Genomic DNA, 144,179 nt, shown 5'->3' on the forward strand with positions numbered 1-144,179 from the left:
TGAATGCTTATTGACTAAGGTTAAATTATATAGGATTTAAAGGAGTAGAAAAACCTGGTGAAATCAAATCCTAGTAGAGCTCTTTTCTAAGACGGAATTTTACATTAGTGTTTCTGTTTTCTATGAACTCAAATGAATCATTCATTAAAATTTCATAATGAATTTTTGTTATGTTGATACACAAGAAAAATGAGAATAAATTGTTCTAAATTTTTTTTTAAGCTTTCGTTGTATATCTATGTCATAAAAGGTTACTTGATCTGTTTGAATTTCAACGGAAATTGAAGCTCTCAATTTTGATGGATGGTTATATTTCAAACGTCAGTTGGGGGATGCTTAAAATAAAGCAAATCATGGAGGTTTACCCTGTTTAATTAGTAGATATCCTTATATGATAATGCCATTGATTTACCTCACATGCATTTCTTATGCTTAGATTGTTGCCTTTGTTCTTAATACCAAATCCACTGATTTTTTTTTTACTCTAATCATTCTAATATAATCTTTGTTCTGGTGTTATAGATTTATATGTTTAGATCCGATGCCTTCAAGGCATGAGGTTCTGCACTAGAATCTGATATTGTTCATGAATGTGTGTATCAATATCTTTTAGGTTACATTGGTTGTTCTCTTCTGTTTCTTATGATAAGTACTTTTAATATAGTGTTTCATTTCATGAGAGAATTATGTTCGCTCTCTTATTTAGGCTGAAATAATATTATTCTATACGGAATAAGATAATTTGAACCACTCATTAAAGGTGTCAGTCATCTAGTTTTGTTTTTTTTTCAGCCGCAAGTAACAAATGTACATAAGCTTAACATGTTGAGTAGGCAAATGAATTGAGTTTACAGGTAGATGTCAATATTGATAGTTTTGTATGAATCTATACAATATTGAGCCTGCTATGATTTCTCTTTGAGAACATTTAAAACTTCAAGATTTCTTTCAGTAGAAAATACTTTTGAGAATCATAAAAATATTTACAGTAGTTTTTGTTATTTTATTTTATTTAGAGATATTTATAGCAAGTTATCTTTTTGTAGTATTGTCCTGCTTTGGAAATTGTCCATTATGATTATAGTTTCATAGTTAAAAAGAAAGGAAACCCCTATATCCTCTATTTTTATTCTTTTACATTGCTTAATGAGTTGTTCAACCATGTTTGGGAGTACTAGCATCACAGCATATCTGGTAACAGCCCTTCATTGGTTCAGTTTTTTTTATATATATTATTGATTTACGCGGTTCATACACTTGTTCAGTTCATCATGATGGTTCTCTCCATAACGTAAGTCTTTATGTTCAGCTTATTTATTATGTCAATAAAAGTATTTCTTTTAAGTCTTGATTTTCTTTTGGGACATTCATTTACACTCATCGCCTATCTATTGCACTTTCTTTTTTTCTGTTGCACATCTGTTGCACCTCTATTGCACATCTGTTGCCCAAATTTGAATTTAAATCTCTTGATTGCCTACTTGTTGCTTATCTATTTTCTTCATTGCCTATCTGTTGCACATTTGTCTCACTTCTGTTGCACATCTGTTGCACATCTATTGCACATCTGTTGCCCAAATTTGAATTCATTTACATTGATTGCCTACTTGTTGCTTATCTGTTTTCTTCATTGCCTATCTGTTGCACATTTGTTTCACTTCTGTTGCACATCTATTGCACCTCTATTGCACATCTGTTGCCCAAATTCGAATTTAAATCTCTTGTATATGTACTTAGCCTTGTGTGTCGCTCTCACTTGTTAAATTCTTCAAAGAAATACTCTTGATGTTTGCTCACTGCATATGACATGTTCGGGTATGTGGACAGTGATTGTATTATTTTCCTCATTCGTATGTCCTATATACATATAATTTATCTTTTGGCTCTACTTGTTGAATTTTGTTGCAATATCAAAGTCTTTTTATTTAGATATTAATATCGCCAATCTTTTAATAAATGTATGAAATAATTTTAGAAATTTCCTTCTTTGCGATGGGCGATGAAGGCGTTAGCCCAAGCCCATTATTAGGGGACTGACTAAGTCCGGATAATGCTCCCCTCTTTAGGTTATAAGACTAACTCAGTCTTTTAGATAAGAGCTTTGAAACCAGAACCCTACTAGGAGACACACTATGTCTCATAAGGCATGCCTCCCTTGGAGACAAGTTTTGTTTAGAGCCCCACCCTTTAAGGAGACAAGATATGTCTCAATAGAAGAGTCAAACCTTTTTGAGACAAGCTTTGTCCCTTTAGAAAATCACTCTCATAGGAGACTACCTTTAGTTTCACAAGTTGCACCCCTGCTATTTGAAGACCAACTTGGTCTGGCAATTGCTCTAACCCTCTTTATCATTGCCCTTGGAGCCCCTCTCTTTTCGGAGACTTGCCTAGTCTCATTAGCACCTTGCCTTGTCTCCCCTTTCTCTAAGAAGACACGCTTTGTCTAGATAGCACCCTCTCATATAGTTATCAGTTTAGAAAGTCTTTCCATTAGCATTAGAGTTTATCCTTAGCTAGAGAGTCAATCCTTCTTTCAGAAGTCAATCCTATCATCATAAGGGTCAGGATTCAGTCCAACCTCTCGTCAAGTCATGTGTTTTTATCCACTCTTGCAAGGTATAGGATGCTGTCCAACCCTTGCAGAGTAGTGATTCTGTCTTTTTCCCCCTCAAGGCATAGGATGCTGTCCAACCTTTGCAGGATATCGGGAGTCTGTCTTACTCTTATGATGATAGGGATTTGTCCTCTTGTGTCAAAAACTCAAAAACATTCAAAAATTTCAAAAACACTTAAAAATTCAAAAAACATCTAAAAACCAAAAATCCTCAAAAATCTGAGTCTTTTAAGAGTAGTTAGGAAATCTGTTCCGAACTATGTTGGCTTGATCCCTGAAAGGGTACGTAGTGCAGCTTAGGATCCACATCCCAAGTCCAGCCAAACCTTTAAAAAAAATAAACATTTCAAACCTTTCCAAAAATACAAAAATTCTTCAAAACCTTTTTGAGAAAGATCTTCCCCTAGAGTTAGGAGTCTGTCCTAGCTATTTAGAGTGTTTTAGAGTTAGGAGTCTGTCCTGATTTGTTGATATGGTGTGTCATGTCGTGTGAGTGTCCCTAGAGTTAGGAGGCCTCAAGTTGATCGGTTAGACATTTAGTCAAACCGATGGCTAGACTATGAAGCATATAATCAGCCCATGGTTTTCTTTAGGATGCACAGCCTAGTTACACATAGGATATAGGGCCCACCTGCATTAGCTTAAGGCTAATCAACTTGCATTAGTTAGGGCATATAGAGAGTCCTGAAAATTACAATTCACCTAAACTTAAGCAATCGTACAAAAAGCTTTAAAAAATCAGTTGAGTGTAGTAGATCGAGTCTAGGATAGCGGTTCTAGATGGTTAGGCATAGTAGTTTAGAATAGGGCATCGAACTACGTTGACTCCGATTCTTTCTGAGGCCGGGATACGTAGAGCAGCTGAGATGGACGGTCATCTTGGTCCGAGTCAGGTCGCATTAGAGTTAGGACTCATTTTGTCCAGTCATGTATAGAATTGAATTGTGTTGTGTGTTTTGCTGTGTTTTCTTACTTTCATGTACAGATCCTATACCTTTAGCTGTAACATGCATGTATTTGCACACCATAACTCAGACACCAATTAGGTATGACACTCATAACCTAGCTATTATTAGGCGACACTTCTTTCATTTCTTTTATGTGTGCTTATTATTCATCTCCGAGACATGCATGATTAGATAGACATCTTCTCGGAGATATTCGTTCCCATTTCATATGAATTTCGCTCAAAACTCTTCAAAATTATTAAGTAAATGGCATAAGAGACCAGGTGTTTGCACTTGGGCGGATGAGGTGCTCTTTAGACCTTCCGAATTCGTAACCAGGCACGAACCTTCGTTTATATCTCTGGTTATCCGTTGCAACAGAGCATAGTATGGGATCCTAGGCCCACTTCCTTGGATGACGACTCTTCTTTGTTTAAGGTACGCCTTGAATCTAGGTTAGTCCCCGAATCGAGAGGTATCTCATCTTTGTATCGCCACTCATGCTGTGAGGGGCACATTCTTTCGAGAGTTCCTTGGTAGAGCTCTGCATTCACGTGGATGATCCTGAGACTGCGCGTGGGGGCACGTCCCCCGCCGCCTCTCTCGGATCGGGGTCCACACTAATCAACCTCAGTCCATTGATTAATGGCGCAATTGGTTGCAGCATGTAGAAGAGAGCCAGTTTCGTTGGGTGAGTCATTCATACTTCCATGTTTTCACTAGCACGTACCCACATCCGTTTGTTTACCTCATGGGTATTGAGAAATCTTCTTTTTATGCACCCATGCGATTTCTCCATCAGGTTACGGGAATTCCATGTCCTCCCGGAATCATAGTCCCTCCTCTTTGTGAAGATCTCACTCCTGATCTCATTAGATCCATTGTGGCTGCTTGGGGAAACAAAAATATGGAGAGGAGATTTTCTTTAGCATCTAAGTCCGACGTGGAAAAATACCGGAAGTGCCCGCAACAGGAGAGCTCGGATTGAGGAGCCTTGAGGATCTCTATCATGTTTTGTTATCTTGATTTCTTCATTTACCATTATTGTCAGTCTGTTTATCCAGTTGTGATTAGAGATTAGTATTTTCATCTGTTGTAATTACAATTTGAATTTCATTAATGAAAGTGTGTTTCCGTTTCTCTTGTCACTATTTGATTGAATATCTTATCTCATTTATCATTCATTTTAATCTAGTGTTTTTACTTCTATTTCAGGATTCTGATATAGAGCAATCATAGCTTCCCAGAAAACTCATATATCAAAACCAACCTGGTCCCGTCAGACATCTGATTCCAGGCTGAGTAGACAGTCTTTATCACCACCCTCTTTTACTTCTCCGCTGTTACCGCCTTCAAACTTTTAGCAAACTCTTTCACCCATTTTACCTACACCTAAACCAATGGCTGAATCTGCAAATGCTCTGGCCGAGATGAATGAGTTGATGAAGACTATGCTCCAACAAATGAATAATATGAATGAGGAGATAGTCAGGCTGAAAAATGACAGAGAATCTACTTCTAAAGAGCATGCACCTCGGCAACCCCCAGTTATACCTCCTCCGCCTTCTATGATGACTAGACATGCAGTGTTCACCGTTGAAGATGATTTTGATGAGGAGCAGTAGGTAGAAGAGAATTGTCACCCTCATCTGGATAGAGCTGATAACGGCAAGGTGATAACAGACAGACTAGACAGGCTGACCGAGGAGATGGAAAATATAAAATTTCAAGGCCCAGATATGGATAAATATGATGGGACGGGGTGTCCTAGAAGCCATTTAATGTCTGTTCTTCCGCTTCTACAGCAGCACGGTCTATCTCCAGAGCAGGTTTCTCTCCTATTCCCTAGATCTCTAGTCGGAACTGCTAAGACATGGTTTTTGAGCCTAAAATCCGAAGAGATCCGAACCTTAAAAGATATTGCTAATAGGTTCGTGGAACAATTTTCCATGGAGGAAGGAATAGATGTTACTAAGAGGGACCTGAAAGCTTTGAAGCAAGGCCACAATGAAACCTTCACTTCCTTCATCCGTAGATGGAGAAGGAAAGTTGCGCAGATGACTCATCGTCTGTCAGATGAGGATTAGATTAAGATTGTGGTGAAGAATCTGTCTCCACAGTACTACCATCACATGGCTATCCAGTACTTCCTCGATTTCAATCACCTCATCAAGACGGGAACCCAGATAGAGGATGCATTGTCCAAAGGCCTAAGGTCAAGAACTTCTTCTGATTCAAGAGAAGGAAAAAGACCAATGATAGTACCTAAGGAGGTTCATAATGTGAATACTGCCCCGCCAGCAAGGAGGATAAACTTTAGTGAAGGTCGCCCAGAGAGGAAGGAACCGAGACGATTTGACCCTTTGCCATATTCTCTTTTTGTGGCATTGAAGAAATTGTTGAGGGACAAGAAGATTGAACTGTTAGAACCTAGAGAGGTTCCAAACCCTCTCCCAAGGTACTGGAGGAAGGACTATTATTGCGAATCCCATCAGAGTGTCGAACATCTGACTGATAGATGTATGGCATTGAAGCATAAGATCTAAGACATGATTGAGGCAAAGAAAATTGTTGTTGAAGCTCCTAACATTACTCGCAATCCTTTGCCGACACATGCCATCCCTCTGCCAAATGTTTATGCGATCCTTACAGAAGAAATTGTTTTGGATCATTCCCGTATCTGTACCGTAATCTCTGAGGAACCGTATATTCTGAGATGGGAAGAGGAAGATGAAGATACCGAAAACGAGAAGCCTTATGTACTGTCTGCTCGAGATGGAGGATTTGCAGAATCTGCCGAATGTTCATATGTCCTCAAATATGAAGAAGAAGAGAGCAAAGAAAAAGTTCCTTATGTTTTAAGGTTGGAGGATGAAGATTTGTTACTCTTGAATGACTCATGTGGTGAGCTCCGCCATGTTACACGTGGTGGACGTGTCTTTAAACCGGCTAAGCTATGAGTTGAGAATCCTGCCGAAGTAGCAAGGGCATCAGAAAACCAAAAGCAGAAACAGAGTCTGGATGAAGAAGAGGACAATTTGCTTAAACAGCTGAAGAAGACGCAAGCTAATGTGTCCATATGGGGTCTACTACTAGAATCGTCAAAACACTGACAAGTAGTACTCCGTGAATTGAATGCATCTCAAGTGTCAGTTGAAATCACTCCTGACGAGTTGGTCAGCTTAGTGGCCGTGACAAGAGCTTCTAGGGAATTGTCTTTTCCTGACGAAGACCTTCCTCCAAAAGGAAGAGACCATACCCATCCTCTCAGGATTACCATAATTTGTAACAAGAAGAGAGTGCCCGAAGTGCTAGTGGATAACGGGTCAGCCTTGAACGTTTGTCCTTTGAGCACCGCCGTTACCTTGGGATTTGGGCCAGATAGCTTCATACCATCTGAACAGGGTATATTGGCGTATGACGACACTAGAAGAGATGTGATCGGAATATTAGCCACTGAGATCTAGATTGGAGGATAGACTTTTGAAGTCGAATTCCAAGTGCTTGATATCAAAACTTCTTTCTTTCTTCTCTTGGGTCGACCTTGGTTGCATAAGGTCGAAGTTATTCCTTCAACGCTACATCAGAAATTGAGATTCATCCGGAATAACAGAGTGGTTACAGTGCGAGGGGATCCAGAACCTAAAATTGGACAGATAACCTCTGAATCAACTGTCGAAAATGCCAAGGATGTCAGCCTGACAGGATTCTCCCTAGAAGTCTCTACTATTACTATGGAGGAGGCTATGAATGAGGAAATCATGTTTTTAACAAGCACCAATGTCCATGTAGCAAGAATAATGCGACGACATGGGTATGTCCCAGGAGCTGGCCTGGGGAGAAATCTGCAAGGCCTGACTGAATGGCCAGAAATGAAGCTGGCGAATGGGTTATTCGGGTTAGGGTATAAGCCAACTCGAAAAGAAATCCAGGAAATAAAAGCTTACATGTTGAAATGGGCTGAATGCCACCGCAGAGGTTTAGAGTTTTCGATGGGACCGTACAGTATGGTCATGAATGGCAGATTCAGAAAGGAAGGGGTTGATTGTCCGTACTATGGTTTCTCAGAGCCTTGGTATGACGAGACCGGAAAGAAATTGCCAGGACTAGAGATTTTCTTTATTGATGAGCTGCCAGAGGACTTTTTCTTTGAGCAGATTGTAGAGACATCTGAGCCAGAGATAGATTGGGTTGAGAACTTCGAATATGAACTCCTAGACTCCTTGTTCCAAGTTGAGGCACCAGTCGTCGCAATGATTGGAGGAGATACACCCTTCATGAACCCAAGAAGCTCCATTACCCCAGCTGAGGGACCTTTGGATATCTGGACTTCACAGGTTATACCCCAAGTAGTTTTTCAATATAGTCCAATCCCTTCAAAAGAGTCAGTTGTTTCAAAATTTGTGTCAGTTTCTGCGTCCGTCCCAAAGTCTGTCATTTCTAACTTTTCTTTTGATGCAGGTACTATAGAGGTCGGGTCTACTTCTGGAGTGGGTGACAAGTCTGTCTCTGGTGGCATCGAGTCCAAGTCTGAGGACGTTCTCATTGATGTTCCGCCTGTACATATTTCTGATTGTGTCGATACTGATGTCGACTTGTCTTTTCATTCAGTTTCAGAGTCTGTAAAGCCTGATGTGGGCAAGTCGTCTGATGTAATCATTGATTCCGATGAAATAAAAGACTCTTTTGTGTATATTCCTGTACTTATCTCTTCTACTGATTCTGCTTCTAAACTTGATCAAGTAACTAATAATGATGATCAAGACTCCCCCTATAATGAGAAAGCCGACGAAACTCCCCTTGAAATCAAACACATGATTCAATAAGAGGAGAGTCGCCGAGCAAAACTACTCGAAGAGGATATTGAAACCGTAAATATAGGTGATGAAGCCTTAATTCAGGAGATATGGATTGGCAAAATTTTATCTCCTGAGGAGCGCGAAGAATTAATCACCTTGCTAAAAGAGTTTAAGGAGGTTTTTGCTTGGTCTTACGATGACATGCCAGGATTGAGTGAGGACATTGTACAACACAAATTACCTCTAATCCTTGGCATCAAGCCGAAGAAGCAAAAACTCCAAAAACTTAAAACAGAATGAGAGTTGAAAGTTCGGTTAAGAAATTACTGGAAGTGAAATTCATTGAAGTAGTTGAATACCCCGAATGGCTTGCAAATATTGTACCGGTACCCAAGAAGGACGGGAAAGTTAGGATGTATGTCGATTTCAGAGATTTGAACAAGGCAAGTCCGAAAGACGATTTTTTGCTTCCAAACATTGATCTCTTGGTTGACAATACAGTTGGCCATGCACTCTTATCTTTCATGGATGGATTCTCAGGGTACAACCAAATTAAAATGGCGCCTGAGGATATGATGAAAACAGCGTTCATTACTCAGTGGGGCACATATTGCTACAGAGTAATGTCGTTTGGTCTTAAGAATGCTGGTGCTACCAATCAGAGGGCTGCGACTACTCTTCTTCACAACATAATTCATAAAGAGGTCGAGGTTTATGCAGATGACATGATTGTTAAGCGAAAGACTCGACTAGAGCATACAATTGCCTTAAGAAAGTTCTTCGAGCGAATCCGAAAGTATCAACTTCGCTTGAACCCGAGTAAATGTGTATTTGGGGTCACATCAGGAAAGTTGCTTGGATTCATGGTCAGCGAGAGAGGAATCGAGGTGGATCCTCAGAAGATCAAGGCTATCTAAGAAATGCAATCACCGAAGACAGAAAAGCAGATTCATGGATTCCTTGGCAAAGTGCAATACTTGAGGAGATTCATAACTCATTTAACTATTACATGTGAACCCATCTTCAAGTTATTAAAGAAGAATTCTTCCAAGAAGTGGAATGAAGAATGTCAAGAAGCATTTGAAAAGGTCAAGCAGTGCTTGTCTTTGCCTCCTGTCTTATCACCAGTCATTCCTGGCCAACCGTTGCTATTGTACTTATCCATCACAGATACAGCAATGGGTTGTATGCTTGCTCAGCAGGATGCAGGATATAAGAAGGAAAAGCTCATTTACTATATCAGCAAGAAAATGCTAGAGTATGAAATCAAGTACACTATCTTGGAAAAGACTTGTCTAGCCTTAGTTTGGGCAACTCAAAGGCTTAGACATTACTTGCTGTCGAATAAGATACGTTTGCTCTGACGGATGGATCCATTGAAGTATTTGTTCGAGAAACCCGCTCTTACAGGAAGAGCAGCTAGATGGTTGTTATTGTTGTCTGAGTTTGACATCACTTATGTCACTCAGAAATCAATTAAGGGAAGGGTCATCGCTGAGCAGTTGGCTGATGCTCCTATTGAGGAGAAAGCTTTTCTAAAGGCAGATTTTCTTGATGAAGAGATCATGGACATTGAAGAAGAGAATCTGAGTACTACGTGGCTTATGTACTTTGACGGAGCCGTCAATAATCATGGTCAAGGAATAGGGGCAGTTTTAGTATCTCCAAAGAAGAAGTATATCCCTATATCCATCAAGTTGCAGTTTGAATGCACCAATAATATGGCAGAATATGAAGCATGCGTCGCAGGACTTGAAGCAGCTTTGGCTTTGCGAATTCAAGACATAGATGTGTTCGGGGATTCAATCCCAATCATTTGTCAAATAAATGAGGATTGGAAAACAAAAGAGGCGAAGTTGATCTCATACCACACATATTTAGAATATCTGGTCAAGAAGTTCAGCAGTGTCACCTTCACTCATCTGTCGAGGAGAAGGAATCATTTTGCTGATGCACTAGCTACTCTGGCTTCAATGTTAGACATTTCTGCGACAATGGAGGTTCAACCTTTAGCTGTGAGGTTACAATGGGCTCCAGCGCATGTGAACGCCATAGAGATATGAAATTCCAAGGGTAGGCCCGAGTAAAATTTAGGTTACTAACAAGTTTTAATCTTTTGAAAATTCTAACCCAAAATTGAATATTAAGAGATCAAAAATGAAAATTAAGCACACAATTAAATCCTAAGTGCAATGCAAATATAAAGCAAGAGATAAGAGATAATGCACTCGAGATTTAAAGTGGTTCGGTCCTCCAACGCGAGGCCTACTCCACTCCACCAACCAAACCCGTTGATGGCTTCACTATTTGATCTTCTTAACTTCGGCGAAGATCGGTGCCGATTACAATTCCAATTGCCTTTAACCTTGGTGGCAATCCTCACCACGGAGAGTGGGCTCCGCTTCTCCAAACACTCGCCCAAATACAATCGTCTTGATAAAGAGAGAAAGAACTCAAAAATCCCTCACAAGCGTTTACAAGGTTTGTAGAAGATGTACAAATTGAGCCTAATGATCCAAATCCTAATTCTAGAGGATGAGAGGCATAAACAAGTTTGATTCACTCTTAGGATGTTCAAATAGAGTTTTTGAGTGTTAGGATTGATAATTGGGAAGTTTAGAATACCCATATATATAGAAAAATCAAATATGACCGTTTGAGGGGCATAGTGGTAAATCTGGCAAAATCACCAACGGCTATAATTTCTTCCCGTTATAGTGGTCTCGGAGTTCTGAGAAATTTTCTCGAAGTTCCGAGAATTTCTCTCGGAGTTCCGGGAATACAAATAGAAGTTGGAAAAATGTTACTGGACCATTTCTCGGAGTTCCGAGAAGCCTATTTCCAGCAGATTTTCAATTCTTGTTTCTTATTCATTTGGGCTTCCAACTCTACACCAAGTTGGGATTGTTATGAGGGTTCCAAAGTGTTGGAACACCACAAGGACAATCTCTTAAACATTTTAGGGTGTGTGAGATTACTTTATTTATGCCTCTAAACACCTAAACTAGGATTGGATCTTTACATTCTAAAACGACTTCGATCTTCAATTGTGATGCTTCAAGTCTTCATGCATCTTGGATCTCTGATGTCTTTGGCCTTCCGAATGCGGTCCAATGAGAGCTTCTTGGCCTCAATCCAAGCAATCTTGTCTTTACACACTCATGATCTACAACTTAGACAATCAAACACATCAGTGATATAAAATCACTTGTGTATTGGAATCATCAAAAGAAGATGGGAATTGCCAAGGTGGGAACCATTGGGCTTACAAGATATCTGCTAGATGTCCAGATGGAAAACCGTGGTACGCAGACATTCAAAATCTCATTTCGGGCAAGGGGCATCCGCTTGAGGTTTCCAGCAAAGAAAGAAAAACTCTTCAGAGGTTCGCTGCCAACTTCATCATTTGTGGTGAAGAATTGTACAGAAGATCATTTGATAGGATATAGCTTCTGTGTGTTGATGAAGATCAGGCTGCAGAGCTCATAGAACAAACACATGAAGGTGTTTGTGGCCCTCATATGAATGGTAAGATGTTGTCAAGGAAAATCCTAAGACTTGGATTCAATTGGCCCACAATGGAAGCAGACTGCTTCGTATTCGTGAAGAAATGTCACAAGTGCCAAGTTTATGCAAATCTTATTCATGTGCCTCTGTCAGAGTTACACTCTTTCACCTCGCCCTGGCCATTCTCAGTATGGATGATTGATATCATTGGAAAAGTCTATCCCAAATCTTCAAGTGGACATGAGTATATTTTGGTAGTCATCGACTACTTCATGAAGTGGATAGAAGCTGCTTCGTATGCCTCCATAACTTGGAATACAGTTGCGAAGTTCATCCGTGCAAATATCATTTGCAGAAATGGAGTGCCTCATGGGCTGATTTCTGACAATGGATCTCATTTCAAGAAATAGGTAGTGCACCTATGCGAGGAGTTCAAGATAAAGCATCACAAGTCATCTCCTTACAGACCTCAGACAAACGGGGCTATAGAGGCAGCGAATAAGAACATCAAGGTCATAATCAGTAAGATGACCGAGACTTATAAGGACTGGTCGAACAAACTTCTTTTTTCCTTATGGGCTTACAGGACATCGATCAGATCCTCTACAGGTGTAACTCCGTACTCTTTAGTGTATGAAATGGAAGCAGTTCTGCTAGTTGAGCTGAGAATTCCATCCTTAAGGGTAATGATGGAAGCAAATCTGCCATAGTCTGAATGGGCCAGAGCTAGACATCAGGAATTCCAGATGATAGATGAAAAGAAGCTGAGAGTCTTATATCACATCTAAGGATATCAGAGAAGAATCGAAAGGGCCTTAAACAAGAAAGTCTGAGTCAGAGATTGGAAACCAGGGGATCTTGTCCTGAAGTCATACAGGGCACCAGTTTTTTATCCCAGAGGAAAGTTCCGGCCAAACTGGTCTGGTCCTTACATCGTCGATGAAGTTCTGCCTGGAAAAGCCGTAAGACTCCTCGATGAAAATGGAGAAAAATTAACAGAACCTACAAACCTGGACCAACTAAAGAAGTACTATGCTTAGATACACCAGGAGGCCATCCTTGGTCGATCAGAGCTTAAAAGCCAACAACCTCATAGTCAAAAACCGTTTGACAACCCTTTGGGCCTAAAAAAAAAACCTTCTTTCTTTGATAAACTTAAACCAAGGGCATGTTTTTTGACTTGTGTCATAAAAGATATTGAACCTGAACTACGTCATTACGTGATCCCTTTCTACAGGGTACGTAGGCAACTTGATCAATTCAGGTTCGTTCAAATCCTTCAAATCCTTCAAATCTTTCGAAGCTTCAAAAAGAAAGAAACAAAATAAACAATCTTTGAAACCCCAAATGGGCGAACTACGCAGACCTGATTCCCATTTTCTTTGGGGATACGTAGGCAGTCTGGAGGGCCATATTCGGTTAAATACATGAAAACTCACCAAAGTGTAACCTGTTTGAACTTAAGCCTACCTAAAAGTCATTTTGGTGTATTTAGGCTCAGTTTTGTAGAGAAACAGAAAGAAAGAAAAAAATGATGGAGTCTTAGACCCGTTAGACTGAAAACCGCAAGGGCGGTCTAGGCAAAATTTAGGGTCATTCACCATCTAAGCTGAAAACCCGAAAGGGCGGCTTAGGCAAAAATCAGGGTGCTGAGCCTGAAAAAGACGATTTGGTCATGGCAATGACTTCATAAAGGACAAAACTTCTGAAAGCTAACAAGACTTTCATTTCTTCGGCGGCACTACTCCAAAGTCTGAGTAAGCGCCAGTAGAGATTTTTCTGACACTCTCTAAGCTAGGGGGTTAAGACTAAGTAATCCAAAAGGATTGAAATACTCAAGAGGGGGGGTGAATTGAATTTAACTCAATATTAGGCCTTTTGAAAATTATCTATAACCCCTAATTAGAATTTTTCTTCACTTAATTAAATATTTGGTTAGTGCAAATATAATTGAAAGAACAAAGTGAAATGCCAAACCAAAACAATAATGGAAATGCAAGAGTGAGAAATGACACACCGATATATAGTGGTTCGGCCAACGGCCTACTCCACTCTACTCAAGGTCGCACTTGAGGGATTCCACTATTGGAGACCTCCACGATGCCCGGCTCCGAGGCGGTTACAATTCCAAGGGATATTAAACAAGGATGCCCATACACCTTTACAAAGACTCTCCTTCTCCGCCGAGTTCTAAGCGGTTGCTCTCTAGGGAATTAAAAAAGGAATGCCCTAGCCACCTATACAAGATTTGAAAGAGAATAGCTTGGCTTCTTCTTGAAAGCTTGATGCTCTTTGTAGACCCTTGATTGCTCTTCAAAGATGGTGATTTGCAAGTGAAAGCACTACTATATCCAAACTCAAAAGATTCACAAGTGAAAGGCAAGTTTGGGATGAAAAACAAAAACTCAAGCTAAAATGGATTGCAAATGTTTTTTATGCTTAAGGATGTTTTTCAAAGATCAAGAGAGGGTGAAAAACTTCTCTACATGTTGTATATATAACCACACCAAAGAATATGACCGTTTGGGGGTGGACATATCAAAAACCAACAATTAATTTGAATCCCAACGGCTATTTTTTAGTCTGTCGCGAGGTTCTCGGAGTTCCGAGAACCATTCTCGGAGTTCCGAGAATTCTCGGAGTTCCGAGAAATATTCTCGGAGTTCCGAGACAACGGCCAGAAGAAATAAAATTTCTACTGGACCATTTCTCGGAGTTCCGAGAAATTTTCTCGGAGTTCCGAGAAAATGTCCAGATGCTACTGGACCTTTTCTCGGAGTTCCGAGGGAACTCTCGGAGTTCCGAGCTCGGAGCTCCGAGAAAAATTCTCGGAGTTCCGAGAAGCCTAAAAATCCGCAGTTTTTGATTTTTATTGCAAATTTGATTTTTAGCTTTTGGAACTCAACTCCTATGGTTATTTTGGAATGTTTATGAGGGTCCCAACATGTTGGTCCACCACATAACCATTCACTAATGCATTTTAAGTTCTTAAGTGTTCTTTGAAAACCAAGTTGAAAACACTTTGCCTTGACTTTGAAATCTAAAGAGAAAGGATGTACAATGATACCTATGTAGCTTTCAACTTCTCTTTAGTCTTGGTCTTCAATTGATCTTCCATCTTGTGTATGCTTGCTTGAGAGATGAGGTGAGCTTCACTTAGCTCCTTTGACTCTTGTATGGGATATCTCCAAGCATGACCATGTTGTGTGTTGGTTTCTTCAATGATCAATCCTATCTCAAACACAACACTTCAAAGCAAATTGATTAGTATTCAAAAACACAATCAATTATGTTTAGAATCATCAAAACAAGATAGGAGAGTAGACCCTTGGGCTTACAATCTCCCCCTTTTTGATGATGACAAACAAAATTGATTATGAGGTGTGTGTGGAGTGACATAGTAGGCAAGTGAATACTAGAACTCCCCCTCAATATATGCACACATATAAATGATACAAGTTATAAGCAAGTGGTGCATATAGTCAATTGAATAGATAATCAATTTCAAACTTCTCCCCCTTTTGTCATCGACAGAAAGGGTGTAAAAAAAATAGGAGTGGATAACTTCCCCTGAATCAATGCTTATGGTATAAAATTATATAACCAAGTAATGCACATATACCTGTTCATGATCGAGATGTTGACATATGTCAAGATGTTAGGTATTTTAATTAAATTGAAGATACCTCTCCAACTTAGAAAAACTAAGAAGGCTAAGAATATCAATTGAGTGATTTTTAAGATTAAAAATTTTACATCTCATTCATGCAGATACTACCAAACAAAGATTATATATATACATACTATATAGATAAGCTGGTTAAAGGCACAAAGTATTTATTTGGCAATTTCTTTAATTTGATCCGCACTCCAAATGTTTAAGGCACTTCGGATATAACAAATTCTATCATCACTAAGGGGTTTTGTAAAGATATCTGCTAATTGATCTTCAGTGTTGATATATTTTAAGCAAATATCCCCTTTTTGTGAGTGATCTCTGATGAAGTGGTGCCTAATCTCAATGTGTTTTGTTCTTGAGTGTTGTATGGGGTTCTTTGTTAAGCTTATAGCACTAGTATTGTCACATTGGATGAGAATATTTTCCATTTTGATTGCATAGTCCATCAATGTGCTTTTCATCCATAGGACTTGAGCACAGCAAGCTCCAGCTGCCACATATTCTGCTTCTGTTGTGGACAGAGCTACTGAATTTTGCTTCTTGCTAAACCATGAAACAAGTGATTTACCCAAGAATTGGCAAGTCCCACTAGTGCTTTTCCTATCTACTCTACATCCAGCAAAGTCTGCATCTGAATATCCGATGAGAGTGAAGGAAGATGATCTTTCATACCACAGTCCTAGACTTTGGGTTCCTTTTAAGTACTTGAAGATCTTCTTAACTGCCGATAGGTGAGATTCTTTAGGATCCGATTGAAATCGAGCACAGAGACAGACAGTAAACATAATGTCTGGTCTGCTGGCTGTCAAATAGAGCAAACTACCTATCATACCCCTATACAATTTCTGATCGACAGATTTGCCAAATTCATCTTTTTCTAGCTTAGCAGTAGTACTCATGGGAATTCTTGATGTCTTACTGCTATCCATGCCATACTTCTTTAATAACTCCTTTGTATATTTTTCTTGATTTAAAAATATTCCATTTTTGTATTGTTTAATTTGGAGTCCTAAGAAGTAGGTTAACTCTCCCATCATGCTCATTTCAAATTCATTTTTCATTAAGGTTGCAAATTCATCACACAATTTTTGATTAGTTGAGCCACAGATGGTATCATCCACATAGATTTGGACAAGGAGGATATCATGATTTTCTCTTTTGATAAATAAGGTTTTATCCACCTTTCCCATCTCGAATCCCTTTTCAACTAAGAAAGTGCAAAGCCTCTCATACCAAGCTCTAGGAGCTTGCTTTAATCCATATAAAGCTTTATCAAGCCTGAAGACATGATTTGGATGTTTGAAGTCTTCAAAACCTGGAGGTTGCTCAACATACACTTCCTCTTGGATATAGCCATTTAGGAAGGCACTTTTGACATCCATTTTATATAGTTTAAATCCTTTATGAGATGCATATGCCAAAAGTATCCTAATAGCCTCCATACGGGCAACAGGAGCAAATGTCTCATCATAATCTATCCCTTCCTCCTAATTGTACCCTTGGGCTACAAGCCTAGCTTTATTCCTAGTGATAATTCCATTTTCATCCAATTTATTTCTATACACCCATCTCGTGCCAATGACTGGATGATCACTAGGTCTAGGTACTAGCCTCCATACCTTGTTCCTTTCGAATTGACTCAACTCTTCTTGCATGGCCATCAACCAATATTCATCATTTTCTGCTTCCTTGATGGATTTTGGTTCCAATTCGGATAGGAATGGCAAATTATTGCTCACACTACGATAGTATGATCTAGTTCTTACTGGCAATGTGGCATCACCTAAGATTTGGGATTCAGGATGATCAACCAATGTTCTCCTATCCCTAGGTAATGAGGCATCATTTTCATTTTCTACTTCCTCACTAGGTGGTGTATGACTAGTAGATGCATGAGGAGGAGCACTCAATTTTGGAAAAAGATGTTCAACGGTTTCATCCTCATCATGTGGCATTTCTTGAGGTGTTGGCTCTCTTTCATCAAATGTCACATGCATGGATTCTTCTACTACTAGGGTTCTCCTATTAAATACTCTATATGCTTTGCTATGAGAAGAATACCCTAAGAATATTCCATCATCCGACTTCCTATCAAATTTATGTAAATTATCTCTAATGTTCAAAATGAAGCATTTACATCCAAACACTCTAAAATAGCTTATATTTGGTTTCAAGTTTTTCCAAAGCTCATAAGGTGTTTTCTTAGAGATTGGCCTTAAGTATACCCTGTTTATGATATAGCAAGCGGTGCTAACCGCTTCCGCCCAAAAATATCTAGGGAGATCATTTTCATGCAACATTGTTCTAGCCATTTCTTGGAGAGTTCGATTCTTTCTTTCTACTACTCCATTTTGTTGAGGTGTTCTAGGTGCGGAAAAATTATGTTTAATGCCATGTTCATTACAGTAAGTGTCAAAGTGTACATTTTCAAATTCCGTTCCATGATCACTTCTAATGTGGGAGATGGCAACACCTTTTTCATTTTGAATTTGATTGCATAATGTTAGGAAGTTTTCATAAGTTTCATCTTTATGTCCTAGAAATATGACCCATGTGAATCGTGAGTAGTCATCAACAACTACAAACACGTACCTCTTTCCACCTAGGCTACTAGTCTTCATTGGTCCAAAAAGATCCATATGAAGTAGCTCCAAGGGGTAGGAAGTTGAAATCATATTTTTAGGTGCAAAAGAGCTTTTCAATTGTTTTCCTAATTGACAAGTTCTACAAATGTGATCCTTGATGAATTTGAACTTAGGCAATCCTCTAACACTTTCTTTTGAGGAGAGGGTCGAAATGAGATCCATTCCGGCATGACCCAACCTCCTATGCCATAGCCAAGAATCCTCACTAATGGCATTTAGACAAGTCACTTTTTGGAGTCTAAGATCATCTAGTCCAATTGTATAAATGTTATTGTCTCTAGACCCTATGAATTTTACTTCTCCATTTATCTTATTTTTAACAATGCATTTGTCGGGATTGAAGACAACTTCAAAACCATTATCACATAATTGACTAATGCTAATAAGATTATGGGACAAGCCATCAACAAAGAGTACATCATGTATGGGAGAGGTAGAGTTACCTATGGTGCCTTCACCTTTGACTTTTCCTTTCTTGTCATCTCCAAAGGTAACTTCTCCACCATCCTTGAGTGATAGTGATGCGAATTGAGTGAGGTCTCCAGTCATGTGTCTAGAGCATCCACTATCAAGGTACCATGTGTTCCTCTTGTTGTGGCTTTTAAGGCATACCTACATAGGAATAGGCAAGTGAGATCCCTTAGGTACCCAAATCTTCCTAATCTTGCTATGTTCATTTGTTTTCACTTTAGAGTTCAATTTGATCTTATCTTGTTTAGCATGTAAGCAAGCAACTTTATAATGACCTAACAATCCACAATAAAAGCAAATTTTGGTACTACTAGAGGAAGTCTTTTCAAGTTTGTTTTTATAGTTAGATATTGTGGTATTCCATCTATGTCCAAGTCCACTTTTGTCACTTGACATTCTTTGAAGATTTACAAGTTTATCCAATTTTAATGAACTATTTTCAAATTTTTCAAAGAGTTTCTTGAGTTCATCATATTCAAAAGATAGTTTACCGTTTTCATGCTTTAGTTTGTTATTTTCAATAGAAAGATTTTGTCGATTTTCATTCAAGGTCTTAATGGTAGCATTTAGCTCATGAATCTCTACTTTGCATTTTTCATTTTCATCATCTAAGAATTCATGATCCTTTTTTTAACCAACCAAATTCTTTTGTCATGTTAGCAAGAGAATTTTCAAGTGATGCAATTTTATCAAATTGAATTTCAAGTTCATCATTTGCACTTTGTAAGGAATCTAAAACTTCTTGTCAGATAATGACATCATTTAAAGTGTTTACCTCATTGTTGTCGTTTGTTGAGGCCATGAAGCACACATTTCTTGCTAATAGGCAATCTTCCCCATCATTTTGTTCGCCTTCGCTTTCAATCTCCTCATCCCATGTGGCGGACATTCCTCTCTTGCCTTCTCTTCTCTTGAAGCGGTTGTTTGAAGTAGGTTCATTGTTGAGTGGACAATCCGGGCGAATGTGTCCAAGCTTCTTGCAACCGTAACATCGGGGTTGAGAAGATCCATCACCAACTTCTTCTTTCTTCTTGAATGGAGGATTGGTCCTTCTATTTCTCATGCCTCCCATGTTTCTTTGCAAGAATTTGATCCTTCTTGTTAGGAGAGCTACTTCATCCTCGATGTCTTCCTTTGCATCTTCACTTTCACCTACATTACAAGCAAAAGCAATTCCTTTTCCTTTTTCGATTTTAGTTTCGATTTCGGGTGCTTTTGTTTTGAAAATCATTTCATGTGTGATCAAGGACCCTATAAGTTCATCTAGGTTCAAAGTGTTCATGTCCTTGGCTTCGGTGATTGCGGAGGTTTTGGATTCCCAAGACAAAGGTAGGGACCTAAGAATTTTAGTTACTAAATCTCTATTGGAAAATTATTTTCCAAGTCCCCTTAATCCATTTACAAGATTGGTGAATCTAGTGTACATGTCGGCAATTGTTTCATCGGGTGTCATTTGAAAAAGTTCGTATTGCCGAAAAAGATGGTTCATTTTAGATTCTTTAACTTGATTGGTTCCTTCATGGGTGACTTCTAGAGTGTCCCAAATTTCCTTAGCCGAATTCAAATTTGATACTCTATTGAATTCTCCGGGAGATAGAGCACAAATGAGAGAATTCATGGCTTTGGCATTATAATTCGAAGCTTGTTGTTCGGCTTCGGTCCAATCATTTAAATTTCTTGTGGGTAGGATATATTCATTATTAATTGCTCTCCACATTTGATAGTCTTGAGTCAAAAAGATTTTCATTTTAGTTTTCCAAAAACCATAATTTGTACCATCAAAATAGGGTGGCCTAGTGTTTGAATAACCTTCATGATGTTGAGGGTAGTTTGCCATTTTTGAATCTTTACTCTAAACCGGTTAGGGTTTTCAAAAAAAATAGAGACGAGGCTCTGATACCAATTGAAATACTCAAGAGGGGGGGTGAATTGAATTTAACTCAATATTAGGCCTTTTGAAAATTATCTATAACCCCTAATTAGAATTTTTCTTCACTTAATTAAATATTTGGTTAGTGCAAATATAATTGAAAGAACAAAGTGAAATGCCAAACCAAAACAATAATGGAAATGCAAGAGTGAGAAATGACACACCGATATATAGTGGTTCGGCCAACGGCCTACTCCACTCTACTCAAGGTCGCACTTGAGGGATTCCACTATTGGAGACCTCCACGATGCCCGGCTCCGAGGCGGTTACAATTCCAAGGGATATTAAATAAGGATGCCCTTACACCTTTACAAAGACTCTCCTTCTCCGCCGAGTTCTAAGCGGTTGCTCTCTAGGGAATTAAAAAAGGAATGCCCTAGCCACCTATACAAGATTTGAAAGAGAATAGCTTGGCTTCTTCTTGAAAGCTTGATGCTCTTTGTAGACCCTTGATTGCTCTTCAAAGATGGTGATTTGCAAGTGAAAGCACTACTATATCCAAACTCAAAAGATTCACAAGTGAAAGGCAAGTTTGGGATGAAAAACAAAAACTCAAGCTAAAATGGATTGCAAATGTTTTTTATGCTTAAGGATGTTTTTCAAAGATCAAGAGAGGGTGAAAAACTTCTCTACATGTTGTATATATAACCACACCAAAGAATATGACCGTTTGGGGGTGGACATATCAAAAACCAACAATTAATTTGAATCCCAACGGCTATTTTTTAGTCTGTCGCGAGGTTCTCGGAGTTCCGAGAATTCTCGGAGTTCCGAGAAATATTCTCGGAGTTCCGAGACAACGGCCAGAAGAAATAAAATTTCTACTGGACCATTTCTCGGAGTTCCGAGAAATTTTCTCGGAGTTCCGAGAAAATGTCCAGATGCTACTGGACCTTTTCTCGGAGTTCCGAGGGAACTCTCGGAGTTCCGAGCTCGGAGCTCCGAGAAAAATTCTCGGAGTTCCGAGAAGCCTAAAAATCCGCAGTTTTTGATTTTTATTGCAAATTTGATTTTTAGCTTTTGGAACTCAACTCCTATGGTTATTTTGGAATGTTTATGAGGGTCCCAACATGTTGGTCCACCACATAACCATTCACTAATGCATTTTAAGTTCTTAAGTGTTCTTTGAAAACCAAGTTGAAAACACTTTGCCTTGACTTGGAAATCTAAAGAGAAATGATGTACAATGATACCTATGTAGCTTTCAACTTCTCTTTAGTCTTGGTCTTCAATTGATCTTCCATCTTGTGAATGCTTGCTTGAGAGATGAGGTGAGCTTCACTTAGCTCCTTTGACTCTTGTATGGGATATCTCCAAGCATGACCATGTTGTGTGTTGGTTTCTTCAATGATCAATCCTATCTCAAACACAACACTTCAAAGCAAATTGATTAGTATTCAAAAACACAATCAATTATGTTTAGAATCATCAAAACAAGATAGGAGAGTAGACCCTTGGGCTTACAAGGATAATAACCATGATGGAAATACCGGAAAGATGAATGAGACACCTTTAAATACGGTTTTTAAAAGATTTTAAGAGTGGTAGACTATACCATCTTAAAATACATATCAGACTAAGAAGCAGATTCAGTCTCTCTTCGAGTCTAAGTCATTGTGTCTGTCGAAGTCCTCGTTTGTTGGTAGTCAAATTTTTTTCTTTGTCAAGCCAAGCTCAAGCTCCATAGTCTTGTGTGGGGAGTCCTATGTAGTCCAACAACCCTCCCAAGGCTGGGGTGATAAGAAAAAATGATAAAGTTGTGTCTCTACAAAGGTGATACAAAGCATAACAAAGTTCAGAAGAATGACAAGTTCCCAGACCCATTCGAAGTACTTGCAGTTGGCAGAAATAGAAGAAAATTAGCAATCAGATTCAGTCTGTTGTACATGTGGAAAGCTTTGTAACCTCAAATATTCAATAAATGAAAATCTTTTTAACCATTTCCCTGTGTTTTTGCTCTCCTATGAATCTGTCATGGAAGTAAAATCATACTAGGGGCATCTTTTATGACCTATCATGTCATAAAAGATACCAAGCATGCAATGATAACTGGAATGGTAATTTTTGGTAAATAGTGACAGGAGATTCTCGAACACATTTCTTTGAGCCGAATTCCTCAATTGAAGTCATCCTCAGCCCTCAGCAAGGTCTGAACTCAAAAAGTCCTCAGCAATATTTGTTGTCCAAATCCCCAGCGGAGTTTCTACTCACAAACGAAGGTTGTAATCAAACCCGGCATTCAAACCTAACCAGATTCTCCCTATGAGCATCCACCCCGAGTGAAGAAACCAGATCCTCCCTGAGAGTATCCACCCCGAGTGAAGAAACCATACTCTCCCTGAGAGCATCCACCCCGAGTGAAGAAACCGAATTATCCCAGAAAGCATCCGCCCCGAGCGAAATACCATATTCTCCTTGAGAGCATTCGCTCCAAGAGTAGAATCAAATTTCTCCTTGAAAGTATTCGCTCCAACCGTAGAACCCAGTTTTTCCTTGAAAGTATTCGCTTCAAGCGTAGAACCCAGTTTTTCCTTGAAAGCATTCGCTCCAAGCGTAGAACCCAAATTCTCTTTGAAAGCATTCGCTCCAAGCGTAGAACCCAATTTTTTCCTGAGAACATTCGCCCCGAATGTAAACTCAAATTTTCCCTGAGAGCATTCGCGAGAGCATCCACCCCGAGTGTAAAATCAAATTATCCTTCAGAGTATTCGCTCCGAGTGTAGAAAGAAGAAAATTTTCTTCCTTGAAAGCATTCGCCCCAAGCATAAAACCAAATCTTTCCTGAGCATTTGCCCCGAGCATAGAAAGAACCAAAATCTCTTTGAAAGCACCAAGCAAACAACCAAAGCCTATTCCATCTCAAGACCCCTGAGGCACCCATTCCATTTGAAGACTCCTGAGGCACCTATTCCTTTTTCAGATCCCTGAGGCATCCATTCCCTATCATAACCCCCGAGGTATCTGATTCTTCCAAAAGTCCAATATTCATAAAAGCATCTTCTTCATTCTTCTTTCTCTCTAATCAATTTTGGGCCAGTCAGAATGTGTTGTCTGTTCAGCTTTGACATTCGCGCGACTAGCATGCTCTGCTAAAGAGGGGCATCTGTAGACACCCCATTTTGACCGGACCCTAAACCTTCCAATCTTGGGTAAAATCTTCCCAAATCAGTTCATTAGGGTCCCAAACTTCACCCTTGGCTAGTTTAGGGTCTCATCTAGGTCCTTGTAAAATTTCGTCAGAATCCAATTAAAATTACCAAATAAGACGAGCGAAATAAGGAGCGTAATCTTATCTAAGCTTCGCCCCAAAATTCCATATATTTGAGGGGAAATCCAGGTCAACCTAAGGCTCTAAGTGCCCATGACCACATTTTTGAAAACCTTAGAATCGCAGGAATCTCCTTACAAAATCTCAAAAAATTCCGCCAAGAAATTACACTAAAAGACAGAGCAAGTTGGTGCAGTTATCAAGCGGTAGGGGGTGAATTAGCCTGTCGGAATAGCGTATTTGTGTAGATATTAAATGGTAGTGCCGTTATCAAACTCCCTGTTTTGCCTATAAATAGCTTGCTAACCCTCATTTTTCAAAAAAAATCAAGATTTTTCTAAGCCTAATTGGAGAGAAAGAGAGAGTTTTTTTCCCCAAATCCTCCTCACCGAAACCCTAACTCCGATCATCATTATCTTTTCCGGCCAGTCTCCAACGAATTTTCAGCCCTATTTCGGCTACTTTCCCCCTTCTTTGAGATACTCCATTTCTCCTTTTCTAATTTTCAGTTTCTTTTAAGATAGAAACCCCAATTTCATCCATAAAACCGTAGATCTTGCTCTAAGATCCATATATCTGACTTCATCATCATCGGATTTGACATTTTCTTTCATCAATTTCCTTGGCCTCAATCTCTGGCCGAATTTGTTAGAATTCCAGCAAGGTTCTGAAAGGGAATCAGCAGATTTATTGACTTGGAAGAAAAGGAAAGAAAAAAAAAAAAAAAAAGCACTGCAGGTTGAGATCTTGTCAAAATAAGATTTCATTAGATCCGATGGATTTACATCTCAAGTAATCTCTGAAAGGAGAAAGCACATCTGAAAGATTATTTTTGAGGAGAAGAGAAGAGGATCAAACTTTGAATTTCTCAAACAAAGGTTCGAAAGTTCTGTTGCAGGTAAGTCTCTCTTTAATTCTTCTCTTGATTAAATAAACTCTTTATTCTTGTCTTAATTAAAGGGCAAATTTAGAAATTCCAGAGTATTTCGTTCAACTTTATCTTTGATTTTTTATTTTTTTTTATTTTCTTTGTTACATCTACTGATAGAATTTCAGAGCATGATTATGGTATTCATCGATTAAATTTAGAACTTGTGTTGTTGCTTTTATTGATGAGATTTTCAAACATATTTGTTGCATTTTATTCACGGGATTTCAGAGTAAGATCTGCTTGTGGAGTTTCAAATGTTTGGAGAGGAGAGTAATTATAAAAGAGTTATTTATGTGAAAGATTTCTAGATATTTGTTCATATTGTGAATCATAAGATAATTAGAACACTGTAGTATTTTGAAATCGCAAGTTTTGTGTATAAAGAAATGCTTGTGAAAGATCAGTGGAGTTTGAATTTCGATGTAGCATATTGGCTATAGGATTAGTATTTTCTATCAGTTAATGACAAAGTAGTTGATGTGGTTATTCGGATTGTGTAAATGTCTAGATAAAAGGATGTATGCCATGCTTGAGCAATGCGTTTTGGCTTTGGCCTAAGTTATGCATTCTTCATTTTTTATCAAGGTCTATGTGTTTATCCCCAATGTAATGTGACTTATTTTGAAGATTCCTTTTATTTGTATAGTGTCCTATATAGACAATGTTAATGAATAATATGGTGTAATATAACTGTAGAGGAATATATTGAATGAATCATGTTACTTTGTTCAATTTCGATTCAAAATTTTAGTGTTGGGATAGGTTTTGGTTCTTATGGTAGGGAACCTGTTATATATTATGTTCTTTGTCTTGAGAAAATAATATGAGATAAATAGTGTAGACGCATATTCACGAAGTTGCCTATGCTTTTCCCTTTAAAACTTGTTAGTGGAATTCACCTTGTTTCCTCTATTAGGATGATTGAATGGAAGTTTTCTTTCGAAATCTGTGATAATATTGATGATTGTATCTGATGAAAGGGACAAGATTAGTTGATAAATCTTTGGGGTATATATAGCTGAAATGATAGAATTGCTCAAAGGTAATGTTATTGAGTTGACCTTCGCATTCTAGAGTAAGAGGATATGGTGCTTGTAATAGCAAGAAGTTAAGATTTTTTTTTAATCCCCTGTACCTGAATATAGTCTTACCCCAATTATCTTTTCATATTTAGATAAAGTGTTCATAGTATTTTGTCAGAATCTAATTCTTGAAATTAAAGTCGTATGGTGTTATGCTTGAGGTCATATGGTGTTATGGATTAAAAGGGTATAAAATTGAGTTGTTAAAATCAGCTCATGATTTTTGTTTGTACCTTAAGCTATTAATGTGATCCTTACCGAGTTCTAATTAGGAAATGGAATTGATAGAGCTTTCCCCTGTTTTTTGCATTTACTTCTTTCTTTATATTGAGACAAGGTATTCAATATATATATACACACACTTTATGAGATGACCTCTTATTTGATAAGCTTGTTTTATATCAGTTGATTGATCTCTCGTTTTGAGATGTAAACACACCATATTCACCACTTCCTTTTTGTGTTACATCCGTTGCTCAGCTCATTCGTTTAGGGTATTTGTAATTCTCTTATTATCTGGGTTTTCATCTCAATGAAAATCGTTAATTAGATGTCTTGATTGGCATGCATTGTCTTTTGCAAGGTTGTTGGTCTTAATTACTCATGCTTCAATAGGTTTATAGTTGGAACCAACATTGGTTAGAAATGGGCTATCTTGCCCCAGGGAGGCTTTCTTGTTTATTTGCCCAATAGGGGTGGTGTTGGAGTATTTATATTTAGTTAGTCACTTGACTTCACCATCCCTTTTATTAGACCCATTGAGATCCTTCTTATTTCTAATGTCCCTTTTGGGTTTAATGCTAAAACAGCCATGTTTTGATGAACATTCAGGTTCTTTGATTTTCTTGAAGTTTATCTGATAGTATAATGTTGAATTCTACTAATTATATGGGTAATGAAGAATACAGAATAGATTCTATTCAATTAGAGGCACGAAGTAGGGCGAAAAATTGTTTTATCTATTGTATTATGGCCTGGAATTAGTAAATTCAGAATGCTTTCTATAATTTATTTAAAAAAAAATAAAAGTCTCCATTTTCTAATTTGGTTGAGACAAAATGATAGTTCAGTCATGCTTTGCTGCTGTATGGTTTCATTTAATTTACTTCTTTGACTGGTTTATAAAAAACTTTAAAAAGAATTGCACTGGTGCACTCAAATAATCCGTGGAATGCTTTTATATATGAAACGATCTTATCATCAGTTATGTATTAAATCATAACAGTAGTTTTCATGAGAATCGCCACTGTCTATATGTGTTAGGACAGCTTATCTTCATATCTTATTAATGAAAATTGCATGCCTTTAATTAAGATAGGATTGAAAGATTTTATAAAACAGGGAAGTATCTGTAAAAATATGTTTAATCATTCACAAGCTCATGTCTGAAATTTGTTTTAGTACAATCTGATTTTTGAGCCAACCCATATACCTTTCTTTTAGCCATGTCCATGTACAGGTGAAAATTGGATTAATAGTTGGGTTGTCGAAACTTTTGAGTTATATGTACATGTTTTTATGTGTTTGTGTAAGTATATGTCCATGTATTAATTCACAAGGTTTTAAAGTCATACTTTGTTTATTTTGTTTCTTATTCCAAAATTTGAAAGTGAATAGGATATTGTGTACAAGGGCAGGGATAGTTTTTTTTAACTTGCTCACTCCTTTCATGAACAATTAATGCTGTGAATAGGTGTCATGGGTTGAAAACCAACTTGGTCTGAATAGCGCTCCCCTCTTTTGTTATAAGACTAGCCTAGTCTTTTAGACATTCTTTTAGACAGCCTTAAACCATAGATCCTTCATTGCAGTGGCGATGAAGGTGTTAGCCCAAGCCCATTCCTAGAGGAACTTACCTGATGTGGTAGTACCCTCTGCTCTTATCCCCTCTCCTTTAGGTAGAGAGTTCGTAATCTTTTAGATACCCTTACACTTTAGGTAATCCATTCATCACAAGGGCGATGAAGGCTCTAGCTCAAGCCCATCCTTAAGGGACTTGCTCAGTCTCATTAGCACTCCCCTCTTTTATTTAGAAGACTATCCAAGTCTTTTTAGGCGTTAGGTCTTTCCTCATTGCAAGGGCGATGAAAGAGTTATCTAGAGCCCCCTTTTAGGAGACAAGCTATGTCTCAGTAGAGAAAGTCGAATCCTTTGGAGACAGGTTTTGTCTCATGAGTGAGTTGACCCTTTAGAAAACTACCCAAGTCTCACGAGTTGTACCCCCTTACCAGTTGAAGACCAACTTGGTCTGGTAATTGCCCTAACCATATCTATCATTGCAAGGGGAATGATAAGGATACTTGGAGCACTTCTGTGTCTAGGAGACTTGCCCAGTCTCACTAGCACCCTTCTTTATCTCCTCTTCTTTTAGGCGACTAGCCTAGTCTCACTAACACTCCCCTCTTAGGGTTGTGCACTAGGAGTCAGTCCTTTTGTATTGAGTCCGTCCTTAGCTAGGAGTCTGTCCTTAGTTAGAGAGTCAGTCTTTCAAGAGTCTGTCCTATCATCATAGGGGTTAGGATTCTGTCCAACCTCTCATCAAGTCATGTGATTTTATCCACTCTTGCAAGGTATAGGATGCTGTCCAACCCTTGCAGAGATGTGATTCCATCCAGTCCTCCCTGCAAAGCATAGGATGTTGTCCAACATTTGCGGGATATCAGGAGTCTATCCTACACTTATGATGATATGATTCTGTCCTCTTGAGTCAAAAACATCTGAAAAACCAAAAATCTCAACAATTTTGAGTCATTAGGAGTAGTTAGAAAAATCTGTTCCGAACTACGTTGGCTTGATCCCTTTCCACAGGGTACGTAGTGCAGCTTGGGATCTATATCCCAAGTCCAGCCAAATCTTTAAAAATAAACATTTCAAACCTTCTAAAAATACAAAAATTGTTCAAAATCTTTTCAAAAAAGATCTTCCCCTAGAGTTAGGAGTCTGTCCTAGATATTTGGGGTGTTTTAGAGTTAGGAGTTTGTCCTGATTGTGTTGATATGCTGTGTCTTGTTATGTGAGTGTCCCTAGAGTTAGGAGGCCTCGAGTCGTAATCGGTTAGACATTTAGTCGAACCGATGGCTAGACTAGGAAACATTTAGTTAGCCCATGATTTTCCTTAGAACGCACAGCCTAGTTACACATAGGATATAGGAACGACCTGCATTAGCTTAAGGCTAACCAACTTGCATTAGTTAGGGCATATAGGGAGTCCTAAAAATTACAATTCACTTGAACTTAAGCAATTGTACAAGAAGCTTTAAAAACTAGTCAGGTCTAGTTGATCGAGTCTAGGATAGCGGTCTTAAATGGTTAGGCATCGTAGTTTAGAATATGTCATCGAACTACGTTGATTCTGATTCTTCCCGATGCCGGGATACGTAGAGTAGTCGGGATGGATGGCCATCTTGGTCTGAGTCTAGTATCACATTAGAGTCTAGGGTTTGTCGTGTCGAGTTATGTGTGGAATCTAGTTGTGTTGTGTGTTTTGATGTGTATTCTTACTTTCATGTACAGACCTTATACATTTAGATGTAGCATGCATGTGTTTGTCCATCAGAACTTAGACACCAATTAGGCATGACAATCATAACCTAGCTACTCTTAGGTGACACTTCTTTCGTTTATTTTATGTGTGCTTATTATTCATCTTCGAGACATGTATGTTTAGGTAGACGTCTTCTCGAAGATATATATTCCCATTTCGCATGACTTTCACCTAAAACTCTTCAAAATCAATAAATAAATGGCATAAGAGACCAGGTGTTTGCACTTGGGCGGATGAGGTGCTCTTCGGACCTTCCAAATTCGTAACCAGGCACGAACCTTCTTTTATATATCTCGTTATCCATTGCAACAGAGCATAGTATGGGATCCAGAGCCTACTTCCTTGGCTGACGACTCTTCTTTGTTTAAGGTACGTCTCGAATCCTGGCTAGTCCCCGAATCGAGAGGTATCTCACATTTCATCGCCACTCATGCTGTGAGAGGCATTTCTTTCGAGAGTTCCTTGGTAGAGCTCTCCATTCACGTGGATGATCTAGAGAGACTTCCGGGGGCTCGTCCCCCACCTCTCTCGGATCGGGGTCCACAGCTTGTCATGTCCCATCATCTCTTCCAAGATTTTAGCTTCGGAGGACTCCGTTCAGATCTAAGGTCCTTTGCAGCTTGTCTATGGTGCTTGTCTCATTCTATCATGCTAGATGTAATAAGATGGTCATGACTAAAGGTTGGCATGTGCACTTCATGAGCATCCTCCCAATGATGACCTTTTGATGAAGGAGAAGAGTTAAAACAAGTACCCACTCTCAATCTGGGAAGAACTTTTAAAGATGCTACCCGTACATGGAAGAAAGAGTCAAGCATTGATCTAAGCTCTTCTAAACATTCATCAGTAGAAGAGTTCCGGATAGAAGAATGCAAAGTTCAATTTTGCTTCTTTCGAGAGATTTTCAAATACCACTTTTATCCTTTCAAGAGATATTAATTGAAATATGGTATCAATTTTCCATATTTTGTTCATGTATATGGAGCTCTATCTTTGTCTCATCCATATATATACATATCCCATAATTTGCCATGGATATGTACCTCATTGGTTTCATTCCTTATCCATGTGCTTATTAGACTATGCTCTCTTCATTATCATATCTTGAGTCTAATAATCATCCATTCATATTCAAATTGTAATTCTCATTTGACTGGAGCAGAAATTTTGAATGATTAAGGTGATTTCGAATCAAGGACCTATGTGCTTGGAATTCACATTTAGATTGGATGCACATAGTAAGGGAGAGCTTACAGTTTAATATGTGCAAATCTCTAAGGACAAGCAACAAGTGATCTCTAAAAGTTATGATTAATAGTTCAGAGCATATCTATGCTCTGGAAGAGACTTGTCTGCTCACTGTCTAGAGAACCCCTTCTTGAAGCAATTTGTGAACCTAAATGGTTGTGTCATAGATTTGAGCATATCCTCGCTTAGGTAGATACTTCCATGATCAAAAGTCGCTAATGGAGCCCAAGTGTTCAAATCATTCACCTTTTCCATCATAGTGTCATGTCATGCCCTATCACATAGGTTTCGCCTAGGGCCTCTGACAAATTCATAGGGTGAGAGCCAAATGGTTACATATTCATGTTTATATAGACCATTGTGATGTACTCACATGGTTTATTACCCCCATAATTGTGCTAAACTTGAAAATCTTTTATAACAAAAAAAATTGGCTTATCATGCATTTTACTTTGTTTTCCATTTTGATGAGCATCATATGAGCTTCAATATCATATCATATAACATATATATATATATATATATCTTATATAAGTTATCATTCATCTTGACACCCCACTTGCACTTTCACTTGCATATCCCTACCTTTTTGCTGTTGCCAAAAGGGGGAGAATTTTGGGAATTGATTAGGTAGTCCAATTGTATATGCACTATATGATTTACATTATCTTTTTACACTTGTGCATATAGTGAGGGGGAGCATTGCTTCATTGTTTATAGTATTTAAATATTTATTCATCTATTTGTTTAATATCTCATGCCTCCCTAATCAATTTGTTTGCCATCATAAAAAATGGGGAGAATGTAAGCCCAAGGGTTCTCATCGGTTAATCATTCACCTTACCTTCTTGTTTTGATTATAGCAAACTAAATTAATTAGCATTGATGGACTGATGTGTTGCTTTGAGGTGTTGTGTTGTATACATGAATTTCATATCATAATCGCCATTACATAACTCATCACAACGCATGGCTTGTGGATCAAGAGAGAAAGGAACAAAGAGCCTACACCTACATTGGAGTCATCACCATTTGGAGATGATCAAGTCAAGAAGCTCAACATGAAGATCCCACAAGTTCTTGAGCAAGTGTCAAGAAGGAGCTTGGAGTTGAACTAGCCATTGGTGACACCTAATGTACCTCAACATGCATTGAAGATTGGAGGAGAAGTCACATGAGCCATATCAAGTTGAAGATGTTCACTCAAGCTGAAGAAGTCCTAGAAAGTGCAAAGGAGCCGACACATTCCAAGAAGACTCATGGTATTCATTTTTAGAATGTATTTGGAGTCCTCTTGATTTTATGTTTAAATGCACTTTCAAAAGGTTTTCAATTGGTTTTCATACTTCACTTTTTACATCTTTGAAAACCATACACACACCCAAAAATGTGTTTGAAAACCTAGGACTTAAGCCCAAAGACCATGGCCCAAAGCCTCTAAATTTTGAAGTTAAAAATAGAATTTTACACAGGGCCGGTCGACCGGGCTATTCCGGGCGACCGAGGGATGGAACCTGGAATTCCAGGGCATCTCGAAATTTATCGGGCCGGTCGACCGGGTCAAGCCGGGCGACCGCGGAATGATGTTGAAACAGAACCATTCTGTCATGGGTTTAGGCGGGCGACCGTCGTGGGTCGGTTGACCGCGGATAAGTTTTATGAGCCGAAATTTTGAGCAAACAGGTAGCCCTCTCCGGACGACCGCCATGGGATCGGTCGACTGCGACGGTAAGAAATTTTAAAATATAAAAGGCGCTCGATAGGGGCGGGAGATCGAGATGGCTCGGTCGACCGCCGTAATCAAGCAAACTAGCGGTTGGGGCGTTTTCTGCTTGACTTTTTCAAGCCAGTTATTTACAGTTTTACCCCAAACGGTCACATTTTCAAATACACTATATATATATGATTAAAACCTATCTCTACAAGCTTTTAAACATTTTAGAAAGATCAAATCCCATTTTTCTTAAGCTAAAAACTTTTCTATCAAAAGCTATACCTCTTTGATATTGCATTTGCACATTCTGTCAAGAGGTACTCTATAGGCTTTACATTTTATCTTTCCTTTGAGTGTTTGTGAGCTATCAAAGTTTGTAATCCGCCTATCTAAGAGGCAAGAGAGTTTTTCATTTATTTTCTTCATTGTATTTGAGGGTTTCCTCTTCGGCCCGGTAACAAAGGTGAAGACATTGTAATCCACCTATCTGTGGAAAACTGCTTTCGATCGTTTTGAGGGAGTCGATAACCTGGATTTCGAATTCCAGTAGCTTTATCAAGTAAGGGAATGGGTTGATGATCCCATTTTGTGTGTTGATAACCTCACTTCTGATTGGTTGATGGCCTATTTTGGGGGAGTCGATAACCTGGATTTTGAATTTCAATAGCTTTATCAACCAAGGGAATGGGTTGATGATCCCATTTTGTGTGTTGATAACCTCACTTCCGATTGGTTGATGACCTATTTTGGGGGCGTCGATAACCTGAATTTTAAATTCCAGTAGCTTTATCAACCAAGGGAATGGGTTGATGATCCCATTTTGTTTGTTGATAACCTCACTTCCGATTGGTTGATGACCTATTTTGGGGGCGTCGATAACCTGAATTCCAACATGCAAGTACCTTTATCAACCAAGGGAATGGGTTGATGATCCCATTTTGTATGTTGATAACCTCACTTCCGATTGGTTGATGACCTATTTGGAGGGAGTTGATAACCTGAATCTCAACATCAAGTAGCTTTATCAACCTAGGGAATTGGTTGATAATCCTATTGTTTGTGCTGGTAATCCAATTCTGACTGTTGATAAGTCCCTTTTCATGGTCTAGATGTAGGAGAGCGACAACTAAATAGAAAACAAATAGCATATCTATATCCAAAAAAATTGTTTATGTATTGATGTTCCAATTACAACCATTCTTTACAAAATAACAAAAAAGAAGTCATTACAATATCTGAGAACATTCAAAAAATGCAATTACACCCTTACACAAAGAAGGGAGCTTGGCAAGGTACGCCCGACCTACTGAGTATGGGTGCAGAAGGCCCAATAGCAGTTTGGTCAACTTGTTGTCTTACCACGGGTGGTTCTTTGCAACTTCTTCTATTGTGGCCAAGTTGTCGACATCGGGTGCATTTGTAATGTAATCCACCTTTCAATTCGCGATCAGTTCTTCTCGTACGCGGCCTTGCCAGTGGTCGCGTTGCAATCGGTGGTAATATTGTCATCAAGGATTCGGGATTTAATTCCCAATGGGTCCTGTCTAGTGTCGGGTGCAAAACTTCAGCGTACGTATCCCGATATCTCTCTACATGAAACCATTTCTCGCAGTAATCGTATGCATCAAAATCTGTGATGCTAATGGCTGCCATGGCATGTCCACACGGGAGTCCAAATGTTTGGAATACACGACAATTGCACGTACGAAGTTCCAAGTTTACGCCATCTGTATGTTCAAGTGACCGTACTTTATATTCATGAACCCCAACTCGATAAGCTGTATACTGGCGGCTCTCTTCCCTCGCTAATGTTATACGTTATTCTGCGTAATGAGTCAACTTTGTTTGCCAACTATGACCCAATTTCTGACGCTTTTGAATGAAGTCTGTAGTCTGATGTCTAGTGTGCTCTACCAATGATGCAATCGGCAATCTTCTCTTATCCTTCAGGACAACATTGAAACACTCCGATCTATTTGTAGTCAATACATCATACCTATCCCCCTTAAAATAAAAACTAGCCCAGTGTTCGTTCGCAATGTCACTTATCCACTTGTGTGCACGTTCATTCCTTACCTTAATCTTGTCCATTATTTCTCTGAACACACTCTCTCTCAAAGTCCGTGTGGCTTTCCAAAACAATCTCTCAAGTAGAACATCTTTGAACTCGGATCGCAAATTGGCGGCGAGGTGACGCATGCAATAACTATGATGAGAATTGGGAAATATATTAGGCACTGCCTGCAACAACCCCTTCTGTCGATCGGAGCATATAGTGAATATGTTTATCTCCGCTGCCAATACGTACTGCCTCAGCAACATAAAAAATCACCTCCAACTATCTTCGTTCTCCGTCTCAACAACCCCAAATGCTAATGAATATAAACCGTTGTTACCATCGACTCCGATTGCAATCAATAAAATTCCTAGATACTTCCCTCGCAGATGTGTCCCATCAACCAAAATTATAGGCCTGAGTGTTCGATGAAAAGACCGTATGCTGGGACCAAATGTCCAAAATAAGCGAACAAATCTATCATCTCCCCTAGGTCGTAAATCGCTGGCTCTGAAAACACGCATATAGCTGCCGGGATTTCTTCTCATCATCTGAACTGTAAGTGCAGGCAATATTCGATAAGAGTCCTCCACATTCCCACACTTAATCTCAAGTATGATGTTCATCGCGTTGTACGCTTTCCAATAGCTTATAATTATACCCCAAAGCATTTTGATATATTCTCGTATGATCCTCGTCCTCACATCATCTGGGCAAGCAAATAAGCGTAAACATGTCTGAGCAACCCAAGCTGCTGTGACAAGAGGGTGATCATTGCCCCTTAATTTAGTTCTACACATATGGTCGGGGACAAACGACTTCACTAACACACAGGTCATATGATTAGTACCCGTTATACGCCATTTGCAACCCTCTACCTTGCATCGAACGGCATACTTCTTCGGTGTTGACTTTGACCTCACGAACATAAACCTCTGCCGAATAGCGTACTCTTTGACAACCTTTTTGAAGTGTTGCATATTAGAAAATATTGCCCCAACCGTTAATTTCTTAAACTGAAGATTATTAGTATTGTAAGCCCAAGGGTCTACTCTCCTATCTTGTTTTGATGATTCTAAACATAATTGATTGTGTTTTTGAATACTAATCAATTTGCTTTGAAGTGTTGTGTTTGAGATAGGATTGATCATTGAAGAAACCAACACACAACATGGTCATGCTTGGAGATATCCCATACAAGAGTCAAAGGAGCTAAGTGAAGCTCACCTCATCTCTCAAGCAAGCATACACAAGATGGAAGATCAATTGAAGACCAAGACTAAAGAGAAGTTGAAAGCTACATAGGTATCATTGTACATCCTTTCTCTTTAGATTTCCAAGTCAAGGCAAAGTGTTTTCAAAATGTTTTTCAAAGAACACTTAAGAACTTAAAATGGATTAGTGAATGGTTATGTGGTGGACCAACATGTTGGGACCCTCATAAACATTCCAAAATAATCATAGGAGTTGAGTTCCAAAAGCTAAAAATCAAACAAGCAATAAAAATCAAAATCTGCGGATTTTTAGGCTTCTCGGAACTCCGAGATTTTTTCTCGGAGCTCCGAGCTCGGAACTCCGAGAGTTCCCTCGGAACTCCGAGAAAAGGTCCAGTAGCATCTGGACATTTTCTCGGAACTCCGAGAAAATTTCTCGGAACTCCGAGAAATGGTCCAGTAGAAATTTTATTTCTTCTGGCCGTTGTCTCGGAACTCCGAGAATATTTCTCGGAACTCCGAGAATGATTCTCGGAACTCCGAGAACCCTGCGACGGCTCAGAATATAGCCGTTGGGATTTGAATTAATTCTTGTATTTTGATATTTCCACCCCCAAACGGTCATATTCTTTGGAGAGGCTATAAATACAATATGTAGAGAAGTTTTTCTCTCTCTCTTGATTTTTGAAAAACCCTCTTAAGCACTCAAGCAAACTTGCAACCCTTTCAAGCTTAAGATTTTGTTTTTCCAAACTTGCCTTTCACTTGTGAACCTATTGAGTTTGGATTTAGAGCTATCACTTGCAATCTTTGTTGAAGAGCAATCAAGGAACTACAAAGGGCATCAAGCTTTCAAGAAGAAGCCAAGCTATCAAATCTTCCATATCTTGTATAGGTGGCTAGGGCATTCCTTTTTTAATTCCCTAGAGAGCAACCGCTTAGAACTCGGCGGAGAAGGAGAGTCTTTGTAAAGGTGTAAGGGCATCCTTGTTTAATATCCCTTGGAATTGTAACCGCCTCGGAGCCGGGCATCGTGGAGGTCTCCAATAGTGGAATCCCTCAAGTGCGACCTTGAGTAGAGTGGAGTAGGCCGTTGGCCGAACCACTATATATCGGTGTGTCATTTCTCACTCTTGCATTTCCATTATTGTTTGGCTTGGCATTTCACTTTGTTCTTTCAATTATATTTGCACTAACCAAATATTTAATTAAGTGAAGAAAAATTCCAATTAGGGTTTATAGATAATTTTCAAAAGGCCTAATATTGAGTTAAATTCAATTCACCCCCCCTCTTGAGTATTTCAATTGGTATCAGAGCCTCGTCTCTAATTTTTGAAAACCCTAACCGGTATAGAGTAAAGATTCTAAAATGGCAAACTACCCTCAACACCATGAAGGTTATTCAAACACTAGGCCACCCTATTTTGATGGAACAAACTATGGTTTTTGGAAAACCAAAATGAAAATCTTTTTAACCCAAGACTATCAAATGTGGAGAGCAATTAATAATGAATACATCTTACCCACAAGAAATTTAAATAATTGGACCGAAGCCGAACAACAAGCTTCGAATGATAATGCCAAAGCCATGAATTCTCTTATTTGTGCTCTATCTCCCGGAGAATTCAATAGAGTATCAAATTTGAATTCGGCTAAGGAAATTTGGGACACTTTAGAAGTCACCCATGAGGGAACCAATCAAGTAAAAGAATCTAAAATGAACCATCTTTTTCGGCAATACGAACTCTTTCAAATGACATCCGATGAAACAATTGCCGACATGTACACTAGATTCACCAATCTTGTAAATGGATTAAGGGGTCTTGGAAAACAATTTTCCAATAGAGATTTAGTGACTAAAATCCTTAGGTCCTTACCTTTGTCTTGGGAATCCAAAACCTCCGCAATCACCGAAGCCAAGGACATGAACACATTGAACCTAGATGAACTAATAGGGTCCTTGATCACCCATGAAATGATTTTCAAAACAAAAGCACCCGAAATCGAAACTAAAATCGAAAAAGGAAAAGGAATTGCTTTTGCTTGTAATGTAGGTGAAAATGAGGATGCAAAAGAAGACATGGAAGATGAAGTTTCCCTCCTAACAAGAAGGATCAAATTCTTGCAAAGGAACATGGGAGGGATGAGAAATAGAAGGACAAACCCTTCATTCAAGAAGAAAGAAGAACTCGGTGATGGATCTTCTCAACCACGATGTTACGGTTGCAAGAAGCTTGGACACATTCGCCCGGATTGTCCACTCAACAATGAACCCACTTCAAACAACCGCTTCAAGAGAAGAGAAGGCAAGAAAGGAATGACCGCCACGTGGGATGAAGAAATTGAAAGCGAAGGCGAACAAAATGATGGCGAAGATTGCTTGATAGCAAGGAACGTATGCTTCATGGCCTCAACAAACGACAACAATGAGGTAAACACTTTAAATGATGTTATTGTTTTAAAAGAAGTTCTTGATTCCCTACAAAATGCAAATGATGAACTTGAAATTCAATTTGATAAAATTGCATCACTTGAAAATTCTCTTGCTAACATGACAAAAGAATTTGGTTGGTTGAAAAAGGATCATGAATTTTTAGATGATAAGAATGAAAAATACAAAGTAGAAATTCATGAGTTAAATGCTTCTATCAAAATCTTAAATAAAAACCGACAAGAACTCTCAAATGAAAACAACAATCTAAAGCATGAAAATGGTAGATTATCTTTTGAGTATGATGAACTAAAGAAACTTTTTGAAAAATTTGAAAATAGTTCATTAAAATTGGATAGGCTTGTAAATCTTCAAAGAATGTCAAGTGACAAAAGTGGACTTGGACATAAATGGAACACCACAATATCCAACTATAAAACTAAACTTGAAAAGGTTTCTTCTAGCGGTACCAAAATTTGCTTTTATTGTGGTCTAGAAGGTCATTACAAGGTTGCTTGCTTATATGCTAAACAAGATAAGATTAAGTTGAACTCTAATGTGAAAACAAATGAACATAGCAAGATTAGGAAGATTTGGGTACCTAAGGGATCTCACTTGCCTATTCATATGTAGGTATGCCTTAAAAGCCATAACAAGAAGAACACATGGTACCTTGATAGTGGATGCTCTAGACATATGACCGGAGACCTTACTCAATTCGCATCCCTATCGCTCAAGGATGGTGGAGACGTTACCTTTGGAGATGATAAGAAAGGAAAAGTCAAAGGTGAAGGCACCATAGGTAACTCTACCTCTCCCATACATGATGTACTATTTGTTGATGGCTTGTCCAATAATCTTATTAGCATTAGTCAATTATGTGATAATGGTTTTGAAGTTGTCTTCAATCCCGATAAATGCATTGTTAAAAATAAGATAGATGGAGTAGTCAAATTCATAGGTTCTAGAGACAATAACATTTACACAATTGGATTAGATGATCTTAGACTCCAAAATGTAACTTGTCTTAATGCCATTAGTGAGGATTCTTGGCTATGGCATAGGAGGTTGGGTCATGCCGGAATGGATCTCATTTCGACCCTCTCCTCAAAAGAAAGTGTTAGAGGATTGCCTAAGTTCAAATTCATCAAGGATCACATTTGTAGAACTTGTCAATTAGGAAAACAATTGAAAAGCTCATTTGCACCTAAAAATATGATCTCAACTTCCTACCCCTTGGAGCTACTTCATATGGATCTTTTTGGACCAATGAAGACTAGTAGCCTAGGTGGAAAGAGGTACGTGTTTGTAGTTGTGGATGACTACTCACGATTCACATGGGTCATATTTCTAGCACACAAAGATGAAACTTATGAAAACTTCCTTACATTGTGCAATCAAATACAAAATGAAAAAGGTGTTGCTATCTCATACATTAGAAGTGATCATGGAACTGAATTTGAAAATGTGCATTTTGACACTTATTGTAATGAACATGGCATAAAACATAATTTTTCCGCACCTAGAACACCTCAACAAAATGGAGTAGTAGAAAGAAAGAATCGAACTCTCCAAGAAATGGCTAGAACTATGTTGCATGAAAATGATCTCCCTAGATATTTTTGGGCGGAAGCGGTTAGCACCGCTTGCTATATTATAAACATGGTATATTTAAGGCCAATTTCTAAGAAAACACCTTATGAGCTTTGGAAAAACTTGAAACCAAATATAAGCTATTTTAGAGTGTTTGGATGTAAATGCTTCATTTTGAACATTAAAGATAATTTACACAAATTTGATAGGAAATCGGATGATGGAATATTCTTAGGGTATTCTTCTCATAGTAAGGCATATAGAGTATTTAATAGGAGAACCCTAGTAGTAGAAGAATCCATGCATGTGACATTTGATGAAAGAGAGCCAACACCACAAGAAATGCCACATGATGAGGATGAACCCATTGAACATCTTTATCCAAAATTGAGTGCTCCTCCTCATGCATTAACAAGTCATACATTACCTAGTGAGGAAGTAGAAAATGAAAATGATGACTCATTGCCTAGGGATAGGAGAACATTGGTAGATCATCCTGAATCCCAAATTTTAGGTGATGCCACATTGCCAGTAAGAACTAGATCATATTATCGTAGTGTGAGTAACAATTTGGCGTTCCTATCCGAATTAGAACCAAAATCCATCAAGGAAGCTGAAAATGATGAATATTGGTTGATGGCTATGCAAGAAGAGCTAAGTCAATTCGAAAGGAACAAAGTGTGGAGGTTAGTGCCTAGACCTAGTGATCATCCAGTAATTGGCACAAGATGGGTGTATAGAAATAAATTGGATGAAAATGGAATTATCACTAGGAATAAAGCTAGGCTTGTAGCCCAAGGGTACAATCAGGAGGAAGGGATAGATTATGATGAGACATTTGCTCCTGTTGCCCGTATGGAGGCTATTAGGATACTTTTGGCATATGCATCTCATAAAGGATTTAAACTATATCAAATGGATGTCAAAAGTGCCTTCCTAAATGGCTATATCCAAGAGGAAGTGTATGTTGAGCAACCTCCAGGTTTTGAAGACTTCAAACATCCAAATCATGTCTTCAGGCTTGATAAAGCTTTATATGGATTAAAGCAAGCTCCTAGAGCTTGGTATGAGAGGCTTTGCACTTTCTTAGTTGAAAAGGGATTCGAGATGGGAAAGGTGGATAAAACCTTATTTATCAAAAGAGAAAATCATGATATCCTCCTTGTCCAAATCTATGTGGATGATACCATCTGTGGCTCAACTAATCAAAAATTGTGTGATGAATTTGCAACCTTAATGAAAAATGAATTTGAAATGAGCATGATGGGAGAGTTAACCTACTTCTTAGGACTCCAAATTAAACAATACAAAAATAGAATATTTTTAAATCAAGAAAAATATACAAATGAGTTATTAAAGAAGTATGGCATGGATAGCAGTAAGACATCAAGAATTCCCATGAGTACTACTGCTAAGCTAGAAAAAGATGAATTTGGCAAATCTGTGGATCAGAAATTGTATAGGGGTATGATAGGTAGTTTGCTCTATTTGACAGCCAGCAGACCAGACATTATGTTTACTGTCTGTCTCTGTGCTCGATTTCAATCGGATCCTAAAGAATCTCACCTATCAGCAGTTAAGAAGATCTTCAAGTACTTAAGAGGAACCCAAAGTCTAGGACTGTGGTATGAAAGATCATCTTCCTTCACTCTCATCGGATATTCAGATGCAGACTTTGCTGGATGTAGAGTAGATAGGAAAAGCACTAGTGGGACTTGCCAATTCTTGGGTAAATCACTTGTTTCATGGTTTAGCAAGAAGCAAAATTCAGTAGCTCTGTCCACAACAGAAGCAGAATATGTGGCAGCTGGAGCTTGCTGTGCTCAAGTCCTATGGATGAAAAGCACATTGATGGACTATGCTATCAAAATGGAAAATATTCTCATCCAATGTGACAATACTAGTGCTATATGCTTAACAAAGAACCCCATACAACACTCAAGAACAAAACACATTGAGATTAGGCACCACTTCATCAGAGATCACTCACAAAAAGGGGATATTTGCTTAAAATATATCAACACTGAAGATCAATTAGCGGATATCTTTACAAAACCCCTTAGTGATGATAGAATTTGTTATATCCGAAGTGCCTTAAACATTTGGAGTGCGGATCAAATTAAAGAAATTGCCAAATAAATACTTTGTGCCTTTAACCAGCTTATTTATATAGTATTTATATATATAATCTTTGTTTGGTAGTATCTGCATGAATGAGATGTCAAACTTTTAATCTTAAAAATCACTCAATTGATATTCTTAGCCTTCTTAGTTTTTCTAAGTTGGAGAGGTATCTTCACTTTAATTAAAATACCTAACATCTTGACATATGTCAACATCTCGATCATGAACAGGTATATGTGCATTACTTGGTTAAATATTTTTATACCATAAGCATTGATTTAGGGGGAGTTATCTACTCCTAAATTTTTTTTACACCCTTTCTGTCGATGACAAAAGGGGGAGAAGGTTTGAAATTGATTATCTATTCAAATTTACTATATGCACCTCATGCTTATAACTTGTATCATTTATATGTGTGCATATATTGAGGGGGAGTTCTAGTATTCACTTGCCTACTATGTCACTCCACACACACCTCATAATCAATTTTGTTTGTCATCATCAAAAAGGGGGAGATTGTAAGCCCAAGGGTCTACTCTCCTATCTTGTTTTGATGATTCTAAACATAATTGATTGTGTTTTTGAATACTAATCAATTTGCTTTGAATTGTTGTGTTTGAGATAGGATTGATCATTGAAGAAACCAACACACAACATGGTCATGCTTGGAGATATCCCATACAAGAGTCAAAGGAGCTAAGTGAAGCTCACCTCATCTCTCAAGCAAGCATACACAAGATGGAAGATCAATTGAAGACCAAGACTAAAGAGAAGTTGAAAGCTACATAGGTATCATTGTACATCCTTTCTCTTTAGATTTCCAAGTCAAGGCAAAGTGTTTTCAAAATGTTTTTCAAAGAACACTTAAGAACTTAAAATGGATTAGTGAATGGTTATGTGGTGGACCAACATGTTGGGACCCTCATAAACATTCCAAAATAATCATAGGAGTTGAGTTCCAAAAGCTAAAAATCAAACAAGCAATAAAAATCAAAATCTGCGGATTTTTAGGCTTCTCGGAGCTCCGAGCTCGGAACTCCGAGAGTTCCCTCGGAACTCCGAGAAAAGGTCCAGTAGCATCTGGACATTTTCTCGGAACTCCGAGAGTTCCCTCGGAACTCCGAGAAAAGGTCCAGTAGCATCTGGACATTTTCTCGGAACTCCGAGAAAATTTCTCGGAACTCCGAGAAATGGTCCAGTAGAAATTTTATTTCTTCTGGCCGTTGTCTCGGAACTCCGAGAATATTTCTCGGAACTCTGAGAATGATTCTCGGAACTCCGAGAACCCTGCGACGGCTCAGAATATAGCCGTTGGGATTTGAATTAATTCTTGTATTTTGATATTTCCACCCCCAAACGGTCATATTCTTTGGAGAGGCTATAAATACAATATGTAGAGAAGTTTTTCTCTCTCTCTTGATTTTTGAAAAACCCTCTTAAGCACTCAAGCAAACTTGCAACCCTTTCAAGCTTAAGATTTTGTTTTTCCAAACTTGCCTTTCACTTGTGAACCTATTGAGTTTGGATTTAGAGCTATCACTTGCAATCTTTGTTGAAGAGCAATCAAGGAACTACAAAGGGCATCAAGCTTTCAAGAAGAAGCCAAGCTATCAAATCTTCCATATCTTGTATAGGTGGCTAGGGCATTCCTTTTTTAATTCCCTAGAGAGCAACCGCTTAGAACTCGGCGGAGAAGGAGAGTCTTTGTAAAGGTGTAAGGGCATCCTTGTTTAATATCCCTTGGAATTGTAACCGCCTCGGAGCCGGGCATCGTGGAGGTCTCCAATAGTGGAATCCCTCAAGTGCGACCTTGAGTAGAGTGGAGTAGGCCGTTGGCCGAACCACTATATATCGGTGTGTCATTTCTCACTCTTGCATTTCCATTATTGTTTGGCTTGGCATTTCACTTTGTTCTTTCAATTATATTTGCACTAACCAAATATTTAATTAAGTGAAGAAAAATTCCAATTAGGGTTTATAGATAATTTTCAAAAGGCCTAATATTGAGTTAAATTCAATTCACCCCCCCTCTTGAGTATTTCAAGTATCTACATCATGGTCCCCAACAAACATCCCATCTGCTTTCATTGGCCGACTACTGTCAGTCGGAACCGGTTGAGATCCCTCTCTGATAGGAGAACCCCCTCTGATAGGAGAATCCGCACTGAAAGGCTGAGCGCATGGATTAACACCAATATTTCCATAATCGTCATCATCCTCCTCTTCCTCCTCAACATCATCATCATCACTACCATCGTCATTATCATCATCATTTCTTTCTTCTTCTAAATCTAAACCCCTCACACAGAAATCGTCTTCAAAAACATTACTGAAGTCCACTTCAAGATCTCCCACATTTTGGAAGTCATCGATACCTCCACTAATATGGTTGCCATACAAATCACTTGCCAATGTTTCATTTAAGTCAATTTCATACCTGCATAGTTCGGCAATATATAATCAAGTTGGATCCATATGAATTAAAATTGAAATATGGAAGTATTGAAACATTGCCAAAGAACTACAATACCTTATGACAGGTTCTGCTGGAGCACCTTTGATCTCTTCACTTACATATCTCCCATCAAATTCACTTTCGTAGTCTTTTTGCAAATCCACTTCAAAACGAAGACATTTTTGGGACGGAATCGAAGTAGAAGGAATGCTACGATTAAGAGAGGGTCTTCTAGTGTAGAGTTTGTTTGGGGTAAGCATTGACGAATTCAAGGAATTAATACATTTGTCATTTATGCTCTTAGTTATGTATATCATCACAGAATTGGACATGTATCTGTCAAACATCCTTAACATTGTTTGGAGGACATCATCATCATTGACGTCGATTAAAGTGACTATATATGGATCCACAACATATCGACATTTTATCGATAGTAAAACCTGCCTTTCTATAACACCAATCCTTCTTCGGATTGCAGCTTCAAATTCGTCGAAATTGATTCCGCGGCTGACAGATAACAATGTCTTCTTCCCTCCTACGTATTCCCAAGAAACATCATCCTTCAAATCTCCATCATAGTGTAAAAGAAGAGAAACCATTGTTTCGGACATTTTTATAAAATTCTAAATAGGGGTTCTAAACAGAGTTGTTGCTAAAAGGGGATCTTCATATCTTCTTGAGGGGTATTCAAGTGTACACAATGGGTTACCAAGTTCATAAGTGGGGTTATGGACTCTAAAGGGGGTTTTACTACCTCAATGGGGGTTTGAAAGTCAGTCCACAAGGTGTTCTAAGAGATTATCAGCTACCTAATAGGGGATTCAAGTCCGTATGGAGGCTTCTGTAAAGGGTAATCAAGTTGCAAATTAGGGGTTTTCAATTCTCTACACAAGGGGGTTTTCAAGTTTTTAAAGGGATTACCAATTACATAGAAGGGGAGTTACCAACAATGTACAAGGGCTTTTCAACACTCTCCAAGGGGGTTACCAAGCCTCTCCGGGGGTGTACCGAGTGTTTATCTGGTAAATAAATGGGTTATAAAGCAGGGTTACAGAGATACTTGAAGCAGAAGCCCTAACTAACCATTTTGAAAGGGTTATAAGACAGGGTTATCAAGCAAAATAAATACAGGGTTATTACCCACAATAATGTCATGGTTCAAACACATTAATACAACCACAAATCCTAAGAGAGTAGATAAGCTACTCACCTTTAATCACCCTTCGTCAGTTTCAGGCGTTAATGGAGAAATCTGGAAGAGGTTGGCGGTCTTTTTTGGTAGGTGAAAAGTAAGAGAGAGAAATTTCTACTATAAGTTGTTTTTTTTTTAGTAAAAGGGAAATTACGAAGAATGTACAAGGGCTTTTCAACCCCCTCCAATGGGGTTACCAAGCCTCTCCGAGGTGTATCAAGTGTCGAAACAAGTTTATCAGGTAAATATATGGGACTTACCAACAGCAAATAAGGGATTATCAAGTGCAAAAAATTGTGATTCATGTACAAAAGGGTTTACATAAACCATCTATATTCGGGTCATCAAACACTAATACCAACTTTATTAGTAGGGTACCAACTCTATTAGAACGGTTTCAGAGATAATAGAAGCAGAAGCCCTAAGTCACCATTTTAAAAGGGTTATAAGATAGGGTTATCATTCACAATAAAGATAGGGTTATCACACACAATACAGACAGGGTTATTATCACACACTAAACACAGGGTTCAAACGCATTAATGGAAGCACTAATCCTAAGAGAGTAGATAAGCTACTAACCTTCACTTACACTTCGTGGGTTTCAGGCGTTAATGGAGAAATTTGCAAGAGGTTGGCTGTAAATTTTGGTAGGTGAAAAGTAAGAGAGAGAAAAATCTACTATAACGTGTTCTTTTTGCCATGAGGGGTATTTGGGTAAAAGGCCATGTCAGAAAAAGGTGTTTCAACCTCCGTTCACAAGTTTTCAAAAAGGTGTCACCCATTCACTATTTTGTTATTTTTCTGTCACCAGTTGACAATTCTTTCTTTCATTTTTAAGTGGCTTCTGCGAGCTTTTGGGGAATTGTAAGAACCTTACACAGGTGGTTAAATAATAAAAGACTAGCTGAGACAGGCCCAATTGGACCTTCCATCAAGTGGGTCCCAAGTGAAAAAAGGGAAGTGATATATTCACCCCTTATATTTTTACCTGGGGCAACCCCATGTAGCATAATTATGACTACTCTTTTACGCTAGAGGGAGATGTCCCAAGTAAAAAATGGGGCAAATATATCATTTCCTATAAAAAAATAAAAAAAATCATACAGTACAATAATCAATGGCTAATAAAAAATATAGAGAAGTAAATTTTTTGAACACATGGCATGTTCTCATTGGTGGTACTCTCGGTTTCCATATCATTTCCCATATAGGGAATGACTTTCCATCAAGTTAAATCCACCTAACTCATGAAGTTAAATCCAATCCCTCTATTGTCGGATGAATGGGCCCTCCTAAATGGATGGGCACTCATGTTAGGGCCCATCAAAATAATTTTTGGGGTTTTGAACCCAATGTAGGTAGGCCATATGCCTTGCCCTAAAAAGTTTAAGTGACTCTACTAGTGATAGCTTTGCACCATTTGATACTCTGTCGAAGTGTAGTAACTGGGCAACGCTTTTTTTGGAAGCTGTAGAAAGCTTAAAGAGCAAAGGTTACATATCCTGGAAGTTTTGTTGCAGATGGACTAAAATAACTATCTCCTCAATATCACATATCCTGTAGTGTATTGGTTAATCTTTTTACAATAGAAGAGGGTGGCCGAGGGAAGGGAAGGGAAGGGGACAAATATATCACTTCCCATGTTTTGATAATTGGACTAACTCACCTTGCTTTACATTGTTTAACAAGCTGTGAATAGATTTCAAACAGCCCTTTTAAAAATAATTTAAATCATTTAGACCTACGTTGTTTGAAGTCTAATCTGATGGAGTTTGGGCTCACTGAGTTGGGCTGAAGCCCCAATCTGACATGCATTATTACTCCACATTTTGTACCTTTTTTGTCCCTCCTTATTTGAGGAGGACAAAATAACTAGCATGTCACAGGAGAAATCATAGAGATGGGGAAATTGCACAACAGTTTTACCCGAAATAAGAAGAATGTCTTGAACAATGTTTCAACTCCAACCATGAAAATAACTACATTGTAAACAACCCCATCATGTTTCAACCCAATTTACAACTGTCATTTCCAGCAAAAGATGAAAAAAAAACCTACCAAGACTAATACTTAAAGCATCGAAATTTCATGCTTTAACATGAACAAGGTACAAGAAGAACAAAATCCCTATAGCTGCTAAGACTTTAAGCAAGCTATTTTCATTCTTCAGGAAGACAATCTCATTCCTGAGGAAGGCGATCTCATGCGTTACGAAGGCGATCTCATTCTTGAGGAAGGCAATCTCCTTCTCAACTGCTTTGATATGTTCTTCGTTTATCCCCTTCTCGCCATCATCTGCGCATCCGGTGTTGAACCTTTCCTCCCTACCTGACCCGGCCTCATCATCCCATCGAAAATATTTACAATTGTGGCCCTGCATGTTATTTAAACATTACATTCCCAGAAGTTTTCCAACAACTTTTTCAAAAAACAAAATAGATGACAAGTATTGCAAGTTTACTCACAGGATAATCAGCACATGCCAAAAACGGACGGCCTTGGTTATTGTTTTTGTTGGTCCGAGTGATTCTTCGAACTAGTGGCTTTTTACAATAACATAAGTTCGAGTCCAATTCATCGCATACCGTACCACTATTATTGGTTGAAGATGCCATTATGTTTCAATACATACTGCAAGATAATTGGTATTATAAAAATTCACATAGTCCCAAACAACATAAAAGTAAGTAAAACTATTTTCTCTCGTACACAGAATCAGTAAACCTCTGATTTTTCCACAAAAAAACAGTAACCTCATATTATTTTTTACACACAAAACCCATACTTTTCCCTACATAGAAATCAGTAAACCCCTATATTTTCCCTCTTCTTCTAGGCATTTCATCAAACAGATTGTGGGCATTCCACAAATAAATTTCGTGAAACAAGAAAAAAACACAGTCAAGGAAGAAAATGAAACAAGACAGAAAACCGTGATTTTTTCCCTCTTCTTCTAGGCATTTCATCAAACAGATTGTGGGCGTTTCAGAAATAATGATTGAGCTATTTTTTTCACACATAGAAAATCCCATTTTTTTCACAAATCAGAAAACCCCAATTTTTTCACAAAGAAAAGCCCAATTTTTTCACACAGGAAAATACCATAAACCACATAATAAACCAGAAACTAGATTTAGAAGCCCTTATCTAGGGGTTTTCTGTGATTGCTAGAGAATAAAAAAGAAATAAAAAAAACTCACCTCGAAGGAGAGATTTGTGTGGAAAACTCACTTCGATCGATGCTCCGTAGCCGTGGGGGAGAAGAGAAAGGCGATTTGGGTTTTTTACAAATCCGAGATTTCAAACCCGGAGATTACAAATCGGAGATGGTCCGTAGCCGCGTTGGAGATTTCTGTGGAAAACTGCTTTCGATGGTTTTCAAACCCTAGAAAGCAGAGAAGAGATACTTAGAGAGAGAGAGAGAGGCGATTTGGGTTTTTTACAGACGATCGCATGAACACGAGAGGCATCGCAATTTGGGTTTTTCTTCTTGCAAAATTGATCGTGTTTGGACTTCGGACATCAAAATTGATTTGGGTTTTCAAACCCTAGAAAGCAGAGAACATTTACTTAGAGAGAGAGAGAGAGAGTGCGATTTGGGTTTTCTACAGAAGGAGGAGAGGCATCAGTGAGAGAGAGAGAGAGAGGTTGAGAGAGTGCGATTTGAGAGTCTGCTACAGAACGAGGAGAGGCATCGGTGAGAGAGAGAGAGCTTGAGAGTCTGCGATGTTAGAGAGAGAGAGAGAGAGAGAGAGAGAGAGAGAGAGATGCTAGTAGAGAAGACGATGAAGACGAGAGTCTGATTTGGGTTTTTCTTTTTTCGTTCGATAGTGGGACCCACTTCATTCATGTGTTTTGAAAAACCCCTTCAGCGCACCAAAATTTTCATGCGCTTAAGCGCACAAACAGTTTTCTCATGTGTGTGTGTGTGTGTGTATATATATATATATATATATATATATATATATATATATATATGTATTAAATCCTTAACGAGCCGAGCCCGCCGAGCCTGGCCTAGCTCGGGCTCGGCTCGTTAAGCTTAACGAGCCAGACCAGCCGGCTCAGCTCAGCTTGTTAAGGATTCGAGCCAAGCTTGAGCGACTTTCCGAGCCCGAGCCCAAACTGACACCCCTACTAGTCAACACCTACTTTAGAAGTGTTTTAAAGGAGATTTGCTCAAGGTTTTAAATTTCGGTTTCGATACCGGTTTCAGTTTAAATTTAGACCGAAATTCCGAGATTTCGGCCGAAATAAAAAACCATTTCGGTGTCAGTCTCCACTGGATTTCGGTCGAAATTTAAAACATGGATTTGCTAGTGTCCATCGCAGAAGCGGATGGCCTGTTGCATGTGAGAGCTATCACACCGGCTCACTTTTCAACAGATTTTGTCTTTATTCATGATGTGGCTGCTCTCACATGCAACAGGCCATCTGCGAAATGCCTTCTACGATGGACGCTAGCAAATCTCGTTTTAAAGATGAAGGTGTGTCATATTATCGGAACCAGGGATTAAATTTCTTGTTAGACTAACAAATGAACGGTTAAGATCAGAGTATAATCGTCCCCACCTGTTTTTTTTGCTCGCTTTGGAAGTATTAGGAACTACAAAGGTAACAAAGGGAACATCACTTGGGGAATGACGCAATTGCCCTCACAGTCATGCTGTAAAGTAAAAGTAAAAAAAAGGAAAACGAAAAGATCTCTGAAGTCTGCGTAGCAGAAAGCAGATTCAAAGGCCGCATGCATGGAAAGTGAAAGTCTCTCTGTCTCTTACCAAACCCAAAGCCAAATCGGATAGAAAACCATTATCTCATTTTTCAACTAAAAAGGCAAACAAAAGAAAAGCGATGATGAGTGTTCACGCTTTTAGGCTGGATTCAGATCCCGGCAACCCCACTCTCTGGTATTCTCCACCACCCAAACCACTCCCACTTCTATTCCAAAATCCTTGCAAACAAAGAACAAAAGATAATAAGTGAAAAAGGAGAAAACCGCTTTTTACAACCCTCTCAAAACAACCAGTTTTCAACATTGATCCATGGATTCTTCTGCTCGATTATTTAATAGGGAGAGAACCGTGCATCAGATCCTCGGAGAAGGAATTGGTAAGAAATTAGTTGCTTGGGATTTTGCAATTTTGATCTTGAATTTGGGTTTCAGAACATAGGGTTATCTGGTTTTAGGTTTTCTCTTTGGTGTTGGGTTTTTATTGGATCATTGGATGTGGAATTGATGAAGAGAATTTGGTTAGATGATGGGGTTCAGATCTGAATTTACTGGATTTGATCTCAAGTCTAATTTTTACCGGTCTCTGTTTTTTTGTGGATTTTAGGGTTTTGTTGGGTTTGGGATTTTTGGATCTCTGTTTTTCGTTTTAGGGCTTTATGTTTTCTAGGATCTTCAGAGGTCTGTTCTGGAGGTTCTATGAGAGGGGCTAGTTTGGAGAACGCGAGGCCATCTGGAACATGGGGAGTCCCTAGAGATCACAGCGGATTGACAAAGTGGTCCTTTTCGGGCCCATTGGTGTTGCGGATTCTAATGAGGCAGAGCTAAGAGCACTTCTCCAAGGATTAATGTAGATCAAGTTTTAGTGGATGGTGATTCCTCAACTTAATATGATGGTTGAAGCACTTCATGGCACTTTGCGCATTGGATGGATGAGATCAACCGGGTAGCAGGATCAGCTGTTTCTTTCTACCACGTTAGATGTTTGGCGAATTGTGAGGCAGATAGGGTTGCCAGGGATGGGGTCGTTAGGGACAGTTTGGAGATTTTTGATTTTCTTCCTCCTTGAGGGGATTGTATTTGTATCTATTTTCTGCGTTTTTCTTTTTGTATTGACCATCTCAGCTGATGGATTTTATACCTTTCTCTTTATTTGAATATGATTTTTTTACCATTCAAAAAAATGGGGGATCCCTCCCCCAATCAGGATCAAAGATGCACAAATCAGTAACGGCTAGTGGTGCCGAGCCCACTAGGAAGACCCACTTTTCAGAAAAGATAGACACAAGGAACGTGAGAGGTCCAAGAGAGGCTTTTCGACATCCTAATCGCAGAGCCTAGAATCGAAAACATTTTTACTGTTTCGCCTTACATATTCGTCGTGAGGCCTTCGATTTTCTCCAAGAAAACGTCAACCCTTTTAAAGTGCGAACAAAGATCCATTATACGAAACCAAAAGAACAATGAGGAATAGCCATTCTAGAACAATAATTTGGTTTGGTGAATTCTTTGACTGCTCTCTCAGCTGCTTTCCCCACTACCGGCACAAGAGGCACTTTTTCTCTAAAGTCTACTTCGTCTCTCTGATCTCCAAACCCCTTTTTTCTCACGAAGGTGATGGCAATGGTCTCTTCTTCATACCTGTCAAGTTGCTCCTCCCGCATATCCAAAAGTCTATCCCTGCTGGCACCACCGGAGAAGTCAAAGATCCTTGTGGCGTTGCCTCCGGCCTATTTAGACTCTCTTTCGTCCGAGATATCCCAGTGGTGCAATGTCAGCGTACTGAAAGTTTTTTCAGAAATCATGTGTTTATCCCGTCACGGACTATTCAAGCGAAGAGGAATATCACATATGAAATAAAAAATATGCACCTGCTAAGAAAGCGGATTTCAATTCTTCCTGCTCCTACAGAAGTCACCGTACGTAGCTAACGGGGGCAAGTTTTGGGCATGAACAGAATCAGATCGTTGATTTCTGAATAGGTTTCATTGCAATTTATTTTTTTATAAGCCTGTGCTTTTTAGAGCTATTGGGGTTTAGGGTGACTGTTATGAGATCCATAGAGGATTATTTGTTTTGAGGAATACTGCCAATTTATTTCTAGTTTTTTTTTTCTAAATTTTTTGTATTAATGATCATCTGGTTTCATTGAGATTTAGGGTTATGCTGCTATGTTCTTGATTCTGGGGTTTAAAGGAGCTTGGGTTTATGATGTTGTTTAACAGTTGCGGATGTGATGCTGTGGAGGCAAAGAAATTTAACAGTCGGGATACTATTCGTAACGCTTGCTGCTTGGGTAGTGTTTGAGAGATCTGGTTATACACTGCTGTCACTTCTTGCCAATGTTCTCCTGCTCTTGTTTGTCATTCTCTTTCTTTGGGCAAAAGCTGCTGCGATCCTCAACAGGTGATCCATGATTTTGTCAAGCTTTATTAATTGGTATAAATGCGTGTTCATGTGTTTCTTTAGCTGTGGATTATCTGATATCAATGCTTGGTAAGTTTTTATATTACGAATTGATGATTTTGTCTTCATAAACTTGGGTTTTAGTTTTTCAGTGTTGAAAATGTATCTTCTGTAATTGAGCCCAAATGTTTTAGAACTGCCACACCAATATGCATGGTAAAACCATGAAGTGGCAAATGTATTCTCAAGCAGACAGAATCATGTGCTTTAAGGTCCAAGTGACTTTTTCGTTTGGGTTTTTTTTTTTTTTTTTTTTTTTTTTGAAAATTAAACGAAGGTTGTCTTTCAGAGGATGAGCCTTGGCGCAACGGTAAGGTTGCTCCATTGTGACCTGGTGGTCACGGGTTCAAGTCACGGAAACAGCCTCTCTGGAAAGTAGGGGTAAGGCTGCGTACATCTAGCCCTCCCCAGACCCCGCAATGGCAGGAGCCTCGTGCGCTGGGCCGCCCTTTTAAACAAAGGTTGGCTTTCTAGTAAATGAACTGTTTGAATGAATCTATTTTAAACATGCATTCCAGTTCTGCAGTCGAAGAGATTTTTGTTATGTGAACTTTTTTTTAGAAGAGTTTTTTATGTGAATTTGATCTCTTATTTCATACCTGGTGATTTTCTCAGCATTTAAATTTACCACTTGTCAGCATAAATCATCTTATGGAAAATAGCTTGACAAGAACATATAACAATTTGTGAAATGGTATAAGCTTTGGTTAAGAGGGAAGAACGAGAAAGTAGAACTCAAGAAGACAACCAGGAGAAAGGAAACAGGTACAATGTTCAACCAAATTGATATATTATCAATGTTATCAGTTTGTCCAAAATCCTTATGTTCCATCTCCTACAACATATTTTATAGAATTCTTGCATAGGACTCTCCCCAGAACATTAACGACTACAATTTTTAATAACACAACTTACTAACTGAACTTCAGTGATTCAAAACATGGATGCTAACTGAACTTCAGTGATTCAAAACATGGATACAGGTCAAAACGCACCCAAAGAAAATCCTAGTAGACTCGGCACGACGTGGTTGACTACTTAGTCGGTGCAGTCATTACTCGAGAGTGTCAAAGCAGTTTTTATTGACTTTGTAGGACAAAATGCGGAATGCCGCAACAAAACGAGGAACACGGCCAAGGTAAAAGGGAGTCGACTTGTGGAGTCCACGATGATGCGGGGGAGTTTTGAAACTATGCTTGATGTAACACAACTTACTAGACACAATGAAATGCAACTTACCAGAATACTAGTGAATGAAACAATACTTACTAGACTCCTTAATGAAATACAACTTACTAGGACTAATAAATAAGGTAGTTGTAGGAAGTCTTCCAAGCATCTATTTCAAACATTCATGCCAAGCCAACCTAGGAATGACGTGGCTGCCAAGCTGGCACTGCATCAATTGCTCAGAAGTTAGAGCACTCAATTCAAAGGTCATCTACATATTGCCAAGGCCGAGTAAATGAACATTCAAATACATAATTAGAGTGTCTAACAGTGAATAAGGTTAAACATATTATGATAGTATAAATAGGGCGATGATTTTTTTGCCCACCTGTAGGATTATGCGCCCCCTTTTAACATGATTTGACGTAAAAAAGTGTTAGTTTTCCACAATTCACGTTGGGGGGGGGGGGGGGGGGGGTGGCGCGGTGGTGATCATCTCCCTTTATATAACAAATATTATAATAGATGATTGGTTTTAGTGAGCGGACACACAATCATACCCTAAAGGCAATTACATTTTTTATTGGGGAGTGATAAATCGACCCCCTATTGCTACGTTTGGTTGCTTGGACTGGCTCGGAGAGTAGTGGAATCGGAAGTCAAAGGGAAGAGACAAGAATTTTGATTTCCCTAGAATTAACTCGGAAAATTGTGTAGTAGTGTTTGGTTGCGCGGCAAATAATGGGAGAGGAGGAGAAAAAGTAGGGGGTGTCATTACCAATATATGGAGAGAGGAGAGAGGGAAGACAGAGATGGAGAGACAGCATCATTCCCTAGAAAATTCAACCATAATTCTTTGCTTTTGGAATGAGGGGACAAGAAAGAGACAAGCAATTATTACATGAGAGAAATCCAGGGGAATCAATGGGAGTCCAATGCATTTTGGCAACCAAACGTGGAATGGAATTCCAAAACCAAACCAAATTTCGACGGCTGCCGAACTTTTGTGCAACCAAACGAAACATATGTGTCTTTCTCTCTCTAACCCAAAGGAGAGAGAAAGACACATAGGGGGTCAATTTAAGATATTTGGGGATCGATTTATCACTGCCCTTTTTGTTCGAATGATCTAGAAACAGAAGTCATTTACTTTTATTCATATTTTATATCCCTAGTGTAAGATTATATTCAAATTCAGTTGAAAAACTTATGATCGAAAAAAGGGCATTGCTAATCCCTTAGTATTGCTTTTTAGAGACTTCAGAGCTGTAAACCATTACATGAGAGTTATTCATGTTAGTAACTCTATGAAGAAAGAGGATGAAATAGAATGGGGCTGTTAACTGTTTAATGATTGTTAGGAACAATAAAGATAGGCAGGTAGCTGTAAGTTGATTTATCTAGAAGCTGACATCCTTGTTGCCACTATTGACATCAGTCCACCGATAATAAATTACTGAATACTATTACTATAATTAAGAAATTTTAAACATTTTAGATTATTACTGGAATTACCATTGAACATGAAGTTAATAGATAATGTCACCCATTTAGCCTTTGTCCAACATCCACCCTCCATCCTAAGCAATACCGGGGGACCTTTGATCTATGTCACAATTGTCATTCTTGGGAATTTCTCGGCAAAGGAAAATTTCAGGATATATTAAATTTTATTAATTTTTTCGGGTTTATATCGGGAAATAAACGGTAAAATTAAAATTATTTAAAAAATATATAAAAATGTTAAATTTAAGAAAAAAATATGAAATAAAAATATCATAAAAATATCGGGATAATATCGCGATATTATCGGGATATTTTATGATAAAAACAAAAATATCGCCATATTTTTAAAATCTCGGGATTAGTTCAGGATTTTGTTGTTTTATCAAAATCTCGCGATAAAAACGCTATATTTTGAAAATATTGGAGATATTTGTGACATAGCCTTTGATTAAGTACAAACTCTGAGTAATACTGGACACAGTTTCCATATATAAGTTGTTTTGGACTTTTGGGACATGAAGTCAGGTACAAAAGGAAAATCTTTTGTGAACCTAGTGTGATATTTCTCATGATATATGAGTTTTTCTTGCATTTCTTTATGTGTGTTTTTTAGAGCTAAAAAGTTTCTCATGCTTTTTATCTTATGTGCCTCTTGTAAAATACTAGTAATTGATATTTTTTCTGAAATGGAAAATACTAGTAATTGATACTAGTAACAGTGTGTGGGATTTTCCTGATTTATGCAAGGTTAGTAAATCTTGATCAGAAATCTTGCATTATAAATGATATTGAATACAGGCCACCTCCACCATTACCAAATTTGCAACTGACCGAAGAAGTGGTGAATGAGGCAGCAGCTCTTGTGCGTACTCGTGTTAACACTTTGTTGTCAGTCTCTCACAATATTGCCCTTGGAAAGGACCCAAAGCTTTTTCTCAAGGTCGCTGCTTGCCTATGGCTGATTTCGGTTATTGGTGGTTGTACTGATGTCCTCACTTTGGGTTACACAAGTAAGCTTTCGATTCTATGGTCTTTAGTTTCCGTCAATGTTGGATGGGAAAAATCATTCCAATAAGTCCTATTATGCACACTTGCTGAACAAATCTGGTGATGTAATGCATGCAGTCCCTTCTTTTTATGGGTGGGCCCATTCAGGGATGTTGCAGGGATTGTTTTTCATTCTAGCTGTCTCAATTCATTTCTCTTGATTATTTCTTAGTATCTAAGGACTTGCCTATATAAATACTCAAATATTTCCTCATCACCTCAGAGTTCTACATAATCAAAGTCAATTTGGCCCAGCTCCTTACCATGACCAAATCAATATATGAAAAGAGTGTCCTGTTTGAAAATTGACTCAATCTGTTGTTTTCATTAAATTGCAAGTTCATTTTTTACTCCGCTAAGTTGGAGACATCCAAAGACTGATCTTTGAGGTTTATTTATTTATTTTTTATCTTGCCTTTGTGTGTGTATATCATTCTGGCTCCTAAATATTAGAGTCTACCTGAGTCATGGAAAGCAGCTATATTGATTTCAAAGTTGAGGGTAAGCTCTAAAATATGTCCTTGATATTGGAACCCATGAATTTGCAAGACTGAAGTTGCGGAGAGGAGTAAAATGTATTCTGCCTAGAGTTGCTATCTTGACCATAAATACTTTTTTTTTTTTGGAATGGTAACTGTAAGTACTAAATTATCACCAATTTCTTACAGTTATCTTCTTGTCTGCCAATATTTTTACAATAACAATCTTTTCATTTTCTTCCTCACAGGCCTTGTCATTGTTCTTACTGTTCCTGCGTTGTATGAAAGGTATGAAGATCCCATTGATAGATACTTGATCATGGGATATGTGGAATTGAGGAGATTGTATGCAAGATTAGATGCAGAGTGTTTCAGCAAGATTAGAAAATGGATTTTGGAGAAGAGGAAACTCAACTGATCATATTTCTTTTATGTAAGCGTGGTAGATTTTGAAGTTTGAATGTTTCGGGGTTTTTTTTTTATAGGAAATGCTTTTTGTTTTCCCTTTTGATTGAGCAGGAGGCAAGTGAATTTCTACTTTGAATTTGGGAACGTTGGGTGTGAGAGTGACGGGTAGGGTGGTTTTGATTTTTTGGGTTTGATATAGAGGGTTGTTGAAGCTTGTACTTCTTTAATAAGTTGCTTTGTAAATTGTAACGAGGATGGATATGTTGGCTTCTGAAAGAATAAGGGAGGTGATAAAGTCGCACCCCCTCTAGGATGATTCGCACCACTGTAATCGTGAATTGCCCTAAAAAAGCGTCCGACTTTATTGCTTTTCACGTCAAACAGGGGGTGCGAATTTATCACACCCAAGAATAAAATTGGGCTATTATTGTTCGGGAAGGAAGATTCATGCTTTTGTTGCCTTCAAACAGTGAGAAATGTATTATAAGGGTGGGGAAAGTGGAATAGGAGAAATTATGTGGTGCAAGGCCTTAGAACAATAAGGCCCTTGTACGGGAAGTACCAACCTTGATGTTTGATCCACCAGCAGCTTCTCGAAAAGTGAGCTGTTGTTGGATCAAATATCAAGGGTGGTACCCATACCGTATTGTTGTAAGGCCTTACATCATATAAAAACTCGTGGAATAGTGTTTTTGAGATATTATATGCTGTGTGGAGTTGAAGTCCAGTACTTTTCAAAAAGTACAGTGGGGCCCACTTCATATGATTAAAAAAAATGCTCATTCTGTAGGGCTATAGTGTAAACTAGTTGTAGTCCCGTCCATCGCACGGGGCAATGGCAATGAAAAAAATTATGATCTTGAAAAAGAAAATTCTTCTAACTTAACAGCAAAATAGTCCAATATTTGTTTGTTCTTTATTTCCAACTCTTTGGATAGTGAAATTCTGTGTTTTTTTTTGGAACCATTTTAGTACATCTTTTTATTGGAAAAGATGTATTACCCGTTCTAATAGACAAATTAGTTCTCTTATTGGTGTTGTCAGGTCTTAAATGGTCTAGGAATTGAGTTGCCAAATTACACGACCAAATAAAATTCTAACCAAACATTTCTCACAATTTTCTAGAAACTATTAAATTTCACCATGAATATGACTGAGGAAAGAAAATACATTTAAGGAACATTCTTCTAGGAATTTTCAACAAATTGTGATCCATCAATATGCACTAATTGCAGTTTCATGTTATCATCGGCCTAGCTGCAATCAAGCTGGGGCGTTCCGCTCTTGCAATAACCACAAATATATGGCGATGAGTCTTGTACAAAAGGAAAAAACTCAAATTGAAAAAAAAACATTAAAGGCACCAATACAGACAAAACGGAAGTAAGATTTTTAAAAAAGCATAGATGAAGAATAAAATGAAAAAACAATTCTGACATTAGGAAATAAACCAAGTTAGTGAAAAGCAAACTCTAGAACATAAACCCTGATGGGATATAAGAAAAAGCTCCAATTGCCACACGACATGTGGCACCATGGTAAACCCATAAAGCCCTCTTTCCCTAAAGGGTATTACAGTCATTGCACCATTCCAAAGAGGGAATCATGTATTCCCCTCACCCAACCCTAGACCTACGCCTGTCCAAGGGCAAGGAAACATGGGCAAGACTTGATCCACTAGCAGGTTGACACCTGTCCTTAAGGGTAAAATGGTAAACTAACACCCAAAGCCCTCATTATAAATAGCCCTCATAAAGACAAGGTGGGGGACTCGAATCCCGAGAAATCACTATTCATTGCTTTGACAGTTCAGTTTCACTAACTTGAGTGTCGAAGTACCCGTTTGGAGCATGGACTCCGGGTTGGCCTTCTGACCTCGTGTGTCACTGTGCAGGTCATTGCCTCTCAACCAGTTCAGCAATCAGGATTCGCCAAGTCAGCTCTTACGTCACTGCCTTATCTGTTACCAATTTTGGGCACAACAGATTGGCGTCATCCGTGGGACCATGAACAAAAAGCCGTTCTAAGTCTCAAGAAAAATGGCAGGATGGAAGAATACCTGAGCACCCCCTATTCGGGTGGTTCGAACAACACCAAATCAAGCAACTCGAGGAGAGCGACTCGCCTCGCGGGTCATTATTCCTCCGGCAGTTGCGGAGCCGGGCCCCGCTTAGTCGACTCCCGTCTCGGCTCCTACGCCCGAGCAAATTCAGACTCTTTTTCAACAAATAATGACACTGGTCGATCAGTACAAGAACTTAGTTCAACAGGTCTCTCAAGGCATTCCCCCTGAGGTCTCCCAACCCCCAGAGGTAAGGATGGATCCGCCAGTGGAAGAGCCTGCGCCGCCCCGTCGTGATCAGACTCATCACTCTCACTTGCGACGTGACCATCACTCCAGAACAAGGCATGCGCAGACAGAACCTCATCGACAATATCGGTCTCGATCGGTGCAACGACACCGGCCTCGAGCCGGTCATGCAGAGCAACAGAGATCCGGTCGTCACAGAAGGAGTCCGGAGAGCCGCTCAGATTCAGCGGCAAGCCCCACTGTAGAAAGGAAAGCCAGACCATGTAGTCGGACAAAAAAAAGAATTGATCCCGTGTTGCAAAGGTTTGAAGAGATTGACCACTGAATCGAGGAACTGGCTAAAAATCACCATCGGTCCTCTATGAAGCCATTCTCCAACGGACATCCTTTCACATATAACGTGTTAAACGCACTAGTACCAAAAGGGTTCAAAATGCCTCCGGTCCAACAGTACGATGGGACCACGGATCTAATAGATCATTTGGAAACATTCAGAACCATGATGCTCTTGCACGGAGCCTCTGACAGATTCCTCTGTAGGGCATTTCCAACCAACTTGACGGGAGCCGCAAGAGATTGGTACTCCCTGATCAAACCAGACTCTATAGATAGTTTCGAAGAATTCGATGACGACCTGGTCAGGCACTTCATGAGCAATCGAAGGCCGCGCAAGACCTCGACGTCGCTAATGGCTCTAAGACAAGAGGATGGGGAAAGCCTAAAAGCATTTGTAAGCCGATTCAACAGAGAAGCCCTGCAAGTCCCGAATTTAGACCTTTCGCCGCTACAAATGCACTCCTTGTGGGTGCAAAGTCAATCGAGTTCCGCTGAACTGTAGCTCGCCAAAATCCCCACTCGTTGGCAGATCTTATGGTGGGGGCGGAAGAGTACATCTCTATAGAAGAAACGTTGGCAGCCCTGGACTCAGGGAGGAGAAAAATTTCAGAAGAGGAAAAGAACCCTACGAAACGTAGGGACGATAAGCCCTTGAGAAAGGAGAGAAGCCCCGAAGAAAGGGAACAAAATTTTACGCCCCTCAATACATCAAGGACCCGCATACTGGCCGCAATCAAAGAAGAAGATTTCCTTAAATTTGCCGGACAAAATGCTGACAAAAGGAAACAAGCGTGATAAATCTAAGTATTGCCGGTTCCACAAAGACCATGGGCATGACACCAATGAGTGCAGGTAGCTTAAGGAAGAAATCAAATTACTGATTCAAAGGGGTTATCTCACGAGATATGTTGAGCGTGGTGGTGACAGAAGAGAACGTCAAGAGAGAAGCCCTCAAGGCAGGAAGAGCCCCCAACGACCACGGTCACCCCTAGCCCGTCGCAACTCTCCCATTCCTCTCAGCCCGCGGTGTAGACACCCCATTTTGACCTGACCCCCAATTTCCCCCAAATTCGAATAAAATCTTGAAATTGAATAAATTCCCGAGGAATCGAACCCAAATGCGAAGAAACCCCAAAATTTTATTGATCCACAGTGTTCACTAATTGGTACAAATTTCCCCACAGGTTGTTCATATCCCGAGAGGGTCCCTGCAATTTTTCAGAAAAAATCATACAAGAAATGGAAGAAAAGACAGGTTGAGTTAGTGCGATTATCAAGCACGGCTATATTGATGTCATTTGTGAAAAGGGGTATGAGTTATCTAACCAAGGGTCCCCCAGATAAGATGAAGGAAAATGATATATTTGTCCCTCTTATTACCCTGGACAGCCCACCCACCCCTTTGCCAAAAAGAGTAGTCATAATCCCACTAGAAGGGGGCTGTCCAGATAAGAATGTGGTTGCAAATATGTTACTTTTTTTTCTATAAAAAAGGCTGTCTAAGGAGCGAACGGGGGGTGTGACTTTATCATTTCCCATCAATTGGCCAACAATTAGAGTTTCTTAGAAGGGTAAAATATCCCTCTCCAAAAGGGCATTATTGAGAATTTATATTGCTTTCTTCCCAAGTAATGAGCATAGGCCATTGGATCAAAAGGGTGAGGTGTAGGGCAGGATTAAATTAGAACATTCTAGGTTTCTAGGGTTTCTAGGGTAGTATTAAAGCAAAGGAAAGAGATGGACAGTTGAGAAAAGGAGTATGATGGATGGAGGGTTGGGATTAACTAGGAGAAAAAAATCCCTAGCTACTTAACCCCAAAAGAGAGCTCGTGGGAGGGGGAGGGCTTTTTATTTTTATTTTTTAGAGGGCAGCCAAGGAGAGAAAAGAGCAGAGAGAGATCGGAGAAGAAGAAAAAGAGGGCCGAGCACTCCCCTTGCCACCGGCCAAGCCACCACCACAACTTTCTTCACCAAAACCCATCTCACCGAGCCTCCATAATCCCCATATTCTTCCTCATCTCCATCGCACTCCCATTTTCACCCCCGAAACTCACCTCATCTTCAAACCCTATTCTGTTTCCTCTTCTCCGACCACACCTCGTCAGAATCCAACGAAGCCACCTTACCAGCCATTCATCTCCGCTACCACCTCATCCACCATCTTCAACCCGCCACCTCAACCCCGCTCTAACTCCCAGATTCGTCTCAATCCATAACCCCATCTCCTCTTCTTGTAAGCCCAATGGTTCCCACCTTGGCATTCCCATCTTCTTTTGATGATTCCAATACACAAGTGATTTTATATCACTAATGTGTTTTGATTGTCTAAGTTGTAGATCATGATTGTATATAGACAAGATTGCTTGGATTGAGGCCAAGAAGCTCTCATTGGACCACGTTCGGAAGGCCAAAGACATCGGAGATCCAAGACGCATGAAGACCTGAAGCAATTGAAGATCGAAGTCGTTTTAGAATGTAAAGATCCAATCGTAGTTTAGGTGTTTAGAGGCATAAATAAAGTTAATCTCACACACCCTAAAATGTTTAAGAGATTGTCCTTTTGGTGTTCCAACACTTTGGAACCCTTATAACAATCCCAACTTGGTGTAGAGTTGGAAGCCCAAATGAATAAAGAAACAAGAATTGAAAATCTGCTGCATATAGGTTTCTCGGAACTCCGAGAGAATTCTCGGAGCTCCGAGCTCGGAACTCCGAGAAATTCCTCGGAGCTCCGAGATTTGGTCCAGTAGCTTTTTTCTAACTTCTGTTTGTATTCCCGGAACTCCGAGAGAAATTCTCAGAATTCCGAGACCACTATCTCGAGAAGAAATTATTGCCGTTGGGGAGTTTGCCAGATTTACCACTATGCCCTTCAAACGGTCATATTTGGTTTTTCTATATATATGGGTATTCTAAACTTCCCATTCATCAATCCTAACACTCTAAAAACCTATTGGAATATCCTAAGAGTGAATCAAGCTTGTTTATGCCTCTCATCCTCTAGATTTAGGATTTGGATCATTAGGCTCAAATTTGTACATCTTCTACAAACCTTGTAAACCCTTGTGAGGGATTTTTTGTTTCTTTATTTCTTTATCAAGAAGATTGTATTTGGGCGAGTGTTCGGAGAAGCGGAGCCGACTCTCCATGGTGAGGATTGCCACCAAGGTTAAAGGCAAATGGAATTGTAATCGGTACCGATCTTTGCTGAAGTTAAGAATATCAAATAGTGAAGCCATCAACGGGTTTGGTTGGTGGAGTGTAGGCCTCACGTTGGAGGACCGAACCAATTTAAATCTAGGGTACACTCTCTCTTATCTCTTGCTTTACATTTGCATTGCACTTAGGATTTAACTTGTGTGCTCAATTTTCATTCTTGATCTCTTAATCTTCAAAATTGGGTTAGAAGTTTTCAAAAGATTAAAACTTGTTAGGAACCTAATTTTACCTCCTCATTAGTTGCCATTAGAATAGTACTCGGGCCTACCCTTGGAATTTCACTTGGTATCAGAGCCTTGGCTCTTAAAAGATTTTCTTTTCTTAAAATCTTTGAAAAATTTGTTTTATAAATTTAATAAGGGAAAGATCATAAGATCATTGGCAACCTTCTAATTGTGAAATGGCAAACATAAATGGAACCGGACTTCCGAAAGGCCATTCCACAACTGGACCTCCTTTCTTAATGGGTCAAACTATGGACATTGGAAGATAAGGATGCGCATCTATCTTCTTTCGATACGCTTTGGCATATTGTTGAAAATGGATACACTTTGCCTTCCAAACCATTTGAAGAATGGAATGTTGTAGAGAAAAGGCATGCAAATTTAAATTACAAAGCTATAAACTCTTTGTTTTGCGCCTTATCTACGGAGGAGTCTAATAGAGTAGCTCTTTTTGATTCCGCCAAGGTTATTTGGGATACTCTTGCCGTTACCTATGAGGGAACATCACAAGTCAAGGATTCCAAAATAAACTTGTTAAAGAGCAAATATGAAATGTTTAGAATGGGTCAAAATGAAAGTATTTTCGAAATGTATACCCGATTTTCTAACATATCAAATGAATTAGCTAATCTTGGTAAATTTTATCCTACTGATGAGCTTGTGGGTAAGTTGCTTAGGTCACTTCCTCCACATTGGGATCCAAAGATCACCGCTATACAAGAATCAAAGGATCTCAAGACGCTAACCATGGAGGAGCTTGTAGGATCTCTTATCACTCATGAGATGCTCCTCACTAACCGATAAGAGGAGAAGAAGCCAAAAGAAAAAGAAAAAGAGAGTAGATCCTTAGTACTCAAGGTGAAAGCAGACTCATCATCCTCAAGTGAGGCAGATAGTGATGAAGAAGAAGCTTTGAGAAAATTCAAAAGCTTATGGAGAAAGAAGCACAAAAAGGATAAAAAGAAGAAGAAAATGAAGTTGAGGGAGTTATAAGATGCTATAATTGTAAGAAGACGGGTCACAAGAGACCGGAGTGCCCTCTTCTCAACTCATCTTCCTCAAAGTACAAGGGAAAGAAGAAGGATTGGAAGAAGAATAAGGGTCTCGTCGCTGCTTGGGATGCGTCAAGTACGTCGGGCAAAAGTTCAAGCGAAGGGGAAGCTAATAAAGATGATCTTTGCTTCATGGCACTCACCCATGAAGATGAGGTAAATTCTAACCCCTCTTGTAATTCATCAAGTAGTGATAGTGAAAACATATCTTATGATGAATTGTGCATTACTTTGCATTCTCAAATTTCAAAAAATAAAGTTCTTAAAAAATCTATTTCAAAATTAGAAAATGAACTTGATATTTTAAAAAATGAGTCATCTTCTTCCATATCTAAATCTCAAGCACAAATTGAAAATTTTAAACTTGAGATTAAAACCCTTAAGGGTATTTTGGATGAGAAATCTTCCCAATTAGCACAATTTCATAATGTGGCAAGCTCTTCCAAATCTTATGAAGATGACACTAATGATTTTCTAAGTCAAATAACCCATCTTCATAATGAAAATGCAAGGTTAAGATTATGTCTCCATGGATTCCTAAATGGTGATAAAATTATTAACATAATCTTGAAGAAGGTTAGTCATAGACCTAATCATGTGTTTTATGATAGGACTAGTCTATCTAACCCTCATGTTAGATGCCATTATTGTGGAATCAATGGTCATTACCAATTCCAATGTGCATATAAGAATAGGGATTCTGGTGGAACCAAGAAAGCGTGGGTTCCCAAAGCCCCCATATGATTCTCTTCATATGTTCTTAGATTAGGGGCTTGCACTTAAAATTGAATATCTTTTTATGGTTAATTAAATATCCCCTCTTGTGTTGAATAAAAACTTTAAATAGGGGGAGTTTTATGTTTGTCTTTTTCCTTGAAAAAGGGGGAGCTTAATTTTGAAAATTTTATCCCTTTGATTTTCTTTTACCCCATCTTTTTTATTGATGCCAAAGGGGGAGAAAAATCTAGTGTAAGGAAATATATGTGTGCTTTTATTGGAAAATCTCTTGTGCTTGTCATCATCAAAAAGTGGGAGATTGTAAGCCCAATGGTTCCCACCTTGGCATTCCCATCTTCTTTTGATGATTCCAATACACAAGTGATTTTATATTACTAATGTGTTTTGATTGTCTAAGTTGTAGATCATGATTGTATATAGACAAGATTGCTTGGATTGAGGCCAAGAAGCTCTCATTGGACCACATTCGAAAGGCCAAAGACATCGGAGATCCAAGACGCATGAAGACTTGAAGCAATTGAAGATTGAAGTCGGTTTGGAAAATCCAAGGTCCTCCTAGGGTGTGCATTTATTGTTGGGCGGCTCTCTTGGAGAGGATTCAAACTATTGATTTCTTGCGAAGAAGGGGTTTTTTGATTATTGACCATTGCGCGCTTTGTACCGAGGCGGGGAGATGACAGACTTAGAATGTAAAGATCCAATCGTAGTTTAGGTGTTTAGAGGCATAAATAAAGTTAATCTCACACACCCTAAAATATTTAAGAGATTGTCCATGTGGTGTTCCAACACTTTGGAACCCTCATAACAATCCCAACTTGGTGTAGAGTTGGAAGCCCAAATGAATAAAGAAACAAGAATTGAAAATCTGCTGCATATAGGCTTCTTGGAACTCCGAGAAATTCCTCGGAGCTCCGATATTTGGTCCAGTAGCTTTTTTCTAACTTCTGTTTGTATTCCCGGAACTCCGAGAGAAATTCTCGGAACTCCGAGCAAATCTCTCGGAACTCCGAGACCACTATTTCGGGAAGAAATTATAGCCGTTGGGGAGTTTGCCAGATTTACCACTATGCCCCTCAAACGGTCATATTTGGTTTTTCTATATATATGGGTATTCTAAACTTCCCATTCATCAATCTTAACACTCTAAAAACCTATTGGAATATCCTAAGAGTGAATCAAGCTTGTTTATGCCTCTCATCCTCTAGATTTAGGATTTGGATCATTAGGCTCAAATTTGTACATCTTCTACAAACTAGACCTGGCAAACGGGTAACCCGTGCGGGTACGGGTACGACCCGTGCGGGTACTGACCCAACGGGTACGGGTAAAAAATACCCGCAATTCTGCGGGTAGCCATTTCATGTACCCGGACCCCACCCGGGCGGGTGCGGGTAAACCCGCGGGTAACCCGGAAAATTTTGTAAATTTAACAGAAACTAAGGTGTTGTTCTGTGTGCTTATGAACTGATGTCTACTGTCTAGCCATATCCGCTTCAAATTCAATCCCTTTACACCCATACTGACAAGAAAGATCACATTTTCCCTTTTGAAGAAAATCCTTCCATTCATTAATAAGTCCATTTGTTGGGTCTATCAGATCTACACCATCCAGTGGTTGGCCATACAGTCACATCTGGTAACAAGAAATATGGATTTTATATGGTGTAAGCCCGATACATATAGTCCAGTATTAATCAAAAGGTACTGTACGGTCCATCCAAACCGTCCATTTGATGGGCCACAATGGAAATAGGGCTGTGCCCAACTTATAATATGCCGTTTCTCCATAGATCAGTATGGGAATGATTGTTTAGGCACAATCTATTTGTGGCCCATCAAATGGACAGTTTAGATCACCGTATGGTATGGGCTTACACTAAATAAAAACTCCTGCTTACACTTACACTGGTGGCTTAACAGAAACTAAGGTTATATTACAATAAATACTAATTGAACACAAGCAATTGTTGCATGAACAAAAGATGTAATTGATATATGCAGAGCATAAAAGCTAGTAGAAGAATACATTTCGTCCATCATTTCACCATAAAAGTGCCTGTGACAAATTAGACCAAAATCAGAAAATTTGTTTCCAATGAAGACAAGGTCCCGTTGTTCTAGTTTTCTAGATAACTTTGACAAACACCATAAAAGCTGAGAACTTCTCTTATTTCTCATTCCCTGTTGCCATTCTTCAAAGAGCTTCTGCAAAACATGCAAAATATTAAACTACTTCATCTCCTTCCAATTTTCAATTCATTGTTTTGTGTCACCCCCAAAAATCTTGGTGATGTAGACAACATATACAGTGGATGAGAAATCACGGCTGTGGATGGTCTAAGACTTTTGACCTGAGCAATGGCAGAGTACCACTTAGGAGAGTTAGGAGACATGCATATGGCACTGAAGTATTCAGTTACCGATTTTCTCACCAAGCCAATGCTCTAAAACTGATTCTCTTGCTATTGAGATGATCCCTTTTAATACCTAAAGCATGTGAATGGTGCATAAATTTACATTTAAGTCAAGCAACCCAAAAAGGTGGGGGTTTGGAAAGTAAATAAATAGAAATAACATCAGTAACTCAAGATAATATATAATACACATCAAAGAACACATTAATGAAAATGAAAATAGAATAGCATATGAAAATACCTTCAGTCTATTCCAAGTACAACGGGCATCCTGAAAATTCCACTACAACAGGCAACTTGAAAATTCAAAATTAATTGGCCAATCTAAAATAAGATGCATAAGTCTACTACAATAGGCAACCTGAAAATTCCACTACAACAGGCAACCTGAAAATTCAAAAGTGATTGGCCAATCTAAAATAAGATGCATAAGTCCACTACAACATCCAACAGGCAACTTGAAAATTCAAAATTGATTGGCCAATCTAAAATAAGATGCATGTGGGAGAGCTCTTATGTGGAATATCTCCAACACTACAATAGGCTTCAACACCACCAGATGCATGTGGAAGAGCTCTTGTGCATAGGTCTACATCTTACAAACAAAACAAAGTTTATGCAACCGCACGATAACATCAAACAAAATGCAACCAAAGCGAAAGAAGTTGCTATATCCCTTCCATTCCATCGACAATTGAGGGGTCTCTTGTTTCCGAAGTGCCATCTTCGAAAAATTTCACCATTAATTGATCATCACTCGGACCTTCACCTACATTTACAAATATAAATAATGAAGTAAATATTATTATAAAATGAATAAATGTTGTGTTGTTATAAATTAAATTTTACACTTACTTTGAACTTCATAGCCAAATAACCAATTTCGAGAGCAAATCAAAGCTTGTGCATTATCCGGACTAAGCGTGCTTCGATATTTTGTGAGGACTTTAGCTCCAATGCTAAAAGCCGACTCGGAAGCAACAGTGGTTATTGGTATGCTCATGATATCACGTGCCATCTTACATAGTATGGGATATCTACTACGATTGCTTCTCCAATACTCTAAAATATCCAAAACTTGATGTTCTTTGGGATCAAAGTCTGGCTCCTCCAAGTAAAGGTCTAATTCCGACTTCTTGCTGACATTTCGTCGTTTTCTATAATAGTCATATTCCTACATCATTGCAATTTTTATATCAAGTACAAAAAAAATTGAAACTTAAAAAAAAAATGTAATGCGACAAGAATTATGTAACTTACACAAATATCATCGGTGAAGGAATGAGTGCCATTAGTCCCAACCGAAGTGGTATCTTTATCGTGCGTGGAATATTGATCAACATATTCTTGAAAAAGTGAAAATAACTTCCCTTTGAGAAATGACACTTTTCCCTCCGCCGTATGTGAATCGATCTTATTATAGCAAAATCTCACAAATTCAAACTTGTACCTAGGATCAAGAACAACCGCCATGGCTAGAACAATGCTATAAGAATCCCAATATTTCTCAAACTTTGGGTACATATTTTGAGCCATATCACTAATAACTTCATCTTCACACATCATCTCCTCAAATAGACGCAACTGAATTCTCCACACACATATAAAGTACAAGTTTGCCATTGGGTACTCGGAACCGGATACAAGATTAGTCATCTCCGCAAATGGTTTCAAGAATTTGGCAATTTTCACCCCTCTTTCCCACTCCTCTTCCGATGGACAATAAATATAACCCATTTCAATAAGATCATAATGGACGAATGCAGTACGAAATTTGATGGCGCATTCAAGCATGAAGAAAGTAGAGTTCCATCGAGTGGGAACATCCATGCGCAAACCCATTGAGGTCACAATACCAACTTGTGCACAACAATCTGCAAACTTCCTCAACCTACCCTCTGATCCTTTCACATACCTGATACTATCTCTAATCTTTTGTATCGCAACATTAGCAATTTTCAATCCATCTTGAACAATGAGGTTCAAGATATGTGCCGAACATCGCACGTGAAAAAACTCACCACCACATAACAAAGAATTTTGAATACGAAGTTGATTCTTTAATATGTCTTGTAGATTATCACAAGTAGAAGCATTATCTAATGTAAGAGAAAATACTTTTTTTTCAATTCCCCATTCCTTCAAGAATTGAAAAATTTTCTCCGACAAAAGGAAACCAGTGTGTGGAGGAGGAATGTGATAAAAATTAAGAATTTTACTATGCAAACGCCAATCCTCATCAACAAAGTGTGCCGTAAGACAAATATACCCATCTTGTGTAATTGATGACCATACATCCGAAGTAAAGCAAATCCTCCTATCAAATTTACCCAAAGCAAGCTTAAGCTTTTCTTTTTCCCTCTTATATATTTTCAAACAATCAGCTTTCGCCGTGTTCCTAGAATATGGTTTGACATCTAAATTCAAATAACTATGAACATCTCTTGTACCTTCATGTTCAACCATTAAGAATGAGTAGTTATGCTTCATTATGGAAATAGCCATTTTCTCACGGTAAGTCTCTTGACAAATTTTTAACTTACGCAATTTCATCCCTTGATCAAATAGCATTTGGTCTACATCCATGCTCATATGCTTGTATTTTGCACATTTAGTGAGATGTTTCCTCAAATTTGTGGTACCATGACTATTACTCCCTATGGCATAAGATACAACTTTGCACCACTTACATTTTGCCCTTTCTTTTCCAGAAGAATCCTTATATTTCTCATAATCATCCCAAATAGTTGCTTTTTTATTTGAAAGAGTTTCACTAGCCGGAGGATTTTCACTGTTAGACAAATTATGAAGCAACAGATGGCTATCATCATCATCATTGGACAAATTGGCCACACCAATAGTGGGATTCTTGTTCACAGATTCCATTGAAATTGAATATCCTATTAGAAATTTATAAACAGAAATCACATATAGAAACCAATAATAAAAGTCCTCTTACACACACACAGTAATAATGTAAGAAATTGGAAAAAAAAATGAAAGAACTAGGAAGCTATACCTGTCACTTCCGTTGCGACGAATAGAGAGGGACAGTGAGATAATAACTTTCTCACTACAGACTTCTGTTGAGAAAAAGTATTTGACACCAAGAAGTGTTATCAAAGTGAACAAGGAACAATGAAAAGAATGGTTGGTAGAAAAATAAATGAACAATAATCTTTAAAATATTCAACTGTATGATAGTTAATCAATGACCCGAACCTATCAGTAATCAGTGATAAGGGAGGGTTTTTTTATTCATATTGGTACCAATTCGGGCCACGCTTGAGTTTTTGAAGAACGAATGAAATATTGTTTATAGAGAAAAATTGATTCTTAGCCCTATGCCCCTATTGCTCTGCTTATGCTGGGCAAGAATTTTTCGAGTTTTATTAGCAGAATTTTGGTTATGTATTTCGGTTGTTTTGATTTCGGTTTCGGTTGGGATTGAAACAAAAGCCGTCATTTTGTGTTGGTTTCGGTGAAAATTTAAAATCATGGTTACATAAACCTTAAACAACTTAGTAAAACTAATTATTTCTTGGGCATCTTAATCCCCCCTTCACCCTCGGTTATAAAAAAAATCGAATTGAATGAGTAAAACCACACTTCACGATGGCAGTCAAATAAGTGAAGGGACTATTCACAAAATTGATGGTTTATAATTGCAGGTTCATTTTCATGTCATCCTTCATGGATCACGGATTCCACATCTTTAATTTTAGGAGATACTATAACTTCAATTCTAAAATTTCTTGTACATAACAAAAATAAGGGTTTTGACTAGGGTTGCAGAATGCAACAACGGCATCACGTCATGGTTTAGATTAGGGTAAAATTACAGGACATTGAAAGCCTAATACCCAAAGTCCCGTAAAAATACAGACAAATTAGATTTAGGGTTTGTGACAGATTACAAAAAAACAGATAGGTAGAGGAGGAAATGAAGCCTTAAAGAAAGAGAAGGATAGAGAGAGAGAGAGAGAGAGAGCTCACTTTTGCAAGAGACAACAGCAGATTAAGGGTGTGCTGCCGTGCTCGAAGCTCGATTCCTCGAACAAGGCCACAAGGGTTTGGTCTCTAAAAGGGCTTAAAACCTTTGCAAGAGACAACAACAGCAGAGAGATGGAGTTTCAACGAGGGTTTGGTGACTTGGTCTCTATTCTCTAAAAGGGCTTAAAAGTTAAAAGTTAAAACCTAAAGTCTAATTTCAATTTTCATTTTTTGTTTTTTTTTTTATGCTACGGGCACCCGCTGGTTTACCCGGCCCGGCCCATTTTTGACGGGCCGGGTGGACCCGCGGGTCCACTTCAAACGGGTCACTAGTAAGAGACCCACACCCGCAAATTTGCGGGCGGGCTGGGTGGACCCGCGGGTGCGGGTCACTTTTTGCCAGGTCTACTACAAACCTTGTAAACCCTTGTGAGAGATTTTTTGTTTCTTTCTTTCTTTATCAAGAAGATTGTATTTGGGCGAGTGTTCGGAGAAGCGGAGCCCACTCTCTGTGGTGAGAATTGCCACCAAGGTTAAAGGCAATTGGAATTGTAATCGGCACCGATCTTCGCCGAAGTTAAGAAGATCAAATAGTGAAGCCATCAACGGGTTTGGTTGGTGGAGTGGAGTAGGCCTCACGTTGGAGGACCGAACCACTTTAAATCTCAGGTGCACTCTCTCTATCTCTTGCTTTACATTTGCATTGCACTTAGGATTTAACTTGTGTGCTCAATTTTCATTATTGATCTCTTAATCTTCAAAATTGGGTTAGAAGTTTTCAAAAGATTAAAACTTGTTAGGAACCTACTTTTACCTCCTCATTAGTTGCCTTTAGAATAGTAGTCGGGCCTACCCATAGAATTTCACTTCTTCTACCCCCAACTCTCAGTGCTGGCCCTCCACCATTTCGTCATCACTGGCAAGGAGGAAATTGCAGAGGAGAAAGCTAAGTTCGGGAGAGGGAATAGAACAGATTTTGGGATTTTCTTGAGGGAAGAAAACCCCTAATTCCAGAGAGAGAGGTAGAGGAGAGGAAGGAACCACCGGCCAATTACCTCATCCACCATCATCCGATCCCACTCCTCCTCCATAGCCAACTCTCAAAGGATTTTCACCATTTTTTTCACCACTATTTTCACCTTCCTTGCCACCAAAACCCCTTTTCTACCATCACCTAAACCCACTTCATTTTTCCTACCATCTCTGTAAACCCCCACCATCTTCTCCGACTAGGAATCCGGCCAAGCCACCACCACCACTATCTTCCCATCTCCTCTCACCACCTCCAAAACCATCTCCACTTCAACCTAAACCCATTTCAAAACCCACACTAAAACCACCTAGATCCAAACCCACTTCAAAAACCATTTCACCAACTTCTTCTTCTCTAACCCTCCATCACAGCCACCCCTAAACCCTCCTCCATTTTCTTATCCTTCTCTCATTTCAACTATCTTCTCTTCCTTCTTTGCTTTGGCCATCAAACCCAACCCTGTCTCCATCTCAGAAACCACCATCTGCCCCTCTCCATACCACCAGCCACCATCTCCACCACCACCTTCAACTTCCCCTGTTTCTACCCTTTTCCCATCTCTAACCTCCATCTCTAGCTAACCCACGCTCTTCACTACCCAAATCCAGCTCATCAACACCCATCTTCACCCCTATTGCCTTCAATTCGACCACCTCTATCCTCAATAGCCTCCAATCCCCACTACTTTGTCAATACCCAACTCCGTTTCTACTCTTTGCAAACCCACCTTCAAATTCCAGTCCAAATCCACATCAAAACCGTCAATAGATCTTCCATTTCACCTCTCAAACCCATTTCAAAAACCATATTCAGACCCATCTCACCTACAACCATCTTCTACCTCCACCCAACCCCCATTAACGGTGCCCTAATCAGATCTTTGTCCTCGATCAACACTTCCATCTTCACATAAAAGATATTCATTCAAACCCATTTCATTTCCTCTTTATCTCTGTCCATTTCCACCTAGGTCTGAGCCACCCCCATCAGCGCCATAGTTATCACCATCGTTGCCGGTCCCAACAAAATTTTGGTCGCAACTCCGGCAAGGTCGGCGGAATCCGTCATCTCTGCAGGTCACTACAATCATTCACATTTCCACCCTTACAATCGTTCGTCTCAGCTTTCTGTGGATAATTTTGGAGGAAAGAAGAACAAGGAATTCAACCGGTCAATTACTCATCTCTTTCTTCTTCTGCTCTAAATCGCAGCATCGCAACAATTCAAAAGAGAAGGTAATTTTTTTTTTACTAAGCTTCATATTCTTTGATTCAACTCTTGTGTTTAACTTGCCCTGCCATGATCTGGATCTCTTGATTGTGATTCATTTTTTTTCATCCTCTGTGATTTTTGGGTTGGTTTGTTCTGATGTTCAAAGAGAAAAACAATGACATATATATATATATATATATATATATATATAATATAAAGAGGAATGATTTTAACACAAACATGTTTTGATACCCAAATTCTCAATCTTTGCCCCACTTCATCAAAGTTTTTATCTCATTTTCTTTTATTGGCAAGTTGTTACACTTGGATTTTTGCTCTGTTTTGCAAAGCTAAAGCCTCCAAGATCTCTTCTTCCATTGTTTTAATTTTCTTCATCATATAGTTCGGACAATTTGTTTTGGGGCTTACACAACGGTTTTCTCTCATGAGCATTTTATTCTCTACATTTGGTCTTACACACCTTCTCCCATTTGCGCCAGAATTGAGGACCCTCAGTGTGTCCATTAGAGAACAGAGTAATAAAGTTTGGTCATTGGCTCAGGCGTTGCCTTGGGTGTGGTCATTTTAATGTGCACGGTCGGGTGATGTGCGTGAGGAAATGGCTAAGTCCGATCCTTGATTATAGTGTTATTGCGACCCTATGGTCCCCTGCATGTTTATTTGAATGGTTAAGACATAGGGTTAGGTGTTTGGTCTCATTTCTCTCACGATTTCTCGGAACTCCAATTTTCGGAAGCCTTCGGTCAGCTTAGGCGATGACGGAATGCTTCTTGAGCCAACCCCTTGCCCTTCATATCCTTTTTCCCTCCTTAGAATTCTTACAAGGTGTAGGGGTTTCCCTTCTTTCCGAGGTCATCATTCCCTATAGGATTCAGGGGTTCAACCTTGTCTTCTTCTGCGGGTTCACTCTCCGCACGTTCCTTGGGATACTCTTTGCATTTCAGGATTCCATCGATTTTGGGAACTCATCGTCAGGTTTAGGCGACGATGAACGGAAACCTCCTGAGCCAAAACCCCTTTTAATCAAAGGGATAAAACAACAAAAATCTAAAAACATCAAAAACAGTTTTCGAAAAAACTGTTTCGAACTACGTTGGCTTGATCCCTTCCACAGGGTACGTAGATAGCTTGGGTCCACCCAAGTTCAGTTAAACATTTTAATAAATATTTTCAAACATTTTCAAACCTTTCAAAACAAAAACAAAAATGGGCAAGGATGGTGATTGCCAGGTCACTCGGAGCCCTCTTTTCATTCTATTTTCGATTCTGATCGCTGTTTTTCGGTTTACATCGGTTTTTCGACGTTCTATCAGATTTTGAGATTGGTGACGATATAGTGCGACCCCTTCATAGGGATTGTCCTCGCTGAGCACAACGATAGGCTATGACGACCGCAAGACTTGTCCGATCTTTAGCCGATCAGGATCGTCGGGCTTGATTCCTTTAGAATCGTCCCCTGAGCCTATCTTATATCCCCTTTTCTTTTCCCTGGCATTTTTGGTCCTCGCATACCGTCGATTTTCCGATTTCTTCCTCTTCTAACATCTTTTAGCTCATCTCTTGTACAGTTTCACATGCTTATTTGCATGCTTAGCTGTAACATTTATCTACTTACTTATCATTATCATATGTCTAGCTGTAGCTATTTACTGCTTTCCTGCTTATCATATCTGCCATATTACTTTCTTAGTTGTAGCTGTGTATGCGGATGTTACTGCTTTCCTAGATGTGATGATTTAGGATCAGATGCGATGAGTTAGGATTTGGATGTTTATTTTCTTTTGCCTATCCTCGGGTCATGCATGCTTAGATAGACGTTTTCTCTGGAATACTCATTCCCACTTCACATGATTTTTGCCCAAAACTCTTCAAAGTTAATTGAAAATGGCATAAGAGACCAGGTGCTTGCACTTGAGAGAATTGGGGGTGCTCTTCGGATCTTCCTCATTCGTCACCAGGAATGGACCTTTTGTATCTCTGGTTATCCATTGCAACAAAGTATTTTATGGGGTTCCAGGACCGGCTCCCCTGGATGGTGACTCTGAGTTATTTTACGTACGTCTTGGTTTCGAGGCTCCTGTCTCCGGATCAAGAGGTATCTCATACATATACAACGCCACCCATGCTGTGAGTGGCATCATTTCGAGAGTTCCTTGGTAAAGCACTCCTTCACATAGTGGAGATCTTAGAGGATTGACGGGGGATCTCGCGTCCCTCGCTCACCGTCCTCGGGATCGGGGTCCACACGCGGTCAGAACCACAACGATCACAACCTACTGGAGTCATAAACACTATTATGGGTGGCCCGACAGGGAAAGGAAACTCATCGGCAGCCCGCAAAGCCTACGCTCGGCAGGTCAACGCGGTCCATACCAGCCACAAAAAATTGAACGTAGAAAATGATATCTTATTCTCAGATGCAGATCTGGACAACTTGATACTCCCCCACGATCACACCTTGGTCAGAACCATGCCTGTTGCTAATTGGGAGCTAAAGAAAATCTTGGTGGATAATGGGAGTTCAGCGGACATCCTCTATTACCGCGCCTTCAAGCAAATGATGATCGGGGACGAACGCTTAAAACCAGCGAACTCAGATTTGTTCGGATTCTCTGGGGAGAAAGTCAAGGTCGAGGGACAGATCGAACTCCCCCTCTTGGTTGGAGAACCTCCCCACTAGGCCTTCGCGATGGTTAATTTCTTGGTAGTGAGGGCCACTTCGGCCTACAACGCTATCTTAGCAAGACCTGGACAGAACCTACTCCGCGGCATTGCCTCAGCCTACCATCAGAAAATGAAATTCATAACACCCAACGGTGTAGGTGAAGTGAAAGGCGACCAGCCTCAGTCGAGGGAGTGTTACGCGACCGCACTAAAAGGAAAAAAATGCATCGGAGGCATTATCGATCGAGTTGCAGGATTTAAGAGATGAAACCCGGACTACGACAAACCGACCAGCCGAAGACTTGGTTCCAATCCCGTTGTATGAAGATGATCAAGAGAAACTGGTCAACATAGGGTCAATATTGACTGACGATCCCCGCGAAGAATTAGTCCGGTTCCTGCGAAAAAATGCTGACGTATTCGCTTGGACGCCCGCCGATATGCCCGGGATAAATCCCGATGTTATTGTGCACAAACTCAGCGTTGACCCCACTTGCAAGCCAGTGAAGCAAAAAAGAAGGCATTTCACCCCAGAGAGACAATGAGCGATTAGGGAGGAAGTGGAAAAACTCCTAAGGGCTGATTTCATACAGGAGATCAAGTACCCCAACTGGCTGGCGAATGTGGTCATTGTGAAAAAAGCCAACGGAAAATGGAGAATTTGCATAGACTTCACCGATCTGAACAAAGCCTGTCCCAAGGACAGCTATCCGCTGCCCAAGATTGACCAACTGATAGATGCCACCGCGGGGCACGAGCTCCTAAGTTTTATGGATGCATTTTCTGGATACAACCAGATTCGCATGTATGAAGCTGATATCCCTAAGACTTCGTTTGTAACCGACCAGGGGATATACTGCTACCGTGTAATGCCCTTCGGCCTGAAGAATGGCAAAGTAACATATCAGAGACTGGTGAACAAGATTTTCAGAGAACAAATCGGGCGCAACATGGAGGTGTATGTAGACGATATGCTACTGAAGAGCAAGGAATCTTCCAGTCACATACCCAATTTGGAAGAAGCGTTTTAGGTCTTGAGGAAACACAACATGAAGCGGAATCCTTCTAAATGCACTTTTGGAGTCGTCGCGGGAAAATTTCTTGGATTCATGACCAGCCAGAGAGGGGTAGAGGCGAATGCGGATAAAATTAGGGCAGTGGTGGATCTAAATCTGCCAACTACTATAAGGAAAATTCAAAAGCTAACGGGGATGGTAGCCGCGTTGGGACGCTTGATCTCTAAATCGGCGGAAAGGTGCCTACCATTCTTCAACGCAATCAAGGGGATTAAGACGCCCCCTTGGACTCCGGAATGTCAAAGTGTGTTTGAAGAACTGAAGTTGTACCTAGCCGCACCGCCCTAATGAGCAAACCTGAACCTAGGGAAGAGCTGATGTTGTACTTATCGGCGAGTTCGGTAGCGTTGGCAGCCGTTCTGATCAGAGAAGACCAGAACCAACAAAAACCGATCTACTACATCAGCAAAATTTTACATGAGGCCGAGACCAAATATCGAAAGGCAGAGAAGTTGGCTTACGCTCTTGTAATGGCTGCCAGAAAGCTCAGGCCGTATTTCCTGGCACACACCATCAAAGTTATGACTGACCAACCACTGAGGCAAATTCTCCATCGCCTGGACACCTCAGGGCGACTAGTAAGGTGGGCGGTAGAACTTAGTGAATTCGATATCCGGTATCTGCCCCGACCGGCAATAAAGGCCCAAGTTTTGCCGATTTCATTGTTGAATGCACTGTGCCTGCTGAAGCCGAAAGGAATCAACCTCCGGGTGAAGAAGTCGACAAAACACCCAGGGGGCAAAGCGACGCAATCACCAATCAACCTCTGGGTAAAGAAGCTGATACACTTGAAGGGCAGAACCTCGGAGGAACTATACTGTCCTTGGACGCGAATACCACACCCCAACCCGGAGAGACCAATGGAATTGGAAGAGCTGAGGAAAAAGACGAAATGGAGGAAGAGCCGCTCTGGGAATTACACATGGATGGATCCTCGAACTACGTGGGAAGTGGAGCAGGACTAATCCTCATAGGACTCGGGAACTTCGTCATGGACTACGCCATAAGGTTTGGGTTCCAAACAACGAGGCAGAGTACGAGGTGCTCCTGGTCGGAATGAAGTTGGCAATCCAAACCCGGGCCCGAAGATTGAAAGTGTATAGCGACTCTCAGTTGGTCGTTAACCAGGTACAGGGGACATACGAGGCGCGCGAAGACCGCATGCACAAATACCTGGCGCAAGTTCGCACGCTCGCCGCCAAGTTTACAAGCTTTGAGGTAATGCGTGTCCCAAGAACGGAGAACGGAAAAGCAGACATACTCTCCAAACTTGCGGCCTCCGGATATACCGCTTTGGGAAACAAATATATGGAATTCTTGAAAAAATCCAGCATTGAAAGCGAAGTCATCGAGGTAATGCAAGTAGATTACGAACCATGCTGGATGGATGACATCATCAATTACCTGCGCAGTGGCGAACTCCCCGAGGAGAAAAAGAAAGCATGTCAAAGGATTCAGAGATCGGCCAGATTTTTACTGGACGGGAAAAATCTCTACAAAAGATCGTATACCCTCCCATACCTAAAATGTCTCCAACCTGGTGATGCTGCCTACACGCTTCAGGAGACTCTTGTGTTTACAAAAGACCAATTTGTCGAGATCGGCCACCCTTCCTCACAGCTGGCATAAAAGAACCTGGTCTTCCAAGTATGAATGGAGGTAGGAATACCAATAATCATCCTCATCTATGTTCGTTGGCTAATATAAATCCAACCTCTCAATCGATGGCTTTTTAGTTGGGCGCACCTTCTGAAGAGGGGCACGGACAAGTTCCGTTGAAGACGGAATCGTACAAGGTAAACAAAGCCGGCTATAGTCTTCCACGAGTTCGGCGCCACTTGAGCAGGGGCCAGACCATAAAATCTCAGCACGACGGCTATAAAAGAATTAATTGGTAACCTAAAATCGGCCTTCATGGCCTCATATATACACAGATCGACGCTATCATTACACTCCCTATCCCCCTCTATGGCCGCTCTCAAAATATATCGGTCAGGAATACAGTATCGATCTCGAACGTCACTAAGTCGAGAAGCATCAAGGGTGTTTTCCACCTGAGCGGCTGCGGTACCCTCTCTAATACCGCCTTCCATCATCGCCGAAGCCAATAAGTCGACTACCCTACTCCCAGCAAGGGAGACCGACGCTCTCCTATCAAGGTTACTTTCCTCATCATCGTCTTCGGCTCCATTACTGTCGATAGCTGGGGAGTCCGGATTCTCGACACGAACAAGACTCAGATTCAGGTCCACGATGACCTCGTCCGAACAACCTCCTTCTCGTCACCCACATCATCTGGTCAGCTAGCCATGGACTGTTGGCCCCCTTAAATTTGATACTGATTTTGTTCTCTCCGACGAACCCGAACTGGTACCGCTTGAGGAGGAAGACCCTCCTGAAGACGAGCTAGACCCTGAACCGGACTCCGAACTAGAACTACCACTACACATATGCGGCCAAAGAAAAATAGAAAACGAACTAGAAAATTACCTATGGGTAATCTGACCCCGAGCTCAAGCAAACCACACCGAACTGATCAAAGAGAACAAACCGCACTAGCAGAGCAAAGGGGAAAATAAAAGTCACGGATGGTAAAAATGAGACACCGCAGGCCCTCTTATACACAAACCTGTCAGACAGCCAGCCGTGTCTGCCACCCATTGAGCGCCACGTGTCAGGGTATTCAATGCAGACTCGAAAAACGAAGAGCCAAGTGCTAGGAAAGAGCCGGGAATGGAGGGAAATCCTGAAAGGGAATGAGTAAAAATCTACTCACCAAAAACCACCAAGTGTGGGAAATTCGAAAAGGAAATGAGTAAAAATCTACTCACTAAGTGTGGAAGATCGTCTTGAGCCGTGGTGGATATAACGCAATCCACTAAACGACAAAAGCCCAGATCGTCTTTAGCCGTGGTGGATATAACGCAATCAACTAAACGACAAAAGCCCAGATTGTCTTTAGCCATGGTGGATATAACGCAATCCACTAAATGACAAAAGTTCAGATCGTCTTTAGCCGTGGTGAATATAACGCAATCCACTAAATGACAAAAGCCCAGATCATCTTGAGCCGTGGTGGATATAACGCAATCCACAAAACGACAAAAGCCCATATCGTCATTAGCCGTGGTGGATATAACGCGATCCACTAAACGACAAAAGTCCGGATCGTCTTATGCCGTGGTGGATATAACGCAATCCACTAAACGATAAAAGCCCAGATTGTCTTGAGCCGTGGTGGATATAACGCAATCCACTAAACGACAAAAGCCCAGATCGTCATTAGCCGTGGTGGATATAACGCAATCCACTAAACGACAAAAGTCCAGGTCGTCTTATGCCGTGGTGGATATAACGCAATCCACTAAACGACAGAAGTCCAGATCGTCTTGAGCCGTGCTGAATTTAAGAAGCTAAATATCCAGATTGTCTTCAGCCGTGGTGGATATAACGCAATCCACTAAACGATAAAAGTCCAGATCGTCTTGAGCCGTGCTGAATTTAAGAAGCAAAATATCCAGATCGTCTTCAGTCGTGGTGGATATAACGTAATCCACTAAACGACAAAAGTCCAGATCGTATTGAGCCGTGGTGAATTTAAGTTGCGAAATATCCAAATTGTCTTCAGCTGTGGTGGATATAACGCAATCCATAAAATGACAGAACTCTAGATCGTCTATATATTCAATCTAAATGCAAGAAGCAAGGATATCCAGTTCGTCTTAAGCCGGTCTGAAGAAATGCAACAGACCTGAAGGTTGAATACATAAATCCACTTTTCAAATCGCCTTGAGCCGATCTGAATAAATTCTACCAAAGTCAAATTTCTAGATTGTCTTAAGCCAGATCGCCTTGAGCCGATCTGAGCGTTAAAGACAGAAACCATTTCCAGTTCATCTGGAGCCGATCTGGATAACTTCAACCGATCTGAGTGTTGAAGGCAGAAACCGCTTCCAGTCTGTCTGGAGCCGATCTGGACAACTTTAACCAACCTGAGCGTTGGAGGTGGAAGCTACCTTACCCAGTTCGTCTGGAGCCGATCTGGAGAATCTCAGCTCGTCAAAAATCAGCCAGGATGGTAAAGTCGAAAGTCTGGCCATCTGTACCCGATAAATTTCCCCAAGTCAGTACAATGACTTGAAGAACCGGGGGACAAATGATGGGATATAAGAAAAAGCCCCAATTGCCACACGACACGTGGCACCATGGTAAACCCATAAAGCCCTCTTTCCCTAAAGGGTATTACAGTCATTGCACCATTCTAAAGAGGGAATCATGTATTCCCCTCACCCAACCCTGGGCCTACGCCTGTTCAAGGGCAAGGAAACATGGGCAAGACTTGATCCACTAGTAGGTTGACACCTGTCCTGAAGGGTAAAAGGGTAAAGTAACACCCAAAGCCTTCATTATAAATAGCCCTCATAAAGACAAGGTGGGGGACTCGAATCCCGAGAAATCACTATTCATTGCTTTGACAGTTCAGTTCCACTGACTTGAGTGTCGAAGTGCCCGTTCGGAGCAAGGACTCCGGATTGGTCTTCTGACCCCGTGTGTCACTATGCAGGTCATTGCCTCTCAACTAGTTCAGCAATCAGGATTCACAAGTCAGCTCTTACATCACTGCCTTATCTGTTACCAATTTTGGGCACAACAAACCCTATATGAGAGAAAAACATTAAGAAGATCAAGTTAGAAACACATAAGTGATGGCGTCTGGATCCGGGTCTGCGATCGCGCGGTCGGTAGAGGGCCTCCGCGGGGTCTGCAATCACAAACAAAAAGGGGGTCAGGGTGTCCGGGGTGGGTCCCGGACGACCACTTCGACACCCAAGTCAGATCCTTCGACCAGTCAATATAAAGAACAGCTAGAAAGGGAGGGGGTTTTGACCAGGGTTACCAGGGCCGGTGCGCGGGGACATTTCTGGGTGCATAAATGAGTGAGTCGGAGGGGACTAGCAGGGAGGGCAGGATGGGATTCCTGGCTTCCTCTGTTGTTGCCTCGCCTCTTTTTCCGGTGTTGCGGGGTGGAGGATGGGTGAATTTCCTGCTTTTCGGGGTCAAAAGAAAAAAAGGTCCTCCCTTCTTCCTTTCCCTCCCCTTTTAAAGGGAGGTGTGCGGCCCTTTTCATCATTATGGAGGGAAAAACTTCATTTGCAGGATTGGGCCGTCCCTCTGCCTCGTCGGCGCGCGTGGCTTTGGCGGCCATTTCCTTCCCTAATTTGTGATGATGAGGCCTGGGTGGTGAGAAGAACTTCTTTTGCAGGATTGGGCCGTCCCTCTGCCTCGCCGGCGCGCGTGGCTTTGGCGGCCATTTCCTTCCCTAATTTGTGATGATGAGGCATGGGTGGTGAGAGGGCGACATGTGTCATGAATGTGTGGTCTTTGCCGTTTTCCAACACCCTTCTTCATGATGGTTGGGCTCTGCTCGTGCATGGATGACACGTGGCGATATTTGGGAGCGTAGCCGTATTTGTGCCCCATCATAACTCCCCCTTACTCCTTTGGTCCATTGAATGGGCCAAGGGAGTAACGTTTTGTTCGAGCTAAGTCATGATGAGGATATTTACGAGGGCTCCGGGGTGCGTGGAGACGTGCCGTTTTATCCGGCAGCTGTCCTTGGGAAGCGGTGGCGTCGTTAGGAAGGCTGCGTTGTCTCGAGGCACCAGGATTTCTTTTCCGAGTTTAAAAGAGGGGAATTACCCTGGTGCCTTTTTGTGGCTCTTCGTCGTTCTTCTTCTTTCCTTTGCGGTAGGGGTTCTTTTCGTATATTCTCCAGCAACATGTCTGGCTCTTCTTCACAAGTTAGGGGTAAGGCCTGTTTCCTTCAGGAGTCGTCGAGCGACCCTGACTTGTCCTCCGATCCGGGGGAGGATCTCGTGGCTCGTCGGAAGAAGGCTAAGAGGGGCCCAGGCGCTTCGTCGGGCTTCCCCCCCCTTCGCCTTTCTTCCCTGCCTAGGAAGGACAGATTGTCCAGGTCCCGCGTTGCCCGGGAGTGGTCGTTTTTCTCTCGAGCCTATCGTCAGGGAACGGAACTGCGTGGGCGTGTTTCGAAGATGGGTCAGGAGATCGAGGACTTGAAGCGGGAGAACGAGGTTCTACAGAAGAAAGTTCATCTTCTCAATGAGCAGCTGTTGGAATATGAGGTGGACGCCCTGCTGGAGACCTCTTGGGAGGAGGAGGGGAACTCCTCTGGGGAGGAGTCGTTCTCCGATTAAGCTTTGGCTTTCTATGTTCTCCTGCGTGTCTATCCCCTTCTCTGGCGGGGATTTCTGAGGCCTGCGTGCCCTGTGCTGTTTTTTTGGTTTCCCTTTATCTTTGTAGGCCTATGGGCCAGGAGGATGTTAATGGGTAGTTTATGTGTATTTGGGCCATATCTCTTAATGTTGTTCTTGGCTTGTGATGGAGAATCTCTGTGTTTGCAAGGATTTGCGATGCTCCGACCCTTCCGGGCGCTCGGCTCGAGAGAAATGGCGCGACTCTGCGGAGTTTTTTAAGGCTGCGGCTGCGTTCAGCGTGGATATTGAGATTGATGCGTTTACTGAATGCCGGCGGCGCGTTCAAGAGGTCGATCCCTCCTTCCCTCTCGATAAACTGATGCATGAGTCTGAGGTTGATCCTTTGCCGGCACTGGCGGAAGTGGTGGAGCCGGTAGGAGAGGAGGTGGCCGCCCCGGTGGATCGCGTAGTTGCCGAGACTTCCGAGGGGGCCCCAGTGATGTTGTGAATGCCTCGGGGGGCTTGCTCTTTTCTTTCAATGTTCCTGGTTATTTGGTCTGTAATAACTTTTGAACTACCTATTTTTTGTTGTTTGGTGTGTAGCCGTATTGACATCTCTGCATATATACGATGCGCCGCGAGGTTTTCGAGTTCTTGCTGTTGGTCCTCAGGCCTTTGCGAATTGTGTTGGTGAGAGTATTCTTAGTGCACCCCGTAGGGCGTCTGTTTATGGGAGGACTATCTTCCCCTCGAATGATCAGTTCGGGGTTAATGGGTCCCGCCTGCCCTTAAAGGGGAGGTCTTTTTTTTTTCATGGGGAGCGTTTTAGGGTATTCTCGGGGGGATCGGCCCCGATGTTACCTCTGTCTCACTCCCTGTTTTCTTTCGGGTCCCTCATTTATCGTGGGCCGGAAAGTGGAGATGTACGCTGCTTTTGTAGAAGTGCTTTTCCATTAATTTGTTGACAAGAATACATCTTTGCTTCTAGAACACAAAAAGGAAACCAAAACACTTGTCATATTTTTAAAAGAAAGGCACGGAACTTACCCTGTCGTTTTACTGATAGAACTTTCGGAGGTTGTCCATGCTCTAACTGCGAGGGACCAGGGTCCCATCGAGGCGTTCTAGTTGGTAGGCCCCGGGTCGAAGTGCTCGAACGACTTTGTACGGTCCTTCCCATTTGGGTGCGAGCTTACCCGTGTTGCGGGGGTCTGATATCTCTGCACGCCGTAGCACCAGATCTCCGGGCTTTACCGAACGCTTTTTTACCCGGGTATCGTAGTATCGTGCCACCTTTTGCTGGTAGGAGGCGGTTCGGAGGAGGGCTTGCTCCCTTTTCTCGAGCACGAGATCGAGGTTGTTCCGGAGGAGTTCGGAATTTCCCTGTTCGTCGTAATTCGCGGTGCGGAAGCTGGGGAGGCCAATTTCTAGCGGAATGACCGCTTCGGTCCCAAAGGTTAAGCTAAAAGGCGATTCTCCAGTCGCGGTCCGTGGTGTTGTTCGATAGGCCCAGAGGACGCTAGGGAGTGCATCCAGCCAGTTTTTTCCGGCTTCTCCCAATCTCTTCTTGAGACTTTGTAGCAAAATCCTGTTGGTTACCTCGACCTGCCCGTTGGCCTGCGGGTGTGTGTGGGACCCGATCCCGCGAGAGGGGTGGTGGCGCGAGCCGCCACGCACTATCTCTTGGTCTCTCGTACCCACGCGATTGGTGTGTGCCTTTTATTATTAATTTTAATTCATCTTTTATGTGAACTTGGGATCACTAAGGCAATCCGAATTCCACACAAAAAAGACTGACAGAGTCGCCACCTAGATGTGGGATCTAGGACCCATAATTAACCAGAAATCTAGACTCGCTACCTGGTTACAAGAATGGAAGGTATGGGGATTTATCCACCACATGCACCATTCCTGCCCGATAATCGGTCTTCAATTCCAAAAGTTAACTCTTTTAAATTCATTTTTAATGGCTCATTCAACTCTCTGTTAATGTGCTATCTATGTGACATGCATCCTATGATCTAATTTCAATGTGAATCCTAAATGTGTATCTTGATTTCTTAATTGGTTTGGATTCAATCTAAGTGAAAGTTCTCCTAAAATTTTAATTTCATGGAAAATCCTAAGTGATTTGATTGTTTCAACAGTTTTAAAAGTGATTAGCCCGAGTCCTCAGATGATCTGGTATTCATCCAAAGAAGCCTACGTATCCCCGCCTCCACGAGAATCAAGGCAACGTAGTTCTCCGCGCCTATTCTAAGCTAGGATGCCTAAGACACCTAGACTTCTATCCTAGACTCGATCTAAAAGACCGAACCGGTTATTAAAGTTTCTTGTACGATTATTTAAATTTCAGTGAATTGTGGATTTTATGACACCCTATATGCCCTAACTAAATGCAGATTAGCCCTAAGCTAATGCAGGTGGTTCTTACAACCTATGTGTGACTAGGCTGTATTTCCTACGGAAAACCAAGGGTGGACTAGCGTATCCTACTCTAGTCATCACTCGGCGATATGGATCGCCGACTGACCGGACGGAGGCGCTCCTATAACTCTAGGACAGACCTCTAACTCTAAAACAAGCACACAGCAAACAATCAATCAAACAACCTATCAAAAGAAAAACCCTAACTCTAAAATTCTCTATCGAGGAGAAACTCCTAACTCTAGAGGAAGGTCTTTTGAAAACTATATTTTAAAGGTTTTTGAAGAAGGTTTAAAACGTTTATTTACAAAAAAAGTTTGGCTGGACTTGGGATGTAAATCCCAAGCTGCACTACGTACCTCGGAAGAGGATCAAGCCAACGTAGTTCGAAAATCGAACTCGCCTAATACGCTTCTAAAAGAAACACTTAACACTTTAGATTTTTTTTAAGGTTTTTGATGTTTTCAAATGTTTTTTGAGTTTTAAATTTCTAATGTTTTTTGGATTTTAAAGCTTTTCCAATGCTCAGGACCTTAAAATATTTTTAATCTTAAAGGGAACACGCAAGTAATACCACAAACTAGGGCAAAGCCCTAAAGCAAAAGGGGAAACCCCGAATAAGCAACTAGCGTCTCAAAGAGACAAACCACAACAAGAAAGATAGCGTCCCAAGAAGAGAGAAAATGGTCCAAGATCCTAAGCAAGCAAAGCTCTAATAAGACTGAGTTAGCCTCTAATCAAAAGCGAAGTAATCAACAACTCTAAATGAGAAACTCCGAACTAACAACACTAAAGAGGGGAACAAATGAGTCAGAGACTCTCTAATACTACAACTTAGAGGAGGAATGAGTCAAAGACTCCCAAATAACGCCAACAGAAGAACCAATGAGTCAAAGACTTCCTAGTAGTACAACAAAAGAACGAATGAGTCAAAGACTCTCTAAAAGAAATGGAAACATGAGTCAAAGACTCCAATAACACCAACTAAAGGATAGATGAGTCAAAGACTCTCTAAAAGAAAAGGAAACACGAATTTGCACATTTGGCAGAGGTAAAACACCCAGCCGGGCCGGACAGCTACCTAGCCCTAGGGTGCAACAAATGTGCAACCCAATACCCATAAGGGTAGGGGTATGAAGCCAAGCCGAGTAGGGCGTTCTTCCAAAACCAAACGGCGCACAAAGAGGACTAACGAGAGAATGAGACCGGGCGGGTCTCCCAAACACACACAAAGATGAAGGTGCTTTAGAGATTTTAAGATGATTTTCACTTAATTTTTATTTTTTTAATGGATTTTACCAATTTTTAACCATATGAGTGATTTTACAAGTGAAGCTGTTGCAAACGAACTCGAAATGAGTTGAAACTTCTCCACCAACAAGATATGATGAGATGTAATTTACTGGAAGATTTTTACAGATTTTTACATTAAACTCATATTTAATATGGATTTAAAAATTAATTAACCAGATTGCAAAAATAACACATAAACTACTAGAAATAGATATCTAAATTCCATGAAATTTCTACAGTAGTAAGAGATAAGTGAAAATAGCATGCTGTGAGATTTCCATGAATTTAGAAAACTATTTACTATCAGTTTCGGATTTTTCAAATTTCAAACCAGATTATGAATTAACACTACAGCTCATATGAAACAAGATCCAAATCACTTGAAAATTTTACAGAAGCAAGAAGTATAGAATTTAAGACTACTGTAAAACTTTGGAGAATTTTATCTGTGATTTGACGTCAGTAACAATTCTCCCAAAATCTGATAATTTTCAAAGAATGCGTAAAATAATATACCAAACAAAATCCAAAAATTCTCACAAATTCATGGTAGAATGTATCATTATCATATTATTTTCTCACGAAATTTCATTATTTTTGGAATCTGTTTAGTATATCGTTTAGTTTTCTTTGTTAAAAATCATGCAAAAATCCGAAAATATACCAAATAATTCTAAAAAAAATTCCGAGAACGGTGTACCTACCTGTGATCGAAATCCTCGCCGAATCCGAGAGCCGAAAAACTCAAAAATTCCGCCTCCGTGCGATCGCTTCCGCTTTCTTTCTCTTTTTGCTTCTTTTTTGTTTCTTTTTCTTCTTTTCTTGTTTCTTTTCTTTTTTTTTCTTTTCAACCCCTCATAGCAACTTTGTTAGAACACATGATAGAAGAGAAATGAGTTCTCCCCTCCTCTTACTCACCCTCATTGAACCATTTATAGCAAAGGAATGGGAGGGTGGTGGCCACCATTGTGGACTTATTCCATGGTAGGTGGCCACCATTGTGGACATATTCCATGGTAGGTGGCCACCATTGTGGACATTGAATTTTGACATGTGTGTGGCCCCATGCATGTTTTTTTAAAGTTCTTTTGAGTAGGTAAAAGATAACCCAAATGGGTCCCATATGTGACCAAATTCCCAATTGTGCATAAAATCATATGCCCCACTCCAAAGTATGATCGGAACCGTTCATTTGATGGGCGACAATGTGATTTAATTTGTGCTCCGCTAATCAATCCTATGGGCTGATCCAAGCCATCCAATAGATCAAAATGTGAATATGTTACCCCATTTTTAAATCACTCCTATTTGATGATCCGAACCGTCCATTTGATGGGCGACAATTGATGATCTTGACCGTTCAAATAGTGGGCTGCGATGTGATTTAATTTTGTGCTCCACTAATCAATCCTATGGGCTGATCCAAACCATCCAATAGATCAAAATGTGAATATGTTACCCCATTTTTAAATCATTCCCATTTGATGATCCGAACCGTCCATTTGATGGGCGACAATTGATGATCTTGACCGTTCAAATGGTGGGTCGCAATGTAAATTGGTTGTGCCCCCTTAAATCATTCCTCTATGACGATCCAGACCATCCAATTGATGGGTCCCCTACCTAAGTAGGTTGTGTCCTCCTAAATCATTTCAATGGGCTGATCCGAGTAACTCAACCTGATGATCGAAACAAAATTGGTTGTTAAAACGACTTCTCTGAGATCTTGACCGTTCTCTTGATGATCATCTTTAGGTGTTGGATCGAAGTAGGTCCAAAACTCATTTTTCACTAAAACAATGTGCGGGCCACCCTGTTTGATCCAAATCTAAACAAATGCTCAAGACGGGCCCATCAATCGGATCCAAATTCTCTCTTGTTCGGATTCTTGGGAATAATCTCTCTCAACACTTAACGGAAAAGTGCAAAACATGGCGGAAATGATTGAACGGGATTTCGCCCAAGCATAGCGAACTTGGGTCCGGTCAAAATGGGGTGTCTACAGATGCCCCTCTTTGGCAAAGCGTGTGTAACACACGAATGGCAAAGCTGAACAGACGACACATTTTGGCCGGCCCGAAAACAAAGTAAAACAAGTTTTTTTTTTTTTTTTTGTTTTTAAAATGATGTTCATCAGGGTAAAACAACAAAATAGCACTACGAGACTGAAAGACTAGAAGCAAAAGGGAGATGACCTCTCACCGACCCTTAACTCGGCAATCACGACATCTCAATGAGATGGCCTCTCTCTAATACTCACAACTCAACTATTTAAATCAATACGCAAAGACTCTATTAAAGCAAACACAAACATACTCTGTTAAAATAAAGCTTTTAAGAAAACGAACCCAATGAAATTACCTCAAAGAAAGCAGACCACTATCGATGCAGACGTAAATCAACCCTTCAAAGAATATCAAATCAAATTACTCAAAGAGTATGTAACACTCATAGAGTCTCAAATCAAACACTCAGAGAGCTTCATAGAAATCTTTATACTCAAAGAGCCTCAACTACCTGAAGAGTCTGTAACACTCAAAGGGTCTCAACTACTCAAAGAGTCTCAAACACATGCAAAAACCTTTATACTCGAAAGAGTCTCAACTACATAGAGAAACCTTTATACTCAAAGAGCCTCAACTACCCGAAGAGTCTGTAACACTCAAAGGGTCTTAACTACTCAAAGAGTCTCAAACCGACACGAAAATATTTATACTCAAAGAGTCTCAACTACCCGAAGAGTCTGTAACACTCAAAGGGTCTCAACTACTCAAAGAGTCTCAAACCAACACAAAAACATTTATACTCAAAGAGTCTCAACTACCCGAAGAGTCTGTAACACTCAAAGGGTCTCAACTACTCAAAGAGTCTTAAATACACAAAAAAAACATTTATACTCAAAGAGTCTCAACTTCCCGAAGAGTCTGTAACACTCAAAGGGTCTCAACTACTCAAAGAGTCTCAAATTACAACACAAAAACATTTATACTCAAAGAGTCTCAACTACCCGAAGAGTCTGTAACACTCAAAGGGTCTCAACTACTCAAAGAGTCTCAAATTAACACAAAAACGTTTATACTCAAAGAATCTCAACTACCCGAAGAGTCTGTAACACTCAAAGGGTCTCAACTACTCAAAGAGTCTCAAAACATTTATACTCAGAGAGTCTCAACTACCCGAAGAGTCTGTAACACTCGAAGGGTCTCAACTACTCAAATCAACACCAAACATTTATACTCAAAGAGTCTCAACTACCCGAAGAGTCTGTAACACTCAAAGGGTCTCAACTACTCAAAGAGTCTCAAATCAACACAAAATATTTATACTCAAAGAGTCTCAACTACCCGAAGAGTCTGTAACACTCAAAGGGTCTCAACTACTCAAAGAGTCTCAAATACAACACAAAAACATTTATACTCAAAGAGTCTCAACTACCCGAAGAGTCTGTAACACTCAAAGGGTCTCAACTACTCAAAGAGTCTCAAATTAACACAAAAACGTTTATACTCAAAGAGTCTCAACTACCCGAAGAGTCTGTAACACTCAAAGGGTCTCAACTACTCAAAGAGTCTCAAAACAAATCAAAACATTTATACTCAGAGAGTCTCAATTACCCGAAGAGTCTGTAACACTCAAAGGGCCTTAACTACTCAAAGAGTCTCAAATCAACACAAAATTTTTTATCGATCTTATATCGAGTTCATTGATAGCATAGCTATCTCCTGCCGAGAATAAATGGGAGTGCATGATCATTGCTGAAAACCAAACTCAAATAACTTGAAAGAATTTTTGGGTATTGACTCTTTTAAAGAGAGGAAAAGCATTCTGTTAAGATTTGAAGATTGCAAAAGTAGGTTCTAGATTCCGCTGGGGACTAGATTTTCTAAAACATTGACTCTTTGAAAGAATGAGTTCAATTGAGGAATTTGATTCAAGAGAGTGTTCAAGCTTCTCTTGCCTCTATTTGCTGAAAATATTTATCTCAATTTTCTTGTATTTGATATCTTTTATGACTCAAGTCATAAAAGATGCCCCTAGTATGATTACTTCCATGACAGAATCCATAGGAGAGCAAAATCAGGATAGGTAAGAAAATTCAAGTTTGCATGGGTTCTTTCTCTGGTATATGGGTAAATGGATATCCACAAATGGATGAGTCTGAGAATTTTTTTCTTCCATTGCTCACTACTTGAGGCTTTGATGTCTTTGGCAAGTTTGAACAAAATGTCTCTTGCCCTTTCCTTGATTTCTAAACCAGGATCTACTCTGAATTTTCTTCACATTTAAAAAGGTATACTCTCGCTCTTCCAGTGCCAAACACTTCGGACATTGAGAGAGAAAAAAATGATAAAAATAAGACCAAGACTTCCAATGACTCAATCAAAGAAGACTCAAATTACTCAAGGGACTTGACTCACTTTTGATTCACCCTTAGATAAAATGTGTTATTTTATTATGGTAAGGCTAGGCACTCTTAGAGTACTCTTGAAAACCATGTCAAGAGGCTCTAGTTTCCTCCATCGGGATTTCCGTCATGGTTATTAACCCCTTCGGATTGCTCAGTCTTAATGCCCCTAGTTTAAAAAAAGATATCAAAGCAAGTCTTGTCGACACTACTCGGATTCCAGGATCCTGCCCTGTGTAGAGGTTGCTTCTCTGTCTCCTTGATTTGTCTTTTCGGAAGAAGTCAAAATTAATGTCTTCCAAGTTTTCAGTCTAAAAGACCACTTATCTCAACTTTTGCTTTCCAAGCTTTCAGTCTAAAAGACTACTTATCTCAATTTTTGCTTGTACTCAAACTTAGGAATTCTACGTAACTGAGGAACTCCTTCTGCTTCTATTCAACTCAACTTTTCATGGGAAGTATTTGCCTCTAACTAGATTGTCTCTTCAAGTTTTCAATCCAGCATACCACTACCCTTACCTTCTGATAAGTCAATCATTTTGCTTGTTGACTTAGCAAGAAAAACGACTTTCACCTTTCTCTAGGCCGCCCTTTCGGGTTTTCAACCTAGCGGGTCTTCAGACTCTCATTCTTTTCTTTCTGTTTTTCTTTTCATTCGCCTCGAACCTTTACTTGTTTCACCAGAAGGACTTTCTAGGTGGGCTTGGGTTCAAAAGGGTTGAATACCTAAGTTTCTAAGGATTTAGACCGAATCTGGTCTAGCCAGACTACCTACGTACCCCAAAAATGGAGGATCAGGTCCGCGTAGTTCGCTTAAGGATTTTTCAAAGAATGGTTTAGCATTTAGCTTCAAAATTTTGAAAAGGGATTTTATCCCAAGGTTTGACCGAACCTGAATTAATCAAGTTGCCTACGTACCCCTGAAGAAATGGGGATCAGGTCCGACGTAGTTCGGGTGCATAAATGCCCCGGATTTATAATGTGTTTGAAAAGAAACATTGGCTTTAAATTGTTGGCCCAAAGGGTTCTCAAAAGGATTTTAGGATTTTGGCTATTAAGGCTCAAATGTCCAATGATGGCCTCCTGATGTATATGATGTACAAGCTCTTGAATGCTGAGGTTCAAAGACTTAGAATTTTTTTTTTATCGAGGAGTCTGGCGGTTTTCTGGCAAAACTTCAACCACTGTGCTCCACTCTCATCTCAAAGATCTTGGATTTATGCTCAAGATTCCACAACTCCTTGTCCGAAAATCTTCTCTCAGTATTTCATCAGCTCCACAGGATGTCTGATGCTTATCTCTTTAAAATTTTACTCTTCAACTGGATGTCTAAAGCAGATGAAGTCTTGCTTTGCTCAACGACAGGGCATTCCCCTGGTTTATCCTTATAGGATCAAGCAAGACTACCTCAAACCCCTCTAAACAGGTTTATCAATTCTTTGCGCTCCTTAGGAGATAAAGTTTTTCCAATCCATTTCTCCCGAATTTCGGATTTCGATACCACTATCAATGGCTTCGATTTCTTCTTTAAGTGGCTATGCTCGACGCTCTTCCTCTCGTTCGACCATCTTTCAGATCTCGAGGTGAATTTCGTCTGCATTCTCATCCGAAAAGGGGGTCTTTAGTTGTTTAAACATTAGATCTAAGAGTGAATCATAGAGTATCAAAGATACGAAATCAACCATTTTATTGAATTGAAGACTGTAAGTACATTGATGATTTTTGACACACCTCAATGGGCTCTTTATCAGTTCTGATAGAAAACAGAACACTGACTCTATATAAGAAAGACTGGCAGATATGACACTTCTCTCTTCTTCTTTTTTAACATCTACATAACTGAACTTTTTCAACTTAGAGAGAAGAAAGTTGATGTACACTCAATGAAAGATAAATCTAAAGACACAGGACACTTCTTCAAAGGTAGTGAACTGACACTGAAAGTTTATAGATGATACACCTTTCCCCATGATAATGATAACTATAAAGTTCAATCCCAGAGTAGGAATCCCAGAAAAGGCAACTCCACAAGGTCTAGGTTAAATGGGGCAACAAAGGCTTATGTTGACAATGTGGGTAAAACAATAGACTGCCTGGATCAAGTATGATTGGAAATGGTCAGTCTTTAGAAAGAATGGTCTTTCGCTATACATAGACTCTTGACTTGGAAGCACACACACTAGATCAATAGTCATGGGATAAAGATTCTGAACAAATAGAGAAAAGAGTAATCTTGAAACACACCAAAGGGTATCTTATTCTGAAAATCAAAGAAATACTGTCTATGAAGGTTAAAGAAAAATAGACAATGATAATATGACCTACATCAACAACGTCTCAATGAATTCTCAATCCACACCTTTAAGTCTCATTTGAGTATGACTTGTCTTCTTTTGGGAATGAAGAATCAGGAACGATAAACATCCCTAATCAAAATAAGTTTCGATCTCAGCAATGATCATGCACTCAAAGGATATAGGTAAGATCAAACTTTTTCATCAATGATTTCGATATGATCCAGGGGTAAAAGATATATGATAAACATGGATCAATGAAAAATCAATGGCTCAGATAATAGACCATGGCCATAAGAATGACAAAAGTAGGGTCAAGGACCAGATCTAAAATCTGAATGATGGATATCAACAACTGTACGATCAAGATGAGATCAAGATGAGATGAGATAGCATAAGATTGCTTTCAACGGATGGATCATGAATGACTAATCCTATGAGATCTTTGGAAATGAATGGGATTTACATCCTAACCCCAAAGGAAAAGTTTTTTAAATCTTCGCACATTTTATCAGTGTTACCTGAAGGCATCAATCCTAACCCTAATCTAGCGGAGTGGAGAGAGGATCTCGACTCATGACTTTGTTTGTGTACCTATGACCGATCGTAGCCATTGGAAGATGAACTACGGCCTAATCTAGACACAAATGGGTAGGATATCCTAAACTAGGCTCAACACACGTGATGCACATGTGTTCGTATACTACATGCATGTGTGGGTTAATCTAGGGGTAAGGCCAAGAGTTCCCTTAGCGCGAATCTATGTTCGATATACTGTACCAGTGTCCGGTGTATCAGTACGTGAACAAGAGATCCGTTTACGTACCATAAAGGTACTAGGCTAAGGGTGGAATGCTTCTCTAGCACAGAGGCACCAGGTGATGAAATCCCAGTCAACCATGCTAGATAACACTCCGGGTTCCTAAAATAGGACGTGTGTGCATGTGAGATGCAGGGTTTAGATGAAAGTGATGTAAGTGTGTGCAATAAGTTCGCGCAATCTATGATGCCTTCAGGTTTTGTTAGATTAAGTTTGAGTAAATGTGATGAGAAAATAAAGCATACAAAGTAATCTAACAAGCATAAAAGAGATAGAGTTTTCATGAGCCGGTTGAAATAGATTCAAATGAGTTATCCTTTGGAATTGTAATGAAGTTAGGTTATCCCCAGCAGAGTCGCCAGTCTGTGGGACCCGATCCCGCGAGAGGGGCGTGGGGCGCGAGCCGCCACGCACTATCTCTTGGTCTCTCGTACCCACGCGATTGGTGTGTGCCTTTTATTATTAATTTTAATTCATCTTTTATGTGAACTTGGGATCACTAAGGCAATCCGAATTCCACACAAAAAAGACTGACAGAGTCGCCACCTAGATGTGGGATCTAGGACCCATAATTAACCAGAAATCTAGACTCGCTACCTGGTTACAAGAATGGAAGGTATGGGGATTTATCCACCACATGCACCATTCCTGCCCGATAATCGGTCTTCAATTCCAAAAGTTAACTCTTTTAAATTCATTTTTAATGGCTCATTCAACTCTCTGTTAATGTGCTATCTATGTGACATGCATCCTATGATCTAATTTCAATGTGAATCCTAAATGTGTATCTTGATTTCTTAATTGGTTTGGATTCAATCTAAGTGAAAGTTCTCCTAAAATTTTAATTTCATGGAAAATCCTAAGTGATTTGATTGTTTCAACAGTTTTAAAAGTGATTAGCCCGAGTCCTCAGATGATCTGGTATTCATCCAAAGAAGCCTACGTATCCCCGCCTCCACGAGAATCAAGGCAACGTAGTTCTCCGCGCCTATTCTAAGCTAGGATGCCTAAGACACCTAGACTTCTATCCTAGACTCGATCTAAAAGACCGAACCGGTTATTAAAGTTTCTTGTACGATTATTTAAATTTCAGTGAATTGTGGATTTTATGACACCCTATATGCCCTAACTAAATGCAGATTAGCCCTAAGCTAATGCAGGTGGTTCTTACAACCTATGTGTGACTAGGCTGTATTTCCTACGGAAAACCAAGGGTGGACTAGCGTATCCTACTCTAGTCATCACTCGGCGATATGGATCGCCGACTGACCGGACGGAGGCGCTCCTATAACTCTAGGACAGACCTCTAACTCTAAAACAAGCACACAGCAAACAATCAATCAAACAACCTATCAAAAGAAAAACCCTAACTCTAAAATTCTCTATCGAGGAGAAACTCCTAACTCTAGAGGAAGGTCTTTTGAAAACTATATTTTAAAGGTTTTTGAAGAAGGTTTAAAACGTTTATTTACAAAAAAAGTTTGGCTGGACTTGGGATGTAAATCCCAAGCTGCACTACGTACCTCGGAAGAGGATCAAGCCAACGTAGTTCGAAAATCGAACTCGCCTAATACGCTTCTAAAAGAAACACTTAACACTTTAGATTTTTTTTAAGGTTTTTGATGTTTTCAAATGTTTTTTGAGTTTTAAATTTCTAATGTTTTTTGGATTTTAAAGCTTTTCCAATGCTCAGGACCTTAAAATATTTTTAATCTTAAAGGGAACACGCAAGTAATACCACAAACTAGGGCAAAGCCCTAAAGCAAAAGGGGAAACCCCGAATAAGCAACTAGCGTCTCAAAGAGACAAACCACAACAAGAAAGATAGCGTCCCAAGAAGAGAGAAAATGGTCCAAGATCCTAAGCAAGCAAAGCTCTAATAAGACTGAGTTAGCCTCTAATCAAAAGCGAAGTAATCAACAACTCTAAATGAGAAACTCCGAACTAACAACACTAAAGAGGGGAACAAATGAGTCAGAGACTCTCTAATACTACAACTTAGAGGAGGAATGAGTCAAAGACTCCCAAATAACGCCAACAGAAGAACCAATGAGTCAAAGACTTCCTAGTAGTACAACAAAAGAACGAATGAGTCAAAGACTCTCTAAAAGAAATGGAAACATGAGTCAAAGACTCCAATAACACCAACTAAAGGATAGATGAGTCAAAGACTCTCTAAAAGAAAAGGAAACACGAATTTGCACATTTGGCAGAGGTAAAACACCCAGCCGGGCCGGACAGCTACCTAGCCCTAGGGTGCAACAAATGTGCAACCCAATACCCATAAGGGTAGGGGTATGAAGCCAAGCCGAGTAGGGCGTTCTTCCAAAACCAAACGGCGCACAAAGAGGACTAACGAGAGAATGAGACCGGGCGGGTCTCCCAAACACACACAAAGATGAAGGTGCTTTAGAGATTTTAAGATGATTTTCACTTAATTTTTATTTTTTTAATGGATTTTACCAATTTTTAACCATATGAGTGATTTTACAAGTGAAGCTGTTGCAAACGAACTCGAAATGAGTTGAAACTTCTCCACCAACAAGATATGATGAGATGTAATTTACTGGAAGATTTTTACAGATTTTTACATTAAACTCATATTTAATATGGATTTAAAAATTAATTAACCAGATTGCAAAAATAACACATAAACTACTAGAAATAGATATCTAAATTCCATGAAATTTCTACAGTAGTAAGAGATAAGTGAAAATAGCATGCTGTGAGATTTCCATGAATTTAGAAAACTATTTACTATCAGTTTCGGATTTTTCAAATTTCAAACCAGATTATGAATTAACACTACAGCTCATATGAAACAAGATCCAAATCACTTGAAAATTTTACAGAAGCAAGAAGTATAGAATTTAAGACTACTGTAAAACTTTGGAGAATTTTATCTGTGATTTGACGTCAGTAACAATTCTCCCAAAATCTGATAATTTTCAAAGAATGCGTAAAATAATATACCAAACAAAATCCAAAAATTCTCACAAATTCATGGTAGAATGTATCATTATCATATTATTTTCTCACGAAATTTCATTATTTTTGGAATCTGTTTAGTATATCGTTTAGTTTTCTTTGTTAAAAATCATGCAAAAATCCGAAAATATACCAAATAATTCTAAAAAAAATTCCGAGAACGGTGTACCTACCTGTGATCGAAATCCTCGCCGAATCCGAGAGCCGAAAAACTCAAAAATTCCGCCTCCGTGCGATCGCTTCCGCTTTCTTTCTCTTTTTGCTTCTTTTTTGTTTCTTTTTCTTCTTTTCTTGTTTCTTTTCTTTTTTTTTCTTTTCAACCCCTCATAGCAACTTTGTTAGAACACATGATAGAAGAGAAATGAGTTCTCCCCTCCTCTTACTCACCCTCATTGAACCATTTATAGCAAAGGAATGGGAGGGTGGTGGCCACCATTGTGGACTTATTCCATGGTAGGTGGCCACCATTGTGGACATATTCCATGGTAGGTGGCCACCATTGTGGACATTGAATTTTGACATGTGTGTGGCCCCATGCATGTTTTTTTAAAGTTCTTTTGAGTAGGTAAAAGATAACCCAAATGGGTCCCATATGTGACCAAATTCCCAATTGTGCATAAAATCATATGCCCCACTCCAAAGTATGATCGGAACCGTTCATTTGATGGGCGACAATGTGATTTAATTTGTGCTCCGCTAATCAATCCTATGGGCTGATCCAAGCCATCCAATAGATCAAAATGTGAATATGTTACCCCATTTTTAAATCACTCCTATTTGATGATCCGAACCGTCCATTTGATGGGCGACAATTGATGATCTTGACCGTTCAAATAGTGGGCTGCGATGTGATTTAATTTTGTGCTCCACTAATCAATCCTATGGGCTGATCCAAACCATCCAATAGATCAAAATGTGAATATGTTACCCCATTTTTAAATCATTCCCATTTGATGATCCGAACCGTCCATTTGATGGGCGACAATTGATGATCTTGACCGTTCAAATGGTGGGTCGCAATGTAAATTGGTTGTGCCCCCTTAAATCATTCCTCTATGACGATCCAGACCATCCAATTGATGGGTCCCCTACCTAAGTAGGTTGTGTCCTCCTAAATCATTTCAATGGGCTGATCCGAGTAACTCAACCTGATGATCGAAACAAAATTGGTTGTTAAAACGACTTCTCTGAGATCTTGACCGTTCTCTTGATGATCATCTTTAGGTGTTGGATCGAAGTAGGTCCAAAACTCATTTTTCACTAAAACAATGTGCGGGCCACCCTGTTTGATCCAAATCTAAACAAATGCTCAAGACGGGCCCATCAATCGGATCCAAATTCTCTCTTGTTCGGATTCTTGGGAATAATCTCTCTCAACACTTAACGGAAAAGTGCAAAACATGGCGGAAATGATTGAACGGGATTTCGCCCAAGCATAGCGAACTTGGGTCCGGTCAAAATGGGGTGTCTACAGTGTGCTACGGAGGCGAAACGGTGTTCGATGCTTAGGCTATCACAGAATCTGCCAAATTCGGCGCTTGCGAACTGGGGACCGTTGTCTGTTACAAGGGTCTTTGGAATGCCGAAACGGCAAACGACGTCGTGATAGAAGAACTTCTCCGTCGCTTTGGAATTGGGTTTCACCACGGCTTTGACCTCAACCCACTTGGTGAAGTAGTCGATGGCGACGTATAACATTGTATGTCCCCCGGGGGCCTTGGGGAATGGTCCGAGTAGATCCATGCCCCACATGGCGAAAGGCAGGGGTCCTGCTATCGCGGTGTACGGTGTAGCCGGTTGGTGGGGGGTGGTTGCGTACCTTTGACATGGGCTGCATTTTTTGACGAATTCCTTGGCGTCCCTAAGGACCGTGGGCCAAAAGTAGCCGTGCCTTACTATTTTCTGGGCTAGGGTCCTGCCGCCTCCATGGTCTCCGCAGATCCCTTCATGTACTTCTCGTAGCGCGTAGTCTGATTCGGAGGGTACCAGGCATCGGAGGTACGACCATGTGTATGACCGTTTGTAGAGCCTGGGCCCGTGGACCACGTAATGGGCGGCTCTTGTGGTTAGGCGCCGGGCTTCCAGCTTATCTGCGGGTAGTATACCGTCTTTCAGGTATCGTATGATGGGGTACATCCAGTTTGGCCCCGGTGGAATCTCCAGAACTTGTATCTCGTCGATGCTAGGGTGGGGCAGGATTTCTGTGAGCACGGCGCCGAAGTCATGGGTCTCTTCGGCGGCCATTCTTGATAATGCATCCGCTCGGTTGTTCATGTCTCGCGGCACCTGGAGGATCTCTACCTCTCCCATCCCCTGCAGTTTCTCTTTTACCTTGTGGAGATATTTTTTCATTCTGAAGCCCTTGGCTTCGTATATTCCGTTTACTTAGTTAACGACAAGCTGTGAGTCGCTATAGACTTTCAACTTGTCCGCGCCGAGCTCCGCGGCTAGACTTAGTCCTGCTAGTAAGGCTTCGTATTCGGCCTCGTTATTGGAGGCTTTGAAATCCAACCTGAGGGCATATTCTAGTGTGAACTCTTCTGGGCCGTGGAGGACCACTCCCGCTCCGTGTCCTTTATTGCCGGCGGAGCCGTCAACGTGCAGGATCCAAGGGGTCTCGCTGTTCTGTTCCGAGGAGTCCTGCATCCCGTCGTCGCAAACCGTGTGTGCAGTGGGGCCCCCGCCGCTCCCCATTGTTGCTGGTTCTTCGGCCGGGGCCGTGAATTCCACTATAAAGTCAGCGAGGGCTTGAGATTTGACAGCCGGCCTTGGGCGGACTTGCATGTCGAACTCGCCCAGCTCGACGGCCCAACTTACCATCCTACCCGAGGTCTCTGGTTTTTGGAGAATCTTCCTGAGGGGCTGGTCGGTTAGCAGGACTATGGGGTGGGCCTGGAAGTAGGGGAGGAGCTTTCGAGCGGCACTGACGATTGCGAGGGCGAATTTCTCTATGTTCGAATATCGGATTTCTGCACCGTGGAGAGTCTTGCTCACGTAGTACACATGGTGTTCCTTTTTGTCGCTTTGTTTGGCCAACACCGCGCTTACTGCCGTGGGGCTGACGGCCAGATATAAAAATAGCTCTTCCCCCGGCTCGGGTTTGGCGAGTACGGGCGGTGTCTGGAGGTATTGCTTCAGAGAATCGAAGGCCTCTTGGCAGGCCGGGGTCCATTCGAATTCCCGTATGTTTTTTAATTGTTTGAAGAAGGGTTGGCACTTCTCTGCTGATTTGGGCATGAATCGGCCGAGGGCCATGATCCGTCCTGCGAGCCTCTGTACTTCTACTGCTGTCGTCGGGGGTTCCATGTCTAGGATGGCCTGGATTTTTTCTGGGTTGGCCTCGATCCCTCTTTGGCTGACCATGAACCCCAAGAACTTTCCGGAAGTTACCCCAAAGGCGCATTTCGCGGGGTTCAGCTTCATTCGGGCTCGTCGTAAGGTGTCGAAAGTTTCCTGAAGGTCGGAGATGTGTCTGGCGGCTTCCAGGCTTTTTACCAGCATATCGTCGACATACACCTCTACGTTCCTTCCAATTTGCGTTTGGAATAGCTTATTCACGAGCCGCTGGTAGGTGGCGCCTGCGTTTTTTAACCCGAAGGGAATGACAGTGTAGCAGTAGACGCCCTGATCGGTGATAAACGCTGTTTTCGGGATGTCTGGCTCGTGCATTTTGATCTGATTGTAGCCTGAGAACGCGTCTAAGAAGGTGAGAAGTTCGTGTCCGGAGGTGGCGTCGATGAGTTGGTCAATGCGCGGGAGGGGATAGGGGTCTTTTGGGCAGGCCCGGTTGAGGTCGGTGAAGTCTATGCAGGCCTGCCATCCTCCGCTAGCTTTCTTGACCATCACGACGTTTGACAGCCACTCGGGATACCGGATTTCCCTGACGAATCCGGCTTGTAGCAGTTTTTCCACTTCGGCCTTTATGTGAGTTTGGCGCTCTACTGCGAAGTTCCTCTTTTTCTGCCGGACGGGTTTAAGGGCGGGTTTCACATTCAACTTGTGGACGGCCATTTCCTTGGGTATCCCGGGCATGTCCTTGGCGGACCATGCGAACATGTCTTTGTTTATTCTGAGGAAGTTGATCATCTGGTCTCACAGGGGGCCTGTTAACATGGAACTTATCCGGACTTGTCTCTCCGGCTGATCTTGGGTCAGGGGGATGGAGTCTAGCTCCTCGGCGGGTTCTCCTCTGATTGCGCGAGCCTGCTGCCGAGGGTCTTCACTGCCGATTGTGAAGTTTTCGGCTGGGGCATTGGTTCCTTTCAGGCTTGCCGCGTAGCACTGGCGTGCTATCATTTGCTGTCCCCTGACCTCTCCCACTCCGTCCGGAGTGGGGAATTTCATCTTGAGATGGGGGGTGGAGACTACGGCTCCCAAGTCTCTGAGAGCAGGGCGCCCAATGATGGCGTTGTAGGTGAACGGTATGTCTACGACCAGGAAGGTGGTCAGGATGGTTTTCTGCAAGGGGTACGCTCCGAAAGTCACGGGCAAGTCGATCTTGCCGTCTACCTGTACGGATGCCCCGGAGAAACCGTAGATGAAGTATTCCGCGGGTCCCAGCCTTTCCCTGCTCAGCTTCATTTCTTCGAAAGTTTCGAGGTGTAGCACATTGACGGAGCTTCCTGTGTCCACCAAGATTTTTCCTATATCGAAGTTGGCGACGACTACCCTGATGACCAGTGCATCGTCATGCGGGACTTGCAGCCCGTCGAGATCTTTGTTGGAAAAAGTGATGATCTGGTTTTCATGGGGTGGATTTGTTCGGGCCTTCTTGGAAGGTATATCCACGGAGAATACCCGTTCCGCGTATGCCCGCCGACCGGCTGTTGTCGGTCCTCCCGCCGCGGGCCCGCCTGCGATGATATTGATTTTTCCTATGATGGTAGGCGGTTGCTCGCGAGCCTGTGGCTGTTCGGGGGGCTCGCCTTTTCGGGGGCGCTAGTGGCGGCTCGTGTCATGTCTGCTGCGGGATCGGCGTCGGCTTCGTGAGTGATGCCTACCGGGGGATCGGTGTCGGCTTGTGGACCGGCGGCGGTTTGGTGATCGATGCCAACCTCTGGGTTCGTCGAGCGGGCGCTGGGCCTCGCATGGGCTTTTGTCAGGACTCTTGAGGTATTGGTTTAGGTGTCCTTCCTCGGCCAGCCTTTCCAGCTGGAGGCGGAGGTGGAAGCAGTGGTCAGTTTCGTGGCCGTGGTCCCCGTGGAATTCGCAGAATTTCCTGGCGGACCTCTTCTTTGGATCTGTGGCCATTTTCTTGGGGGGGGTCAGGAGACCCTGATCCCTAATAGCTGATAGAACGTGGGAGAGGGGGAGCTTTAGTGGGGCGGTTCCCAGCCTTTCGAAGACGGGGATGGGGTTGTGGCCCGTCTGTCTTTCATCGGTTCGTGGCCTTATGGCCCTTCGGCCGTCGTTTTTTCTCTCGTCGGGGCCGGGCCGATTCTGTTCTCGAGCGCAGGCTTCTTCTGCTCGGACGAACTTATCAGCCTTTGATTCAAGCTCCTGTAGGTCCCGCGGGGGCTTCAGGGTGAGGTGCAGCTTAAGATTCGGATCGGTGGTGGCATGCTTTAGTGTGGCGACCGCTATCTGGACGTCCATGTTGGAGAGTTGGGCCAATTCGGCGTTGAACTTCAACATGAAGTCTCTTAGGGTCTCGTTTCTGCCTTGGCGGAGGGCTAGGAGGGCGTCCGCAGGATCATGGCGGAGGCGGTTGTTGGCGAACCTTGTGCTGAACTTTCGCCCGAATTCGTGGAAGGATGCGATGGAGTCGGGCTCCAATCTCATGTACCAGTCGTTGGCGGTTTTTCTTAGTAGAGATGCAAAGGCTCTGCACATGAATCCATCCGACGCGCCTCGAAGCGTCATTACTCTCTTGAAAGTCTGGAGAAACTCGAGGGGGTCCGTGCTCCCGTCGTATAGATTGAAGCGGGAGAGGTCTATGCCTGCTTCTGCGGGGGTCTTTAAGACCTTTGAGGTGAACGGGGATGCCGTTTCCCTTTCCCACTCATCGAGGATGCCGTGGGCGTAGGGTTTTTTCATTTCTAGTTTTACCTCTCGGATTTGCCTTTGCAGGTCCGCTATTGGATCCAAGCTGGGCGGTTGCGCCGAGGTTGCAACTTCTTCTGCCCGAGCCAAGGGCGGTTCCCGGAGACGGCTATCTTGGACAGGGGGGGGCGGCTGTTAGTAACATGTCCCCTGCTGCCTCGCTGATGTCCCCCGGCTGCGTGAGGCAAGGGGCTATTTGTTGATGGGGACGGCGTTCTGCGAGTCGGTGCTCGCTTTCGCCGGGGATGTCGTTCCCCTGATTGTTCCTCGTTGCCTTCGTCGTAGGCTTCTGTCCGGTCCTGTGTCGTCCCGGGTTTTTTCGAAGCCGGGAGAGGCAAACGCTGGAGTAGTTCGTTGCGAAGTTCGTTGAACATCTCCATGGTGGGGACCATCTGCGGCGTGCTAGAGGAGGGTCGGGGTTGGTCCGAAGGCGGTGAGTTTCGCTCTTGGGAGCTTGAGGAGCTGGCTTGTGCGCGCTGGGCCTGACTCCTGGTTATTACCCCTGTTTCTGGCTGTTGGGTGTGGTTTCTCATCGCCATAAGGCGTTCAGTTACTCGACGAGTCCCACGGATGGCGCCAATATGATGGCGTCAGGATCCGGGTCTGTGATCGCGCGGTCGGTAGAGGGCCTCCGCGGGGTCTGCAATCACAAACAAAAGGGGGTCAGGGGGTCCGGGGTGGGTCCCGGACGACCACTTCTCCTTCGACCAGTCAATATAAAGAACAGCTAGAAAGGGAGGGGGTTTTGACCAGGGTTACCAGGGCCGGTGCGCGGGGACATTTCTGGGTGCATAAATGAGTGAGTCGGAGGGGACTAGCAGGGAGGGCAGGATGGGATTCCTGGCCTCCTCTGTTGTTGCCTCGCCTCCTTTTCCGGTGTTGCGGGGTGGAGGATGGGTGAATTCCCTGCTTTTCGGGGTCAAAAGAAAAAAAGGTCCTCCCTTCTTCCTTTCCCTCCCCTTTTAAAGGGAGGTGTGCGGCCCTTTTCATCATTATGGAGGGAAAAACTTCATTTGCAGGATTGGGCCGTCCCTCTGCCTCGTCGGCGCGCGTGGCTTTGGCGGCCATTTCCTTCCCTAATTTGTGATGATGAGGCCTGGGTGGTGAGAAGAACTTCTTTTGCAGGATTGGGCCGTCCCTCTGCCTCGCCGGCGCGCGTGGCTTTGGCGGCCATTTCCTTCCCTAATTTGTGATGATGAGGCCTGGGTGGTGAGAGGGCGACATGTGTCATGAATGTGTGGTCTTTGCCGTTTTCCAACACCCTTCTTCATGATGGTTGGGCTCTGCTCGTGCATGGATGACACGTGGCGATATTTGGGAGCGTAGCCGTATTTGTGCCCCATCAATAAGCAAAAAGGTAACTTATAGGTAGAATAAATCAGAAGCAAACGAATCATCGGTGTTAGTGGAGATTACATAATTTTGCGAGATTTGGGGGGAGGGAAAAATAAACGAATCGCCCATATTAGTGAGTGAGGCATGTTCGTTTGGAAAGATTACTCATTAAAAGTTTAGGAAATAAAGAGGGAAGGAATTAATTGAAAATAAATGGCCCCATTAGAAAGATTATGCCGTTTGGGAGGTTTAGGCAATAAAGAGGGGAGGAATTAATTAGGTTTAGGAAATAAAGAGGGAATGAATTAATTGGAAAGATTATGCCAAGGTTTATGGAAGACAAAGGTCTTTTGCCATTAGATATGCTTTAAGACTGTTTAAAAAAAAAGATGCATTCTTAAAAAACCATGCACTGGATGAGTGTAAAATGATAGGCCTCACCTCACCGAAGCATGTGTGGTAAAATGATGGGCCCCAATCATGCAATACATGAGGTATAAAAATTATTCAGAATAGGAAAAATTCCCAAAAAAAAAAAATTTGGAAAAATTGAGGGCATCATTACCTGTTGATATTTGACAAAGCAACAACCCTTGGGACCGTGAGTTATGTGATCTTTCTGACTATAGTCAAAATAATTCATAAAAAACATGGTTCAGCAGTCAATTCATTTTGAGTTTGAAAGCAACAAATAGAATTGTTAACATCACCTGCTTGTTTGCCAATATCAACAGCGGGGCTACTTGTTAATTTCCAAGCCGATTTAAGTTGTTGTGATTAGTAAATTCAAGTCTGCAGCCCAAATTCAAAACATCAAATAAAATATTTTCAATGGTTTGTGACAATAGGCAACAGAGCAATCACTCGACACCCAGATCTGTCAAGAGCAAAAACCATGAGTCCTGAAATAGCACTGTCTCCTTCAACAAAAAAAAGACTTGGTCAGAATTAATATAACCTTACTAGAAGGCACCCTTAAATGTATATAATAAGGCACCAACTCTCCTTTCCTTTACATTTGCAGTTGATCGCTTGGCAGCAAGGAAAAGGCTTGCTATTCCAACATCAAATGACAATTGCAAACAACCCAAAGGCATCAAATATTCACCACAAAATGCAATAAGATGCAAGCCCATGTACAGTATAATATATCACTGAATCATCAAAATCAAAGGTAAGAAAGAACTCTAGAGATCTACAATTACCAAGACTCAATTCACCGAAAAAAAAACCCATTTGCCGGGTCCGGTTTTAGATGATTCAGAGATGATCGACAGAGAGTGTCATATGGCGTTCCCAAAAATCTCGATGCATGGGCAAAATGGGTAACAAATTTTCACTTGGCTCAAAAGTCGATGCTATCCCAATAAACCCGATCGATATCCTTATTATTTATGGATGTCTTTGAAGATATACCAGAAGGCTTTAAAGATATACCAGAAGGTTCCCTAGATCGAGCAACGCCTCCCATACAATCCAGATACCCATTGTTGTATGAAGAATTGTCGAGAACTCCTGAAAATGAAGTAAAAGAAATCCATAAGATGATCATCAAAATATCTGGAGAAAAATCACCACGATGACTGCTCCAAAAAAAGTAAAAAAAAAAAAAAACAAATTGAGGAGAGAGGGAGAGCATACCAAGAATGAACTAAAATCTTCCCTGACCGCCGTAAAACTTCCGTGAAAAGGGAGTATGGGAGATCGAGGTTGAGGGACTGAGAGAAGGATGGAGAGATTGAGACGGATACCAAGACCGTGAGAGCAAAAAATATTAGTGAGATAGACGTTTATTTCGAGTGGAATAATTGCTGATTTTAAGGGATTTAGGGTCGTTGGAATTGAAAGGGTTACATACACACATCTCCATACTATTTTTTAGGGGTTGCTTTCCAAAAATGAATCGCCCATGTTAGTGAGATAGATGTTTATTTCGAGTGGAATAATTGCTGATTTTAAGGGATTTATGGTCGTTGGAATTGGAAGGATTACATAGACACACCTTTATTTTTGATAGCCACATGCTAAAATAAACAGCGTTATCATTATCAAATGTGAAAATAAAGTATAAAATGGTAGACAAGTGTGGACCCCGATCCCGAGGAAGGTGGCGTGGACACGAGATCCACATCGATCCTCTGAGATCTCCACACGTGAAGGAAAGCTCTACCAAGGAACTCTTGAAAGAGTGCCTCTCACAGCATGAGTGACGATGTATGTGAGATACCTCTTGATTCGGGGACGAGCCCGGAACCAAGACGTACCTAAAATAACTCAGAGTCGCCATCCAAGGAAGTAGGCCCTGGATCCCATACTATACTCTGTCACAACGGATAACCAGAGAGATAAAAGTCTGTGCCTGATGACGAATGGGGAAGGTGTTAAGCGCCCCAATTCGCCCGAGTGTAAACACCTGGTCTCTTATGCCATTTATTTATTAACTTTGAAGAATTTTGGGCGAAAATCATGTGAAATGGGAACGGATATCCCCGAGAAAATATCTACCTAAACATGCATGACTCGGGGATGAAAATAATACGTACACACAAAAGATAAGTGAAAAAGTGTCACCTAAACATAGCTAGGTTATGAGTGTCATACCTAATTGGTGTCTAAGTTCTGATGGACAAACACATGCATGCCACAGCTAAATGTATAAGGTCTGTACATGAAAGTAAGAAAACACAACAAAACACACAACACAACTCGACTCCACACACGACTCGACACGACAAACCCTAGACTCTAATGTGATACTTGACTCGGACCAGGATGGCCATCCCGGATGCTCTACGTATCCCGGCCTCGGGAAGAATCAGAGTCAACGTAGTTCGGTGGCCTATTCTAAGCTATGATGCCTAAATGTGCCTAGACCACACTAGACTCGACACGACACGACACGACTCATGTTTAAGTTGTTTAAGTAGTTTAGACACACCTATATGGTCCTAAACTAATGCAAGCCAACCTAGTTTAATGCAGGTGGGCCCTACATCCTATGTGTACTAGGCTGTATGTCCTAAGAAAAATAATGGGCTAACTAAATGCATTCAAATCTAGCCATCAGCTCGACTAAGTGTCTAACCAACCACGACTCGAGGCCTCCTAACTCTAGGGACACTCACACGAAACACGCAAAGCATCAGCATAACCAGGACAGACTCCTAACTCTAAGACACCCCAAACATCTAGGACAGACTCCTAACTCTAAGGGAAGATCTTTTCGAAAACCGGTGTAAAAGATTTGTCTGAAGAATTTTTATATTTTTGAATGATTTGAACATGTTTATTTTGAAAGGTTTGACTGGACCTGAGATAAGAATCCCAAGCTGCCTATGTACCTCGTGGAAGAGGATCAAGCCAACGTCGTGGAAGAGTATCAAGCCAACGTAGTTCGGAAACAGATTCTCCTAACTACACTCCTAATGACTCATGACTTTTTAGATGTTTTAGTACATTTTTTTATTTCTTTTGTTTTTGAATTTTCATGTTTTCAAGTGTTTTTGTTGTTTTGAAATGTTTCAAGTGTTTTTGTTATTTTAAAATATTTTCAATGAATTTTTAAAGTGTCTTCACCCTTTTAGCCAAAGGGAACCCATATGTCTGCACCCCGTGATCCACAACATGGAAGAGTGTCAGTGCTAAGGGTTGAATCCCTATAGCTAAAAAGGGAACTCCTATCTAATGACAGACTCACAAAAGGAATGGACAGACTCACAAAAGGAATGGATAGACTCCTAAACATCTATAAGGACAGGACAGACTCAGAAAATTTGCAAAGGTTGGACATAATCCTATACTTTGCAAGGGTTGGACAGAATCCCATGACTTGTGAAAGGTTGGACAGAATCCTAGCTCCCTATGATGGTAAGACTGACTCCTGAAAGACCTACTCCTATGCTAAAAACTGACTCTCTAGCTAAGGACTGACTCATTTACTAAAGGACTGACTCCTAAACTGGTGACTCTAAGAGGAGTGCTAATGAGACAAAGCATGTCTCCTAAAATAAGAGGAGATAAAGGGATGTTTGTGAGACTGGACAAGTCTCCTAAAAGAGAGGACAACTATTACCAATGAGACAAAGCATATCTCTTATAGGAAAAATAACTAAATCTAATGAGACACTGAATGTCTCCTATGGAGGGCTCCAAGTATCCTTATCATTGCCCTTTGCAATGATAAAATAGGGGTTATGCAACTAAAAGACTAAGTTAGTCTTCTAACTTGAAGGGGTGCTCTAATGATGGGACTAATCAAGTACCTTATACATGACTTGCTAGTGAGACCATGCATGTCTCCTAAAAGGGAATAACTTTTCTACTGAGACATAGCTTGTCTCCTAAAAGGGTGGGCTCTAGATGACTCTTTCATTGCCCTTGCAATGAATAAAAGAACTAATGTACAAGGTTGCATGATTTTAAAAGACTGGGCAAGTCTTATGAATATAGAGGGGAGTGCTACTTAGTCATTGAGTATTTTTAAAAGATTTGGATCAGACTTCATTACAGTCCAAGGGTTTCTAGCCCTAACACCATCCACTTATAGCTACTAAAATGATATCCTCTTGCTGGTCTCAAAATATCCCACAGAATTTGATGGTCTGCCCATGAACATTACAATGTTTCAATACCAGTATTAACTCATCTCATCTTTTCCATTTAGGTATTCAAGATGAGTCTATATACTTTCCTGCATATCATAGTATCTATTCTTTATGGGTCCGTTCACTTGTTTTCTCGGGAAAGGAAAGGAAAAGAAAGGAAAGGAATCTGACGTGGCAAAAAGGAAAGGAAAGGAAAAGAAATTGTGCTGGAAAAGGAATCCTGCGGCTGTTCACTTGCGCATGAAAACATGAGAAATCCATAGAAAATGTTTCTTGCGCAGGTTTACAGCACAAATAAAAGAGGCATATAAATGTACACCTAGATTGGCAAAATCTCCATATAAATCCCAGGAAATAAATCCCAGAACATAGATCCATGAATATTGCTTATAAAAAAAATAAACTAGATCTCAAACCCTAATGTAAGAAAAAAAAACTAAAAAAAATGCAACATCAGTAGCAGATTCGATAGACCTAGCTTGGCTAAATCTCCATACAAATCTCAGAAAATAAATCTCAGAACATAGATCCATGAATGTTATTTATAAAAATAAAATAAAACTAGATCTCAAACCCTATTGTAAGAAAAAAAAACTACAAAAAACCCAACAAAGTGACCTAAAATCCAAATATCAGTAGCAGAAGAGAGCTAAAACCCAAATATCAGCAGCATATTCTTTACTATTTTGCAAATAGCAGAATGGGAGATAAAATGGAGATAAAAAACAGAGCCATAAAAATCTGACCTAGAAGATCTAAGATTATTTCTCGGAAACCCATTTCTGAAACCCATATCTCAAACCATTTCTGCAAACCCATTTCTCAAACCCTTTTCTGCAAACCCATTTCCAAAGATGGAGACCCATTTCCAAAGATGGAGACCCATTTCTTAAACCCCATTAGAAGATGGAGTGACTAGAAACCCAAAAATCAGAAGATGGAGACCCATTTCCGAAACCCCATGTTGTAGAAAACAAACAAAAAATGATGAAAAACCAACATCCAGAGAGAGAGAGAGAGAGAGAGAGAGAGAGAGAGAGAGAGGTACCTCGCTTGGCGTAGTGTCGCCAGAGGAGTATTCTCGCCGGAGAAGACAAATTATTGGCGGAGAAGATGAAGATCCAGGCAGTGAGAGGCTAGGGTTTTGTCCTTGCGTGGGTGAAGAAAAAAAGAAGCCCGACTTTTTTTCCCGTCCCGAGAGAAAAGAAACGAAATCTCACCTATTCCGTAGGAAATGAAATCCCTCGTTTGCGAGAAAGTATGACTTTCCACGTCATTTTTTTAATTTCCACGTTTGATATTTTGGATTTCAAGTGAAACCAAGCGAACATCGCAAAATTGCTTTCTCGGGAAAAAAAACAGCATTTTCCTTTATTTTCACGCGCCGAGAAAGCGAGTGAACACAGCCTATAAGAGTGTAGGGGAACCAAGTCTGATACTCCTTTGCCTTGATAAAAATATTAGCACCAAAATAACCTTATTATTATGTATTGCAAACCAAATTTTTGGTGATTATCACAGTACACTAGTATCAACACTAATGTATCAAATTGTTTATACTACCACTCTGTTTTATCATTTACCCTAAACCTTATCCTATTCACATCCTCCCAACACTTCTTAAAATCACTTTAATTTTTCAAACTACGAGCATCTAACTAAAAAAAAAATAAGAATAACTATTTGACCCAACAATACTGATGCACCTATCTATTTACTTTCACTAACTAATATCACAAATAGAAGGCTGTCTAAAAAAAATAATCAAATGCCATATAAAATAAATCAGCTAAATTATAATCCTTGAATCACTTTAGCTCATTCTGTCTTTTGCAATCACTCAAATTTTGAATAATTTATGACTTAACTACTAGGCATATACTCTAGAGAAGAACAATCACTAACCAAAAGAATAACTCCAACCTGAATTCAACTTTGGAATTAAACAAATGAATGGCATCCAAACAAGGTATATGAATCTGATACTCATAATTACAGGAGGTACATTACATCTCAAACCAACAGGAACTAAATTTAACTGTGATGAGTGGAACTAAGCTTGGGTATCTTATATTGCCAACAGCTAGGAGCAAAACTAGACTTGTGAAACCCGTAGTGTTGACTGTGAAGAAGAGAAGAAAAAAATGACTTTAAGCAACTTGTCTCAGTGGAAACGACATCAGCATGACCATATGCATAGGTACATCTTGCTTTTTAATGCTACATGAATTTGGTCAGCTTACAGGGCAAGCATGAGATTTGGATAAAAGAAGGGCTTTACCTGACATCTTAAAATCGTAAAATTAACACCCTAAATAAAGCCACACAATAAGCAACATTATGGATTGATTCTTCACATCTCAATAACAATGCTCACACCAACCTCGAGGCCACAGTTATGCTAGCTTTCAATCCTCACAAGGAATAAAATAGCTTAAAAAAATGACTCCATAAAATTTAATACAAATAAGAAATAACACTTAGGTATTTCCCTTTTATCAACATTATAATTTGCCTCAACCAATATAATTCTTAAATGACTCCTAAAAGCAATTATCTGTGAAATATGTTTTTATAGATTGAGAAAACACGAATGATATAAGAGAAAGTGTTTTGCTATACACAAATTAATATTAATTAAGCTTTATCTATATCCTACTAGACTCCCAAGAATCTTAACAGGTATCTCTTAAACAAGCCTGAATGAACTCCAAAAGGTATAAGGTCCTATGAAGGCGACAACAATTTCGTGTAACTAATCTCATAGTACTATGTACACTGTTCCATTAAGAAAAGCACAAATACCAATTGCTACAGTATACATATCTTTCAATCATGAAGAATTCCATGCTCCATTGGCAGATTCTACTCCTGTATCTAAACCGCATGCATGTATCCCAAGGTCTTGAAAACAAATTTCTAAAAAAAAAAGAGGATACACTATAAACCATTGGAATTGAATGAATATTGAATCCAACAGGTACAAATCATAACACAAGACATTCCATCACAGGTGCATGATAATCTTTTAGTCTCAAGGAACTAAAGGAATTTTTCAAATTGAATACACAATATAGAGCATATCATCACAAACAAATGATAGTCTTATAATCACAAAGAATCAATCAGATTTTTCAATCTAAATGCACGACATAAATAATTTTATTCACTACAAATAATGCAAAGAATTACCTGAGTTCTAATCACGAGGAGTTGACAAATTTCAGAAAATAGACGTACCTGTGAGCCTACTGATCTTACTTTCACCTCTTCAATGATCAGATCAGAGAGACAGTACAAGAAATTAGTCTGATTTTAGTGTAAATTGCTGGATCCGATAATCCTCGAAGGATGAAACATGAATATCTCTTCTTCCTCTCTTGATTCATCTTAGCTCCCTCTATTTCCCTACTTCTTGAACTCAAATTTCTCGATCACTTCCTGATGGGGTGTGAAAACACCAGCCTCTTACAGGCTGCCACCTGTCCCAGAGTAGGTGAGGTCCAGCCTCTCACAGGCTGCCACCTGTCCCAGAGTAGGTGAGATCCAGCCTCTCACAGGCTGCCACCTGTCCCAGAGTAGGTGAGATCCAGCCTCTCACAGGCTGCCACCTGTCCCAGAGTAGGTGAGATCCAGCCTCTCACGGGCTGCCACCTGTCCCAGAGTAGGTGAGATCCAGCCTCTCACAGACCACCACCTGTCCTGGACACCTGTCCAGGACACCTCAACAGATCTTCCCTATAAATAGGGGACTAAAGCTCAGACTAATGGGTAATGCTAAAAACCCTCTTCTCCCTAAAAACTCTGACATTTCCCTTCACTCTTGCTCATACTGACTTGAGTGTCGAAGGACCTGTCCGGAGTAAAATCCGGTCTGGTCTTCTGACCTCGTTTGCCTTGTGCAGGACTAAGCACTCACCACAGGACTCATACTCAACCTCCCTCGTCACTCGCTCTCAGTTCTTACGCCACTGCTGTACCTGTTACCGATTTTAGGTCTAACAGATTGGCGCCATCCGTGGGACCAAGAACTAAAAGCTGTTCTTACATATCTCACTTACAAAAATGGCAAGGCGCAAGAGTGCGCGGTTAGCTTCTGCGCAGAACGACCAAGCCGCGCTACCTCGCAGGACCCGGAGCGGTCGAATCGCCTCGATGGTAGTGGCAGCATCTGCCGACCAAAGCCTTTCTCGCTCGGAGCATCACAATCCCGTGCCCACCTCGGAGCAAGTCCAAGCCCTCTTCCAGCAGATGACGGCCCTTGTTGGTCAGTACCAACAACTACTTCAAGCACCCCCTCCACCTCCTCCAGAGGCCCCGCGATCTGCCCAAGGAGTCCACAGGGGAGAGTCATCACGTCATGGGGAGGGCAGAACTCATCACTCCGCTAGACAAGTTTATCGCCCCATAGTGAGGCACGCCCAGACAGAACCTCATCACCGCGAAAGATCGCGGTCTCGCTCCACGCAGAGGCGCCGGCCTCACGAAGATCGTTTGCCACCGGCAAAATCTCGGCCTCGTCGTAGGAGTCCGGAAAGTCAGTCCGGTTCTGCGGCAAGCCCATTTGTGGGAAGAATCAGGTCCCCAGACCGCAGAACGGATCCGCTGCTACAGAGAATGGAGGAGATGAACCACCGAATAGAGGAATTGGCGAAGGATCAGAGCCGGCCCGCCTCCAGAGCGTTCTCAAGCAGAACGCCGTTCACTAGTGATGTCCTGAGTGCTCCAGCACCCAGAGGATTTAAAATGCCTGCCGTCCCTCAGTACGACGGCACTACCGATCCCGTGGATCATTTGGAGACATTTAGAACAATGATGCTCCTCCACGGCGCCTCCGACGGCTTCATCTGCAGAGCCTTCCCAACGACGCTCACTGGCGCGGCAAGAGACTGGTACTCCAGAATCAAACCAAACTCCATCAACAATTTCGATGATTTTGGAGAGGATCTGGTCCGCCATTTCATGAGTAGCCGTAGGCCGAAGAAAACGACTGCATCCCTGATGGTCTTGCGACAGGATGATAATGAACCCCTGAAGGTGTTCGTCCGCCGCTTCAACAGGGAGGCACTACAGGTGCCCAATTTAGATCCCTCAGCGGCTATGAACGCACTCCTCACCGGTGCAAGATCTGATGATTTTCGTCGAGCGGTGGCTCGGCAAAATCCGCACTCACTGGCGGATCTCATGGCCGGGGCAGAAGAGTACATAACAGTGGAAGAAACACTGGCAGCTCTTAATTCAAACCGGAGGATAACCTCTGAAGAGAAGAACCTGCCTAAACAGCGTAGGGAGGATAAACCTCCCAGGAAAGAGAAGTCTCCACCCCCTCAGAGAAGAGAAGAGAACTTCACACCTCTCAATACCTCTAGAAAGCACATACTGGCGGCGATCAGTGAAGAGGAGTTTGTGAAGTGGCCGCCTAGAATGATCTCCAAGGGAAACAGAAGAGATCCTTCAAAGTACTGTCGGTTTCACAAGGACCACGGCCATGACACAGAGGATTGCTGGCAGCTCAAGGGAGAAATTGAGCAGCTGATCAGCCGGGGTTATTTGAAAAAATACATCCAGAATGACGGCCGCACCCAAGAGCGCAAAGGAAAGAGTCCCCAGGGCCGTAGCCCTCGAAGATCACAGCAGCCCCCTCCTCAGGATAAGACTTCTCAGGTCACCGACGCGCAGCCTGAGGCACCCCGATCTCAACCAAGGGGGGTTATCAATACAATCATGGGCGGACCAGCCGCTGGGGGCACCTCCTCTGCTGCTCGAAAAGCATATGCACGGCAAGTTAACGCCGTTCACACAACCAGCAAAAAGTCAAGAACGGAGAATGAGATCTCCTTCTCGGACGCAGATCTGGACAGCCTTATTTTGCCCCACGACGATGCATTGGTGTTAACCATGCTCGTTGCTAACTGGGAGGTAAAGAAAATTCTTGTGGACAACGGGAGCTCAGCGGATATTCTATACTACCATGCCTTCGAGAAAATGATGATAGGCGACGACCGTCTAAGGCCGGCGAACTCAGATTTGTTCGGCTTCTCCGGAGAGGTCGTAAAAGTGGTAGGACAGATCGAGCTCCCTGTTCTTGTCGGAGATTCACCATGTCAAGCGTTCGCCATGGTTAACTTCCTGGTAGTGAAGGCCACCTCGGTCTATAATGCTATCTTGGGACGGCCTGGCCAGAATCTGATCCGAGCAGTCGCCTCAGCCTACCACCAAAAAATGAAATTCATAACCCCTAATGGCGTGGGGGAAGTTCGCGGAGATCAGCCTCAATCAAGGGAGTGCTATGCAATGGCACTGAAAGGAAAAAACGCAGTGGAATCACTGCCAATCGAACTGCTTGATGTAAGGGACGAACTCAGGGGTACTCAACCCGCTGAGGACCTACTCTCCATCCCACTGTGCCCGGAGGACGGTGAGAAAGTTGCTCTGATCGGTTCCTCCCTTAGTAGTAGCATTCAACATCAACTCACTGAGTTTCTCCAGGGCAATGCAGATGTCTTTGCATGGGTTCCTGCCGATATGCCCGGCATCGATCCAGAGATCAGCACTCATAGGCTTGGTGTCGATCCAACCTGCAGACCGGTGAAGCAGAAAAGGAGACACTTTGCTTTTGAAAGGCGACAGGCAATAAAAGAAGAAGTGGAGAGGCTTCTGAAGGCTGACTTCATTCGTGAGATTCGATATCCGGACTGGCTAGCAAACGTAGTCCTAGTCAAGAAGACTAATGGAAAGTGGAGAACTTGCGTCGACTTTACTGATCTGAATAAGGCTTGTCCCAAGGACAGTTATCCGCTCCCGAAGATCGATCAGCTCATCGACGCCACAGCGGGTCATGAACTGTTGAGCTTCATGGACGCCTTCTCCGGATATAACCAGATCAGGATGTACGAATCGGATATACCAAAGACCTCATTCGTCACAGATCAAGGGACTTATTGCTACCGAGTCATGCCCTTCGGCCTCAAAAACGCCGGAGCTACTTACCAAAGGCTGGTGAACAGACTGTTTCAGAACCAGATCGGCCGAAACATGGAAGTTTATGTGGACGATATGCTGGTCAAAAGTCGAAGTGCACAAGACCACGTGTCTGATCTCAGAGAAACATTTCAGGTCCTAAAGAAGCACAACATGAAACTCAACCCCACCAAGTGCACTTTTGGTGTCAGTTCGGGGAAGTTCTTAGGATTCATGGTGAGCCAGCGAGGGATAGAAGCAAACCCAGAAAAGATCAGAGCCGTGATGGAGCTTATCGCCCCAAAAACCATCAGAGAAGTTCAGCGGCTCACGGGAATGATAGCGGCGTTGGGTCGCTTCATCTCCAAATCGGCGGAGAGATGCCTGCCTTTTTTCAGTGCGGTTAAGGGCCTCAAAACTGCGCCCTGGACGGAAGAATGCCAGATTGCCTTCGACGAGCTGAAAAGGTATCTGTCCTCCCCGCCATTATTAACAAAGCCGGAGCCAGGTGAGGAGTTATTTCTATATCTCTCCGTTAGCTCCACGGCACTGGCAGCTGTCCTCGTCCGCGAAGAGCACCGCCAGCAAAAACCAATCTATTATGTCAGCAAGGTTCTTCACGACGCAGAAACAAGGTACCAGCGGGTCGAGAAATTGGCTTACGCGCTGGTAATGGCTGCAAGAAAATTAAGACCGTACTTTCAAGCTCACACTGTAAAGGTCTTGACTGACCAGCCGCTTCGACAAGTACTCCATCGACCAGATATCTCCGGACGACTTGTGAAATGGGCCGTAGAGCTGAGCGAGTTCGACATCCAGTACGCTCCAAGGCCAGCCATCAAGGCCCAAGTACTGGCAGATTTCGTAGCAGAGTGCACCATCCCCCAGTAAGTCGCCGACCCTGAAACGGTACTACTCCCAGTTGCAGAGAAAGCGGTTCCTGACGAATGCATAGCAGAAACTCAGACAGAAATCTTGCAACCGCCGGCAGAGCAGGACTCCATGACCAGCACACCAACTTGGGAAGTATATGTCGACGGTTCTTCAAATAAAAACGGCTGTGGAGCAGGCCTCATCCTCACTGGGCCTGAGGGGTTCACTGCGGATTATGCTCTGAGATTCGGATTCCGTGCGTCCAACAATGAGGCAGAATATGAAGCCCTCCTTGCCGGAATGAACTTAGCAATTCAGACCGGCGCCCGGAAATTAAAAGCATACTGCGACTCACAGCTGGTAGCAAATCAGATCCAAGGGGTCTACGAAGCACGAGATGAGCGTATGGTTAAGTATCTTGCCAAGGTTCATCAACTCTCCAGCCGGTTTGCCAGTTTCGAGGTCATCAGAGTACCACGAACAGAAAATGCCAAAGCAGATGTACTGTCGAAGCTGGCTGCTTCTGGATACACCACTCTTGGAAGCATACGTATGGAATTCCTACAAAGATCTAGCATCGAAAGAGAAGCCGCAGATATAATGCAGGTGGAGAACGAGCCGTGCTGGATGGATGAGATCATTCATTACTTACGGGACGCGAAACTTCCCGAAGATAAGAAGGAAGCCCGTAAGGTGATACAGAGAGCCGCCCGATTCTCCCTCAGCAGTGACATTTTGTATAAAAGGTCCTACACTCTCCCGTACCTGAAGTGTCTGGGACCAAGTAACGCCGCGTACGCATTGCAAGAGACTCATGAAGGAATCTGTGGAGAACATCTGGGGGGCAAAGCCCTGGCGATCAAGGTACTCCTCAGAGGATTGTATTGGCCCACCATACGACAAGACGCGCTGAATCTGGTTAAAAAGTGCGAGAGGTGCCAGAAATTCTCCCCCACCATCCACCAGCCTGCTGTGGCGATGGCCAGCCTGCTGTGGCGATGGCCCCAATTATCAGTCCACTCCCTTTTGCAGTATGGGGGATGGACATTCTGGGTCCTTTTCCACCGGCTTCCGGAAAGCGCATATTCGTAGTAGTGGCAATCGACTACTTCACCAAGTGGGTGGAGGCAGAACCTCTAGCCCAGATCACTGAGCAGAATATACAGAATTTCTTCTGGAAGGCAGTGGTCTGCAGATTTGGGATTCCCCGTGCCTTAATCACAGATAACGGCAAACAGTTCGACTGCCGGAACTTTCGGAATTTCTGCTCTGACCTAAAGATTGAACAGAGATTCACTTCGGTTGCTCACCCCCAGACCAATGGGCAAACGGAAGTAACTAATAGGATCTTGCTTCAAGGGATAAAGAAGAGGCTGGATGAAAAAGCTGGCCGATGGGCAGATGAGCTCTACCATGTTCTGTGGGCTTACCACACCACTCCTCGTACGACGACTGGTGAATCACCATTCAACCTCTCTTTTGGAACCGAAGCCGTGATACCTGTTGATATAGGCACCCCATCTCCCAGAGTCATCAGTTTCCATGAGCAACTGAACAGCGACGGACTCCGCGCCAATCTCGACTTACTAGAAGAAATCCGGGAGGAATCTCGAATCCGGGTCGCCGCTTATAAGCAGAAGGTGTCGAATTATCACGACTCTAAAATTCGCCCCAGAGAATTCAGGACAGGGGATCTGGTCCTGAGAAAGGCAGCCGTCTCCCAGCCGACGAAAGTAGGGAAACTTTCCCCAACTTGGGAGGGACCCTATCGAGTGAAGGAAGTTATCCGGCCAGGAAGCTACAAGCTAGAGACACTGGAGGAGCACCTATTACCCCACGCATGGAACTCCAAAAACCTCAGGAAATATTATCAGTAGTCGAATTATCCGGCGTGAAAAGGTGATCTTGTAAATTTGTATATTTGTTGTTATGAATAAATAATCTTCTTGCAAATTCAGTGTCACTTTTATATCTGAAAACCCAGTTCACAAAACTTGGGTACTCACTGGAAACCCAGTTCACAAAACTTGGGTACTCACTGGAAACCCAGTTCACAAAACTTGGGTACTCACTGGAAACCCAGTTCTTAAACTTGGGTACTCACTGGAAACCCAGTTCACAAAACTTGGGTACTCACTGGAAACCCAGTTCTTAAACTTGGGTACGCACTGGAAACCCAGTTCTTAAACTTGGGTACTCACTGGAAACCCAGTTCACAAAACTTGGGTACTCACTAGAAACCCAGTTCTTAAACTTGGGTACTCACTGGAAACCCAGTTCACAAAACTTGGGTACTCACTGGAAACCCAGTTCTTAAACTTGGGTACTCACTGGAAACCCAGTTCACAAAACTTGGGTACTCACTGGAAACCCAGTTCACAAAACTTGGGTACTTGTTAAAAGACCAGTTCGTCACAATTCGACCATCAACAGCCTCATTCACAGGTTATCAAAATTAAAAAGACAAAGTCAAGCAAATCACTCAGTTGAGAAGTATCAGAGACAGACAAATGTGATTTCATTGATCAGAATATGTGGGGCCTCGAGGGCCATTACAAAATTCACTTTAAAAATGCTGGTAAGAGCTGTAGGGTCTCAAGGACCATTACAAAAAGAGGTCAAAACAAAAACAAAAAAAATTCTAAGCATCTGGAAGAGAGGTGATGTCAGCAGGAGCATCAGCAGGAGTATCTGGCTCCTCATCAGTAATCTTCGGCCTGGCAGGGAGAGTCATGTTCTGCATCAATAGGTTTGGATTGCAGGCCTGGAGCTCCTGGAGGCAGTCGTAGTATCCAAGACTATAAGCCTCGCTCGACAGGCTGAAAAGTTCAGCCTCCTTTGCCTCTGTGGCCTCTTTCACTGCCTTCTCCTGCCTTTCAGTAGCTCTTCCTCTTTGAGCCTCCATGGCTTCAGCAGCCTTGGCCAGTTTCCTCTTCTCTGCGGCCAGATCCTCTTTCAACAACCTCCTCTCCTCCTCTATTCGCCCGATGCTCGTTTGAAGCTCCTGCACCTCAGCGGCCAACTTTCCGTTCACCTCTTCAGATGCAGTAATGGCTTGGGAGAAATTCTTACTCTTCTCCTTGAGGTCATTATAGTAGAGCAAGATCTGAAGAAAGAAACAGGCATCAGTATGGTGAAAGGAAGAAATGGGCAGAAAGTTAGCAAATCGAAGCACCACTTCCTTACCTGGTAAGCTGAGGATAACACAGCCTCCTCTCCTGTAGCTGGCGGCTCGTAAAGGACCTGTTGCTTGTCCTTCCGCAGCAAACACTTGCTCATGAGCTCTGCTGCTACTCGGCTCTCGCCTAGGGCAGTGTCATCCTTCAAAACGGCCCAATTGGGTCGAAAGACATGCTCACTAAGTCCCGTTGGAGGACGAGCCCCAGAACCGGCTCCGGTAGAAGCACCACCGGATTTAGAAGAGCCACCGCCCTGAGCAAAGGGGCCTATTAGCTTCACCGTAGTCTTGGGCCTCTGGGATGGTGGTGGAGTGCCCTGTGACGGGGCCGGACTCCCCAGTACAGTCGCCTTTCTCTTCTGGCGCTCCTGTTGTGCCTGTGCAGCACCCTCCTGTGCCCGTGGCTGGGCTCCTTGCCTGATTTTCTCGACGGTTGATTGTTTCTTCATCTCTGCAAGACAAATGAGCAGCCAACGGTCAGAAGCAAGTATATAAAAAATAAACAGATTGCATAGACAAGTCTAGAGTACGTTCTGGAGTCGCGGCACTCACGCCCAGCCCGACCAGAATCGCCTCTTCAGAAAACTCCTTACAACGGATGAGGCCCGATTGCTCGATCTCCTTCCGCATCAAGGCGAATGTTATCCTGTCCTCACCTTCGAGGAGCGGCTTTCGACTCAGTTTTGAGGTATCTGGAGTGTCCCACACTAGAGGGACGGACCAGGGCTCACTGGCCTCCTGATCCACAACATAGAAGAATCTATTCTTCCACGAGTGAATCGACGAAGGAATGCCAGTGATTATCTTCCGTTCAGGGCGCTGGCTAATGTAGATCCAGCCCCCTTCTTTATGCTTCTTCAGGTGTGCACAAGCACGGAACAGTGACAAAGTCACGCTCCTCTCTAACCGACCGTGGACGAGGTATAAAAACCCAACTAATAATCTCCATGAGTTCGGAGCTACCTGGGCCGGGGCTAGTCCGTAGTATCGTAGCACCGCTGAGAAAAAGGGGTGCAACGGAAATCGGAGTCCTGCCCTCAGTGACTCCTCATAAATACAGAGATCCTGGCTCTCGTTGCAGGCTCTGTCTCCCTCTATAGCTGCCCTCAGTTCAAATCTCGGGGGCACACAGTATTTATCCCTGATATCTCCCAGCATAGACCTGGTGAGGTAGTTCTCCTCGACTAGAGCTCGCAAGTTGTATTTTGGATCGGCATCCATCCGCGCTCTAGCGATCACCTCCACCGCCCGGCCAGGAAGGAATGTTGTGGACGCTTCAGCAACATCGCTCTCAACACTCCCTCCTGCTCGCGGGAGACTGCCAGTCAAGGGTGGAGTGGCATTCAGATCTAAGATCACTTCATCCCTATCCCCTCCGTCGTCACTATCTACAAGGTCTATCCTATCAGACGCCCTAGCCACTACAGGCTCCTGAGGCATCCTAAACTCCGAACTACTGCTAGTGGAGGACCCCGTACCGGACTCGGAATTGGAAGTACTACCAGACATAGTAAAAGGAAGGGCTGAGAGGAATACCGGTGAGTGGAGCTCGTAAAGATCTTGGAACGCGACTGCGAGCTACGTGCTGCGAACTGCGATCTGCGATCTGCGGACTGCGAGCTGCGAACTGAGAAGTGGAAACTCCCAGAGCAAGAAGAGGAAAAAGATGAAAAGTAAAAAGTAAAAAGTGAAGGGGGGTAAACCTCCTTATATAGTTTTTAAGAGGCGGTGGGGCAATAAATGCGATGCACGCATCTCGAGGTCATCCGGATTGCGCCACGTGTCCCCTATTTATGACGGACACATTCTCCCACCATCAATACGATCAAGCACGCGCGTAAACATTCACGTCCCAAGAATGGATCTCCGCACTCCGCACTCCGCACTCCGCACTCCGCACTCCGCATTCAGTCCGGAAAAAACCGTACTGGATATAACGCGTTCTCACACAACGACAAAAATCAGTCCGGTCCGCACCGAACTGGCCGCAAGACGACAAAATTCAGTCCGGAAAAAACCGTACTGGATATAACGCGTTCTCACAAAACGACAAAAATCAGTCCGGTCCGCACCGAACTGGCCGCTAGACGACAAAATTCAGTCCGGAAAAAACCGTACTGGATATAACGCGTTCTCACAAAACGACAAAAATCAGTCCGGTCCGCACCGAACTGGCCGCAAGACGACAAAAAAGCGTCAAGAGCCAGTCCGGTTGAAGCCGTACTCCGAACTGCGGACTGCGATCTCCGTACTGCGGACTGGATACGGCGCATTCTGAAAAGCGTCAAGAGCCAGTCCGGTTGAATCCGTACTCCGAACTGCGTACTGCGATCTCCGTACTGCGACCTCCGGACTGGATACGGCGCATTCTGAAAAGCGTCAAGAGCCAGTCCGGTTGAAGCCGTACTCCGAACTGCGGACTGCGATCTCCGAGCTGCGAGCTCCGGACTGCGAACTCCAGGCTCTCCATTTCACCTCCGAACAGCGTCCGCCCATCCGGAAAAACAACCGACTACACTTTCCCAAGTCCCTCCATGACTTGGAAAACTGGGGGGCAACTGATGGGGTGTGAAAACACCAGCCTCTTACAGGCTGCCACCTGTCCCAGAGTAGGTGAGGTCCAGCCTCTCACAGGCTGCCACCTGTCCCAGAGTAGGTGAGATCCAGCCTCTCACAGGCTGCCACCTGTCCCAGAGTAGGTGAGATCCAGCCTCTCACAGGCTGCCACCTGTCCCAGAGTAGGTGAGATCCAGCCTCTCACGGGCTGCCACCTGTCCCAGAGTAGGTGAGATCCAGCCTCTCACAGACCACCACCTGTCCTGGACACCTGTCCAGGACACCTCAACAGATCTTCCCTATAAATAGGGAACTAAAGCTCAGACTAATGGGTAATGCTAAAAACCCTCTTCTCCCTAAAAACTCTGACATTTCCCTTCACTCTTGCTCATACTGACTTGAGTGTCGAAGGACCTGTCCGGAGTAAAATCCGGTCTGGTCTTCTGACCTCGTTTGCCTTGTGCAGGACTAAGCACTCACCACAGGACTCATACTCAACCTCCCTCGTCACTCGCTCTCAGTTCTTACGCCACTGCTGTACCTGTTACCGATTTTAGGTCTAACACTTCCTAATTTCTCAGCTCTCCTCAAGTTCAAAGCTTTAATTCCCTTGCAATTTTCTCGATCTTTCACAAATTTCTCATTCTCCAATAGATCTGCTGGAAATCATAGGTCGGAGCTCCGGTCAACACGCCGGAGAAGATGATCGGAGAAGAAGGAACAAGCTAGCTTTAAGGTTTCGGTAATTTGGGGATTTCTCTCTAATCTCCTCACTCTTTCTCTCTCCTTTTAGAATAAGAAAACCCCCCTTCCTGAAAAATAAGGGTTGAGTTGGTATTTATAGGTTTTTGTGGATGATGATATTGGCACTACTATTTTGATAAGCGCGCGGTTTACGCGAATTTTTTATAAGGCGCGCCGCTGGATCGTGTCTTATTCGAGACCATGTCTGCCTCTTCCAGGATAATTCACCCCCCTTGTGCATTTACACTACACACTCTCACGGCTCGTTCGCTAGGCAAAACTGCTCGGATTTCAACAAAATTTTACAGAGACCTTGGTGGGACCCTAACCTAGCTTAGGGTGGAATTTGGGGTTCCAATTCAATGATTTGGAAAATTTTCTATTTACACAATGAGGTTTAGTGTCCGGTCAAAATGGGGTGTCTACAATAAGGAATGATAAGAATGGTATTTAACGGGCATTCAAAAAGTTTGTGGACCCACATTCTTTTACAGCAAAAAAAATAGCAAACGGGGTTGCAGAGGGGGTGACATGTGGCATACCCTCAGCTTAGAGGATTCCGCTTTACTTATATACTAGTTGTAGTCCCGTGCGATGCACAGGGAGACGAAAAAATTATCATCACAGCCCCGCGCGTTGTACGGGAACGAAAAAGAATAAAAAAAACCTAGATACTAAAAAAAATTAAAATAATAAAGGAAAAAACCTAAAATCATTCGTTGTTAATATGTTAAAGTTAGATGCTGAAAAAACTAAAATCAGAAAGGGAAAAAAATAAAAAAATGGAGATGGAGTTCTTGAGAGAATGGATGAGAGGAAAGAAATAAACTGATGGAGATATTTAAAGATCGAGATAAAAATTGAATGCTGCCGATATTAAAAGAATAATTGTAAAACGGCATTAATATTTGATTTTAATTAAAAAAAAGAAAGAAAATTGCAAACAATTCCTAGAGGGATTGCCACTATGTAGGTGGCCATTTTTTCTCTGATCACAAAATAGAGAAAAAAAATAAAGTAAACAAAGGTAGCAAACAATTTTGGTAACAGATATATGTTCAAAATCATGTGAAGCCCCAGCACCAACCTTGGCAAACACTATTTTCAGGTTATGACATATTTCTAGAGTATTTCTATAACTAAAAGAGGTTTCCAAATAGAAATTGGCAATCAAAGACTGAAAAAATAAAAGAATAAAAATAACACCCACCAAAAGTAATACTAAGAACATATTTAGAACAAATACTACTTGAGAAAGCAAAAGAAAAGACACAAAAAGGAAAAAAAACACCCACCCAAATTTGAATGAAAACACAAAGATACTCTTTACGCCTGTTTTTTTGCAAAGCCTTCTCTATACAAAGAAGCACTCTGTCACCTAAAAGATCATGATCATTGTGGGACCCGATCCTGCGAGAGGGGCACGGCGACCCGTCTCCCTCTCTCTTGGTCTCTCGTACCCACGCGGTTGGCGTGTGCTTTTTATTATTAATTTAATTCATTCTTTCTGTGAACTTGGGATCATTAAAGCATTCCGAATTTTACGCAAAAGAGAATGACAGAGTCGCCACCTAGATGAGAGATCTAGGACTCATAAGTGACCAGAAATCTAGATTCGTTGCCTGATTATGAGAATGGAAGGTATGGGGAATTACCACCACATGCACCATTCTTGCTCGATAATCCGGTCTTCAATTTTAAAAGTTAACTCTCTTAAATTTTTTTAAATGGCTCATTTAACTCTATATTAATGTACAAACTATGTGACATGCATCCTAAAATCTAATTTCAATGTAATCCCTAATGTGTATCTTGATTTTCTTAACTTGTTTGGATTCAATCTAAGTGAATGTTCTCCTAAAATTCTAATTTTAGAATATCCTAAGTATTTTAATTAATTCAATTAAGAGAAGAAATAAGTAAACTATCCTAAAACCCCCACCATGTGAGGAGGCCCGACTCATGCTTGGTATGCCATTCAAAGCATTCAAAGCTGCCTACGTATCAAAGCCTCACTGGAATCAAAGTTGATCATAGTTCGGTGGCCTAAACTAAGTTACTTGCCTAAGACATCTAGGACACCGATTTAGACTGGATTGACTGTTTTGACAGTTTAAGAGAGATTATTTAGTTCAAGTTGAATAGATTTTTTATCCTAGGACTCCATTTAAGATACTATATGGTCTTATCTAAATGCAAGACGTTCCCTAAACTAATGCAGGTGAACCTACATCCTAGGTTAACTAGGCTTGTCCTATAGGGAGATGGTTTAACTAGTGTAACTAGATCTATGGCACGATTGCTATCCATAGCAAACGGCCGTGATGAGGCTAGACTCCAAACTCTAGGACATCCTAAAATTTAGAACACAACGTGATGCAAATGTTTCTAAAGGGCCCTATGGGTTCCTACGAAGAGATACCATTATCCAACGGTTCGAAAGACATGGATTAAATTAATTCTGTTTGTTGAAGTTAATGATTTTTAATTTTTTAAAGATTTTTTATTCCTAACATCTAAGGAATACCAAAGGCTCTAAGCCTTGACGAATTTCATACTTAGATCGCATTCATGAAAGTGAATCGTGCGCTCTCGCCTTGCACAATTTAGCACATAAATTATAGTATATTGTTGCCTGGTATGGTTCTCAGGATTTTCGTGGACTACAACCTCGGATCCAACGATATACTATAATTCAAATACCCAAATTATCAAGGATCAATTGCAATTGGAATACGATTATGTATGTGATCTTGGCGGTTAAACTAGCATAGCATAGCAAATTTGCAAAGGAAATCAACGATTCCTAAGGTTTAAATTTCCATAGTTTAAAGGTTGAATACATGATGGAGAATTAGAATTCTCTGAAAATTTTTATAACAATTTGAATTTATTTCGATTTTCTTAAGGATTTTAAAATTTTCAGTTCAGATTATAGATTTAGACATCAACTTATAGCAAATCTGATCTAAATATGCTTTAATTTGTACAGTAGCTTTATCTTAACCAGAGAAGGTTACTATAAAATTTTCAGGAATTGTCAAGTTGATTTACTATCAATTTTCCATTGTTGAAGATATTTGTCCAGATTATAGATTTACACATCGAATTGTAGTAAATCTAATCTAAATGATTTCAAATTTTTATAGCAGCTTTCTCTTGACCACAAAAGGTTACTGTAAACGTTTCATGGATTTTAAATGTGTTTTACCATCAATTATCTAATGTTGAAGATCTCTGTCCAGATTATAGATTTACACTTCAACTTGTAGCAAATCTAATTTAAATGAGCTAACATTTTTGTAGTAGCTTTCTCTTGGCCAAGAAAGATTACTATAAAATTTTCATGGGTTTTCAAGATGCGTTGCTATCAATTTTTTATTTTAAAGATATCTGTCCAGATTATGACATTACAAAGATACACATAGCAACAATAGTCCGAATCAATCCAAACTCTGTGAAAACATGTAATTCCAGCTAAAAATCTCAATCAAATATTTTTAGAATTGTTTATTGCAATTTACTATTTTTTTAAAAATTTAATATGGCATGCTTGATTTGGCATAAAAATCATAAGACATATCTAACAGTAACCAAAAATCTTGAAAACTTCAAAGGAGATCAGATCAGATTTTATTTACTTTCCATCCAAATTTTACTTCTGGAAACACTATATACTTTTCGAAAATTGGTTTTTACCCAAAATACCCCTAGAAGTAAACTAATTTTTAAATCTCCTAAATTAAATCCAAAATTCTTTGTAAAATTCATACTATTTCAAAACCTTAAGAGTCTATTATGTTTAAATTTTTATCAATTTTGGATCTGTTTTGACATATTTTTAAATTCGATCTTTGGACTTTTACTCCTTTAAGGGTAAAGTTCAAAAGGTCAAATCGCGGTCAAAACGAAGTCAAAATTTCTAGAAATTCCAGATTTTTATGCTTTTTAATACACAAAAGACTCAGAGATTGAAAATTTTAAGAAATTTCAAAGGCCTATTAGAGTTGCTTTTTAAAGTGGATTTAAACCCTCTTATTTTCAAAAATCATATTTTAATATTAAAAAATAGATCTTCGAAGAAAAATTTTAAATTATAAAATAATATAAACCTGATTTTATCTCCTCAAAATTTCACATGCAAACACTTTCATCTTCATAGCTTTTCAAAGAAAATCCTAAATTTACTCCTAGCATGCTTTTAGTTTAAACTACATGAAAGAGGATTTTAGAAGACCAACCTTACTAGCTCTCCTTGTCTCTAGGGTAAGTAATTTCTCGATATACGCTTTGACTTACCCTTTTAATCGCAAAAGAAAACCCCAAAGAATAATAATATAGCCTCCAATATGTTTGAATATGTTGATTATATGAAAGTACTTTGTGTAGAACCAAGTGGAAGAGATGAGCACCAAAGCACCAAAGAAAGTTGAATGAATTCCAAGAAGGAAGAGAGAGGGACGAATTTTCCAGCTCTAGAAAAAGCCTTGGGTGGGTTTGCTTTTATAGGCACAAGGCTAGGTTTGAGTGAATTTGGAATTTCCAATGTAAGCTCTCTCCTTTTGGCTTTTTTCCAATTTGTGCTTTGACTTTCTCATTCTTTGATTTTCATATTGAACTTATTTCTAAACTTGTTTCTTGCAAGCTAAGCAATGCTAAATTACATAATGGAGATCATTCAAGATCAATCTAGAAGCCTTCTCACATAGGAAACTAGCTTTTATAAATTATTTTCGCCCAAGAGGGTTGTCCAACGTTTGAGCTTGTGTTTGACCTATTTAGAGGCTGATTCACGAAAATTTATAAATTAAAAAGTTGTAGATCTTTTTGTGATGTTCGAAACAAGTATAATTATGAATTTTTTGGACGAGAAAGTAAAAAGTTATGGCCACTTTACTAACCTGATCATACTAGCCATTTCTAATTATAATTCTTCCTTCTTTTCATTCTTTTTTTTTTTCAAAACACATCAAATATAACATCACCATCTCACCTCATCTATGTTGGGCACCCAACTAAGTGGGCCACCCATGTGGGGTGCCCACTTATGTGGCCAACCCACATGGGTGGGTTCACTTGAGCCCCTTCCTATGTGGGATTTGCCCAATGGGCCTTCTCACATGGGTTTTGGGTTTTCATAAAAATTTAATAAAATTCTTTTAAATTCAATATTTAATATATGGACCCAACCCATTTGACATTTATGGTGCACCCCTAACACGTGATCGAACCATCTTTTTTTTCGAAAAATAACTTTTCGGACCAAAATGCCCCTATAGACCATTACACATCCAAATGCGACCAAAATACCCTCAAATTGGTTCACCCCTAAAAGGGAAAGTTAAAAATAAAAAGTCTTTGTGTCAAACCTCAAAAATAGAAAGTTTTTAAGTTTGCTTCTTTTGGTGGGTAATATCAAACATGATCATTTGGTATTCTCCAAAATGCCCAAAATGCCCTCAACACTCAAAATTCCAAATCAAGCGGTCTAAATTTAGCAGGGTTTTCAAAATTCATGAAATCACTCAAGATTTTTCAGACACAACCCGGGGGTCAAATGAAACACATTGGAAATTACCAAATTACCCCTGTGGTGCAAAAATTGATAAAATTAGGAAAAACCCTGAGAAATTCTAAAAATAGTAGGTTTCTTACTTGATTGGAAACTTGAATTCTCATCTTCCGGAGACTAATGGAACCCCCTAGAGACCTTCGTGATTGTGAATCAACTTCAAAACACCTTAAATGAGGTGAAATTCACCCTAAAATGCAAGAATGCCTAACCTAATGCAGATGACTGACACAGACCAAACAAACCTTTCGTTTTTTAAAGCGTAGCAAAATGGGGGTGTCTACAATCATTAGCAGGTCATAAGCATAATAGGATCTAGGGAAAATTGTTAAAAAAATGCAAACATTTGGTGATATTGTCAACAATGGGTACCTTCTGGTTTATTGTGAAAGAGGGGTTGTCAGGTACTTTTAGAAAGTGCTTAGGACAAGAATACCCTCCTTCCTTTTCCCTCCACCTTTTAGCTCATTTCCCATACACTTTTCACCTACCCCCTTTTCTCCTTTTACCTTCTTCTTCCCTAAGCCACCCCAAACGTGAGAAACTCCATGAAGAACCATTGAAGCTCCATTGCCATACGTTCTAAAAAGCCATCACCTTTTAGCTCTATTGCCATAGCCTTTTGAAAAAAAAACTCCATTGGTTCTCTTTAGTTTGCTTTGGGTGCTCCAGTAGGTCCATTCTCCTCCACTTGCTTAGGTTTACTCTCCATTTTTCATGTTTTTAAGTTATTTGTGATTTGATTTATTTTCACCCTCTTTGTCTTTGTTTGGTTACATGTATGTTTTCACCTCTCTCTCTCTCTCTCTCTCAATGGTTTAGTGGTTCTAAATGGGTCAATAGTTGTAAACATTATAAAAAATAGAATACTCTATTTAGACACTGAAAACAGCCCATTTATACAGTTGGAACCATTATGTAGACCTGGGAACCACAATTTAGTGGTTCCGAGAGTGTATGGTTCTAAGAGTGTAAATTATGGTCCAAGAGTGTAAGCAGGGGTTCATACATTGTAAAAGTGATCATGAGTGTACTAATTGTGGTTTAGGTACTCATATGTATACAATCGGAACCATTATGTAGACCTCGGAACCACAATTTAGTGGTTTCGAAGGTTCAAAAGTGATGATGAGTGTACTAATAGTGGCTTAGGTACTCATAATCAATATGCATCCAATTGGAACCATTATGTAGACCTTGGAACCACAATTTAGTGGTTTCGATTGATTACATAGTGGTTCCAAGAGTGTACATTATGGTTCCAAGAGTGTAAATAAGGGTTCATACATTGTAAAAGTGACGATGAGTGTATTAATAGTGGTTTAGGTACTCATAATCAATATGTATACAATCGGAACCATTATGTAGACCTCGGAACCACAATTTAGTGGTTTCGATTGATTAAATAGTGGTTCCAAGAGTGTAAATTATGGTTCGAAGAGTGTAAATAGGGGTTCATACATTATAAAAGTGATCATGAGTGTATTAATAGTGGTTTAGGTAGTCATAATCAGTATGTATACAATCGGAACCATTATGTAGACCTCGAAACCATAATTTAGTGGTTTCGATTGATTGAATAGTGGTTTCAAGAGTGTAAATTATGATTCCAAGAGTGTAAATAGGGGTTCATACATTGTATAAGTGATCATGAGTGTATTAATAGTGGTTTAGGTACTCATAATCAGTATGTATACAATCAGAACCATTATATAGACCTCGGAACCACAATTTAGTGGTTTCAATTAATTAAATAGTGGTTCCAAGAGTGTAAATTATAGTTCCAAGAGTGTAAATAGGTGTTCATACATTGTAAAAGTGATCGTGAGTGAATTAATAGTGGTTTAGATACTCATAATCAGTATGTATACAATCGGAACCATTATGTTGACTTCGGAACCACAATTTTGTGGTTTCGATTGATTAAATAGTGGTTCCAAGAGTGCAAGTTATAGTTCCAAGAGTGAAAATAATGGTTCATACATTGTAATAGTATTTCAGTGGTTCCAAAAGTGATCATAAGTGTATTAATAGTGGTTTAGGTACTCATAATAGTATGTATACAATCGGAACCATTATGTAGACATCGGAACCACAATTTAGTGGTTTCAATTGATTAAATAGTGGTTCTAAGAGTGTAAATTATAGTTCCAAGAGTGTAAATAGGGGTTCATACAATGTAAAAGTGATCATGAGTGTATTAATAGTGGTTTAGGTACTCATTATCAGTATGTATACAATCGGAACCATTATGTTGACCTCGGAACGGAACCACAATTTAGTGGTTTCGATTGATTAAATAGTGGTTCCAAGAGTGCAAATTATGGTTCCAAGAGTGTAAATAGGGGTTTGGATATCACCACTAAAGCATCTTGTCTTTTAGTACCTAAAGTGCTCTTCATTATCTCTATAGAATGATTTGGACTTTCCAATTTTTGAAGTTGGCAAAAGGAAGTCATAACTCTCTAACCCTCTCACTCTCTCTACAATATCCCACATGGTAGTGCAAATATTTGTAGCCGAATGCTGATTTTGGGTGGGGACCTCATGTTCTGAGCATGCTCCTCCTTTGTTTTAGGTCATTTGGAGATAGGGCGTAGTGGGGCCCACATTATGGATGATCCAAAGCAATTACTTGATAGGCCACCAATTGGACAGTTAGGATCATCCCTTGGAATTGATTTTTGGGACACAAATCATTTCTAGGGAGGCTCACCAATTGAACAATTAGGATCACCCCTTGGAATTGATTTTTGGGACACAACCCATTTGTGGGGAGGCTCACCAATTGAACAATTAGGATCACCCCTACGGAATTAATTTTGGGGGCGTGACCAATTGGACGGTTTGATCATCCATGGAAATGATTTTCTTGGCATAAACCATTTAGGCCGAACTTCATCTAACGAACGGTTTGGATCATTCCATGGAATTGATTTAAGGGACATAACCAATTTGCAATGAGACCTAATGGACAGTTTGGATCGTTCCATGGAATTGATTTAAGGGATGCAACCAATTTACATTGTAGCCCATCCAATGGACTGTTCGGATCATCCTATAGAAGTGGTATGCAGGGCACGATCCATTTATGTTGTGGCCCATCCAATGGACTGTTTAGATCATCCTATGGACATATTTTGGGTACACGGCCCATTTATGCCATGGCCCATCAATTGGACAGTTCCAATTTACATTTTCTCCTATCAATTGGGTAGCTCTGATTAACCTATGAAAATGATTTTGGGAGGTGCAACACATTTACATTGTAGCCCATCCAATGGACGGTTCTGATCATCCCATGAAAATGATTGGGGCCACAACCAATTTACATTTCAGCCCATCATTTGGACCATTTGGATTAGCCCATGGAATGATTTAAGGAGAGGGTGTAACTAATCCACATTGAGGCTCACCAAATGGACTGTTCGGATTATACTACGGAAATGATTTGGGGGGTGCAATCTATTTGGGCTGTGGCCCATTAATTGGATGGCTCGGATCATCCCGTGGAGGTCATTGTGGGGGCACAACCCTCCCGGGTCTAGGTCCCACAAGTTAAAATACCTTCAATGGAATTTCTCACATTTGAATGGCTTAGGTCTTGAGGAAGAAGAAGGTAAAAGGTGAAAAGGGGTAGGTGAAAAGTGCATGGGGAAATGAGGTAAAATGTGGAGGGAAAAGGAAGGAGGGTATTTTTGTCCTAAGCACTTTCTAAAAGTACCTGACAGCCCCTCTTTAACAATAAATCAAAAGCTACCCTTTGTTGACAATATCACCAAATGTTTGCATTTTTTTAACAATTTTCCCTAGGATCTATAAGTTGATCAAACCTTATGGAGGTGGTGGCTCATGTGAAAAGTGCATCACATTCACATTTATAATGTAATCGACATATATTTCAGCTCCCCTGGCATGATAACCATTTAACCGTGTTCAATGAATAAACTTTTTATTCAACAAATAACTATTGGAAAAAAAAGATAAAATACAATATACAAAAGAATTGGAATAAATTTTACGATGATTGTAAAAAATGAAAAATTATTACCTAGAATAGGTAATGAATAGCATAGCATTTAATTATAGATCAAAGTTCCAAACCTGACTTTGAGAACAAAGTACAAAAGAAAACAGACTGCAATTTAAAAAAAAAAAACATATCCTTTTTTATTAAAAGTCCAGTGACTATAAAACTTGAGAAGAAGCAACTCAGAAGACCTCAACTCACCAGATGTAAGTGCAGCTAGTAGTTTACTTGATAAGGAAGGCCCCCAAAAAAATAACTACCACCATAAAAGATTTTGAACCTGTCCAATATACGATGAGAACAAACATGAAAATCAACAATTACATGCAAGCAATGATCAAATTCATCTTCCGAAAACACACCGGTGCAAGAAAACCGATGGCCACATACAGAACACAATCCAAGCGAAAATCAACCAAAATCATGAAATCGGAAAAATCATCTGCAAGAATAGCATTTCAATTGTCTAAACATTTGTCAAAGGAAAAATCTCACTTTCAGAAATGATCGAAAGTGACAGGTGTTTGTCTAAACACATGTGAAAGGAAAAATCTCACTTTCCAATCTAAGAGAGCTGTCATTCTAGATTACCAGATTCATGTATTTAGATCAACATTTCAGTTATCAAAATCCCCAGCCAGACCAACAGTCTCTTTTGTTGAAGCTTCCTGAAAGCGTTCCTAAACCGTTTTGTTAGCCTTGCATCATCATTCTAAATGTTTGATTGCTTGTCATTTGTCAAATTCTTAGTATCAATGTTATCCCTGATTTCATTGATTTCAAAAAATCTGAAATTCATCAAATCCAACCTACGTCAAATTCAAATTCATGAAAAATCTCAAAATTCTTCGTTGTTGAATTCATCAATCGAAGCTATTTATCTTCTTCGAGCCCGTTTGGGAACGATGTCTCATTTTCTGAGTCCATTTGGGAATGGTCTCATATCTTCTTCGAGCCTGTTTGTTAATGGTGTCTCATTTTCCGAGTCCATTTGGGAATGGTCTCTTACTTTCTTTGAGCCTGTTTGGAAACAGTGCCTCATTTTCCGAGTCCATTTGGGAATGGTCTCTTATCCCCTTCAAGCCCGTTTGGGAACGGTGTCTCATTTTTCGAGTCCATTTGGGAATGGTCTCTTATCTTCTTCGAACCCGTTTGGGAGCGGTGTCTCATTTTCCGAGTCCATTTGGGAATGGTCTCCTATCTTCTTCGAGCCCTTTTGGGAGCGGTCTTCGAGCCCGTTTGGGAGCAGTGTCTCATTTTCCGAGTCCATTTGGGAATGGTCTCTTATCTTCTTCGAGCCCGTTTGGGAACGGTGTCTTATTTTTCGAGTCCATTTGGGAATGGTCTCTTATCTTCTTCGAGCCCGTTTGGGAACGGTGTCTTATTTTTCGAGTCCATTTGGGAATGGTCTCTTATCTTCTTCGAGCCCGTTTGGGAACGGTGTCTCATTTTTCAAGTCCATTTGGGAATGGTCTCTTATCTTCTCTAAGCCCGTTTGGGAATGGTGTCTCATTTTCTGAGTCCATCTGGGAATGGTCTCATATCTTCTTTGAGCCCGTTTTGGAACGGTGTCACATTTTCCGAGTCTATTTGGAAATGGTCTCTTATCCTCTTCCAAGCAAAAATGATATCTCATTTTCTCCAAATCTATTCATAGTCTTCCATATGAATATGGTATCTCATTCCGTTGAGCCCGTTTGGGTACAGTGTCTCATATTTTTTAAAATCCATTTGGGAATGGAGTTTGCTCCTTTCTTTCCGAAATCTACACTTGAAAATGATATTGCATCCCCTTGTTGCCTATTTGGGAACGGCGCAACATTATGATTCTCTCTCATTCTAATTCGCGTGATTCTCGCTCTTAGAACGAATTCAGTTCTTCATTATTCTGAACTACCAGCTCATGGAGTAAAGAATAAATGATTTTGATTACATTTAATTCTAGTACTTCATCTAGGGTTTTAGCATTTAAGATTGCATTGTGTGGTGAATCTTTCGTTGATTAAAGCTACACGAAATGGTTCTGTCACTTTTGCTTTGGTATTCGATGACTACGTCATCTTTACCAAAGAGGGGTATCTGTAAACACTCCCATTTTGCTACGCTTTAAAAAGCGAAAGATTTAGTTGGTTTGTCAAGTCCCGAGTCTGTATTCCGCATTAGATTAGGCATTCATGCATTTTAGGGTAGATTTCATCTCATTTTAGGTGTTTTGAAGTTGATTCGCATTCCTAAAGGTTTCTAGGGTGTTCTAATGGTCTCCGGAAGATGAGAATTTAAGTTTCCAATCAAGTTAAAAAACCTGCCATTTTTTTAATTTCTCAGGGTTTTCCCTATTTTCACCTATTTTGCACCTCGGGGGTAATTTGGTCATTTCCAATGTGTTTCACTTGGCCTTTAGAGTGTGTCTAAGGAGTCTTAGATGATTTCATGAGTTTTTGAAAACCTGCTAAATTTAGAAACTCTTAGGGGTTTGACTTGACTTGAAAATTTTATGTGTCGAGGGCATTATCCGGATTTTTAGGGAACGCCAAATGATTCTGTTTGATCTTGTCCACTAAGAGAAGTGAACTTAAAAAGTTGTTATTTTTAAGGTTTTCCTTGAAAAAATTCTATTTTTAACTGTCCCCTCTAGGGGTAATCCAATTTGAAAACATTTTTAGTCGTCTTTAGGTGTATCTATCAAATGGGGGCATTTTGGTTCGGAAAATTATTTTTTCTAAAATGGGTGGCTCGATCATGAGTTGAGGGGTGCACCATGAATGTCAAATGGGTTGGGTTCATTCATAAAAATTTGGATGTAATGTGATTTTATTGAATTTTTGTGAAAAAAGTCCAAAAAACACTTTAAAAAGACCTATCGGACATGAGCCCATATGGGAGACCCATGTGGACTCACTCATGTGGGTTGGCCCACATAAAATGAGGTGGGATGGTGATGTCATATTTGATGTGTTTTGAAAAAAAAAAGAATGAAAAGAAGGAAGAGTTATATTTAGAAAGGGCTAGTATGGTTAGGTGAGTAAAACAGCCATAACTTTTCACCTACTTGTCCAAAGAATTTGGCTTTATACTTGTTTCGAACGGCTCGAAAAAATCTACAACTTTCTAGTTTACGACTTTTCTTGATTCTGCCCTTAAATGGGTCAAAAATGAGTTCCAACGTTGGGCAGTCCTTTTTGGACGGGTATCTTTCATATATATGTTATTTCCATTGTGTGAAAGCTTCTAGTAGAGTCTCGAAAGATCTACCTTATGCAAAATAGTATGCCTTAGTTTGTAAGTAATCACAATTAGAATTCAAGTTGATTTGGAAACTAAAAGGAAGGAAAGATAAGAAAGAGAAATAAGAAACTAGCTAATGTGAAACTCCTCACAAAGGAAACTAGCAAACCCTAGCTTTTTCTATAAAGCAAATCAATTCAACCTTGGGAAAGGGCTGGAAAAACGTCCAACTTGGTCTTCCTACTCTAAAAATTCATCCCCTTTTGGAGAGCTCTTGTTCATCTTCTTCTGATATGTTATTATTCTTCAAAAATCCATTAAACCTCTTCCATTCTTCTTCTATATTTGTGATATTGGAGATCTTTGGATCAATCAACGGGATTTTCGCGTATACCTCGGATCTACGCACCCTAGAGACAAGGAGCGCGATCAACGGTAGGTTTTCTTCATCTTTGTAATATTAGATTTAGAAAAGCATGTTTAGGATTTTTATTTTCGTATATGGTCTAAACGAATGAGTTTTTTTATTGAAATTTCAGTATGTTATAACATGAATCATAATTTTTCAAAATCCAGATTTTTGCTGGAAAAATAATTTTTTCCATTTAAAATAAATTTTCCTTTGATTTTTCTTTAATATTGATTCAAATTAGGTTTTCAAAGCAAGTCATGTAAATCTTTCAGTTTTTTTAAAATAAATATTTTCTGAGATTAAAATAGTTTAGAAAACTACTGAAAAATATAATTTCCAGCCATGGTTGGCTTATTTGATTTTTGGTTTTATTTTTCGAATGTTAACCCCGAAAAGGGTTATTTCTCGATGAATAAAATAAAAATGGTATCAAATCACGTAAAAAAATGTATGAAATTTCGTTTCTAGTGTTTTTTTAATATTTCTAGAAAACTCAAAAATTTTCAAAATATTTCGAATTATTTTGGTCTTATTTTGAATTATTTCAATATTGGCCTACTTTTAATAAATATCAAACTGATTTGAAAACTAATGAAACTTTCTAGATATTAATTTTAGACATAAATAGAATTTTTCAAGAAATAAAATTTTGAAAAATATGTTTTCTTTATAGTTTTCTAATCAAGCCTCGTTTTGCGTGCCGTAATTGTTTTTATACTAAACTTGATAATTTTCTGAATTTTTCTTTACAAAACAGTAAGATAAGTTACTGGTATATTAGAAAAAAAATTTCAGGAGTTTTTATAAAGTTTTAATATGGTTTTTGAATTTTTTATGATTAAAACGGGTTTAGATTTTAAGAAAATAATTAATTGTTTCCTTAAAAATTGATTTTTTGGAGGAGTATTAATTTTAAAGTTCTGAAATTTTGATAGAAAATATTATGATTCATATTATATCATCTATGATTTTTTTATGATTTTAGGATGTTAGTAATCATGTGATTTTGATTTTTCTTTCAAAATAGCCCGATTTTTTGAGATCATTAATTGATAGAAAATCGTGATGAAAATTCATAAAATTTTTACAGTATGCTTCACTCATGATCCTCATGTTACTGTAGAATTTGGGATTAATTTGGAATTTGTTTGCTATGGGTTGTTTTGTAATTCATACAATTTGGCCTAAATCTAATAAAATCCGATTCTGATAGTAAATCTTCTTATAAATTCATGAAATTTTTACAGTAACCTTATCTAGTTATGAGAAAGTTTCGGTAAAAAATTTGAACTTGATTAGAATCTGATTGCTATAGGTTGCTTTGTAAATTATTAACCTGGACTAAAACTATTAAAATTAAACAATTAATAGTAAATCATAATACAAATCAATGAAACTTTTACAGTAAGCTCATTTCATGATTATCATATTATTGTAAAAATTTTAACTTAATCAGAACATATTTACTATATGTTGCTTTGTAAATCAACAATCTAGCCTGAAATTGATAAAATCTTTTAAAAATCAATTTTAGTTCCAAAAATCATGAAAATTTTCAGAACATCTTAACTTTTCAGAAGCATGTAATCCTTAAATCATTTTAATAGAAACCATCGATGTTAGTAATTTCCTTTGTAATTTAGAGTACTATGATAGTTTAGATGCCAAGGTTGCATTCATAATCATATCCTAATTGCGGTCAATCCTTAACAATTTGAGCGTTTAAATTATAGTATGTTGTTGGGTACGATGTTGTAGTCCACAAAAATTCTGAGAAACATGCCAGGCAATAATATACTATAACTTATATGCTAAATTGTGCAAGGGTGGAAATCACGATTCCCTTCCATGGATGCAACCTAAGGATGAAACTTGTCAGTCTTAGATCCATTGGTATTCCTTAGATTTTAGGAGTTAGAAACCTTTAAATAACTGAAAATCATTAACTTCATAATCTGGGTTAATCAAACCCATGTTTTTGGAACCGTTGGATAACGATACCATCTCGTAAGAAGCCTTAGAGCTGATTAGGAACACTTACGTCACGTTGTGTTCTAGGTTTTAGGGTGTCCTAGAGTTAGGGAGTTCAGCCTCATCACGACCAATTGCTATTATTAGCAATTGAGTCATAGATCTAGTTACACTACTAACATTTTTTCTTCCCATATGACAAGCCTAGTAGCCTAGGATGTAGGTTCACTTGCATTAGTCTAAGGGAGTGTCTTGAATTTAGATATGACCATATAGCATCTTAGATAAAGTCCTAAGATAATAAAAGCTACTCAACTTGAATCAAATAACCTATTTTAAACTGTAGATATAGTCATTCCAGTCTAGCTTGGTGTCCTAGATGTTTAGGCATATAGCTTAGTTTAGGTACCGAACTACGATTGACTCTGATTCCAGTGAGGTTTGGATACGTAGGCAGCTTTGGATGCATTGAATGGCATACCGAGCACGAGTCGGCCCTCCTCACATGGTGGGGGGTTTTAGAATATTTTACTTATTTCTTCTCTTAATTGAATTAATTGAATTCAAACCATTCAAGAAAATAAAGAGATACACTAAGGATTATATTGAAATTAGATTTTAGGATGAATGACACATAGTTCGCACATTAATATAGAGTTAAATGAGCCATTTAAAAGAAATTCAAGAGAGTTAACTTTTAAAATTGAAGACCAGATTCTCAGGCAAGAATGGTGCGTGTGGTGGTAATTCCCCATACCTTTCATTCTCGTAATCAGGTAACGAATCTAGATTTCTGATCACTTATGGGTCCTAGATCTCTCATCTAGGTTGCGACTCTGTCTTTCTCTTTTGCGTGAAATTCAGATTGCTTTAGTAATCCCAAGTTCACGGAAAAGATTAATTAAATCAATAATAAATGGCACACGCCAACCGCATGGGTACGGGTCCCACAGCCGCGGGCCGTGCCATGCTTAGCCTCGAGGATTTCGGCCTGGTACGGCACAGCACAGCTCGTGAACCCTTCTGTGCCGTGCTGTGCCCGGCCCGCGAATCCGGGCCTCATTTGGTCGTGTCGTGCCGGCCGGGCCCGGCACGTTTGCCACCTGTGGACCCCGATCCGAGAGCTAAGTCGGTCTCATATGGATCATCCACGTGAATGGAGAGCTCTACCAAGGAACTCTCGACAGAAGTGCCTCTCACAGCATGAGTGGCGATATAAAAGGTGAGATACCTCTCGATTCGGGGGCTAGCCCAGATTCGAGGCGTACCTTATACAAAGAAGAGTCGCCATCCAGGGAAGTAGGCCCTGGATCCCACACTATGCTCTGTTGCAACGGATAACCAGAGATTATAAAAGAAGGTTCGTGCCTGGTTACGAATTCGGAAGGTCTAAAGAGCACCTCATCCGCCCAAGTGTAAACACCTGGTCTCTTATGCCATTTATTATTGATTTTGAAGAGTTTTGGGCGAAAGTCATATGAAATGGGAATCAATATCTCCGAGAAGACGTCTATCGAATCATGCATGTCTCGGAGATGAAATCAAAGGCACACAAGATAAAATAAAATAAACATGTGTCACCTAAGCATAGCTAGGTTATAAGTCACATGCCTAATGGGTGTCTAAGTTCTGGTGTGCAAACACATGCATGTCACAGCTAAATGTATAGGATCTGTACATGAAAGTAAGAAAACACAGCAAAAACATACAACACAAATCAACTCTATACCTGACTGGACAAAATGAGTCCTAATTCTAATGCGACCTGACTCGGACCAAGATGGCCGTCCATCCCAGCTGCTCTACGTATCCCAGCCTCGGGAAGAATCGGAGTCAACGTAGTTCGATGCCCTATTCCAAACTACTATGCCTAACCATCTAGAACCGCTATCCTAGACTCGATCCATTAGACTCAACTGATTTTTTAAAGCTTTTTTGTATGATTGCTTAAATTCAAGTGAATTGTAATTTTCAGGACTCTCTATATGCCCTAACTAATGCAAGTTGATTAGCCTTAAGCTAATGCAGGTGGGTCCTACATCCTATGTGTAACTAGGCTGTGCAACCTAAGGAAAACCAAGGGCTAACTATATGCTTCCTAGTCTAGCCATCGGTTCGACTAAATGTCTAACCGATCGACTTGAGGCCTCCTAACTCTAGGGACACTCACACGACAGGACACACCATATCAATACAAATCAGGACAGACTCCTAACTCTAAAACATCCCAAACAAACTAGGACGGACTCCTAACTCTATGGGAAGATCTTTTTGAAAAGGTTTTGAAGAAGTTTTGTTTGAAGGTTCAAAATGTTTATTTTTAAAGGTTTGGCTGAACCTGGGATGTGGATCCCAAGCTGCACTACGTACCTCGTGGAAGAGGATCAAGCCAACGTAGTTCGGAACAGATTTCCTAACTACTCATAATGACTCAAGATTTTTGAGATTTTTGGTTTTTCAGATGTTTTTGTTGTTTTTAAGTGTTTTTGACTCAAGGGGGACAAATTCTATCATCATAAGGGGAGGACAGACTCCTGATATCCCGCAAAGGTTGGACAGCATCCTATGCTTTGCGGGGGAAAAGAACAGAAACACAGCTCTGTAAGGGTTGGACAGCATCCTATACCTTGCAGGAGCGGATAGAAAAAACATGATACGATGAGAGGTTGGATAAAATCCTAACCCCTATGATGATAGAATTTGATTCCTGAACAAGATGACTGACTCTCTAGATTAAGGACGGATTCCTATGCTAGTGGGCTATCAAACTAAGATAAAGCTCAACAAGTAATAAGGAAAAAGAGACCTTGCGCATATTTAGCAAAGGTAAAACACCCAGCCGGGCCGGACAGCTACCTAGCCCTAGGGTGCAACAAATGTGCAACCCAATACCCATAAGGGTAAGGGGTATGTTGCCAAGCCGAGTGGGATGTTCTCCCAAAACTAAATGATGCACAAAGAGGAGGTTTAGTAAAAGAATGAGACTGGGTAAGTCTATTAGACACATAGGTAGGATAGAGAAAAATGTTAACAAGGAAAAAGAGACCTTGTGCATATTTGGCAAAGGTAAAACACCTAGCCGGGCCGGACAGCTACCTAGCCCTAGGGTGCAACAAATGTGCAACCCAATACCCATAAGGGTCGGGGTATGATGCCAAGCCGAGTAAGGTGTTCTCCCAAAACCAAAAGACGCACAAAGAGGAGGTTTAGCAAGAGAATGAGATTGGGTGAGACTCCTAAACACAAAGATGAACTCCAAGAGAGGTGCTGACGAGACATGGCATGTCTCCTAAGGATGGACTCACTAATGAGACAAAGCTTGTCTCTAAAGGATACAACTTTCTCTGTCTGAGACATAGCCTGTCTCCCTGAGAGGGCTCTAGAGAACTCTTTCATTGCCCTTGCAATGAATGGATTTCTAATTTCTAGGGGATACACACCATAAAGACTTGGACAAGTCTTTAAATAAATGAGAGGAGTGCTACTTGGACTAAGCGAGTCCCCTAAGGATGGGCTTAGGCTAGCGCCTTCATCGCCCTTGCAACGAGAGGGAATTCTAGTATCTACAGAATTTAACAAAAATCTAAAAGACTGTGTTAGTCTATCAAAGAGAGAAGAAAAGTCTACCAGATAATCACAAATTCCATTCTATTTTTATAAAAATAAATCAAGTACTAAACAAAGAAAAATTTTCAATAAAACAATACACGATCTATAGCAATTATAAAATGATAAACAACATTAATTAGCCCAGACCAGCCGCTGGATAGCCTAATAAAGTAAAAACAATATCAAACACTTCAAAACCAACCACAAACCCCAATACGGGGACTCCAATGAAATCAGATGATGCCAAAGTAATCATCTGATATCAAATACACATGATAATATTTCTAATCCCGCCTTGAGATCAGACAGTACTCATGTCGATAATATCAAACAGAGTAGTCATCTGATCTCCTTCTTCCTATTAACAATTTATTTAAATAAGTAAATAAACAAGTATTATAAGCCTCAAGATATTCTTACCTGAACAATCTATTTATTACCGTCTTCAAACCCTAACTCAAAGCTTAGTATAAAAGACAAGTATTAAATATTCAGCAGGTTAAATATATTAAATGATATTTCTAATTTGTATAAATTTTAGTGCCTTGCAAGGAGGAAGCAAAATGGAGACAGATTATGTGCTAAACAGTGAGGGTGAAATGTGAACAAATCTGTGTATATAAAAGGACTAACATATATGCAAATTTTGTGTCAAACCAAGGGCCAACATATGTGCAATTTTCAATGTTGAACTGAAAACATAACATTGGGCAAATGTGAATATTGAACCAAAACAGAACAGTGGGTAGATTTTGTCAAAACTGTGAGCTGAAACATGGGCTGAATATGGACAGAATTTATGCAAAGACTGGTGCATAACTTGTGGACAGATTTCGTCAAAACTGTGAGTTGAAACATGGGCTGAATATGGACAGAATTTATGCAAAGACTGGTGCATAACTTGTGGATAGATTTTGTCAAAACTGTGAGTTGAAACATGGGCTGAATATACATGCAGAAATGTATCAAACAGGTGGCCAGATTGTAGACAGATTCTATGCTAAACATTGTACTGGATTGTGCACAGCACAGGGGCTGATTTGAAGAAAGATTTTGTGCATAAAATAGGACAGAATTC

At 40.7% G+C, this 144,179-nt stretch overlaps 3 protein-coding genes and 2 long non-coding RNA genes across 12 annotated transcripts; 1 reads left to right on the forward strand and 4 right to left on the reverse strand.

The window, feature by feature from the left end:
• Positions 1-34,707: 34,707 nt before the first annotated feature.
• LOC143855980 (uncharacterized) lies at positions 34,708-35,415 on the reverse strand. The gene has a single exon (XM_077366022.1). It carries the CDS (start codon positions 35,413-35,415, stop codon positions 34,708-34,710), a length of 708 nt encoding a protein of 235 aa, XP_077222137.1.
• Positions 35,416-47,391: 11,976 nt separating this feature from the next.
• LOC143856584 (uncharacterized) lies at positions 47,392-48,321 on the reverse strand. The gene is made up of 2 exons (XR_013238277.1): positions 47,916-48,321; positions 47,392-47,824 (listed from the first exon to the last, which is right to left on the reverse strand). It is a non-coding gene; the product is annotated as an uncharacterized LOC143856584 (long non-coding RNA).
• Positions 48,322-50,164: 1,843 nt separating this feature from the next.
• Positions 50,165-57,514, forward strand: LOC143856244 (reticulon-like protein B12). Of its 2 annotated transcripts, none has more exons than XM_077366404.1 (4): positions 50,165-50,357; positions 52,405-52,585; positions 56,120-56,331; positions 57,096-57,514. In XM_077366404.1, exons 2-4 carry the CDS (start codon positions 52,416-52,418, stop codon positions 57,263-57,265), a joined length of 552 nt encoding a protein of 183 aa, XP_077222519.1. In that variant the 5' UTR covers positions 50,165-50,357; positions 52,405-52,415; the 3' UTR covers positions 57,266-57,514. The 2 variants fall into 2 exon arrangements, with proteins under 2 accessions (XP_077222519.1, XP_077222518.1); XM_077366403.1 differs by having other exon boundaries at positions 50,169-50,559.
• Positions 57,515-58,373: 859 nt separating this feature from the next.
• Positions 58,374-113,411, reverse strand: LOC143856470 (uncharacterized). 4 transcript variants are annotated; one of them, XR_013238214.1, is made up of 5 exons: positions 113,212-113,411; positions 106,805-106,882; positions 106,078-106,287; positions 105,933-105,990; positions 58,374-58,538 (listed from the first exon to the last, which is right to left on the reverse strand). It is a non-coding gene; the product is annotated as an uncharacterized LOC143856470 (long non-coding RNA). The 4 variants fall into 4 exon arrangements; XR_013238216.1 differs by lacking the exons at positions 58,374-58,538; positions 105,933-105,990 and having other exon boundaries at positions 106,022-106,287; XR_013238215.1 differs by lacking the exons at positions 58,374-58,538; positions 105,933-105,990; positions 106,078-106,287 and adding an exon at positions 107,009-107,085 and having other exon boundaries at positions 106,289-106,882.
• Positions 67,081-71,663, reverse strand: LOC143856594 (zinc finger BED domain-containing protein RICESLEEPER 2-like). Of its 4 annotated transcripts, none has more exons than XR_013238286.1 (4): positions 68,810-69,214; positions 68,405-68,723; positions 67,487-68,318; positions 67,081-67,340 (listed from the first exon to the last, which is right to left on the reverse strand). XR_013238286.1 is itself a non-coding variant. In XM_077366860.1 (3 exons), exons 1-3 carry the CDS (start codon positions 69,203-69,205, stop codon positions 68,218-68,220), a joined length of 816 nt encoding a protein of 271 aa, XP_077222975.1. In that variant the 5' UTR covers positions 69,206-69,214; the 3' UTR covers positions 67,082-68,217. The 4 variants fall into 4 exon arrangements, 1 of the variants encoding a protein (XP_077222975.1); XR_013238285.1 differs by having other exon boundaries at positions 67,082-67,622; positions 67,791-68,318; XR_013238287.1 differs by lacking the exon at positions 68,810-69,214 and adding exons at positions 70,569-70,629; positions 71,546-71,663 and having other exon boundaries at positions 67,082-68,723.
• Positions 113,412-144,179: the final 30,768 nt, after the last annotated feature.

The sequence above is a fragment of the Tasmannia lanceolata genome, unplaced genomic scaffold (genome assembly GCF_043159265.1).
Source record: "Tasmannia lanceolata isolate RefF3 unplaced genomic scaffold, GAP_Taslan_0.1 ptg000023l, whole genome shotgun sequence".
NCBI lineage: Eukaryota > Viridiplantae > Streptophyta > Magnoliopsida > Canellales > Winteraceae > Tasmannia > Tasmannia lanceolata.

What these genes read in the sequence shown, in the direction of transcription:
- LOC143856594 (XM_077366860.1), bottom strand. Translation starts at nt 69,205, where the DNA reads ATGACTAATCTTGTATCCGGTTCCGAGTACCCAATGGCAAACTTGTAC. An exon ending in CCTTCACCGATGATATTTGT is followed by an intron (nt 68,724 to 68,809) that starts GTAAGTTACATA and finishes GCAATGATGTAG; the next exon opens with GAATATGACTATTATAGAAA. An exon ending in ATTTGGCTATGAAGTTCAAA is followed by an intron (nt 68,319 to 68,404) that starts GTAAGTGTAAAA and finishes TTGTAAATGTAG; the next exon opens with GTGAAGGTCCGAGTGATGAT.
- LOC143855980 (XM_077366022.1), bottom strand. Translation starts at nt 35,415, where the DNA reads ATGCAACACTTCAAAAAGGTTGTCAAAGAGTACGCTATTCGGCAGAGG.
- LOC143856244 (XM_077366403.1), top strand. Translation starts at nt 50,493, where the DNA reads ATGGATTCTTCTGCTCGATTATTTAATAGGGAGAGAACCGTGCATCAG. An exon ending in GATCCTCGGAGAAGGAATTG is followed by an intron (nt 50,560 to 52,404) that starts GTAAGAAATTAG and finishes GTTGTTTAACAG; the next exon opens with TTGCGGATGTGATGCTGTGG. An exon ending in CCTCACTTTGGGTTACACAA is followed by an intron (nt 56,332 to 57,095) that starts GTAAGCTTTCGA and finishes TCTTCCTCACAG; the next exon opens with GCCTTGTCATTGTTCTTACT.